Source organism: Sturnus vulgaris, chromosome 29 (assembly GCF_052056855.1).
Source record: "Sturnus vulgaris isolate bStuVul1 chromosome 29, bStuVul1.hap1, whole genome shotgun sequence".
NCBI classification, from domain to species: Eukaryota; Metazoa; Chordata; class Aves; order Passeriformes; family Sturnidae; genus Sturnus; species Sturnus vulgaris.
The window spans coordinates 71,795-185,852 of NC_142271.1; the positions used below are offsets into that span (position 1 = coordinate 71,795).

At 56.2% G+C, this 114,058-nt stretch overlaps 7 protein-coding genes, 1 long non-coding RNA gene and 1 other non-coding gene across 21 annotated transcripts; 1 reads left to right on the plus strand and 8 right to left on the minus strand.

The window, feature by feature from the left end:
* Positions 1-9,914: 9,914 nt before the first annotated feature.
* On the minus strand, positions 9,915-13,110 carry LOC148220916 (uncharacterized). Its single transcript, XR_015808751.1, has 3 exons — positions 12,916-13,110; positions 12,006-12,125; positions 9,915-10,816 (listed from the first exon to the last, which is right to left on the minus strand). It is a non-coding gene; the product is annotated as an uncharacterized LOC148220916 (long non-coding RNA).
* A 17,284-nt stretch (positions 13,111-30,394) lies between these two features.
* LOC106862761 (copine-5) lies at positions 30,395-44,899 on the minus strand. Of its 5 annotated transcripts, none has more exons than XM_088180409.1 (21): positions 44,686-44,899; positions 43,271-43,311; positions 42,661-42,707; positions 41,381-41,484; positions 40,879-40,918; positions 40,715-40,791; positions 39,652-39,711; positions 39,505-39,568; positions 39,163-39,266; positions 38,866-38,970; positions 37,875-37,916; positions 37,498-37,573; positions 36,718-36,771; positions 36,577-36,638; positions 35,796-35,842; positions 34,869-35,050; positions 34,175-34,302; positions 34,006-34,108; positions 33,250-33,307; positions 32,965-33,038; positions 30,395-30,854 (listed from the first exon to the last, which is right to left on the minus strand). In XM_088180409.1, exons 1-21 carry the CDS (start codon positions 44,766-44,768, stop codon positions 30,585-30,587), a joined length of 1,821 nt encoding a protein of 606 aa, XP_088036535.1. In that variant the 5' UTR covers positions 44,769-44,899; the 3' UTR covers positions 30,395-30,584. The 5 variants fall into 5 exon arrangements, with proteins under 5 accessions (XP_088036535.1, XP_088036536.1, XP_088036534.1 ...); XM_088180411.1 differs by lacking the exon at positions 30,395-30,854 and adding an exon at positions 30,858-31,577; XM_088180410.1 differs by lacking the exon at positions 39,652-39,711.
* Positions 38,109-52,759, plus strand: PSRC1 (proline and serine rich coiled-coil 1). Of its 5 annotated transcripts, none has more exons than XM_088180413.1 (6): positions 48,931-49,284; positions 50,404-50,441; positions 50,525-50,582; positions 50,998-51,346; positions 51,548-51,704; positions 51,783-52,759. In XM_088180413.1, exons 1-6 carry the CDS (start codon positions 48,956-48,958, stop codon positions 52,148-52,150), a joined length of 1,299 nt encoding a protein of 432 aa, XP_088036539.1. In that variant the 5' UTR covers positions 48,931-48,955; the 3' UTR covers positions 52,151-52,759. The 5 variants fall into 5 exon arrangements, with proteins under 5 accessions (XP_088036541.1, XP_088036538.1, XP_088036539.1 ...); XM_088180414.1 differs by having other exon boundaries at positions 48,932-49,284; positions 51,548-51,953; positions 52,035-52,759; XM_088180415.1 differs by lacking the exon at positions 48,931-49,284 and adding an exon at positions 38,109-38,225 and having other exon boundaries at positions 51,548-52,759.
* On the minus strand, positions 46,472-49,092 carry PPIL1 (peptidylprolyl isomerase like 1). The gene is made up of 4 exons (XM_014892002.2): positions 48,947-49,092; positions 47,822-47,976; positions 47,674-47,742; positions 46,472-46,759 (listed from the first exon to the last, which is right to left on the minus strand). The coding sequence occupies exons 1-4, from the start codon at positions 49,000-49,002 to the stop codon at positions 46,539-46,541; spliced, it is 501 nt and encodes a 166-aa protein (XP_014747488.1). The 5' UTR covers positions 49,003-49,092; the 3' UTR covers positions 46,472-46,538.
* Positions 52,699-82,880, minus strand: CELSR2 (cadherin EGF LAG seven-pass G-type receptor 2). The gene is made up of 34 exons (XM_088180195.1): positions 79,187-82,880; positions 76,524-77,171; positions 75,715-75,937; positions 75,069-75,184; positions 74,573-74,661; positions 73,781-73,938; positions 73,177-73,340; positions 72,436-72,561; positions 71,872-72,038; positions 71,068-71,253; positions 70,844-70,957; positions 69,036-69,210; positions 68,086-68,227; positions 67,596-67,716; positions 67,197-67,380; positions 66,298-66,399; positions 65,422-65,516; positions 65,133-65,342; positions 64,061-64,244; positions 63,045-63,188; positions 62,268-62,493; positions 61,713-61,898; positions 60,614-60,740; positions 59,513-59,713; positions 58,869-59,043; positions 57,769-57,881; positions 57,605-57,681; positions 56,679-56,805; positions 56,084-56,200; positions 55,870-56,000; positions 55,126-55,448; positions 54,532-54,738; positions 54,231-54,459; positions 52,699-53,018 (listed from the first exon to the last, which is right to left on the minus strand). The coding sequence occupies exons 1-34, from the start codon at positions 82,878-82,880 to the stop codon at positions 52,997-52,999; spliced, it is 9,303 nt and encodes a 3,100-aa protein (XP_088036321.1). The 3' UTR covers positions 52,699-52,996.
* Positions 82,881-84,196: 1,316 nt separating this feature from the next.
* On the minus strand, positions 84,197-92,126 carry SARS1 (seryl-tRNA synthetase 1). Its single transcript, XM_014891982.2, has 11 exons — positions 91,880-92,126; positions 89,676-89,746; positions 89,430-89,510; positions 88,728-88,886; positions 88,133-88,276; positions 87,690-87,845; positions 86,695-86,916; positions 85,895-86,024; positions 84,904-85,061; positions 84,688-84,817; positions 84,197-84,613 (listed from the first exon to the last, which is right to left on the minus strand). The coding sequence occupies exons 1-11, from the start codon at positions 92,013-92,015 to the stop codon at positions 84,459-84,461; spliced, it is 1,542 nt and encodes a 513-aa protein (XP_014747468.2). The 5' UTR covers positions 92,016-92,126; the 3' UTR covers positions 84,197-84,458.
* A 792-nt stretch (positions 92,127-92,918) lies between these two features.
* ELAPOR1 (endosome-lysosome associated apoptosis and autophagy regulator 1) lies at positions 92,919-105,543 on the minus strand. 4 transcript variants are annotated; one of them, XM_088180266.1, is made up of 22 exons: positions 105,391-105,543; positions 103,188-103,308; positions 101,894-102,086; positions 100,862-101,009; positions 100,263-100,343; positions 99,910-100,015; positions 99,688-99,837; positions 99,269-99,357; positions 99,018-99,195; positions 98,266-98,394; positions 98,093-98,183; positions 97,896-98,001; positions 97,683-97,820; positions 97,327-97,581; positions 96,574-96,747; positions 95,727-95,892; positions 94,837-94,933; positions 94,658-94,759; positions 93,975-94,101; positions 93,728-93,906; positions 93,477-93,642; positions 92,919-93,284 (listed from the first exon to the last, which is right to left on the minus strand). In XM_088180266.1, the coding sequence occupies exons 1-22, from the start codon at positions 105,487-105,489 to the stop codon at positions 92,919-92,921; spliced, it is 3,261 nt and encodes a 1,086-aa protein (XP_088036392.1). In that variant the 5' UTR covers positions 105,490-105,543. The 4 variants fall into 4 exon arrangements, with proteins under 4 accessions (XP_088036392.1, XP_088036393.1, XP_014747475.2 ...); XM_014891989.2 differs by having other exon boundaries at positions 92,922-93,250; XM_088180268.1 differs by having other exon boundaries at positions 92,929-93,298.
* A 2,361-nt stretch (positions 105,544-107,904) lies between these two features.
* Positions 107,905-108,189, minus strand: LOC148220918 (small Cajal body-specific RNA 2). Its single transcript, XR_015808782.1, has one exon.
* Positions 108,190-108,692: 503 nt separating this feature from the next.
* Positions 108,693-110,428, minus strand: TMEM167B (transmembrane protein 167B). 2 transcript variants are annotated; one of them, XM_014891987.2, is made up of 3 exons: positions 110,333-110,428; positions 109,629-109,760; positions 108,693-109,364 (listed from the first exon to the last, which is right to left on the minus strand). In XM_014891987.2, the coding sequence occupies exons 1-3, from the start codon at positions 110,340-110,342 to the stop codon at positions 109,282-109,284; spliced, it is 225 nt and encodes a 74-aa protein (XP_014747473.1). In that variant the 5' UTR covers positions 110,343-110,428; the 3' UTR covers positions 108,693-109,281. The 2 variants fall into 2 exon arrangements, with proteins under 2 accessions (XP_014747473.1, XP_088036314.1); XM_088180188.1 differs by lacking the exon at positions 110,333-110,428 and adding an exon at positions 110,260-110,273.
* Between the last annotated feature and the right edge of the window lie 3,630 nt (positions 110,429-114,058).

Genomic DNA, 114,058 nt, shown 5'->3' on the forward strand with positions numbered 1-114,058 from the left:
CTGGGTGCGTTGCACTGAGTGAGTGCTCGCTAGGGACTTTGCACTCGGAGCCAAGGCAACAAGGACTGCTTGCCCGCAGAACTGAGAACAGGCTTTTGGGCAGAGCTGAAACTGACCGCTGCAGTTCAGCTCTCTCCGGACGGCAGACGCCGAAGAACGAAGCCGCTTGCGAGCGGCGCAGTGCAGCGAAGAGCACACGAGCAGCCAAAGAGCTCCTTCACAATCGCTTTCACTTCTCAGTGCTCTTGCTGCTTGGAAAAGCAGCACACAGCCGTTGCACGCCAGGGCCAAAGCTGTGGCAGCGCCCGTCCTCACTCCTTCGCTGTGCTGTACTCCATGCAGCTAGAGCGAAGCGAGAAGGACGCGAGAAGAAGAAAGCTTTCTTAAAGTAGCCCCCTGTCAGCAGCCCTGAAAGGGAGCATAACACACGTCGTCTCGCTGCCCTCCGTTCTACCTACTCGCGGCTCCCTCTGCCGACATGCAAAAGTTTCTACCAGAGCAGAGGCGGCCAGATTGAAGAGGCAGTGCCTAGGTTCGCCTTCTCCTTACTGTACGTAAGCCACGTCCAGCTCCTCGCTGCACTCTTTATTTCCCTTCTCCGCGGCACTTAGCGTGGTGCTATGAGTGTGCAACTCGGCGCCTAGAAGTGACCGCCAGTGCTTTCAGAGCGGGCTGCAAGGGAACCAAGGAGCAGCACAAGCAGCAGTGCTTCAGCTTGCTCCTTCCGACTGCTAAGGGCACTTGGAAGGCAAGCGACCGTCAACCACTTTCCTCTCTTAGTAGCCTGCAACGTGTTGCACACAAACACGGCACTTGTGCCGCTTCGTTCACCGCCCTCGCCCACGCCTACGCCTGGCGCCGCTTTCACTTGCCGGCGGCCAGAAGCCGCTACAGGGGAGCCACCCAGCCGACAGTGTGTAGGTAGCCAAGAGCTCGAGAACGCTGCTTCTGCCCAAGCCCGCCTAGGGCGTGCACCTTTGTTCACAGATCTCCGTGCAACAGTGTGCCTCTCTCGCAGTTCGAATGGAAAACGAAAGCTTTTCGCCTACGCCCTTCGCAGCGATCCGTTGCCAGGACGAGAATGTCATGTGGCCGGAGCTCGCCCCCGCCGCGAGGAAGCTGCTATGAGCACCGCATTGCCGGGACACGTCTCGCTTCTTGACTTCGTGCTTAGCGCTCTCCGAATTCGCCGCTAGCTCCACGGCCCTTCACAGCTGCAAGTAGCAGCCCTCGCAGTAGATAGAGCTTCGCAAGGACCGAAGACCCGGAGGGACATATCGCACACGACAATGTGGCAGTACAGGGACGTTCTACACTGTGTGGAGACAGAGACAGACAGAGAATTTTACACTGCCCCTTCTCGTCGGCCATCTTGTGCTCTGCTGCCTCTGCTCTGAGGAATCGGTCCTTGAAAGACCAGCGAGAGCGCCTCTCCAGGCACTGAGTGTGAGCCACCTAGGGACTTTTTCCACCTCCAAAAATACATGGGTAAGTTCTAAAAGTTTTCGTTTTATCAAGAATAGTTAGGTCCAAGTATTGCTGTTCTAAACACCCTTGGTTTCAGTCTGAACTTAACTGCTTGTTTCTGTCTTTTTGCCTAGTGGCAATCTAATTCTAATGTAACTAGATGTGTTGGATATCCATAAATTACATCTCAGGTTAGGTGGGATAATTAGCTCGGAAGAAAATGGAAATGAGAATTTGGAAAGAATCCGAAGTGAGCTGATGTCACAATCCGAGATTCCCTTGGGTTCCAAATCCTTTCATTTGTGTTTTTGTGGGCTTTTTTGAAGGCGGTGTACAGTTGAAGCCATGATTTAGCTGCGGTGAGACCTGCTCTGCTGTAAAAGCATTATTTTCTCAGCGAGCATGTACAACAGTTAGAGTGTCGTCTTTTAAGATTCCCTGCACTCCACTTATGCTGGCAAAAGCAGTGCCTTGACTGTAATCATAAAAGTGATTACAGCTTCATTGCTTTGACATCATGGAGGATGCTTCCTCCATCTGCTGTGGTCAGCATTAAGTAACAGATTTCTCAGTTTCTAGGAAGAGTCTAGCAAACAATCACCTTGCTCCTTCTCTTGCATTTATTCATCACTGCTATGCTGCTATACAGACAGATAGTCTGTTTATGATTCAACAATTCAATGGGACATCAAGTAAATAGCAAAGCAAAACTAACTACGGAAAGCACTATAAGGGCCAGAGATTAGCTTGGATCAATGTGAGGTTTCTGGGGACCTCCGGGTGCCTCTTTTGCACCCACACTGTCGGGCTACTTCTTCTTTTATGTAAAAAGCAAAGCGGCTAATAGTAGCTGTAAAGTTATTTATTGCAGAAGCACATCAGTCTCAAATGCAGAGTCAAAGCTAACAAAGTCCATTCCAGGTTCTAGTTCAAAGTCCCAAACAGAAGCAGAAGCTTCCCGTGGTCCCAGCAGGGCCGGAGGAGCCGGGCAGCTCCTATCTTCTTCTCGGGTGTTGATTTCAGCAGCGAAAACATAAGCAGAGCAAAAGCTGTGGCATAAAAGCAATGGCTAAAAGCAATGGCAAAGCTGCAGTGGCAAAATGCAATGGCAAAATGCACATGGCATAAAGCCATGGCATAGAGCCCCACCTCTCCCTGATGCATGTTCTTTTATAGAAACTTTCCAACTACCTAAGACACAAACTCGGACTACTACTTCTTAACCTATTAGAATTCTAGTTTCTTAGCACGCCAGGCTACGTATAGACTACGTTCATGGCCTATCTTGTTCTAACTGAAAAATGTAAGCAATATTCTTAACTCTAACTCTATTATGTCTAAAGCTAAGTTCTTGGAGCCTCTAAGAAAACACTAGCATGTTTTTCAACCTTCACTAGAACATGTACTACTTCTCAGGCATCTAAGACCTTTTACTCCCTAAAAGCACTTAAAACTTATTCCATTTACTTACTTATTTTCTCTCTCTTATGTTACAAACTAAGTCTTCATCTCTGCCTTATAAATGAAAGGCCGAATACACTTTAATCCATCTAAAGATTTCAATTCAATTCCTGCACTCTGATTTGTCTCTGAGGAAATCAGAGAGACTCCTGACTTACTGACTCCAACAGATCAAAACAGGTATTCTCCTAGCATTGTTTACAAACGAGTCAGCATGTGAAACAGAAGGCACAATGTAGTTTGGGCCTTGTTTTGGGCATGCCCGGAAGAAGGAAATTCTGATTTCACATATGGGAAAAGAAATGTTGACATTTGAATGAGATTGTTCATACCCCAGAAAAGGTTGCTTTGAAAGGTTGTGGAAGTCCTGTGTGGAAACACGGCTTTACAAGTCCTTTCCACCAGGAGACAACAGCTGCAGAACATCTGGGTGTGCCAGTGTTGAGAGCACCAGCAAAGATCAAAGTGGAGAAGTTGGTGAACAATGGCAGTGGCCTGGGGGAGAGCAAGTGGGGTGCTGGCTGTGGGACCAGGGGAGTCCTGACTGATTTAGGAGGCGTGTGATGGTCTGTGCCAGCAAACGGAGTAGTGCTGTGGCCTTGGCACACTGCGAATACTGGAATTCAGTGGGGTCACTGGGCAGGCTGAGTGTGTGAGCTGCTGGAGGGACCCAGGTTGCCCACATGTAAACATCCAGTCTCACTCTTGCCAGCCACAGAAAGGAGCAGGATGTGGCTGCTTGCGATGCCTGTCATGTATATGTAGTGTATATGCGTGCTATCCCAGCCTGCTGGGAACACTTCTTCTTTGGGACTGCTTGGGCTGAGGGAGAGAAAGCAGTGGTAGTTTCTGAGGTTTCAAGTTTGCTCGAGTTTCTCAGGCTGTTTCTGGAGCCACCCAGAGTTCTCTTCCTTGAAGCATTTCAAGTCCTGCTAATTTTCAAAATTCAAACAGACACAGCCCTAAGCTAGTTGATCTGACTTCAGAGCTATTCTTACGCTGAGCTGTTGGATGATCTGATCTCCTGAGATGTCTTCCATCTCAGTCTATGACCTGGTTCTTGTGAAAAATAGGATCTTTTAGCCTGGAGAAGAGAGGTTTCTGGAGAGACAGTATTGTGGCCTTTGAATATGTAAAGAGGGTATAAGACCAATGGAGAAAGACTTTTTAGGAAGGTTTGCAGAGACAGGACAAGGGGCCATGCTTTCAAACTAAGAGTAGGTTTAGATTGGTTAAAAGGAAAAACTTTTCTACAATGAAGCTGGTGAGACACTCAAACGGCTGTTCCAGAGAAGTTGTGGATACCCCATCATTGAGAGTGCTCCTTATCAATTTGGCTAGTCTTGAGCAATTTGATCTACTGTAAGATCTACCTGGCAAGGAAGTTGGACTAGGTGATCTTTAATCACAGACTGTTGTATGATTCCGTGAAAGACAGAATGCAATAAAGTTCATAATTCAGATTTTGGCGCAGACATATTTATTATTTCTCACTTTATGCATCATTGCAATGACAACTTGTTAGCTTCTGAAATGATTAGCTGAGATTAATTTCCTTCCTTAGTTTCATTTTCCCTGTTATTCCTTCACTCTTGGACTTTTTTTTCACTAGATTTCCTCTTTCAGTAAACTGCCCTTAAGTATCACTTTGCTCCCCACCTGGCTTTTTTTTTTTTATTTTCAATAACACCTTTTCACTGGTTCGTTTTGGGCCTATGCTGCTTGAAGTCCAGCAGCCTCCTTGTCAGAGCATTATGGAGCTTTCTTTACAGCTTCATCACTATGCAAAAAGCCATAAATTACTGTGTTCCATCTCACATACCATCAAGTATCACACTAATATTCCCTCTGCTGAATAGCTGGTTGGCTTACATAGACCAGTCAAATACCAGGAAATCCAGATGGCAGCAAGAATCTTGTAGACTACTCCTGCCGTTCATTTAAATTCTGGAGAAGTCACGTGAGGTATCACATTCTCTTGAAAGAAGTGTCTATCATCTCGGACATTCTAGAATGGGCTATTAATATTGTCATGAGTTTCTGGCTAGACTTTTTAGTATGCCAATTCAAATTCAAATGATCTGAAATGATAGAACTTCAAGAATTGTTTTTCCCAGAATCGAAGTATGATGGAGTTATATAGGGAGAATCTTAATCTTAGATATTCTATTCCATCTCACATCATGGCTGGGGGCAGGGAGAAGGGAGTATCTTTGGGGGACAATGGGTTGCGGTGTAGTCAGTAAGCTGGGCAGAGGAGCCATCAGGTATTGTCTGTTGTTGGGGGGGGATTCATGTGAACTCTTCCTTTCTTGTACCCTGCCACCAGTATTGTTGCTAAAATTGTTTGTTTTCTCATCCAAGTGACAAAATCAGCACACTTAATGAGGGATGAAGAGGGAGCAGCGACCTCGGAACAGGAGGAAGAAGAAGCAGAGCCTGCTGTCCTCCAGAAGAAAAAAAACGCTACCAGCCAACTTTGCATCATCTGTGAACTTCCTGGGCGTGTACTCTATCCCCTTGTCCAGATCACTGAGCAAGATATTAAACAGGACTGGGCCCAAGACTGAGCCTTGGGGACCAGCTGGATGAACTCTATTTCCCACCACTCTGTGGGCCTGGCCATCACCCAGTTTGTCACCCAGCAAACAGCCCACCCATGCAAACCATAAGCAGACAGTTTCTTCAGGAGAATGATGGGAGACTCATTGCAAAAAGGATCAGGGAGATGCCTAGGAAGAGTCTCAGGTGAATCCAGGAAACTATAGTGGAGGACTATTCAGTTTTCCAATCAATTCGCTTAAAAAAACTCTACAAAACCGTAATAAAAAAACAAACAAAAAAAGCAGACCAAACAAACACACAAAAACCCCCAACCAATAATCCCCAAAAAGACAAAAAAGCCCCCAAAAAAGCCCACCAAAAAACCCACCCAAAACTGAAAAAAATCCCCAAACCCAACACAAAATATCAGGGTGAATGTTTTTAGTAACTTTAAAAATAACAAAACAAAACGAAACAAAAAAAACCCAGAAAGTCACATTTCTAAAGGTGCTGTCCCAGCCTCTTCTCTCAGCAGGGAGGACATCCTGAAGTGGAGCCAGTTGGAAGAGAGCGGGACGGGGCAGCACCTGGGCCATTGTCACAGGACGGCCCTGTGGCTGCCCCATTGCCAAAACCTGGACACATAAATCAAACACAGGTATGCACATGTGCTTAGACACAGCAAAAATATATTTGTCTGAAAAGAATACAGGTCCATTTCTATCACTGGAAAGAGCATAATGCCTTGTCTCAGCTTTCTTTTCAGTCATTACAAATGTTTCGAAAATAAAGGAGTGCAGAAAATGGAAATATCCAAGATCAACATGAGGACCAGTAACAAAGATTCCATTTTTGAAACTGCATTGGGAATCCTCTGCAGAAATTGACTCAGAGCTCTAAGATTTACAAAAAAGACCAAGAGGATTGGAGTCAATACAACACAGTGTCTGGAGACTTCAGCTGGTTGCCTTGATTTCTCAAATAGGATGGAGGAAGCACCTTAGCAACTACAGCTGCCAGTTCTCTCAGGGCCCTGACATGCCTCTGGGTGGGTGCCATGGTCTTGCATGCTCAGGTTCCTCAAGTGGTCTGAAAGCTGACCTGGTACTATGGGTTAGAATCAAGTCCACCAGTCCAATAACCTGAGAGATGTGGAAATAGTGACTGGCAGTAAAAATTGAGACAAACACTTGTTGAGTACCTCAGCCTTCTCCTTGTCTGTTGTCACTAGTCCTGTCTGGCTTATGGGGGTGGGGAGGGGGGAATAGGGGAGGTGTGATAGGTTTCTTTTCATCTTCCTTTTCCCACTGAAATACCCGTAGGTGCCTTTATTATTCTTAGTTTTGGCATGCTTTTCCAAATTCAGCTTCAACTGAGCCTTAGCTATACTGATCCCATCCTCACACACTCATGTGTTACCACTGTATTTTTCCCATGATTTGTCTCGCTGTGTATTGTCTGCATATTACCTACTTGCATCACATCTATTAATTTTCAATAACCTTCTGGCTTTAACTTGTTTTCAAAGGAAACCTTTTTGAACCTTTTCACCTCAGAAATCCACCTGAGAAACCCCAAATCCCCAAAATTCACCCCGAAGTCCCCCCTGGGATGCTCAGCACTCACCTGGCAACTCCCAAAATTCCACAAATTCACCCCAAAATTCACGGGGGACCCCCAAATCCCAGGGCTTCACCCCAAAATCCCACCTGCAACCCCCAAAATCCCTCAAATCCCCCCCAAGACCCAGTCCCCCCAACACCTCCCAAATTCACCCCAAAATGTCTCCAATCCCCCTCAAAACCCGCCCAGATACCCCCAAATCCACCAAATTCACTCCCAGACCCATCTGGGACTCCCAAAAATCACCAAAATTCCCTGGAAAATCCACCTGCATCCCCCCAAATTCATCCCAAAATTCTCCCACGACTTCCAAATGCTCACCTGGATACCCCAAAATCGACAGAATTCACCCCAAAATACGCCTGGCATCCCCAAAACTCAACTGAGAACCCTAAAATTCACATGTATACCTTAAAATTCACCAAATTCACCCCAAAATTCCCCTGAGTTCCCTAGAATTCCACAAATTCCCCCTAAAATTCAACTGGGACTCCCCACATTCCACAAATTCACCCCAAACCTCGCTACCCGGGATCCCCCAAAATTCCACAAATTCTCCCCCAAAATCAACCTGGGACCCCTCAAAACTCACCTGGATCTCCCCAAATCCCCGCCCCCCCCCCCCCCCCCAATTCACCTGGGCACTCCCAAATCCCCAGAATTCAACCCAAAATTCACCTGGGACCCCAAAAACCTCCAAATTCGCTCCAAAATGATTGGCAACTTTACACACTCCATTTTCCCACAAAAGGATCTAGAGCCCTGTGCACTTCGTATACAAACTAAATGCAAAAAAACCTTTCTATTCATTCTCAGCAAAAAGACGTCCTATTCCTCCTTCTTTTGGACAAAACTGCCTTCACTTTCAAACTTATTCTCTTGCTCGCTTACCTGCATAATGCTTAGTCCCTGTTCTGCATGCTCATTTTCTTCACTTTTACAAGGAATCCTCTCCTCATCTTCTTCCTCTGCTTCTTCCATTTCCTGTGCCAAGATCACCTGTTTCTCTGTTAGATTTCTTTCTCCAGCTGATTTTTTGACAACTGTCCCTATCTTCTGGCACCGCTCGCTCGAGAGAGGTGATTGTCCCGCTCTGCTCTGGGCTGGGACTGCGCTCTCTTCAAGCCCTGGGGGCAATTTTGGATGCCACAACGTCAGAAAGACCTCAGGCTATTGGAGAAATGTCCAAAGGAGGGACACAGGGATAGCGAAGAGGCTGGAGGGAAAGCCATACAAAGAGTGGCTGAGGGCATTTGGTTCAGCTGCAGAGAGGACACTGAGCTCACACCTCACTTGGGACCTCTCAGCTCCTCCCAAGGGCAGCACAGGGACAGCTTTGCTCTCTGCTCTCTGCGACCAGTGACAGGAGCCAAGGGAATGCCAGGAGCTGTGTCAGGGGACGATTAGGCTGGCTATCAGGGAAAGGTTTTTTTCCTCAGAGGCTGGTGGGGCACTGAATAGGTTCTCCAGGCAATGGGCACAGCCCCAAGGCTGCCAGAGATCCAGGAGCGTTTGGCCAATGCTCTCAGGGATGCAGAGGGTGGGACTGTTGGAGTGTCTGTGCAGGGCCAGGAGTTGGACTTTGACGATCCCTAGGGGTCCCTTCCGACTCAGGAAACTCTTACCATTTTCCCCTCTTTCCTCTCCTTGCACAATGCTCTCAGCTTACTGTTCCACCGCATGCTCCACTTCTGAAACTTCCGCTACTTCTTTCCAGTTCAAGCACAGTTCTACTGGTTACAATCCAAAGACAGACAGATTGAAAAACAACCAAAAAGAAACACCTGTTTGGAATGTCGTGGTCTTATCTGCATCTCGAACTATGAAGTCGATTGTGCCTTGCAAGTTCTAAAAGCAAAACAACAACAAAAAACACCCGTTTTAACATAGGGATTTGCTTTCTTCTAAGAAATCCATATCCCTTCTCAAAATGGATCTGTTTCAGGAAGAGATCATCTTGAATAGATCACTTACTATCTAAAGAACCTGGAACACTCAAATCCGTAATGATAAGCCTGTTACCTTGTCGTTTTCTGTTCCAAAGGCAAATGCATTTGCTCAAGTGCCGTTTGTAACAAGGACAGAGCTCAAAGTGTGGCTCTGAGAAATGTTTTGGTTTCCCTCTCCTATCTATCAAAAGCACTTTCTTCAATGGCTGAAACAATACTTGATACAGTCTGAATTTTAAAGGTCATGAAAATTTTCTCCAAAGTGAAAAATTAATATAGCAGTCGGGTTTGAAACCAACGGGAATTTTTGTTTTACCTGTTTGAAGATTCCCTTCACACTAAAATGCTGGCTGATGGATACCTAGAAGAAATCAATTCCCACAAAATGCTTCTGGGTAAGCCATTACATCATCCATTACAATTTGCTTCAGTGTCCCGTTCCTGTCCAATTGAAGGTCCCTGTTTAAGAGACTCAAGTACGGAGAGAAATAAAATTTAAAATGACTAGAGTGCCTTTAAATCTAAATCGAACTTCCTGATCAATCTCATAAAACCTTTAGGCTAAATGTTGCCATTGATCTGTTTCTACTGAACACAATCACGTCCTGGCTTGTTAGAGATTAGTTCATTACAAAGAAAGAAACGCACAGAAGTTAAAATATTTCCAAAGAAGCATTTGACATCCTTCCTTTTGGATGGGGAACCATTCCAACACTGCTTACATAAGAGGTCAAATTACTGTCTTCCATGTTAGTTCTGCACTGTGCTCAGCGGAGCCTTTCTGGTTTATTTGCCTTTGACTTGGACATAAAGCTGAGTCTTGATTCAAGAAAAATCAATATTCACACTTGGTTTCATTTACACGGACATTGGCTTGGTCTCCTAAACAAAGAGAATGATGGGGAATTTTTGTACGAGTTCAGATAGGTAACATTCTCTTTCCACAACCTGGCATTGTATTTTCACTTGGTCTCTTACCTCCGGCTATGTTTTAACGGCTCAAATTATTAGGAAGAGTATCAAACCTCCAGCTCTAACCACAGTCCCACTGCGAGGTGTGTGAAGGTATGTGCATCTGCCCCTCAGGTCCATACTGCTCTTCTAATGTGCCTCTGATCGAGCAGGTAGGAAAGACCTCCTGGGTGTGTGAACAGTGCTGCTTCCTCTATGGCTTCAGAGCTGCTGCTAAGATCTTCAGGAAGGAGAGTGGTATTGTACCCATTTTTAGATGGTTTTTAAAGTTGCCAGTGCTTGGCTGTCTTAAACATCTGAGTTCCTAGAACTTTGAATAAGATCAAATCTATGAGTGAAGAGATGATGGTGCAGACCAACTTCTGATTCCAGTGATCCAAGAATCTGCACTACTACTTTTACCTTCTGAATAAGGCATGGATGTGATGGTATGCACAGTAATACTGATGTGCTATGGTTTTTGAATGCTGGCAGTCTTTCTTTGTCCCATTCCTAAAGCGTGGGCATTATTTGCCTTAACCTTGTTCAGTAGGGACATTATTCTATATTCTTACATGAAGTGAAAAGCACTTTTTCCATACCTTCACACAACAGCATTAAAACAAGGTCTAAGTAGTACAACCAATATTCAAAGATGCAAAGCAAAGATGCTCTACCTTTTAAGTTTACCATACAAAATTCATACCTTGTTCTAATTTGATCTCAAGAAGAAAGGGTGTTCTCCAAATACTCCTTCAGCTCTTCCTCACAGCTCACCGTTTTCCTTTTTTCTAAGATTGTATCCAGATCACTTTCATCATCTAAGGCCACATAAAAAAGCTAGTAAAAATGGTTTCGTAGATACTAAAATCTCCCCAACTATTTAGGATTCAAGGAAGTTAATTGTGCACATATCTTCTGCACCCAGAAGAGAAAGCTACCTCAGCAAAACTCATCGCCTATGAAAATCTTCCTAGATAATGAACACCTCTGACACTGCCACCCCAAGTTGGTGTTCTGAAACAATGAGAACCTCACATCCAAGCAGACTCTAGACCTGCACAAGATCTCGTCATAGCAACTTGCAGCCACTTTCTACAGAAAGCAGCAGTGATCTCTATCACTGTTGCCATACCAACAACAAGACAGGACTGTCCATTCAGCGTGAATCAAGCAGTTAGCAAAAATGCACCTGACAGAATGAAACTGAAGAGTAGAAATTCCCATCTAAAAGTCAAAGATTACATTTTTAATTTTATAGCAGGTATTTTGAATTTCAGAGGGCTCTTTGCATTAAGAAGTCCTGTCTTTATAGCACACCCTTGTTTTTATGTTTCTACCTGGATTATGGCCATTTAGCCGTATCCTTCAAATCACTCCAAAGAAAAACATTCAAGTGAACAAGTTTTTTCTAAACTGCTGGAAGGTGAAATGAATGAGTAAGAGGATATGTAACATGATAAAAGGCTGCCTGGAATTTTACGACTGGTATCCAACATGGTGCCTTCTATCTGGAGAGTAAAAAAAAATCAGTCTCCAAGTAAACTGGTAAGAATGCGGATTCTCAAAACTTCTGTTTATTCTGGCACCATAAAGCACCAAATCACATTCTATCATTTATCCCTTTAGAAACAACTGCCCGACTTTTTTTATGTATAGAAAAGATTGGAAGACATTTGGGAGATCATTTCCAGCTATTCCTAAAGTCTGATCTTAAGCAGACTGGGCCATACGTCATTCATGGCTATCATATGTATTTCAGATAGAAATGATCATAAAAATACAATCTATTTCTGTTACAAATAACAAACACAAGAATTATGAACACTTCCACATGAAACTCTTCCACACCAAACTGCTTCTCTGGAGTGTTTTGTCACACTATGGACCTCTTTCTAAGGTGACATCAATAGCCTACCACGCAGAAGGCATTGCAGGTGGGAACACAGGAAGAACAGACTAATCCCAAGGAGTGATGAAGATATATGTCATCAAATAAAAGAAACGTACATCCACGTGCTCCACTTCTTCTTCAAACCTACATTTTCGTTTCTCAGTCATCTGAAGCATGTTGGAGTGCACAGCTTCAGCATCTTCTGCTGTGCAAATGTTCATATCCAACAGGGTCATCTGAAGGAAAAGAAGAACAAATTATTGACATGCACAGAAGAAATACTGTGTGGCTTTCAGAGAGCCTGGCTAAACGTAGTGTTTCTTTTCTTGTGATGGACAGAGATAGATTCAGCCTCCCACATGCCATATTAGATTAGTAAACAATACCATCTGGTTGGACACAAAGGGAGAAATTGAGGCAGAGGTGGAATTTCTTTCCCAAGATAAGACAGATTTAGCACAAGGGCTGAGGCTCCTTGCATCTTCCACATTCATGTAGGACAGCACTCCCTTCATTACTGGCATTTGTTACAGCTTTTCCACATTTCAAGTACAAATACCAACTACTACTGTGAAACCAAACGGATGGCTTACTTTTTGAACAGAGTAAGGTGGAGGTTAAAAAGGAATTCCACTTGTTATCTCAGTGTCTGGTGCATCCTCAGACGCACTTTACTCTAATGACACATTGGACCACGGCTATCACAGCCAAAAGCTGTGGCACTCAACTTGCACATCTGCCCTTTCTCCTGACATTTGCCCTCGACCAGCTCATACTGGATGCTCATTTTCTCCACGCACTCCACATTAGGGCTGTCTGAATGATACGGAACAGACCACAGTCAAAATTCCCATCTTTCACAGTGCAGTGTGACATGGAAACATGACAGAGGCCATGTGCTGAATCTCAGCACACGGAACAGATGCCAGCAGTGCCTACAGACACCAGACATTACCAGCCAAAGAAATCAAGACATTTTCATACACAGCTGTTTATCATTATGCTTCAAAGTAGCAAGGTACTTACAATCGCTACCAACTTCTTTGCTACCATACAGGCTACAAACATCCCAACTGGATGTGCTCTGGAGCAAGAGAAGGCAGACACAGAGCGGGAAGGCATGCTGCAAGGACACAGAGAAAGGAAGTATCTCCAATACTTCCCCTCTTCTTCTCATACTTCCCCTCTTCTTCTCCAGGAGTTAAAAAGGAGTATTTTCGTATGACTGAGAAGGGATCCACGTCAAAATTAACTTTTGATTTCCCCCAGATTCATTCTAACCGAGCCAGTTCCTGCTAGATCTCCCCATGCACAGGTGTTTGTACTGGCCAAAGGAAAGCCATGCCACAGGCAGCTTCTTTGGCTCTTACTGCCACCTCCAAGCAACTGAGAAGGTATGTGGCAACACACGGAACAAAGAATAGAGCCAACATGCACTCTCAAAGCAACCGTCTGCCTCATCGTTGCCCAGGAGAAAAGAAAATATTGCTTGAATTCCAGACTGTTCTTAGGATTTCCCGACCTACCTAGACTTCTGTTTCAATTCTCCAGAGTTCTGCACCATTCGTTTCCATTGGATTTGGCACGTGTTGGAGGCAACAAGGTGCTATCAAAGTAGGAAACAAGAGTCAGGTATCCTAAAATACAAACCAGTCAGTACTTCAAATATAAAATTATGAATCCGAATATCCATACTACTGGGCTTTCTTTTATTTACAGCCATCTTGGCAATGAAAATAAACCTGAGATTGTTGTTCAAGGCCAACTGTTTACTGCCCAATAAGGAACTAACTGTCATCTACCTTGTTCCTCCATCCACCGTAAAAAACCTCCCTGTAAAGATCGTAATGCATTGCACCCACACCAATGTGTCTTGTGTTCAGGATGGATATTCAAACGTAGCAACGTTAGATTTCTATCCAGACTCCTCTCTTCATTTATTCCGCAAATAAAATCCCACGCCATGGAGAAAAAATGCCTTGACAAAAGCACCAACTTCTAACTCTCCACCCATCTTTGCCCATTTCTGCTATGTTTCAAGATTTACTTCTGCATTCCTCCATTTTTAGAGCCTGATCGCCACCTATTAAGTGTAGCTGGGGCACTGAAAATCAAGAATGCATTTTTTCCATTCAAAAGAGCTGTACAGAAATAGATGTAGACCCTGCCTTACTGCTGCATTTAGCAATCACACATTGACAGGAAGCAAAGTGCATTTTGTAGCCAAGTCCTTCATTAACTCCAGCAACAATTGTTTTCCTTTATGCTATGTTTTCCTTTATGCTATACCCTCTTTTGCCATACCCGATATATTGCAAAACCTTCAGTCTCTCTTCACTGAGTACCATCTGCTCCTTCATCAGCTTTTCCATTTCCATATTCACAGTTGGGGGATTCTGTATTTCTTCACTTGCCATAAATTCTCTGCAGGATGGAAAGTAGATATGTAGAATGGAATCACATGATATATGTGATATCATACGTGGTATCACGTAGAAAGAAAAAATGATCAAGTATTACTTTGATAGAAACCAAAAGTGAACACTAGCCTCTTGGTGTTGCTCATTGTCCAAAAGAAGACTGCCAAATTTCTGACCTGAAACTCTGAAATGCACACTTCTTTTGCATGAGCTTCCAGTCCTTGACTCTCCCTTGCCATTTCAGTTGATGCCATTTTTCTTTCTCAAGCTCTGATTGCATTCGATTCAAGAGTAGCTTGGCAGTTGCCCTCTCATTATCCAGCAGTGCTCTGTTTATATTCCGTGTATTAAAAAATAAAACCAGGAGTAGAAGCAGCATACAACATGCAAAAACAAACCAAAAATTGTCTCTTCTACAGAAAATGAGGGGAGAAAAGAACACAAATGATAACCAATAGCCTGCCAAGTAGAAATTTCTTCTATATTTCAGTGATTGATAGGCAGAAATAATGAATTTCATCTGGGGAAAGAAAGACATTCTAGGAATATTCACACTGCTATCTTGCCCCAGGTAAAACATTTACCATGGCCTTAGAATTAATGAACTTGTGAACATCAGCTGCCAAGAGGAAGAACATTTCCTCCAGTTTCACACAATACTTGGTCAGTACATCTGCTATCTGTGCAATCAAAGAATACAGAAAAGCAACAACAATGAAAAGTAGAACTCAAGTATCAATTTCCCAAGTTAAAATCTACATGAACAAGACAATTTTTCCATGCAAGTGAATTCGATTTAATTAATTCATTAACTACATAAGTATCATTCTCACGTTCAAGAATAGAATTCAAAGAATCAACGTTGCTTCTTCTGAGACATTGAAGCCTGAGTAGATCCCAACTTCAAATCTAGTAGGACGGCATGAAAGCAATACCTGCTACATTTAGTACATGTAAACTACAAAGACATCTAGAACAGCTCTAAAAGATGAGCAAACCCATGAACTTTGAAGGAGACGCTAGCAAGAAATGTGGAAATAGGCTTTATCTGCCCAGTGCTTTTCCCAAAAGCACGGGCACTCCTTGGCGTCAGTGAGAGTCTCTGTCTCATTATTCAGCAGCTGGCTTAGGGTAAAAAAGGATGCATGCAATCACTTCATTCCTGTTCATGACATAAACTTACTGCATCATCATGGAAGCCATTTACTTGGAAATATAGCCTAAAAAATAGGTGTCAGACTGGGTACATATCTAGATTGCTATGAGCAAAACCAATTTCCTTTTAACAGGAAAGCCATACAATATGCCTGCCATGGCAAATATTAGTCTACTAGCCCTGCACTTCAACGGGCAGTGAGCAGTTCATGACACCAAATTTACGTTTGGCAAGGAGACAGTCTATTTATTACAAGCCCCTAGTTCTAGAACCAAGAATTCAGGAGTTGCTCATTCCCAATGAAAATCTGTCCATTTCATACCTTTGGGGTTTTATGCTTCTCTTCTTTACCTGTCTTGAGTGTGGCTTTCTTGTGAAGTCACTGATGGGTGTTTTTCCAACACATTTCTGCTGATTACACGGTAATTGCATGGCATCAGCAGACATCTCTGAATGTCTCTTGAAAGTATGCTTTTTACTCTTCCTAGAGGACCTTGTCTTCTTCTTTCCTTCACCCAAAAGGTGGGCTAAGAGAGCCTTCAAAGAACCATCATCTCAACAAATAGAACTCTTTCAAACCTACTGAATGGAGAACAGCGACAAAAAAAATTAAAAAAAAAATAGTACGCATAAGACAGCAGAAGAGAAAGGTAAAATAATGAATCCTACATGCCACATGCATAACTCTCTTCATTCAAGGCTATTTTCAAAATGAGAAAAAAAAAAAAAAAAAAAGATCATCTTTTCCTCAGAGAGGAAAAGTGGAGTAACTGGATTGTGTTGCCTTGCCTACAGTTACCAGAAAAGTCAACAGCAGAGTTGAAAACTCCTGAAGCTGGCTAACTAATGGAAGGATTCAAGGAATTATTCACAAAAGGATACCAGGAAGGAAGGATTCTAGTAAGGAAGAATTCCAGGAATGAAGAATTCCAGCAAGGAAGGATTCCAGGAAGGAATTATTCCAGGAAGGAAGGATTGCAGGAAGGAAGGATTCCAGCAAGGAAGGATTCAAGGAAGCATTCCAGCAAGGAAGGATTCCAGGAAGGAATGATGGGTTCCAGGAAAGAAGGATTATAGGAAGGAAGTATTCCAGGAAAGATGGGTTCCAGGAAAGACGGATTCCCGGAAGGAAGGATTCCAGGAAGGAAGGATTCCAGCAAGGAAGCATTCCAGGATTCCAGGAAGGAAGTAATAATTCCCGGAAGGATGGAAGTTTTCCAGGAAGGATTCCAGGAATGAAGGATTCCAGGAAGGAAGGATTCCAGCAAGGATGGTTTCCAGGAAGGAAGGATTCCAGCAAGGATGGATTCCAGGAAGGAAGGATTCTAGGAAGGAAGGATTCTTGCAAGGAAGGATTCCAAGCAAGGAAACATTCCAGGATTCCAGGAAGGAAGTAATGATTCCAGTAAGGATGGAAGGATTCCAGGAAGGATTCCAGGAATGATTCTGGGAAGGGAGGATTCCGGGAAGGAATCCGGGAAGGATTCCAGGCAGGAAGGATTCCAGGAATGATGGGTTCCAGGAAGGATTCCAAAAAGTATTCCAAATAGGATTCCAAAAGAATTCAAAAAATTATTCCAAGAAGGAAGGATTCCAGGAAGGAAGGATTCCAGGAATGATGAGTTCCAGGAAGGGTGGGCTCCAGGAAGGAAGGGTTCCAGGAAGGATCGGTTCCAGGAAGGATCAAAATTTTCCAGGAAGGAAAGAAGTATTCCAAGAAGCATTCCAAAAAGTATTCCAAATAGTATTCCACAAAGTATTCCAAAAATTATTCCAGGAAGGAAGGATTCCAGTAAGGAAGGATTCCAGCAAGGAAGGATTCCAGGAAGGATTGCAGGTAGGAAGGATTGCAGGAAGGAAGGATTCCAGGAAGGACGGATTCCAGGAAGGAATCTCAAGAAGGATTTCAGGAAGGAATTGTTCCAGGAATGAATGATTCCTGGAAGAATTTCAGGAAGAAGGATTGCAGGATGGAAGGATTCCGGAAAGGATTCCTGGAAGGATTCCATGCCGGAAGGATTCCAGGAAGGAAGTATGGGATCCAGGAATCAAGAACTGAATGTTTCCAGGAATTTAGGAATTAAGAATTCCAGGAAGGAAGGAAGGATTCCAGGAAGGAAGGATTCCAGAAAGCATTCCAGGAAGGATTCCAGCAAGGAAGGATTCCAGGAAGGAGTACAGCAAGGAAGGATTCCAGGAATGATTACAGGAAGGATTACAGCAAGGAATAATTCCAGGAACAATGGGTTCCAGGAAGGATGGGTTCCATGAAGGAAGCATTCCAGGAATGATGGGTTCCAGGAAGGATTCCAGGAAGGAAGGATTCCAGCAAGGAAGGATTCCAGCAAGGAAGCATTCCAGGATTCCAGGAAGGAAGTAATGAGTCCAGGAAGGATGGAAGGATTCAAGGTAGGATTCCAGGAAGGATTTCGGGAAGGAAGGATTCTGGGATTGAAGGATACCGTTATGGAAGAATTCCGGGAAGGAAGGATTCCAGGAAGGAATTATTCTAGAAAGGAAGGATTCCAGGAAGGATTCCTGGAAGCATTCCAGGCAGGAAGGATTCCAGGAATGATGGGTTTCAGGAAGGATGGGTTCCAGGAAGGATGAATTCCAGGAAGGATGGATTCCAGGAAGGATGGAAATTTTCCAGGACAGAAGGAAGGATTCCAGGAAGGATGGATTCCAGGAATGATGGGTTCCCGGAAGGAAGCATTCCAGGAACGATTCCAGGAACGATTCTAGGAAGGCTGGGTTCCAGGAAGGATTGCAGGATTCCTGGAAGAATTGGTTCTAGGATTCCAGGAAGGAAGTAATGCTTCCAGGAAGGATGGAAGCTTTCCAGGAAGGATGGAAGCTTTCCAGGAAGTATTCCAGGAATGAAGGAATGTTAGGAAGGATTCCAGGAAGGAATTATTCCAGGAAGGAAGGATTCCAGGAAGGATTGCAGGTAGGAAGGATTGTAGGAAGGAAGGATGGGTTCCAGGAAGGAAGCGTTCCAGGAACAATTCCAGGAACAATTCTAGGAAGGATGGGTTCCAGGATTCCAGGAAGGATTGCAAGATTCCTGGAAGAATTGGTTCTAGGATTCCAGGAAGGAAGTAATGATTCCAGGAAGGATGGAAGGTTTCCAGGAAGGATTGCAGGAAGGAAGGAATCTCAGGAAGGAATTGTTCCAGGAATGAATGATTCCTGGAAGAATTTCAGGAAGAAGGATTGCAGGATGGAAGGATTGCAGGATGGAAGGATTCCGGAAAGGATTACAGGAAGGATTCCAGGAGAATTCCACGAAGCAAGTGTTATGAATGATTTTCTTTTCTTTTTCCAATTAAACAAACAACAAAGATTAAAAGTAACAACAAATTTTTAATAGTAACAATTATAAATGAATACAATCAGAAGTATTAAAGGTGATTACAAAAATTATTGAAACTAAATACCATCCAAGTAAAGTATTACAATTGTATAATTTGGAATGGATAAAATTTGAGAGTAAGTGTTTTAGTATAATCGAGGTTCGTATAAAGCATAAGCAAAACCGACCGGGGGTACGGGGAGGGGCCTGCCCTTCCTCTCGTACCAAAGCATTTGGGCTAACAATCCCACTTATATACTATAGGCTACAAAAGTTTCTAGAAAGCTCCTCCTAGTTTCTATTCCTAAGATCTACGTAACTATACTGCACGGCGCATGCTCTACTAATGGGTTGGGGGTCTCTTATCCTTTTAAGGGTCTTATTTCCGGTGAAGGTCCATCATCACCTTCAGTGACCGAGGTGTGACCTGCAGATAGCGCAGGCGCCCTGTGTGACTGAGCAGATGTTTTCCATAACATGATTTTAATTAAGTCCCATGCTTGTGATCATTCCATTTTTGACAGCTTCAAGGTTGAAGCTGTATTTCTAGATGCCGCTTATCAGACCTTCGTCCTTCGACTCTTCTTATCTGATTTTCTTCTAACCTCCTTCTTTGACTCCCAACATCTGGGAGATGTCTTTTATCCTGTCTCACCCATCTCCCCCCTTGTCACTCGGTAACAATAGTCTTTTATTGATCTAAATACAATTTTGTTAATATAGTTACAATTTAATTAGCACGAATCACATTTATCACACAAGGATTCCAGCAAGGAAGGAGTCCAGGAAGGATTCCAGGAATGATGGGTTCCAGGAAGAAAGCCTTCCAGGAACGATTCCAGGAATGATTGTAGGAAGGATGGGATCCAGGTTTCCAGGAAGGATTCCAGGATTCCTAGAAAGATGGGTTTCAGGATTCCAGGAAGGATGGGTTCCAGGAAAGATGGATTCCAGCAAGGAAGGATTCCAGCAAGGAAGCATTCCAGGATTCCAGGAAGGAAGTAATAATTCCAGGAAGGATGGAAGGTTTCCTGGAAGGATTGCAGGAAGGAAGGATTTCAGGAATGAAGGATTCCAGGAAGGAAGGATTCCAGCAAGCACGGATTCCTGCAAGGAAGGATTCCGGGAATGAAGGATTCCAGCTAGAAAGGATTCCAGGAAGGAAGGATTCTAGGAAGGATGGATTCCAGAAAGGATGGATTCCAGCAAGGAAGGATTCCTGCAAGGAAGGATTCCAAGCAAGGAAGCATTCCAGGATTCCAGGAAGGAAGTAATGATTCCAGTAAGGATGGAAGGATTCCAGGAAGGATTCCAGGAAGGAGTCCAGGAAGGATTTTGGGAAGTAAGGATTCCGGAATGGAAGAATTCCAGCAAGGAAGTATTCCGGGAAGGAATCCGGGAAGCATTCCAGGCAGGAAGGATTCCAGGAATGATGGGTTCCAGGAAGGATTCCAAAAAGTATTCCAAATAGGATTCCAAAAAGTATTCCAGGAAGGAAGGATTCCAGGAAGGAAGGATTCCAGGAAGGACGGGTTCCAAGAAGGATGCATTCCAGGAAGGATCGGTTCCAGGAAGGATCAAAGTTTTCCAGGAAGGAAAGAAGGATTCTAGGAAGCATTCCAGAAAGTATTCGAAATAGTATTCCACAAAGAATTCCAAAAATTATTCCAGGAAGGAAGGATTCCAGTAAGGAAGAATTCCAGCAAGGAAGGATTCCAGCAAGGAAGGATTCCAGGAAGGATTGCAGATAGGAAAGATTGCAGGAAGGAAGGATTCCAGGAATGATGGGTTCCAGGAAGGAAGCATTCCAGGAACAATTCCAGGAACAATTATTGGAATGATGGGTTCCATGAATGAAGGATTCCAGGAGGGATGTGTTCCAGGAAGGATTCCGGGAAGGAAGGATTCCAGGAAGAATGGATTCCAGGAATGAAGGATTCCAGGAATGAAGGATTCCAGCAAGGACGGATTCCAGCAAGGAAGCATTCCAGGATTCCAGCGAGGAAGTAATAATTCCAGGAAGGCTGGAAGGTTTCCAGGAAGGATCCCATTAAGGATCCCAGGAAGGAGTCTAAGAAGTATTCCAGGGAGGTAAGATTCCATGAAGGATTCCGGAAAGGAAGGATTCTGGGAAGGAAGGATTCCGGGTAGGAAAGGTTATGGGAAGGAAGGATTCCAGAAATGAATCCAGGAGGATTCCAGGAAGGAAGGATTCTCCAAAAAGGAAGGATTCCTGCAAGGAAGGAGTCTAGGAAGGATTCCTGGAAGGATTCCACGCCGGAAGGATTCCAGGAAGGAAGTATGGGATCCAGGAATCTAGAACTGAATGTTTCCAGGAATTTAGGAATGAAGAATTCCAGGAAGGAAGGAAGGATTCCAGGAAGGATTCCTGAAAGGAAGTATTCCTGGAAAATTTCAGTAAGGATTCCAGGAAGCAAGGAAGAATTTCAGAAAGGAAGGATTCCAGAAAGCATTCCAGGAAGGATTCCAGCAAGGAAGAATTCCAGGAAGGATTACAGCAAGGAAGGATTCCAGGAATGATTACAGGAAGGATTACAGCAAGGAATAATTCCAGGAACAATGGGTTCCAGGAAGGATGGGTTCCATGAAGGAAGCATTCCAGGAACGATTTCAGGAACGATTCTAGGAAGGATGGGTTCCAGGATTCCAGGAAGGATGGAAGGTTTCCAGGAAGGATTCCTGGATTCCAGTAAGGATAGGTTCCAGAATTCCAGGAAGGAGTGTTCCAGGTTTCCAAGAAAGATGTAATGATTCCAGGAATGATGGGTTCCATGAAGGAAGCATTCCAGGAACGATTTCAGGAACGATTCTAGGAAGGATGGGTTCCAGGATTCTAGGAAGGATGGAAGGTTTCCAGGAAGGATTCCAGGAATGATTCCTGGATTCCAGTAAGGATAGGTTCCAGAATTCCAGGAAGGAGTGTTCCAGGTTTCCAAGAAAGATGTAATGATTCCAGGAAGGATGGAAGTTTTCCAGGAAGAATTCCAGGATTCCAGGAAGGATGGGTTCCAGGATTCCAGGAAGGAAGGATTCCAGGAAGGAAGGATTCCAGGATGGAAGGATTCCGGGAAGGAGTCCAGGAAGAATTCCGGGAAGGATTCCTGCTAGGAAGTGTTCCAGGAAGGATTTCAGGTAGGAATAATTTCAGGAATGATGGATTCTTGGAAGGAAACATTCCAGGAAGGAAGGATGGGATCCAGGCATTTAGAAATGAATGTTTCCAGGAGTCCCGGATTGATGAATTCCAGGAAGGTTGGAATGATTCCAGGAAAAAAGGAAGGATTCCAGGATGGAAGGAAGGAAGGATTCAAGGAAGGATCCCAGGACGGAAGGATGTATTCCGTGAAGGAATTAAGGATTCCAGGAAGGAAGTAATGATTTCAGGAAGGCAGGAGGAATTCCAGGAATGATTCCAGGAAGGTTTCCAGGAAGGATTCCAGGAAGGAAGGATTCCAGGAAGGAAGGATTCCAGAAAGGGTTCCTGGAAGGAAGGATTCCAGGAATGATGGATTCCAGGAAGTATTCCATTAAGGATTCCAGGAAGGAAGGATTCCAGGAAGGATTCAGGAAGGAAGGATTCCAAGAAGGATTTTAGGATGGAAGGATTCCAGGAAGGAATGATGGGTTCCAGTAAGGAAGGATTTTAGGAAGGAAAGATTCCAGGAAGAATGTGTTCCAGGAAAGATGGATTCCGGGAAGGAAGGATTCCAGGAGGGATTCCAGGAAGGAAGGATTCCAGGAACGATGGCTTCCAGGAAGGACGGGTTCCAGGAATGAAGGATTCCAGGAAGGAGGGGTTCCAGGAATGAAGAATTCCTGGAACGATGGCTACCAGGAAGGATGGGTTCCAGGAATGAAGGATTCCAGGAAGGATGGGTTCCAGGAAGGATTCCAGGAATGAAGGATTCCAGGAAGGATTCACAGTAGTCTTCCAGGAAGGATTCCAGGAAGGAAGGATTCCAGGAAGGATTCACAGAAGGATTCAAGGAAGGAGGGATTCCAGCAAGGAAGGATTCCAGGAATGATTCCAGGAAGGAAGGATTCCAGGAACGATGGGTTCAAGGAAGGATGGATTCCAGGAAGTATCGGTTCCAAGAAGGATGGGTTCCAGGATTCCAGGAAGGATTCCAGGAATGAAGAATTCCAGGAAGGAAGGATTCCAAGAAGGAAGGTGTCCTGGGGTACAATGCAAAAATGTGTATTCTATCACCATCTGATGAAATGTGGGAGGGGTGGTGATCCTTACCTCTGTGGGAGGTATCTTCTGCTGATGTGCCACCTGATAAAATCAGGGGGCTGAACATCGTTATCTTTTCACAACCCACCTATCCTCCAGAAGATATATTCTGTTAATGGGCCATTAAGTCCTATTGTGTGACTGATAAGATTACATCATCCCATTGGGAGATGCTCCAGCCAGGGGCAGGAGCCAAGCCTTTCCTACCTAGATAAAAAACTAGGGTTTGGGACGCAAAGACAGCCCTTTGCACTGGATCCCAGAGGGAAGTCGGACCTTTTTCCACATCATCACTGGACCTTCAGAGGAAAACTGCACCCTTCTACAGGAGCACTGCTTCAACTGAACCACATCTGTCATCCAGGAGGACTGCAGCCACCATTTACACGGACTGGTACCAACACCCTGACTGACAGGGTGTCAGGTTGTATTCTGACTCTGTCGGTGGTTTTTCTTTTGTATTATTGCATGTATTTTATTTTTTCTCTTTTTTCCTATTAAATTGTATTACTGACTTGGAGTCTCTCACTGGTTTTGCTTTCAAACCAGCACATTTATTGGCACCCTACGTGGGGCATGAAGGGTACTGAGAAAAGTTAGTATTACAAGTTTATATTCACCTTGATTCTCAACATGCTTACATGGGTTTTATATCTTGCTCTCTATATTTTTGCACACATGGGGAACTATCTGCCAGCTGTAATGCTCCTGTGTAGACCAGGATATGGTATAAAAATTGCTTTATTGGTCTGTTATGTCTATTGCATGATAACCTCTGAGGCAATGAACATCATTCAGAGTATATACTCAACTTTGTTTGCTTGTCCTACTCTAGGTTGCTACATCCGGGGCCTTAACAATCGCACCCAGTCCCTGGGGGGAGGGGTAAAAAATGATTTTTCCAATCTTTCCGGCCTGATACAGTAGTTTTTGGAAATGTTGAGTTCCCGCTGGATGCCAAGGACAGCATAATATTGTTGTTAGTTCTGCTTTGTCTCCTCTGCACAGCCTACAACATGCTTAGAAACAAAACACTACATGGTGTACTGCAGCGTATTCTTGAGGAAGAGGAAAAAAGAAACAAATCAACTTCGTCCATGTCTGTACAGAATGTCACAAAGAGGAGAACCAAACACAAAGCAACAGTGTCCGTGTCTACGCAGACTGCCACAGAGGAGGAAAAAGCCAAAAGCACCATCAGCATCTTCACACAAACCATCACTGCACCAGAACAGCCTAGACCAGTAGCAGTTGCCCCCGTTCAGAAGAAGAAGTCAAAGAGCAAATCAGTTCGCATAGTGACTGACGAGGACGTGGCAGGACCTTCACACCCAGCAGAAGTGACAGAGCCAGAAATCATCACTCGCTCTCTATCCCTGGGTGAGCTGCGTGACCTGTGGAGGGAATTCACCCGCCAGACGAATGAGTCCATCCTGACCTGGCTGCTCCGCATCTGTTACACTGCAGCCAATGACACCATTCTGGATGGAAATGAGGCCAGGCAACTGGGATCTCTGTCCCGGGATGTGGTCATTGACCAGGGGATTGGGAGAACCCAAGAAACTCTCAGCCTCTGGCGGTGACTGCTGACAAGTGTGAAGGACAGATACCTTTGTAAAGAAGATCTCCAGGTGCACCAAGGAAAATGGAGCACAATAGAACAAGGTATCTGATGCCTGAGGGAATTGGCCATGCTGGAGATCATTTTCTCAGAAGATGAGAGATTTCCTAAGAGCCCAGACTGTGTCCGGTGCACGTCACAGATGTGGTTGAGATTTGCACGGCTCGGACCAGAGATGTATTCCTGTTACCTGGCAACGCTGCAGTGGAGGGAAGGTGAGGACATGGTAGGCGCCTTGGCCAATAAACTAAGAATTTATGAGGACACTGTCACAGCCCCATTTCGTACCCATGTCTCATCTGTGGAAACACGGCTGGTGGAGCAAGTCCGAAGCCTGATTGAAGAGGGCCATCAGAAACTAAAAAAAGAACTTAAGGAAAACAACTACCAGTTCCCGCCAGAACCAACAAGAGTTTCTGCCATTAGGAGCCGGCATTCCTCAGGCAGGGAGAGAGGACACACTCCACGAGGTAACCTCTGGTTTTTCCTTCAGGAGCATGGAGAAGACACGAGGAAGTGGGATGGAAAACCCATCTCCTCCTTAGCAGCCTGGGTACGTGAGCTGAAAAGAGGGACACCTAACACAAGAAGCTCATCTAGAGTCAATGCTGCTCCAGTCTCTCATGCACAGAACTCCAGACAGTATCAGAATGATGATATGACTGATCCTCTTGAAGGGACCACAAGAACCTATTTACAGGAAGAGAGCAACATGTATCAAGACCAGGAATAGAGGAGCCCTGCCTCTAGCCAGGTAGAGGAGAGGGATAATCGGATCTTTTGGACTGTGTGGATCCTATGGCCTGGCACATCTGACCCACAAAAACATAAGGCTTTGGTTGACACCGGCGCCAAATGTACTCTGATGCCATCAAGGTATGTAGGAGAAGAATCCATCTCTATTTCTGGGGTAACAGGAGGATCCCAGAAGCTGACTGTAGTGGAGGCCGAAGTGAGTTTAACTGGGAACAGGTGACAGAAACACCCCATTGTGACTGGCCCAGAGGCCCCATGCATCCTTGGCATAGACTATCTTAGAAATGGATATTTCAAAGACCCAAAAGGATATCGTTGGGCTTTTGGGATAGCTGCTGTAGAGACAGAAGACATTAGAAAGCTGAACACCTTGCCTGGTCTTGCAGATGACCCCTCTGCTGTGGGACTACTGAGAAGAGCAACAGGTACCAATCGCCAGAACAACAGTTTACTGTCGTCAATACCGTACTGACAGAGACTCGGTGATTCCCATCCATGAAATGATTCGTAAACTGGAGAGCCAAGGGGTGGTCAGCAAAACCCAGTCACCCTTCAACAGCCCCATCTGGCCTGTGCATAAATCTGAAGGAGAATGGAGATTGACCATGGACTATTGTGCATTGAATGAAGTGACTCCACCACTGAGCGCTGCTGTGCCAGACATGCTGGAACTGCAGTACGAGCTGGAGTCCAAGGCAGCAAAGTCGTACGCCACTATCGATATCGCCGATGCATTTTTCTCCATTCCTCTGGCAGTAGAGCGCAGGCCTCAGTTTGCTTTCACCTGGAGGGGCGTGCAGTACACCTGGAATCGTCTGCCCCAGGAGTGGAAGCACAGTCCCACCATCTGTCATGGACTGATCCAGGCTGCACTGGAAAAGGATGAAGCTCCCGAACATCTACAGTATATCGATGACATCATTGTATGGGGGAGCACAGCAGGGGAAGCTTTCAAGAAAGGAGAGAAGATTATCCAAATTCTGCTGAAAGCTGGTTTTGCCATTAAGCGAAGTAAAGTTAAGGGACTGGCTCAGGAAATTCAGTTTCTAGGAGTCAAGTGGCAAGATGGATGTTGTCAGATCCCAACAGAGGTAATTAATAAGATCACCGCTATGTCTCCACCTGACATGCCAACAAAAAGGAAACACAAGCCTTCCTAGGTGCCATAGGCTTTTGGAAAATGCACATTCCTGAATACAGTCAGATTGTAAGCCCTCTCTACCTGGTTACCCGCAAGAAGAACGATTTCCATTGGGGCCCTGAGCAGCAACAAGCTTTTGCCCAGATCAAGCAGGAGATCGCTCATGCGGTAGCCTTTGGCCCAGTCAGGATGGCACCAGATGTGAAGAACGTGCTCTACTCTGCAGCTGGAAACCATGGTCTATCCTGGAGCCTTTGGCAGAAGGTGCCTGGTGAGACTTGGGTTCGACCACTGGAATTCTGGAGCAGAAGCTACAAAGGATCTGAAGCCAACTACACTCCCACAGAGAAGGAGATCTTGGCTGCCTATGAAGGAGTTCAAGATGCCTCAGAAGTGATTGGCACAGAAACACAACTCCTCCTGGCACCCTGACTACCAGTGCTGGGCTGGATGTTCAAGGGAAAGGTGCCTTCCACACATCATGCCACTGACACCACATGGAGCAAGTGGATTGCCCTCATCACTCAGCGCGCCCGTATTGGAAATCCGAATCGCCCTGGGATTCTGGAAATAATTACAAACTGGCCTGAAGGTAAGACTTTTAGATTGTCTTCTGAAGAAGAAGAAGAGCAAATGGCACATGCTGGGGAAGCCCCACCATATAATGAACTACCAGAGACTGAAAGATGATATGCCCTCTTCACTGATGGTTCCTGCCGAATTGTAGGCGCTAAATGAAAATGGAAAGCAGCCATATGGAGCCCCACACGACAAGTTGCACAAGCTACCGAGAGACAAGGTGGATCAAGTCAGGTCGCAGAGCTAAAAGCCATCCAGTTGGCTTTGGATATTCCTGAACGAGAGAAGCAGCCAAGGCTCTATCTCTACACTGACTCATGGATGGTAGCTAATGCTCTGGGGATGGCTGGATTGCTGGAAAAAGGCCAACTGGCAGCACAGAGGGAAACCCATCTGGGCAGCTGAGATTTGGCAGGACATTGCTGCCCGAGTAGAGAAACTGACCATAAAGGTTCGACACATGAATGCGCATGTACCCAAAAGTCGGGCTAATGAAGAACATCACAACAACGAGCAGGTGGACCGAGCTGCCAAAGTGAAAGTATCACAGGTGGATCTAGACTGGCAGCACAAGGGAGAATCATTCCTGGCTCGTTGGGCCCATAATGCCTCTGGTCATCAGGGGAGAGATGCAACATACCGATGGGCCCGTGACCGAGGGGTGGACCTTACCATAGACAGCATCTCACAAGTCATCCACGACTGTGAGACCTGTGCCGCAATCAAACAGGCCAAGCGGGTGAAGCCTTTGTGGTACGGTGGACGATAGTCAAAGTACAGGTATGGGGAAGCCTGGCAAATTGACTACATCACCCTTCCCCAAACCTGCCAGGGCAAGCGCTACGTACTGACCATGGTGGAAGCAACCACAGGATGGTTAAAGACCTACCCTGTGCCTCATGCTACTGCCTGGAACACCATCTTAGGCCGAGAAAAACAAGTCCTTTGGAGGCATGGTACCTCTGATAGAATTGAGTCAGACAACAGAACCCATTTCAAGAACGGCCTTATCAATACCTGGGCCAGAGAACATGGTATTGAATGGATATATCATATCCCTTACCATGCGCCAGCTACGGGGAAAGTTGAATGGTGTAATGGACTCCTTAAGACTACCCTGAAAGAACTTGGTGGGGGAACCTTCAGAAATTGGGAGATGAACTTGGCCAAAGCCACCTGGATGGTTAACACCCGAGGGTCCATCAGTCGAGCTGGTCCTGCCCACTCTGAACCCCTGCACACAATGGATGGGGACAAAGTCCCTGTGATACACATGAAAGGTATTTTAAGAAAGACTGTTTGGATTAATCCCACCACAGGCAAAGGCAAACCAATCCGTGGGATTGTTTTTGCTCAAGGACCTGGTTACACTTGGTGGGTAATGCAGAAAAATGGGGAAACCCGTTGTGTACCGCAAGGAGACCTAATTTTAAGTGAGAACTGTATGTAAGGTTTCATTTTGTATTATATATATATCTATAAGAGGGTATTGGTTTGGGTATGATGTAGATGGTAATAGAATAAGGGGTGGATTACGTCCTGGGGTACAATGCAAAAATGTGTATTCTATCACCATCTGATGAAATGTGGGAGGGGTGGTGATCCTTACCTCTGTGGGAGGTATCTTCTGCTGATGTGCCACCTGATAAAATCAGGGGCTGATCACCGTTATCTTTTCACAACCCAGCCTTCCTCCAGAAGATATATTCTGTTAATGGGCCATTAAGTCCTATTGTATGACTGATATGATTACATCATCCCATTGGGAGATGCTCCAGCCAGGGGCAGGAGCCAAGCCTTTCCTACCTAGATAAAAAACTGGGGTTTGGGACGCAAAGACAGCCCTTTGCACTGGATCCCAGAGGGAAGTCGGACCTTTTTCCACATCATCACTGGACCTTCAGAGGAAAACTGCACCCTTCTACAGGAGCACTGCTTCAACTGAACCACATCTGTCATCCAGGAGGACTGCAGCCACCATTTACACGGACTGGTACCAACACCCTGACTGACAGGGTGTCAGGTTGTTTTTCTGACTTTGTCGGTGGTTTTTTCTTTTGTATTATTGCATGTATTTTATTTTTTCTCTTTTTTTCCTATTAAATTGTATTACTGACTTGGAGTCTCTCACTGGTTTTGCTTTCAAACTAGCACAGAAGGATTCCAGGAAGGAAGGAAGGATTCCAGGAAGGAAGGGATGGTCCACATGCCAGAATTCTGGATCTGGTCCTTACCAGCACCTGGAGCCTGAAATCTGGTGTTTTCTGGCTCTGCCACTGTCCAGATCCTGAAATTTCTCAGTGCTTGTACTGCACAAGACTAGCAATTTGCTCACACAGAAAGCCAACATCTGGCAATTTTCCCGCATCTGGCACCATCACGGCCCTGATCTGATAATTTGTGGGTGCCAGGACTCCAGATCCAGCAGATTGTTGGCGCTGTCAGTGCCCATGTCTGGCATTTGCCAGACCAATCGGTGCCACTCCAATCCCTCAATATCCTGCTGCTGGGGCATTTGGGGGTTCTGGCTGTGCAGGAAAGTTGACCCTGTGCCGGGAGCTTTTCTCGTCTGGAGCAAAGAAGTTCTTGGCACGCCAAGACCTTCCCTAGGCCAGCAGGGATTGCGCCGGTGGACCCGACCCTAAATTTCTTCTCTCAGGCAGCTTTAGGACACAAAACGTGGAGAAGCCAGAGCTGACTCTCAATTTTTGGAGTCCTCTGTAAGAATGCTGTGTGTGAAGCCGCCTGGCAACAGGGTTTACTTGCCGGTGGCGGGCTATTCAGAGCCCTTTTGTCCCCCATGGGCTGAGGGTGTGGCACTTTGCAAGGGCCCTGCAGTTGCCAAAGGGGCCTTTTTCAATCCGCTGAGAAGGGTCCTACTGAGAGCCTGTCCTAAATCTGCTTTTCCTGCAAATATACTCAAGGAATCCTCTTTTTCTGGCAATCTCAGGTTCTCTTTACCTGAACTCCTAGTTGGGTTTCAGGGGCTTTATGACCCCCTCAATTGGGCTGTGGGTTCTCTGTGTGCCCCCCGACTTCCAAGACCCCCTTCAAGTAGTTTTGGGGTACAGGGGCACACAATCCTGTAAATAACCCATCCCTGTCCCATGTGATTTCTCTGTGTTTGCAATTTTTGGGGTCACACTTTGGGGGTGCTATCTCATCGTTGGGGGGTCATACCGTGAGGATGTCACACAGTGAGGGGTTGTCACACAGAGCTGGTAGGGGTTCAGAGCTACGTGGGATACCAAAGTTTGAGAGGGGTTACAGCTTGTGCAAGCATCACACACAGCCAGGGGTTATCAGACATGGGGCCCGTCCACAGTTTTGGGGTGTCAGAGCTGGGGGGAGCGTCACACACAGTAGGGAGGTCATGCATTTTGAGGGTGTTCACACAGTGTGTGGCAGGTCACACAGCTGGGGAGAGGTCTGAGCTGGAGTGTCTCAGTTTGGGGGACCACAGGTTGAGACAGTGACACAGCAGCTGGGGGGTCACAGATAGGGAGGGGCAGAGCTGGGGGGTCAGAGCTGGAGGGATAGTCACAGAGCTGAGCAGAGGAGTTGTCAAAGTCTTGGGAGGTGTCACACAGTTGGGCAGGGCCACACACGTTGGGGGTCCACATACAGCCAGGGTGGGGCTCCTTTTAGGGGAAATGCTGGGGCATCCCAGGGGAGGCAGCTGTAATTAAAGCCACAATAATTTATTGTGATTTAAGGTAATTCAATACAAACCCACATGGACACATGCGACATGGCAAGGGAGAACATCAAAAACACTGGAGACCCCACTGGGATCAGCTCAGGAACTGAGGGGTGACCAGGAATTTGGGAAGGATGGTGAACTGAGGAAGGGTCATGCATTACCCTAGGGGGGCACTCCACATTTAGGGGAGGCTCCTGCGCACCCCAGCTTTCAGGTCAGGAGGGTGAAGACCTCTTACCCCTTTTTGGGGGGGCAGGACAGTCTTGGATGGGTATAGGGGGGGAGTCCCATGGCCAAGGATGCTCAGGCAACACCATCCCAATCCCCCGCGGAAAGCCCAAAAACTGTTTTTATGGGTGTGGTGGTGGGAACCTGGATCCCAGATAAGGGGAGGACCCTAAGGTTGTGGAAGGGAGAAGTGGAACCCCCCTATCCCAGGTCCCTGGCATAATATGTCTGCCTTTGGTCCCTCGATAGAGGGTTTTGGGGTAAGAAGAGGGGATGTGGTGTGTCGGGAGCAGGCAGTCAGGGTGTGGGAGTTTCAGGGGACATGGGAGGGATGGGGGGAGGTTTTATTCCCCGTGCCTTCATGTAAGACAGGAGCTGGTCGGGAATCTCAGCTAGGACTTCCCGTGCCAGTCCTGCCATGCTCAGCCCTGCGCCGGGACCCCCCGACATGTAGTCACGAAATGGAACAAACTGGGGGGAGGCAGAGCAGTTGAGGGGGTCGAGGACCAGGAAGCCCCCAGAACTGTGTCCCCCACACACAGCAGCTCCGGTGTCCCCTCCTCATTCCTGATGTCCCAGTGTCTCTCACATCCAGGTACATACTAAGACCCAGAGCCCTCCCATATCATGGTACCCCTCCCACCATATCCTAATGTATTCCCACATCCCAGTGTTCCCCATTTCTCAGTACTTCATGTCCCGGGGCGCTCCCACATTCACATGCCCCTCCATATCCCACTGCCTCCCATTTCCCACAATTCCCACATCCCAGTGCCCCCTCCTATTTCCCAGTACACCCCCATATCCCACTACCCCCCACATCCAGGTCCATCCTGGTGACCCATTTCCCCCCATCATTTGCCAGCACACCGTCCTCATGTCCCCGTGCCCCCTCATTCCCCAGTGATGCCCCTTCCTCAATACCTTCCCCTTTCATGTCCCAGTGCCCTCCACATCCAGGTACATCCCATATCCCAGTGCCCCCCTCCATTGTTCCCCCATGTCCCAGTGCCTCCTAATATTCCAGGCTCCTCCCCACATCCAGGAACATCCTAAGTCTCATTGCACATTTGTTCACAGCACAACCCTCCGCCAAAGGTTTTAGTACACCCCCTCTTCATGTCTCAGTGTAACTCCATATCCCAGTACATGCCCTCCATGTCCCAGTGCTCCCCCATTTCCCAGTACCAACCCCCTTCATGCCAAATATGTGCCCCCCATATCCTAAGAAACTCCCATGTCCCACTGCACCCCAGTTCCACGATACATCCCAAATCTCAGTGCACCCACTTTCCCAGTGAAGGCCCCCACCATGTACAATGCACCCAATGTCCCAGTGTCTCCCCTCATTGAGGTACATTCCAAACCCCAGTGCATCCCTCCCATGTTACAGTGCACTGCTCCTATGTCCCAGTACATCCCTGACATCCCAATTCCCTCCATTTCCCAGTAAACCTCCTTTAACATCATATTGTCTCCTTCATGTCCCTGTGCCCCCCATATCCTAATATGCTCCCATGTCCCACTCCACCCTCATCCCAAGGTACATCTCAAGTCCCAGGGCACCCTCTTTTCCCAGTGAAGCCCCCACACCATGTCCCAGTGTACCCCCAAATCCCAGTGCAACCCCCAATCCAGGTGCATTCCAAACCCATTGCATCCCCTTGTCCCAGTGGCCCCCTCAAATGCCAGTGCTGCCCCATGTCCCACTCCATCTTATCATCCCTCCACACCAATCCCACCCAGTGCACGCCAGGAGTGACAGGGCTCATTTCAGGTCCCCAGGGCACCCCCTCCCACCACCCTGCTGGGTGGGCTGGGAGAGGGTCCCCAAATCCTCCATTGGTGGGGTCAGTACCTGGACGATATCACGCTCAGCCACTTTCCCACGGGAAGAGATGCGGATGTCATCCCCATCCAGCTCCACCATGGCTGGGAGCGATGCAGGGGGAGTTCAGCAGCACCATGTACCTCTCACCCCATTATGTCCCTCTCAACCCCACACCCAGAATCCCCAAGACCCCTCGCTGGGGTATGCTGAGCCCATTCATATACTGGCACATTCAACTCTCAGTTTCAGTGGCCAAGGGACCCCCCAATCCCCCCAGCCTTCCCCTAGTTCCTCTCAGCCCCCAAATCTTACCATCGAACTCGGCCTGGCCAACCCCCACAATGATGATGGACATGGGCAATTTGGCAGCCTGAGGGAATCAGGGGGTGAAGGGAGTCCCATGAAATTTAATGGTGCTGCCACCTAATGAGCCACCTCCCCTTCCCTGCAGCATCCAGGGGTGCCAACAACCCCTCCCCCAAGGATTCCAGTCCCTCACCACCCCTCATCACTCAAGGGTCTCAGACCTCCCCACCAGCACTGGGGCGTTCCAGGAACTTCTCAGCCCCCTTGCAGCACACAGGGATTCCAGACACTCCTACATCTCAAACCCTGGGGGTCCCAGCCCCTTCTCAACCCCAGGGGTCCAAGCCCTTTCCCACCTCTCAAACACAGCAGTCCCTCCCCACTGCAGCCAGCACCCAGGGGTCTACACACTCCCCCAGTATCCAGGGCTCCCAGCCCCTTCCCCACCCCTCCAGCATGCAAGGGTCCCAACCCACATCCTCCCTCTCAACTTCAGGGTCCCAGCTCCCCCTCACCCACCCCATCACCCAAAGGCTCCCAGCCACCCCCAACCCCTCAGAACCCAGGGATCCAAGCCCGTTCCGATCCCCTAAGGGTTCGAGCCCCTCCTCAGCACCCACGGGTCCCCAACCTTTCCCATCCCCTCAAGGGTCGCAATCCCTCCCTACTGCCGGTGCCCCCATCACCCAAGAGGTCCAGGTTCCCCACCCTTAGCACCCAGGGGTGCCACCACCCCCCCCAGTGCCACCACAAGGGTCTCACATTGACAATGGCCTCCTTGGTCTGGGCCATGTCAGAGATGACACCATCAGTGATGATGAGGAGGACAAAGTACTGGGACCCATCCAGCACCGTGGCCGCTGAGCTGGGGGGACATTGTGTGACGCCGGGGGGTGCAGGACCCCATCCCGCGGCACGGGGCTCCTCTTACCGGGCAACATGATTGACAACAGGGGCAAAGTTGGTGGGGCCGTAGAGCTGGACACGACGCAGGCTGTGCTGATACGCCTCCAGCACCCCCGCAATGCCATGGCAGGCCGGGTTTGCTGCATCCCCATTCTGCCACAAGGTCACCAGGACCATGGTGACACCATGGCCCCCACCCATGAACAGGGTGACAGCACAGACCCCTTCCACAGACAAGGATGGCACAGCTGTGGCCCCCAAATGCTAACAAAGATGATCCCACCATGTCCACAATGTGGTGACAAGGGAGACAACAACATGTTCCCAACTCAGTGTCAAGGATGACACTGCCATGGCCCCAACCCAGTGACAAAATGACAATGCTATTATATTCACAACCCAAGGATAACACCACCACATTCCCCAATCCAGATCCAACCCAAACACACCATGTACCCAACTCAGTGATCAAGGATGAGACCACTATGACTACAAACTGGTGACAAGGACAACACCAAGCCCCTTCCTAATCTGGTGACATGGATGACATCGCCATGTCCCCAGACCAGTGAGGATGACACCACCATAGCCCCAACCCAAGGACAAGGATGATACCTCCATGTCCCAAACAATATGATGAGATGATCCCACCATATCCCCAACCAGGTGACAAGCACACCACCCTTCATCCACAGTCCTGTCCCGCCTTGGCCCCTCACCAGTGGGAACTCGTGGGACACATGCCCATCTGGGGGGACCTTGGCGCCAAAGCCAAGGGCTGGGAACATCTTGTCACTGTCGTAGTCCTGGATGATGTCCCCCACGGCCCGCAGTGCCAGGCTATAGGCATTCAGCTGGAAGGGGCTCAGGTAGTGCAGGGACGTGGGCTGTGAGGGGTTCCCTGCACGGGCATGGGGCTTAGCGCTCCCACAGCTCCCCCAGCGCCGTCATAATCCCCTCAGCACCCCCAAAACACCCCCCAGCATCCCCACAACCACAGCACCACTATGGCCCCAACTCAGTGGCAAGGATAATGTCATCTTATCCCCAACACGGTGACAATCAACAAGGATGATCCCACCATGTCTCCAAATACCACCACGTCCCCAACCCAGTGACAAGGGCGACACCACCATATTCTCAACTGGGTGACAAGGGTGACACCAGCACGTCCCCAGCCCGGTGACCGCTGTCACAAGGATGACACCACCATGGAACCAACACAGTAACAAGGATGACGTTACCATGTCCCTAACACACTAGCAAAGATGACACTGCCATGACTCCAACCCAGTGACAAGAATGGCACCACTCTGTCCCAAATTCAATGACAATGATAATGGCACCAAATCCCCAACCCAGTGACAGCTGGTGACAAGTATGACACCACCGTAGTACCAGCACAGTGACAAAAATAACACCACCATGGCCCCAAACCCAAGACAAGGACAATGCCATCATGACCGCAACACAATGACAAGGGACATGTCACCGGGTCCCCAACCCAGTGACAAGGGAAACATAACCATATCCCCAACACAACTACAAGAACAACAACATCATGTCCCCAAACTGGTGACAAGCATGACACCATCATGATGCCAAACAAAAATAAATCTCCCTGGGGAGACACAGCCCCCCCTCACCATTGGATGCCGTGAAGTCGATGGCCACTGTGAAGTTGAGTTGGGTCCTGGGGAATAAAGTGGCCTTGGGGTGACACAGGGGTTGACCTGTGAGTTTGGGGTGGGGACACCCCTAGGGCCACAGGCTGGACTGGATGCCCAATCAGAGCACCCCATGTGTCCCTGCACTGAGGTGTCACCATGCTGCACCTAAGGGAGCAGATGGAGGTGCTTGGGACCCCCAGATGAACAGTTTGGGGTGCTGGGAAGCCCCTGTCCATGCAGGAGCATCTGGGTGGGAGTGCTGAGGACTCCCAATGGAGAAGATGGGGCTGGTGGGGACCCTCTTCCCCCAAAAGGAGCAGCTGTGGGTGTTGGGGACCCCGAAGGGAGCTGTTGGGAGTGCTGAAGGCATCCAAAGGGAGCAATTGTGGGTTCTGGGGGCTACAAATGAAACAGCTGTGGGTGATGGGGATGACCTGCCCCCAGGAAGGCATCTGGGTGAGGGTGCTGAGACCCCCAATGGAGCAACTGGGGGTATTGGGGATCCCACAGGGAAGGGTTGGGAATAGCAGGAACCCCACCCCTATCCCTGAGGGAGCAACAGTGAGTACTGGAGACCTCCAAGGGAGGAAATAGGGGTCCTGGAGACCCCCCTGCCAGTGAAGTAGAGGCTGGGGGTGTTGGGGATGCCCTGCCCTTGAGGAAGCAGCTCAGGGTGCTGGGTACCCCCAAGAAAGGAGCTGGGGATGTCCGGGACCCTCAAAAGTACAACTGGATGTGCTGGGGATCCCTTGCTCACCCGCCCCTGATGTAGTCCAGGAAGGTGTGCTCGGCCTCCACAGCAAAGGACAGGAGTGTCACCTGTGGGGACATAGGGCTCAGGGGAGGAAGGGCCCACACCCCCTGTGTCCCCCCCACCTCTGCACATTCCCATCCTCACTGTCCCCGAGTTCAGGTACTTCTTCTTCTTCATCTTCTTCCGGGGGTTCACCACCTGCAGGGATAGGAGGGGAGGGGATTGTTTCTCACAGGGACAGGAGGCCCCAGTGAGCAGTGTAGTGGACTGTCACATCCTGGGGAACAGGGGGGCACACAATATGCTGGAGGGCAGCAGTGGGAGCACTGTGCTGAGGTGCAGAGAGGGACCTTCAGGAGCACATAGTGGGCTGTGACACCCAGGGATGCATGTAGGGACCCTGGGATTGTAGTGCAGCTGGAGATCCATGGCGGTGGCTGGGGACCCTCAAAGGAGCAGTTGTGGGTGCTGCACCCCAGGGTGCAGTATGGGAACCATAACATCCCAGGGGTGCAATTAGGGCTGTAGTACAGGGAATCCTGGGGACTGTAAACCTCTATGGCTACAGCACTCTGGGCACCATGACACTTCAGAGTGCAGGAGGGGGACCCTGGGGAATATGACACACCAGGGTGCAGCACTGGGAGGGACCCTGGGGACCATGACACCCTAGGATTGCATCATGGGATAAGCAGCACCCACACAGGTCCACACAAGAGACCCTGGCATCCAGAGGTGCAGCAGAGAGAGGGACCCTGGGGACTGTAACACCCAAGGGGTGCAGTGTTAAGACCCTAACACAAACAAGTGCAGCACAGGGATCCTGGGGGTCATAACCCCTGTGGGTGCAGCAGTGGGACTGTGACCCCCACGGGGGCATGCCCCCGTGTAACCCCCCTGACCATGTACCCAATCCCCCCTCACCTCGTACACGTTTAAGTGGCTCTGGCCTTGAGCCAGCTCCCGGTAGCTGGTGGTGAACTCCCCGATGAAGTCATGGCTGCAAGGCCAGTGGTTCTCCATCAGTTGGGTTAGGAAGGCTCCCATTACCCAGGGGGATCCCCATCACTCGGGGGTGTGGGGATGGGGGGTTTATCATTGCCCAGGAAGTTTCCCATCAACCAGGGAGTCCCAAATAGCCAGGGGAGATTCCTATCACCCGGGGGGTCTCCATCACCCAGGGGGGTTCCATCTCCCTGGGGATGCAGGGGTCCCAGGGGCCTCATTGCCCAAGGGGTCTCTGTCACCCGGAGAGTGGAGGTCCAGGGTATGGGGGGTCCCCAGGACCACATGCAGCTCACCTGCCATCACGGTCCCAGTCGTATACCTCCACTTTGATGGCTCTGCAAGGCAGGGGGGGGGTCACTGAGACTCCCAAATCCCCTCCACTCCCCTCCCCCAGAGACCCATCAAACACAACCCCCCACTCCCAGTGGGATTTGTTTTGACGCCTCTGTGGGCTTTTCCCTGCTTCCTTCTCCTCCTCGTTGGGATATTTTTATCCATCGTTGCCACAGCAACGTTCAACACCGAGCCAAAGCGGCTGTTTGCCAAGACAGCAGCTGGTGACACTGGTTTGGGATGGAGAGGGGGCGGTATGGCTCGGTGACAGCTGTGATGCCCATTGTCCAGATGGGTAAACTGAGGCAAAAGTGAGTAACGCTGTGGGGCGGGGGTGGGTGCTACTGGTACCACAGAGATGGGGGAAGAGGGTCTGGGGGTCTCAGGTGGCCACAGAGATAGGGGAAGGAGGTCTCGGGGCCACATAGAGGGTAGAAGAGCTGCAGGGGGTCCTGAGGTACCACAGAGATGGGGAAGGAGATGCAGGCGTCTTTGGGACCACAGAGCTGGGGAAGGGGATCATGGAGGTGCTGGGGTACCACATACACAGGGGAAAGGATTCTGGGGACCACAGAGAGAGGGGAAGGGGGTCCTGGGGTACCATGGACATGGAGTGAGGGGGGCTCTGGGAGTCCAGAGGTACCAGAGAGATGGGGGAGGAGGTCCTGGAGGACCTGAGAGATGGGGGAAAGAAGGAAAAGAGGGTCCTGGGGGCCCATAAGACAGGGGACGGGGCTGCATGGGTAAAAGGGGCACCATGGGTGGGGGGAAAGAGGGTTTGGGGGGTCTCAGAGGACCACAGAGATGGGAGTGCAGGCTGTCCCCTGGTATGACAAAGATGGGGGAAGGGGGTTCAGAGGGTCCTAGTGGACCCTAGAGATGGAAGGAAGAGAAGGAAGGTCTTTGGTGCCAAAGGGGGGGTGCAGGGGGTACCAGTCCACTGGCACTCACCGGTCATGGTCCCCGTTACAGAGGGCACGCACAGGAATGGCAAAGGCTGCCCAGACGGGGTTCAGTGTGTTCCGCACCACTTCTGTCTTGTGGCAGATGGTGAAACTGGGGAGAGGACAAGGGGGTCACTCTTCCATCCCAACATCCCCCCAGTCTGTAACCCGCGCAGTGCAGTGAGGATTTTTGGACACCCCCACCAATGCCAGCCCATCGGGACATAGGAGTGTCCTGTGTTGGGTCTGAGCCCTCCCGTGAGGTGTGGGAAGGTCACTGCGGTTTTGAGGGGAGGTCGCTCACGTCCCATCTTCGTTGCTGCGGTAGAAGACCATGAAGGGGTCAGATTTTCCGAAGAAATCCTTCTTATCAAGCTTGTTGGCGCAGAACTGGAGTGTGGCCACGTCCTGTGGGGTGGAATTGGCGGGGGGGGGAAGGGTCATCCACCCTGCACCCCCCTCAGGGGTGGGATCCTGCGGGGCGGCTGCAACATGAGGGACGGAGGGATCCAGGACAGGCGAGACACAGCGTGGAGATAGACAGCCCTTACCCTCATCTTTGGGATGCGGGCTGGTGTGTCTCAGCCACCCCCGATATTGTGGGGTCCCCAAGCTATGCCCTCTCCCCTGCCCCGCCGCGGCTCACCCGGCAGTTTCCCAGCTCTTCAGCGAGGAGTATGATGGTGCCGCACTTCTTTCCTGGAATGCCACTGCCGGGATGGGATGTGAGCATGGCGGGGGCACACATGGTTCCTGGGAGTGTCCCCCGCGCACTGGGCACCCCAAAACTTACCCACTGGAGGCAGCCGGGGCAGGTCTCCTGCCCCGGGGGTGCGTGGTGGCTGTCCCCATCCTGCAGGGACACACACTGAAGGGTGATGGAAGGGATCCCCACCCAAGAAAAAGCCTCCCCTCTCAAAAAAATGAAGTTACAAAAAAAACCCTCCAGCCCCCCCGAGATTCCAGCACCCTAAAAAGAAGCAGTTTCTCTCCTCAAAAAAGCCAGTCCCAAAATGACATTCAGCCTCCCAAAAAATCAATTCCCACAAAACAATCTGCCCCCCAAAAAGCCAACCCCAAAATTGTCAGACCCCCCTAAAAGCCAGATCCCCTCCAAAAGCCAGATCTATCAAACCCCACCAAAAAGTCAGACCTCAAATACTGCCTTTCCTTCCAAAAGCCACTCCCCGCCCAAAAAACAACAAAAAAAAGCCCTCCAAAATGCCACTGTTGGCTCTGGGGTCTGGGTCCATCCTGGGCACACCAAAAGGGATTTAGGCATACATGGGGACATGGGGGCCAGGGGAGGATTATGTCAGGGATTTGTCTGGGGAGGGGACTTTGGGACCACTGAGGCCAGAGGGGTTCATGTCAGGGGCTTCTCTGTGGGGGACATGGGGACACTGGGTTTCCCAGTTTTCTCCAAAATACTGTTTTTGGAGAAACCCAGGGTTTTCTCCAAAGGGGACATGACAACCTCAGGGACACTGGGGCACAGGCAGGACTCGTGTCAGGAGCTTCTTCATGAGAGAGGACATGGGGACATTGGGATCAGTGAGGGAGATGGCTCACATTGGGGGCTTCCCTGGGGCAGAGACCCTGGGGACCCCAGGACACTGGGGCCGAGGGGAGCAACCATCAGGGGTTTCACCAGTGGGAGGCATGGGGACCCTGGGGACCACAGTGGAGGCCCTCACAAGGGGTTTCTCTGGAGGCAGAGACATGGGGACACTCAGGGTGGGGGGTGTTCATGTTAAGGCCTTCTCTAGGAGGAGCACTGGGGCACAAGAACGGCTCACATCAGGGGTTTCACTGGGGTAGGACACGGGGACACTGGGGCAAAGGGAGGGGCTCACATCAGGGGTTTCTCCAGGCGGCTGCCAGCTGAGCCCACGATCTCCCCCAGGGTGCAGAATGCCTGGCCCAGGAAATCCTACAGGATCAGGAACACCGGGTGTCATCACGGGGATGCCCATCCCAGGGAGGCCAGGGGAGCAGGGCTGATCCATCCTGCACTTACATGCTTGGAGAGGTCAGGGGTCTTGGAGTCCACATCATACCTGGGGGCAGAGGGGACATATGGGCATGGAACGGGAAGGGGGAGCCTTGGGTGGGACAGGGATGGAGACAGATGGGATGGGATGGGATGGGGACAGAGAGGGGCAGGGATAGGATGAGAGAGGGATGGGACATAAATAGGGATTGATAAGGTGTGGGGACAGGATGGGATAAACAATAGGCATAGGACAGGACAAGGATGGGTACAAGGACGAGATGGGATGGGATAGGGACACAATGGAATGGACAGGGATGGGATGTGGATAGGGACAGGACGGGAGAGAATGGGGACTGGATAGGATGACAGTGGAATAGAACAAGGATGTGAACAAGGGTGGTGATGGTCCAGGAATAGGGGCAGAACAGGGATGGGGGCAAGGACACTCTAGAAGGCTGTGTCAGGGTGGCCAGGGGGTGACCCTGGGGGACAGGGGGGTGACACTGGAGCCACAGGGGCTACTCACAGGTCAAAGCGCAGGTTCTGCCGCTCCTCAAAGCAATAATCAAGGACAAACTTGTGCAGGAAGTCAGGATTCAGGGAATTGTCGATGACCTCGGTACGGCCAAACTGGGGGATGTGGGGACAGCGGGAATAATGGGGTGACAAGAAAACATGGGGTGGGGACAGGGACATGGGGACGTGGACACAGGGACATGGGGACATAGAGATGCTGAGACATAGGGGCATAGGGATGGGAACATGAGAACATGGGCATGGGGGGATGGGGATACAGGGACACGGGGACAGACACATGGGCATGTGGGGACATGGGAAGGTGGTGATGTGGGCACAGGGGTATGGGGACATGGAGATGCAGAGACATGGGGACATGAAGGCATAGGAACACAGGACAGGAAAATGGGGGCATGGGAAGGAGGGTGGGGACATGGGCATAGAGGCAGTGGGACAGGGGAATGTGGACATGAAGACATACAGATATGGGGACACAATGACATGGAGACCCAGCAACATGAGAACATGTAGACACATGTGGGCGGAGGAGGCAGGGCAAGGGCGGGCACACATGGGGACATGCGTGGGAAAGGGGAGGACAGGGGCAGGGAGGGCCCAGGTGCCTCTTTGTCCTGCAGGGCCGCCCCCACCCCCCGCTCATTACCCCGCAATTAACACCCTGTTAATTACAAGAGCGGGGCCTGGCTGTGTGCCGACAGCTCACTGGCTGGCTGCCCAGCACCTCGACATGCTTCCCAGATCCCCAGGATGCTGATTGGCTGATCGCTCTGTCCCCGGGCACTGATTGGATGGCTGCTGCATCCCAGAATGCTTGTGTTCCAGGTGCTGCACCCGAAGATGCTGATTGCTCACTGGTGACTGGCCAACTGGCTGGCACCCCAACACACTGATTGGCCAGTTGGCCAACACCCTAATATGCTCATTGGTCAGGCCCCCCAACATGCTAGTTGGCCAGAATTTGACTTGCTGATTGGTCACCTGCCCAGCACCCCAACACCCTGATTGGCCAGTTGGCCATCACCCCAACATGCTGATAGGCCAGAATCTTACATGCTGGTTGGCTGCCATTAGCCCTGACATGCTGATTGGACATCTAGTTGGCACACACACATGCTGATTGGTCATTGCCCCAACATGTTGATGATTGGTTGGCCAGCTAGCACCCCAAAATCCTGATTGGCTGGCTGACTGCACCCTAACATGCCAATTGGTCAACTGAGCACAGCCCAACATGCTGATTGGCTGCTCCCCACCAATCGGGTCACTCACCTCCCGCCATTGGTGGCTGCCAGGGCGCTGCGTGTACAGCACACAGACTGCAGGAGGAAGGGTCAGGGGGGGCGAGCACCCCCATAGACCCCCCAAAACACCCCAGAGACCCCCAAAACTCTTAGAGACACCAACATTCCCAGAAACTCCCAAAACTCCCCAGAGACCCCCCAAAACAGCTCAGAGACTCCCCCGATCCCCCCAAGACCCCTTAAGATCCCCCAGACACCCTCAAAATACCTCAGAGGCTCCTCAGATCCCCCAGAGCCCTCCAAAATCCCCAAAGACCACCCAAAACTCCCAGGGTCCCCATCACCCCCAGAACCCACCAAAATGTCCTTGAGACCCCCAAAACCTCATAGAACCACAACAATCCCAGAGACCTCCCAAAACACCTCAGGGACCCCAAAACCCCCAGATACCCCAAAAATATCTCAGAGCCCCCCTTCAACCCCCCAGAGAGCTAAACATCCCCTGAGCCCGCAACACGTTTCAGAGACCCCAAAACCCCCCAGAAACCCCAAGCCCCCGAGAGACTCCTCAGAGCACCTAAGAGCCAAAACATCCCCAGAGACCACAAACCACACCCCATCCCCCCTGCCCCACTCACGTGGGTCTGACTTGGAGAAGGTGTCCCTGTCCAGGAGATGCCTGGGGGGGGCAAGGGGGAGCGAATACGAGTGTGAGTGTGCATGCATGCGTGTGTGTGTGTGTGTGTGTGTGTGTGAATGTGAGTGTGAGCACCTGGCTGTGCCTGTGATTATGTGTGTGTACTCCTTATGCGGTCAGATGTGCCCCAGAACATACGTGGAGGTGCACAGCCACATGTCGGGTCATGCCCAGTTTCGTGACAGGGTGCGTGGCAGGGTGTGCACAGCCTGATGTGCCCCAGGACATGGATTAGGGTGCAAAGTATGTCTGACACATGTTGGGGGGCCATGCACTGAGGGGCTCAACCATGTGTCAGGGGGCACAGCAGGGTGTTGGTGAGCATGGTTGGGGGTTGGGGTGCACTATCAGATGTGCCCCACAACACATGCTGGGGTGCGCAGACACATCTACACAGGGTGCACAGCATGACATGTTAGAATGTCGTGTCAGGGGCACAACTATGTGTCAGGAGGGTACGGGGGCTGCAAGGTGGGCAAGGGTTACAGGGGATGCAGATGGTGGAGTGTGGCCCGAGGATTCAGGAGTTTCAGGGTGGTCAAGAGATACAGGGGGTGCAGGGGATACAGGTCCAACCTGACCCCTTTGCATCCCCAGAATTCCCCAAATCTGACCTTCCTGCACCCCCTGTCCCAGAGATCCCCAAATGCCCCCTCTGTGCCCCCCACTCCCCTCAGTGTCCCGCACCCTCAGCACCCTTGGCTCACCCAGTGCCCCTCCGTCCCCACACCCAACACTCCCCGTGCTCCCCATGCTCCTCAGTGCCTCCCAGCACATTCCAATGTCTCCTGGTGAATCCCAGTGCCTTCTAGTGCATTTCAATGCCTCCAACGCCAGCTGCGTTGTTCCCCAGTGCCTACCCGTGCCTCCCAGTGTTCTATAATGCCGACTGCTTCCCGTTCCCTAGTGTCTCCCGGTGCCTTCCAGGGCAACTCTGCATTCCAGTACATCCCAGCAATTCACACCACCAACTGCTCCCACTCTCTGGTGCATTCGAGTGCTCCCCAGTGCATCCCAGGGGATCTCAGTGCATCACAGTGCACCCCAGCACCCTTCGACGCCAGCTGCTGAGGCTCTCCAGTGCCTCCCAATGCCTCCCTGCTCATCTCATTGCGTTCCAGTGCAAGCCAGTGCCCAACAACGCCAGCTGCTCCCAACTCTCCAATGCCTCCCAGCGCATCCAAGGGATCTCAGTGCCTCCCAGTGCACCTCAGCACCCTCCAACGCCGCGCCCCAGTGCTTCCCAGCGCGTCTTTGTACATTCCAGCATCCTTCAACGGCAGCTACCCCTACACTACAGTGTAACCTAGTGCCTCCCAGGGCCCCTGCCGCCCGCTCCCGCCGCGGTCCCGCTACCTGCAGGACACCGTGAGCTCCACGCGAGTGGCCGGAACGGGACCGGGGCCAGTGCCCGGTTCCGGGGCGCCCAGGCCTGCCATGTCCCGAGCTCCGTCGCTGCCCCGACACCGGCACCGGCACTGCGATCGCGATCGGCTCCGCCCTGGGACCGCCCTTGGCACCGCCCGGGGCTCCCGGCACTGGCTCTAGTCCCGCACCAAGGGACTGCCCCGGGGTCTTCTTCGGGACCGCCCACCGTGAGACCGGGACCGCCCTTGGCACCGCCCAAGGCTGCCGGCACCGGCCCCGGCCGCGCACCGGGGTCTTCTTCGGGACCGCCCACGGGGGTGACGGAGACCGGCTCGGGATCGCCCCTGGGATCGCCCCCAGATCCCTGGTACCGCCTCCGGGGTCGCCCCCGGTACCGCCAAGGACACCGAATACTGCCCCCGGGATCGCCCCGAAATTTTCGGGATCACCCCCAGATTCCCGGGATCTACCCTCGCACGGCATCCAGGCCTGCTTCCAAATCCCCGGTACCACCAGAGCCCGCGGGACCGCTCCGGTTCCGCCTCGGAAACGCCCCCAGATCTCCGGGATGGCCCCTGCATCATCACGAGAGCCGCCTCCGTAGTCCAGTTCCCCCCTGGAAGCCCGGTACTGTCCCCGGAGTCGATCCCAGAGTCCCGGGACCGCTCCGGGATCAACGCCAAATCCCAAAGGTGACCGCCGTCACCTTCCCTTGCATGGCCCGCGGGGCCGCCTCCCCATTCCCGGTACCGCCCCAGATCTCCGGTACTGTCCCCGGGATAGCCCTCAGATCCCCGGCACCAACCCCAGATCCCCGGCATCACCCTCAGACGCCCGATGCCGCCGCCCGCATCGCCCTCAGTGCCGCCTCCTCTCCGCAGTGCACCCGAACGCGGGTACTATGGATAAGCCCCAGGATCGCCCCGAGACCACCGCTACTGCCCTGGGATCGCCCCCGAGGCTGCCTCCAGACGCCGGCACCATGGACCATTGGTACTGCCACCGGGATCATTCCTAGATCGGACCTCCGGTGCTCCCTCCCCAGTAGCTCCAGCACCCCTCCGATACTCCTAGCGCATCCCCCTGTGCCATGGTGACACTCTCGATACCACCCACTCCCCAGGATGAACCCACAGTCCCCCTAGTTCCCCCTTAATCAGAACCTACCCAGTATCCCCACAGCCCCACCAACTGCAGATGCAGAGTCCCCAGGTCCTCTGCTATCCTCCCAGTAGCTCCCAGTATCACCCCCGCACCATTCCTGGTAAACCCATCAGCTCCCAGTACTGTCCCAGGTCCTGCACTGGGAGCCAGGGGAGGGACATCGAGACTCAGAGGGGATACCCATTGTTGGGGGGGTTACCCAATGCCCGGGGTGGAACCCAATCTGTGCTGGCATGAGGACCCCACTGCCAGTTTGGGGGTCCCCAGCGCTGTGTGCGGAGCCCACTCTGGGCTGACAACATCAACCCCGCCCCTTTCCACTCAAAGCTCAGTGATCCAATGGGTCCATGGTGGGAGGACACTCTGGGGGGGTTCCAGGAAACTTTGAGGACACACAGACACAGCACAGTAGGGGTAAATTTGGGTCTCTGGCACCCACTCTGCATCCCCAGGAACTGGGGCCACTGGCAGCTCCATGTCCCCAGGGAGAGACACCCACCCTTTCAAGAGCACTCACAAACCCCTTTTGGGGGAGCTCACAACCTCCCAGACCCCCACCACGCCAAAGATACCTCCCCCACCTCCCACTAAAACCACCACTCTGAGGGAGGGCCACCACATCCAACCTCTTTTATTAAAAAAAGCAGTACAATTTGGAGGGAGGGCACCCCACACCCCTACCCTGAGGGATATGCCTTGATGACCTTGACATCGTCGAGGGGTCGGTCCTGGGAGTTGGTCTCCACCATGGCTAGGCGACCCAGCACCCCCATGCCTTGGCACACTCTCCCAAAAATGCTGTGCTTCCCATCCAGCCACTGTGCTGGGCCCAATGTCAGGAAAAACTGGCTTCCATTGGTGTCTGGCCCTGCATTGGCCATTGCCAGGATCCCAGCACCTGTGAGACATGGGGACATGCCATCTCATGGATGGGGTTATAGGGGACATGCCACCCCACAGCCAAGGATCCAGCCTGAGGGGGACATGTCATCACATAGGGATGTCTCATGGCCAAGATCATGGGAAACATGTCACCCCAAGACTGGGATCCTGGAGGGCAACATCTTATGGCTGTGATCCTTGGGACATGTCACTCCATGGCCAGGCTCCTGGGGAATCTGTCACCTGACGGAAGGGTCTTAGTGGACATCAGTAACAACTTGCTCCACTGGTGTCCAGCCCTATACTGGCCACCACCAGGATCCCAGTGCTTGCAGGACATGGGCCAAGGGTCCTGGCACCCTGAGGGACATGCCATGCTATGGCCAGGGTCTTGGGGGACATGCCATTCCAGGGATGGGGTCTCAGGGACATGTCATCCAATGGCTGAGGCCCTGATGTCATGGGGAAAATGCCACCCAATGGAGAGGTCTTAGGGGACATGAGGAAGAATTGGCTCCTGTTGGTGTCCAGTCCCATGTTGACCATTGCCAAGATCCTGATGTCTGTGGGACACAGGGACACCAGGAATAGGGAAATAGAGGACAGGGCATCCCATGACAAAGCTCCTGGGGGTCATATCACTCCATGGATGGGGTTTTGGGGGACACAGAGGACTTGTCACCCTATAGACGAGATCTTGGGGGACAGGGGAGACGTGCCACCTCATGGCCAGGGTCCTGGAGAACATACCCCCATGACCAGCCTCCTTAAGACATGTCACTCCATGACTGGAGTCCTAGGAGTCATGTCACCCCATGGATAAGGACACAGGGGACATCCCATCCCACAGGTGTGTTCTCAGGGGTCCTGCCCCCCTATAGGTGGGGATGGATGCCCCTCCAGTGTTCTCCCAGTGCTGGCCCCGCTCACCAGTGAACTTCAGGTCAGGGTGCAGCTCATCCTCGAACTGTTTCCCATAGATAGAGGCGCCACCACGGCCTGCAGGGGGATTCGAGGGTGAGCAGATACCCCTGGCACCAGGGAGGGTCCCAGGGAGATTTCAGAGGCCTGTGCTCACCGGTACCCGTGGGGTCCCCTCCCTGCACCATGAAGTCCTTGATGATGCGATGAAACTTGGTGCCGTTGTAGTACCCGCGGCGGCTCAGCTCAGCAAAGTTCTTGCAGGTGCGGGGGGCATGTTGCCAGTACAGTTCCAGCACGAGTGGGCCCATCCTGGGAATGGGAACAAAGGGAGGGAATGGGAATGGGAATGGGAATGGGAAAGGCACCAGGAACGGGAAACAGTAATGGAAATGGGAAAAGGAAATGGGGTCATCCCAAAGTGGTACCCACATCCCCAGCTTCAGACCAAAGCCAGGGTCTGTGTTGCCAGTGCAGCTCCAGCACCAGCAGGCTCATTCTGTAAATGGGAACAGCAGGAATCGGAACAGGAACAGCACTGGGAATGGGAACTGGAGACAGGGTCATCACACTGTGCCTCCCACACCCAGTTTCAGACCAAAGTCAGAGGGCTGTGCTGTTAGTACAGCTCCAGTACCAGCAGGCCTATCCAGGGAATGAGAAATGGGAGTACTGGGAATGGGAATAGAACAGTACCAGGAAACACATCAACGTGACCCGTCCCCCCCCCGCATCCCCCAGGATCAGTCGGGGCAGGGACCACAGGGGTGAGAGGGGATGGGGGGCAATGGGGGCTGCAGGTACTGGGGGATAATGACACCCCAGGAGGACATGAATGGCTCTTGGTACCAGGGGAAATAACCAGGACCGGCTGGTTCTGTGCGGTATCGGGAGACACCGGGGCTAACGGGCATCACAGGGTCACTGGGAACTGCTGGTACCGAGGGTCCTGGGGGTTACAAACACCATGGGGGACACCGGGTACAGGGACCAGGGGCTATCTAGTACCGGGGTGGAAACCAGGACTGGTTTACTGGGAGATAACGCAGCTGTCCCGTTCCGGAGACACTGGGAGCTTCTGAGCACCTGTGGAATTCGGGGTCTGCCCGATACCGGGAGCTCACGGACACCGGGGACTCAGGAACACCAGGGCTGCATGGAACCCGGGGGAGGGAGGAAGCGGACACCGATTTATCCCCAGTGCCGCGGAAGGGGGCGGGACCAGGGGTGGGCGCGACCTCCCGTGCCGGTACCGGTACCGGGGCGAGGCTCCGCCCCTTACGTTGTCTCCATGGAAACGGTGGGCGGCTGCCAGGAGTCGGGCGGGACAGCGGCCATGCTGCGGCGGCACCGGTGGCGGAAAGACCCTCGGCGCCGCGCTTCCGGGGCACGCCCCCACCGTTGGGGAGGTGGGGCAGAAGGGAAGCCAATCAGTGAGGCGGAAGGCGAGGAGAGCTGCAAATCAGAGTGGAGATTTAAAAGGCGGGGACCAGTCGGAACCCGGGGCGGGCGCGCCGCGATTGAGCCGCAAGGGGAGGGGAAATTCGAACGAGACCACGCCCCTTTCTCTGGGCCACGCCTCCTCGGCGCGCGCGACGAGCGGGAGCCGGGGGCGGTGAGGTGGGGGGGGGGACAGGGGGGACAAGGGGTAGACCGGGACCCCCGGGTAGAGGAGAAGCCTGCGGGGAGATCGGGGCGGAGCGCGGGGTAAAGCACCCCATGCGGAGATGCGGTGACGTGGGGTATGGGTGAGGGGCTGGGACCTCTTGATAGGGACTGAGGACCCCCAGGGCTGGGACTGTGAGGCCTGGACTCCCAGTGTAGACTGTGGGGGGGGCTGGGGTCTCCAAGCGATTGGGGTGCGGGGCTGGGGTCACCAAGGGATTGGGGTGGGAGGCTAGGACTCGTCGGTGGGGCTGGAACCCTCTTAGTCTGGAGCTGGGACCCCTGAGTGTGGGACTGGGGTCTCTCGGGCTGGGGGTGCGTGCCTGGGGGATTCCCCAGATGTCGGGGAGGGATCGCGCCATTATGGGGCTGAGACCCCTCAGTGTGAGGCTGGGAGGACCAGATGTGGGAATGGGACCTCCAGGATCCGGGTTTGGGGCTGAGATCCACCGCGTGGGAGCTGGGAGGCCTAGGAATGTGGATGGGACCCCTTCGGGATCGGGATGCAGGACTGGGAGCCCTCAGTGTGGTGCTGGGGTCCCCAAGGGATTGGGGTGAAGGGCTAGGACGCCTAGGTACAGGAATAGGGTCCCCCAGTGGGGATCCCCCGAGATCGCGGTGTGGAGCTGGGGACCTGCCGGGATCAGGGTGCGGGGCTGAAACCCTCTGGGTGTGGGACAGGGGTTCCCCTGGGTGTGGGGCTGCGACCTCCCAGCGGGATTGGACTCCCCCAGTAGCGGCTGGGAACCACCAATGTGGCATTGGGGACTCACAGGGATTCGGGTGCAGGGCTGGAACCTCCCATTGTGGCACTGAGGACACCTAGACTGGGGGTGCTGGGCTGTGGGTTCCTCGGCGGGGTCGCCGGTGTCACCCCCGCCTACTGGCGCCGGCGGAGCCATCCCTGTCCCCATGCCGGTGGCACCGAGCCCGGCGGCGCCTGGCACTGGCCGTGTCACCCGCGCGCTGGCCGGTGCCACCGGGCCCCCGCGGGGGGTTGGGCACACGGGGGGCGGGTAGGGGCACGGGTGGGGGACCCCGATGGGGTCGGTGGTGACCCCCCAGCTCCCGCAGGTGGCCCCGGTGCCCCGAGGCGATGGCCGAGGACCGAGGTACGGCAGCACCAGCGCTGCGTGTCCCCCGTATTTCCCCCCTGGGGCGGGTGGGCAGGGGCTCATCCCCAGTGTCCCCCCAGATGTTCGATTTGTCACCGAGGAGAGCTTCGACTTCGGCGTGCTGTCTCCATCTGACAGGTACCGGGGGGGTAGTGGGGACAGGGCACCCCGTAGATGAGAATAGGGGGGACAGGGCACCTTATAGTTGGAGACATGGGGAATAGGATGGGACATGGAGGACAGGGGGAGATGGCGCCTCATTGTGAATATCCTTCGGGGACGTGTCACCCCATGAATGGGGTTGTGGGGATGTGGCAACTCATAGTTGGGGTTCTGGAGGCAACAAGGGACATCGCACCCCAAATATGGGATCCTAGGGGACATGTCACCCCATGAACAGAGTCCTGGGGGTCCTGTGGACATGCCCCCCTCATAGATGTGGTTCTGGGGGACGTGTCACCCACTTAATGGGGTCCTGGATAGCATGGGGGGTTCCCGCCACTTCTTGGCAGTGACGTTGTGGGCTGACATCACCTTCCCCCCCCATCTGCAGCCAGGAGGAAGAGGAGGCTGAGGATAGCCCGAGCGGGGGGTGCCGGGGGGGCGGCAACGGGCGCTGGAGTCCCCTGCGCGGGGCCCGTCTGGAAGAGATGGTGCGGGAGGCCACGCGCCTGGCGGCACAGCTGGAGGGATGTCACCTGCCCCCTCCCGACCCTGGAGACCCCCCGGGACCCGCCGCCACGCCCCCTGGCACCCCCCGCAGCCCCCGCCGCCAGACCTTCGTGGTGAAGGACAGCCCGGTGCGGGCGCTCCTGCCCATCGTGGAGTCGCGGGGACCTGCCCCCATCTCCCATCTCCCCGCCAAGCCCCAGGGGGCCTCTGCTGCCAGCAGTGTACCCAGGGTAGGTGAGACCCGGGAGTAGGGGTCCCACTGTAGCGGTGTTCCACCCGGGCTGAACGCCCAGATCCCCCCCCAAACCTATCCTATATGGGGCCAGTGGGTGCCCCCCTGTCTCCAAGAGGCATTGTAAACGCCCTCCCAGCCCTCTGGGTGGGGAGCACTCACTGAGTGATGTTCCCATGTCTCCCCCTTCTATTTTCAGGCACTCCCCAGCCGTAATTCCACAGCAGTGGCAAAGGGACCCTCGGGAAGCAGGGGGCTCCCCCCCAGCCGCGTGGGCCTCCCCCGGCCGTGCCCTCCTCAGGGGCAGGGAGTTGGTGCCCGGGGCAGGTCAGAGCTCCCCCGGGGGGGGACAGCAGGTACTGATGGCAAGGGGACAGGAACACCATGGCCATGGAGGTTCCTGGGCCATGCCCCAACCCTCCCTCTCTCCCCAGGCCAGCCTAAGGCAAGGGGGGGCACAGTCCCCTGCCCCCCCCACACTCGCCAGTTCCACACCAGGACCACCACCACCCCTGTCCCTTCTAGCTGTTCCCCAGCACCCACTGCCCTCCCCAAGGTGTCCCCTCGGACTCCAGCAGTGGGTGGGAGGACCCCCATCCCCAGAGGTAAGGATGTAGTGGGGTTGGGGGGGTGCAGGGAATGCCCCCTCCCCCGTGCCTCAGTTTCCCTATGGCTTCGTTTTGCAGGCACGGGGGCAGCACGGGCAGCCCCCCTAACTGCTGCCTCGGGGTGCAAACCAGGATCCCCCCCTGCTCGCCTGCGGCCCACCCGCAAGACGGCGGTGAGCAGTACCCCGAGGTGATACCCCCAAACCACCCCACACCCACCCAGAGGCCCTGGGGGCACCCGGACCACCCCTAGGGTACCTAGGCTGGGGGGGGCAAAGCCAAGGGCACCCCAGAGATAAGCTGAGGCATCCACTGGGTTTTGGAAGGAGGCAGGCAGCACCAGGGGTCCCCAGGGAGCAGCCAAGGCACCCGTTGGGTTGCAGAGCTGGAACCTCCAGGGACCAACTGAGGTTGGGTTGGCAGAGCCAGGGGCCTCCCCAGGGATGAGCCGAGGCACTCATTGGGTTTTGCTTTAATTACAAAAGATCCCATCAGCAGTAGGAAATCCCCCACGTCCCCCCAGCACCCAGGGGTCCCTCATCCCCCCAACACCCATCCCTGGGTTCCCCCACCTGAGCCTCACCCCTGGGCAGAGGGGTCCCAGACATCCCCTGTAACCCCCAACTGATCCCTCTCCACATGCCCCCGACCTGGGGGACTTGGCACCACCGGACGGGTGACACCTTTGTGGGGGGTTGGCACCTTGGGGGGCAGGGGAGGTTGTCACAATGGAGGAAGTTGGTTATAAATTCCTTTCTTTGTATTTTCATGTATTTTTTAAATAAAACACTCTGCTGGGCAAAGGGGCTGGGGCTGATCATGAGGGGGCAACGGGCACCCTGTGCCACACCCACAAGGTGCCAATCCCTGCAAGGATACAAAGTGCAGTAGGGGGGTTGTGGCTCTCTGCCCCTTCCTGATGTCCTCCCAGTCCTTGCGCCCCCCCAGTCGTGGTGTGTCCCCCCACCCGCCAACCTGGTGCCCTCCCTGTCCTGGTGTCCCTGGCACAGTGGGTGGGCTGCCCGCTGGGTGGGTCCCCATTAGATCGAGGTCTCGTCACTCCTGGTGAGGGGGATGGACAGACGGGGGGATGAATACAAAGTGGAAGGTGGGTGGAATAAAAAACAAGACAGACAGATGCGTGATGGGGGAGGTGGGTACTAGGGTGCCCTCTGTGCCCCCCAGCACCCAGCGCCCACCTGTGGGGGGAGATGGAGGGGTGGGGTTGGAGGGGAGGCCCCCAGCCCCCTTGGGTTAATGGAGAAAATTAAAAAACAGAAATCTGGGGAATAGAGGGAGAGAGAAGAGTAGGGTTAGTGCTGCCATGCCAGCTCTGCCCTGGGCATCTGGGGGTGGTCAGAGGGTATCCAGTGGACATCCCAGCATCCACTGAGCACCTCAACACCCAGTGGGCGCCCTAACAGGCACTCCAACACCCCAACACTCAATGGGTGCTATTAGGCCTGATGGGCACCTAGTGTCCATCCAGAGGTCATTAGGCACCCAGTGGGCACCGAATGGATACAAAATGGTCAATGGATGCACAATGAACATCCAATGGTCAGTGGGCACCCATGGACAGTCAGTTGGCATCCAGTGGGTACAGTTAGGCCAGTATTCTATAGGCATCCAATGGGTATTCAATGAGCACCCCAACACTCACTGGGCACCCAACAGCCGCCCTTTGAACCTCATGGGCACCCAAGAGGAATCTTGGCATCCAACGGTCACCTGTCAGTTACCCTGGCACTCTGTGGACACCTGACAAACACCCTTACACCTGGTGGGCACCCTGGCACCCAATGAGTGCCCAAATAGACTGCTGGGACCTGATGAGCACCCAAGAAAGAGCCCTGGCACCTGATGGGCATCTAAAGGGCACCTGTTGGGCACCCAGTGGACATCCAGTGGGAATTCTGGAACCAGATGGATACCCGACAGGTAATATTACACCCAATGAGTGTCCAGTCAGTACTGTGGCACCTGATGGGCAGCCAACAAGCAGTGTTGGAGCCAATGGGTACCCAGTGGGCACCTGAGAGAAACCCTGGCACCGAATGAGAGTGCAATGGGAACCTTAGCACCCTGGTACCCAGCCATCCTTGCACCTGATAGGCACCCAAAGGGTACCCAACAAGCAGTGTTTGACTGCTTGTCCACCCAACAGGAATCCTGGCATCCCAAGGGCATCCTCCAACCCAGTGGGTGCCCAGAGGGAACCCTGACACCTAAAGAACTCCCACTGAGCACCCCTCAGATGTTTTGGGCACTCACTCAGAGCCAGAGGAGTCCTCATCAGCGGTGCCTGTGTGAATGCTCATGGCAATGGGGGTAAGGCCACTGAGCTGCTCCTGGAGGCTCTGCCGAGGCCGGGAGACCGGGGGGGCCCCCCCGTCGCTGCCAGAGGAGGCAGCCGTGCAAGCGGGAGGCGGTGGGGGCGGCCCAGGGCGCTGGGTACTGCTGCGCTCACTGATGGGGGGCAGGCACTTCTTCTTCAGGATCCCTGCGGGGGCAGCATCACCCATGGGTGGGGAGGTCAGATTGGAGTGCCCACCCTTGCCATGGCAGCCCGTACCTTTGTGGGGGTGGGGCAGGGGCAGCAGCAGGAGGTCCCTGGGGAGTGCCTCGCCGTTGTGCTGCGGGTGGTCACCCCAGAGGTGTCCCTGGCCCCCTGCTGGCTGCACTTGCAGCCCCTCACTACCTCCTGGTCCCTCGCTCTCACTCGCTCTCGTCACAAACTCCCCTGGCCAGTATGGGCACGCCGGGGGCACCAGGGGGTCACCTGTGGGGAAGGAAGGAAGCTGGGACAGGCAGGACCAGGGACCCCCCCCATCCTCAGAGGGTGCCTCCATCAGCACGTAGTCAGTGTGGGGGATGTACCCAAACCCATTTTGTCAGTTCCATCCACACCCCAGACCAGACAAGGGGGCATCCTTCCCTCCAGGTGCCCCCACTAGGACCTCTGACTGCGTGAGCAACCCCCCAAACCTTTCAGGTCCCCCATCACCACCCCAGACTGGACAAGGAACCCCCATCCCCACGAGGTGCCCCCCATCAGCGTCCTGGAGAAGGCAAGGGACCTCCCCCAACCCATTGGGTGTTCCCCCCATTAGCACCCAGCCAGGTTGAAGGTCCCCCATCTCCACAGGGTGCCCCCTGGGGGTGTTACCAGGGCTGGGGGGACCCGAGGGAGCCCCAGGCAGGGGGTCCCAGCCACGGGGGGCCTCATCCTCGCTGTCAGAGGAATGTGTGGAGCCATAGGAGCCACTCGGGTCGTCCAGGGACAGGTCACTGTCCGAGTCCGTGTCGTGCTCTGGGGGGTCATAGGTCACAGGATACCCTGAGACACCTCCTGCCTCCTGGACCGAGGCTGGGTGCACTTGCCCTATGGGTGAGGCCATACCCTCGGGCTGGTCCTGGGCATCAAGGAAGAGCCCCCCAGACTCAGGCAGTGGCACCAGCCCCGGGCTGCCTGCCAGCCCTGAGTCCTCCCTGTGGGGACACAATACTCATCAGCACCTGACCCCCACTCATGAACACTTAACCATCCACTGTCACCCACTGACTGACACCAACCCACTGACACAATATCCACCACCGACACCCAACACCCTGATATCCATCACCCACACCTCCCCCTGCCACCCCATCAACCCCTCACTCTGCCACCACCCTGCCACCTCACCATGCCATCTGCTTACCACCCTGCCACTGTACTGCCATGCAACCATGCCACTGCCCCAGCACCCTCACAACCGTGTCATCCCACCAACCACCATCCTGACATCCCAGTTACCCCCATGCCATCCTGCTACCCCACCATCCTGTCACCATTCTATCTTGTCATCCCAGTGTCCACAGCAGCCCAGGACCCAATAAAAACCCACGCCCCAGCCCCTGCTGTGCCCAGTACCGCCGCACGAAGGGGATGTAGCTGTGGTGGCTCTTGCCCGAGCGTGCAGTGCTATGCAGGGACCCCGAGGACCCACCACCTGAGGGGGGATACAGCCGCCCTGCCACGTATGTGCTGTCCCTGCCATAGGCCTGCCAAGGGCACAGGGATGTCACAGCCATGGCACAGGCTGCCCTTTGCTACCCGGCATCCCCCCGTGTCCCCCAGCACTCACGGGGGTCAGGGTGGCCTTGGTAGCCAGCGGTGGGTGGTGGCAGCGGGAACAGCTCAGGCAGAGGCTCCTCCGCACCTCCTTGCTCAGCACCACACACGACAGGAAAATAAGGGGGCCCTGGGCAGAGAGGGGGAAGGGGGGACAAGGAAGGGTGTGTACAGCCTGAGAGGATCCCAGCAGCACCCCTACTGGTCAAGGGGTCACCATCCAGACTGGGTGCATCCCATTGGCACCTCAAAGAAACTGAGGGTCCCCCCCACACCCACTAGGTGCCCCCCTCGGATATATCAGACAGGATGAGGGACTGCCATACACACTGGGTACCTCCCATTAATGCTCTGGATATGGCAAAGGACCCCTTTGTGCCCACTGGATGTCCCACAAATAGATGTGGGACTCTGGAAGTCCCAAGGGTGTGAGGTTCAGGGGGCTCTGGGGTTTCTGGGAGTCCCAGGGGTGGTGGTCGCTGGGGATCCCAGGGGTGAAGGCTTTGGGATTCTGGAGTTTTTGGTGGTCCCAGGCATGGCAGCTCTGGAGGTTCCAGGGCTGTGTTTTGGGGGTCCCAGGGGTGGAGTCTCAGGTGGTCCCCACTGACCTGGAGGCAGTTGGAGGCGGCAAACAGGTAGTGACAGAGTAACGTGTCACTGTTGACTGAGAGCAGGGCCAGAAGCCAGGCCAGGCTGGGCACGGCCAGCAGGACTGCAGCTGTGCGCACTCCAGACCTGGGCACCCCAACAGCAACCCAGTGTCACCCCAATGATATCTCATATCACCGCCCTCTGTACTTCTGCCTCCCGGGGTTGCCCCAGCCCCTTATGTCCCCCTCCCACTCCAGATGCCCCAAGCCCCACCTGACCCACTCTGCCTTCCATGGGTGCTCCAGCCCCCTGAGCTCCCCTGTTCAACATGGGCCCATCCTAACCCCAGCCCCACATGCCCCTTGCCCCCAATGCTCTTCTGCCTCCCCATGGGTGCTCTGGGCCCCTCTGCCCCGCTAGATGCCCCAGTCTCCCCTGACCCCCTCAGCCTCCCATGGGTGCCTCCGCCCTTGATGTCCCCCTGCCCTCCATAGGTGCCCCAACCTCTGAGCACCCCGCCCTCAATGGGTGCCCCAGACCTCTATATCCCACTACCCACCATGGGTGTCCTGGTCCCTCCCTGCCCTCCGCAGTTGCCCCAACCTCCCATGCTCCCTATTGGCTCCAGCCCCCTGTACACCCCTGCTCTCCATGCCCCTCTGCCGCTCCATGGATGCCCTGTGCTCATCTGCCCCTATAGATGCTCCAGCCCCCCATCCCCTCCTACCCCTCTTAGGCAGTCCAGTCCTCAGTGCCCTCCTGGCCCCATGGATGCCGCAGTCTCTCCTGTGCCTCCCTGGCCTCTGCAGGTTCCCCAGAAGGCCAGCCCCCCATGGGTGCCCCCTAGCCTCTGTGGGTGCCCCAACTTCCCATGCTCCCACGGGCAACCCCATCCCCACCGTGTCCCCTGCCCCCCGTGGGTGACCCCGACTGGGTGACTCACGCTGAGCCTTTTTTCTGAAAGCCCTGGGGGGTGGCACAGGTGGCCCTAGCCGCTAGCACCAGGAAGAGGATGCCAACCTGGGGGTGCAGGGGATGCAGGGAGTGAGCAGGGTGATAAGGGGTCCCCTGCCCTCCCCAGCCCCCAGCCCCCAGCCCTGTACGCACAGCGAGAGCGGCAGCGCAGGGCCCAGCCAGGCTCCAAACCAGGCTGTCGTGCAGGGCCAGCCAGCAGAAGTCAGGGTTCCCGTAGCCCTCGGGGTCCAGCCCCACCGCCAGCCCTGCGAAGGAGAGATCAGGGGCGGGGCCCACTTAGTGGGCGGGGTTAAGAGAGAAGACAGGGGTGCGGCTAAAAATAGCGAAGCGATGGCAGGACGGGTCATGGAATGGCTCATGGATGGCACAGGGCGGGCGGGAAAGTGCTGCTTTCGGGGGTGTGGCTATGCTGGGTAGAGACAGCGCTATTACAATGGGGTATGTCTAAACTCTTGGGCGTGTGGCAGTGTTGATGAGAGCAGGGATATAGCACTGGGGGCTTGTCTAAGAGGTTATTACAAGTCTATTCACTTGGGGTGGGGTTATGCTGATAAGGGCGGGGCTAAAATCCTGGGGAAGTATCTGATTATGATTGATGGAAAAGGGCTGTGGCCCTGGAGGCATATTGAAGAGGTTGGGAAAGATGCTCTTGGGGTGTGGATATGATGGATGACGGTGGGACTAAACTCCTGTGGTGGAGATAAAAGGTTGGGCCAGGGTTGTACTCTTTGGGAGGGGGTATGACCCCGGGAGTGTGTCTGAAAATTTGGGGGAAGAGCTATGATGAATGAGGGTAGGATTATGGACCCACGGGCCCGTTTAAAATCTTGGGAACTGGGTCTAATAGATGGGAACAGCTATGACTCCAGGTGTGTATCTAAAACCATCAGGGTAGAGCTATGGTGGTTAAGGGTGGAGCTAAACTCTTAGGGTGGGGCTGTTTTGGATTGGGCATGACTATCCTGTTGGAGGCAGGGTTATATCCAGGGGAGTGGCTATACTGGTAAAGATGCATTTGGGGGTGGGCATATATTCTGGGGGTGGGGTTACACATGGGAATAGGACCCCATCATGCATCAAATTGATTGGGGGGGACAGGGATTCAGGCGGCAAGGCCATAGCCTAGAAAGGGGTGCGTAGCCACCAGAAAGTGTTGACCCAGGTGGAGATGGGCAGCTGGTGGTCCAGGGTGCGGGGTCAGAATGAGAGCAGGGTTTCACAGCAGGGCTCACCAGTGATGAATGCAGGCAGTCCCCAGCCCAGTACATGGTAGAAGCGCATGGGACCACGGTCGACGTGACGGGGTTCACTGCGGCGCCGGTACAGGTGCAGCGCCTCCAGCAGCGCCCAGCCCACCGCACTCAGGTACAGGAACTGCAGCAGGATGGCCACCACGGTGCACGCCAGCTGCACCCACCCCGTCACTGCCAGCCCATGCCCACAGCCCACCCTCCGATCATATGCACAACTCCCAAGCTCCACCCCCTTCGAGACGCCATTCCTCTGTTGAGGTTACACTCCTCGAAAAGGTCCCACTCCCTTTATAGGCCTCACGCCTCGAGTGGCCCACCTCTTTGATGGGCCCCACCCCCTTGAGAGCCAACACCTTTGATGAGATCTACCCCTTAGGGAGCCTCACTCCATTTATCAGCCCCACTGCTTTGGAAGCCCTTCCACCCCTTCAGATCACCACCCCTTTGACAGACCCCACCCATTATAGTCCTCATGTCTTTTGGAAGCCACCGCTTAGGCCCAGCCCACCATGTCCGTGTCCACTCCTTAGCCCTACCCATGTCAGCCCCACCAACCCAAACACTTCAAAAGCAACACATCCCCTAACCCAACCAGCCTTTCCCAGCCCCCTTTTTGCACGCACCGGGACATCGGCCTGGTTGATGCCAAGCAGGAAGACAAGCTGTGCGAGGAGCAGTGCAGCTGTACCATGCCGGCGGATGCTGTGGCGGTTGGAGCGCAGCCGCCTCAGGGTCCCCAGGGCCAGGACCACCAGCGCCAGCCCCGCCAGCCCCACTCCCAGTGAGCCGTAAGTGAGTGCTGCCAGCGGCAACACCTCCCCGTTCTGCAGCATCAGGATGGGTATATGTCAGGCATGTGCTCAGAGAGCATGCCCCCCAAGACATCCCCATCAACAGAGACATGGTTCCCTTTACAAAGCAATCAGTGCCTGGGCCTGGGAAGTCCTGCCCACATTCAGCTCTGGTAACCCCACCCTTTGAAACCCCCAGTCACAGCACTTCAACCATGGCCCTCAAAACCCCACCCACATCCTCAGCCCCTTTCAGCCCTACCTACTGTACTCCACCCTACCCCCTGCCCACACCCACAGCACTGACCACACCTCTCTACACTCCACCCACAGTTTTCAACCCCGCCCCAGGAAATCCTGCCTACATTACTCAGCCACAGTCTCTGAAAACAGGCCAACATCACTCAGCCGCACCTCTTGTAACCCCACCCACAACAGCTGTGCCCCTTGGAGACCGACTGGCTCAGCCCGCTCAGCTGCACCCACTGGAATCCCTCGAGCTGACTGGACCCGCCCCTGGGGGAGCAAAGACCGATCTAACATAGCCCCGCCCATCTCATTTAGCCGACCCCTTGGATTTAGCACCACCCCGTTTAAGCCCCACCTACTTCCCCTCTGTCCCGCCTCCATGGGCACGCACACCTCCACCCTGACCCTACCCAACTACGCCCCTCCCATTCTGCCAAGCCCCTCCTATCTCTGTCCCTCCCCTTTTATCGAAAACCCCGTCCCTGTCCCTAAAGCTCTACCCCTGTGCCTGGCACCCACTGACACCCTGTTTCTGCACATGTTTCCACCCACCTCCATGTCCCCACCAGGGCCCTCACCCTGAGTCATTCCATGCCCCAGAGTCACTGTGTCCCTCCCCCTCCCCGTGTCACATCTGTTCCCTTGTGTCCCCATGCACCCATCCGTGTACCCCTATGTCCCCACCTCCCGGCGGGAGATGTCCATGAGGACGGCAAAGCTGGTCAGATGGTGGCACTGGCAGCTGACGTGGCTCTGGTTGCGGAAGGCGACTTCGCAGCCTCGTGCCGACCAGCCGCCTACACTGCCCGCCCTGCGCAGCACCAGAAGGTGACACAAGCCGGGAGACCAGCCAGGACACCCACCAGGGACACATACACACACACATACACACTGGGAACACCCACCAGGGACACCCACAGGGAACATCCACCCCCACCCAAGGACATGCACCCAGCCCAGGACACAAGGGGTCACACACTTGGACACCCACCAGGGACACACGCACTGGGGACACCCAGTAACGTCACCCTCCCACAGGGACACACACCCAGCAGGTACATCCACGGACAACATACACCCAGGGACATCCATCCACCCAGCAGGGACAACCGTTGCCACTTGGGGACACTCACTCACCAGGGACACTCACCCGGGAACACTCTTCCATTTGGGGACAACCTCCCATCCTATCCCTGACACCCACCAGGGTCAGAGCAGCCCCTTCATGTCCTGTTCCCATGTTACTCATCCATGACCCGCAGGGACACTGGGGCATCCATCCTGCCCTGTCCCCATGTTCCCTATCCCCTCAGAATGTCCTCTGTCCCATTAAGACGTCCCTATTCCCATGTCCCCTATCGCCTCAAGGTGTCCCTATCCCTGTTACAATCCCCCCTGTCTCCATGGGATGTCCCCACCCCCCGTGCTCCTTGTTGCCCCAGAGTGTCCCCATCTCCCTGGGGTGTCCCCATTTCCATGGCCCCTCTCCCAGAGTGTTTCCTTTTCCCCTGGTGTGTGCCATGATCCCTCTTACCTCAGCACGTCTCTGTCTCCCCATGTCGTCCTTGACTCCCCAAGACGTCCTCGTCCCCCCAGGGTGTTCCCTGGGATATCTCCTGTTCCCCTGGGTGTCCTTATCCCCAGGTCCCCTGTCTCTCCGGGGAGATCCCTTGTCCCTCTGGAGTATTGCCATCTTCCCCAAGGTGTTCCCATCCCCAATCCCATGTCCCTATCCCCTGGGATGTCCCTGTCACCCCTGGGGTGTCCCCTGTCCTGCCCTCACCATAAAGAGTGGTTCCAGAAGACGCAGATGGGCTTGGAGCGCTCCTGGGTCTCCAACAGCCGGAACTGGAGGGTGACAGGCTTGGCCAGCGCCTGGGGGGTCCCCGCGCCCCCCACGCCATCCGTGCCTCCCATGTGCACACTGATGCTCACCACTGGTGTGTTGATGATGGGGCGCTTGGGCACGCTGAGGTGCAGCGGGGTCAGGGAGCCCACTCAGTGCCCAGAAACCCACTTTGGTGCCACAGAGTGCCCTGGCACCACACAGACACTATGAGGGCACCCTTTCTCCCCTGTGCCCCCTTTTCTGGGAACCCTATGGGCACCATCCTTGGGCATGCCTTGAGCCACCTCCCCAATCCTCTACCCCCCCGTCTTCATGCACTCTCTGTGCCCCCCAGCCTTGGGCACCCCATATGCCCCCTTTCCCATCCCTCCCTCGGGATCCCTCAGGACACCCCTGCCCCCATCCCCCTATACTTCCCAGATGCTTGGCTTTTCCCTGCCACTCTATGTGCCACCCGCAGCCCCCCCAAGCCCCCATCCCCAGTGGCACCGGAGGCTGCGCTTGTCGGTGTCGAAGTGCTGGGGCAGGAGACCGGCCAGGGTGCGGTAGATGATGACGCTGGCGATGGCCTGGCCCTCACCCAGGGATGGGTGGCGCTTGTGCCGGGTCACCACAGTCATCCCTGCCTCTTCCTCCTCCTCTTCGCCTGCTTCATCCTCCTCCTCCTCCTGCCCACCTGTGCCCTGTGGTGCCTGCCCATGCCCAGTTGAGGAGCCTGGGGGCCATGGGCAGAGGGTAGCATGGTGCTCTGAGACCTCATTGGGGTCCCCATGGCCACCCTGGAGTCCCCAGTTCTGCCAGTCCCATGACCACAAGCTTCCCCCAACACTTCCAGCTCCAGGGGTCCCCATGTCCACACCAGGGTCCCCAACCCTGTCAGCTCCACGACCACAATGAGGTCCCCATGGTCACACTTGTGTCCACAACTCTGCCCACCACCACGGCTACACGAGGATCTCTGATGCCAACCTAAGGTCCCTGATCCTATCATCCTTACCAGGGTCCTGGCCATGCCAGTACCATCCTGGGTTCCTAAACCTGGCAGCCCCATGGCTACATTGGGGTCCCCATGGTGGCACTGGGATTCCCAACCCTGTTAGCCCATGGGCATTTTGGGGTTCCCCCATCCCTGAGAGCCCCCAGCCAAGGGTCCCCAGCTGTGCCATGTCCCCATGGCCAAATGGGGGGCTTCCCAAGCCCTGCCAGCCCCATGAGTGCAAGTGGATCCCCAACCCTGCCCCCTGTCCCCCTACGCCCTGGACTCACGCCTGTCCTCAGGGGGCCAGAAGATGCTGTCAGGCAGGATGACGGTCGTCTCCAGGTCCGGGAGTTTCTCCCCCCGCAGCACCTCATACCGTGGCAGGCGGGCACCCGCAAAGCTGCTCTTGTCCAGCCGCACCACCGACACCACTGTGGCACCACATTACTCACGGCATGTCATGGCATGGCATGGCACCCACTAACCCTGAGCTCCCACCAACCCCAGGACATATCAATCCCAGCATTCACTGATCCCAGGGCCCACCAAGCTCAGTACACACCAATGCCAGCTCCCACCAGTGCTGGTACACACTGGCCCTGGGGAACATAGACCTTGGCACCCACTGACCCCAGGGCACACCAACCTCTGCATTCACTAATCCCAGGGCACACCAAACTCGGCACAAACAAACTCCAGCACCCACTGACCCCGACATCCAACAACCCCAGAGCAATGAATCCATACACCCACAGACAGCAGCAGCCACCAACCCTCAGGCACATGGACCCCAGCATCCACTGAGCCCAGCATCCACTGAGCCCAGGGCCATGGATCCTGACACCCACTGATCCCAGCACCCACCAACCCTGCGACACACAGACCACAGCCCATGTCCCCAGGGACACACACATGCCTCTAGGCACACCCATGTTTCCCAGGACACGTTTTCCAGCCATACAAATGTCCATGTCCCCAGAACATGTTCCCAGGTACACATCACACATGCATGCATTCTCCCAGCACACGAGTCCCTGTGCACACACATCCTCAGCTGGCATGTTCCTGTGCACACACGTCCCGAGGCACACACCTACTCCAGGTATATACATCTGTGTTCCCAGAAACACATCCATGTCCCCAACACACACACAGCCCCTGAGCACACACATGTCCCTGAGCACACACATGTCCATGTCCCCAGCACATACATCCCCCATGCACACACATGTTCCCAGCACGCCTAGGTTCCCAGGCAGATACCCCCCATCACAGCCCTCTGGCCATGCATGTCCCCACTGACCGATGTTAGGGGTGACAATAGTGAAGGGGCTGAGGTAAGTCTGGGGCATATTCCGTGCCAGGGCTCGTGCGTATTCCTCGAAGTGCTGCAGCAGCTGGGCCGTGCCACCCTCCGTCTGCTGGATCAGCTCCCAGTGCCGCTTGTTCCCCATGTCCAGCAGTGCACTGCCGACCCGTAGCAGGTTCTGGAGGCAAAGCAGTGGTAGTGGCACTGGGAGCTGGCACTTTAGGGCCTGGCCAGGGGATCCCTAACCTCCCCTGCAGGATTCTACAGCTGGGGCACACTGGCACCGACAGTGGGGAAATGGGGGTGCTGTACCCCCACAAAGTTGAGGGTGCACCCTGAGCCACACCAACACCTGCTGCTCAGGGGTGCCCACCGGCCTGGCATCAGACCTCCTACACCAACATTCCTCTCTAGGTAGATGCCCATCACCCTGGTGCATGGGCTCCCTCGCCAATACCCTTCCCAGGTGGGTGCCATCCATCCTGGCAGCCAGGTTCCTGCACCAACACCTTCCCCCTACCCATGCAGGTGCCCATCACCCCAGTGTTTGACATTTTGCCCCAATATGACACTCCCCACATGGGTCCCCATAACTCCAACCTCTTTTCTTTCTCTCTCAGCCTCCCTCTCCAATGCCCATCACCCGGGTATCTGCTCTCCTGCCCTAATATCCTCCCCTACAAGGGTGCCCATCACTCTGGTGTGTGGGCTCCTGCACCCACATCCCTGTCCACCAGAGTGCTCACTACCCCATTGTATGGCCTCCTTCCCCAGTTCCCCTCCCCAGGCAGGTGCCTATCAACCTGGCATCCAGCTTCCTGTACCAACACCTCTCACACACATATCAGTGCCCATCAGCCTGGCTTCTGCCCCCATAGATGGGGGCTCAACACTGGTATCTGACCTTCTGCCCCAATCCCCCTCCCCAGGAGGGTGCCTATCACCCCAGTATCTGGGCTCATGTACCCATATCCCTCCCTATGGGGGTGCTCATCATCCCAACCTCTTTTCTACTTCACCCATTCCCCTTCTGGGCATGTCCCCATCCCTGTGACCTCATGCCCACCTCGGTGAAGTGCACGTCCTGGGTGGCAGCAAGGCGGAAGCCACGCTGGCGGCTCTCATGGCGCAGCAGGGCCCCTGCCAGCTGATATGCCAGATGCACATCACTGCCAAAGTACCCGCGGGCCTCACGCATTGCTTCACGCAGTGCCAGCGCCACGCGCCGGGACTGCCCCGCATCCCATCGGGACTCATTGCCCACCAGCTGCTCTGCCTTGTGGGGGACACACACAGAGTCAGGGGAGCCCCAGTGGCACTGTCGTACGGCTGCCGCTGGTGTTCCCCCATCTCACCCAGGGGCGAAGGGCAGCAAAGGCCAGAGCGCTGCAGTTGAAGAGGTTGGGGGGCAGCCAGCCCTTGTGCTCGTCACAGTGGCGCAGTGCCGTGCCTGTGGGATGGGGATACTGAGTGCACCGTGGGGACAACAGGGCAGCCTCATCTCACAGCATGCCAGCAGTGCTGCCAGTGTCACACTCCTGCTCCGCCCCGCAGTAACACCAGAGTGGTGCCTCCAACCTTGTCCCAGTGGTGACATGCCCCATCCCAGTTGTGTCACCACAGCGTCACACTCCTGTGCCACCCCCCAGTGACACCACCATGACAGCCACTAGTCCTGTCCCAATGATGCCACCAGTGTCACACTCTTGCAGTGACACCACGGTGGCAACCCCAGCCTCATCTCAACAAGTCCACACTCAGCTCATCCCCAATCCATCTTGGTGATACCACAAACATGTCACCACCCCTGATCCACCCTAGCAGTGCCACCACAGTGTCACCTCCCTGTACCAACCCAATAATGCCACTAACAGTATCACCCCCTGCCCTGTCCCAGTGATGCCCCATGGTGCCACCCTACCCCAGCTCCATCCAACTGGTGCCACCACCATGACACACCCCAGCCCTGTCCCACTGGTGTCAACATCCCATCCCAGCGGTGCCATTGCCATATCATCACCCTAAAGTGACACCATGTGACATATTCTCTCTTCCCATCATGTCTCAGCAGTGCAATCATGGTGTCACCTCCCTGTACCACCCAAGCGATGCCACTGTGGTGTCAACCCCTCTCAGCCCCATCCCAGTGATGTCACCACTGTGTCACCCCCATTCCCATTCTTGCAGTGTGTCCAGTGCCACCCCCGCTCTGTCCCCATGTCCCCACGTACCAACAGAGCCCTTGGGGCAGGGGGCTGCAGCTGGCAGCCCAAACCGAGTGCGGGGCCACCAGATGCTGGCCTCAATGGCCCGGGGACAGCTGTCATAGTTCACTGCGGGACACAACAGGGCATCAAAATCAGGGATGCAGGGTGGCACAATGTGACAGTAGGGTGGCAGTGGCATCTGGTCACTGGAACCCAGGGTGTTACGCAGGCTAACAGCAGTGGCAGAGCAGGGTGACAAAAGGATAACACAGGGTGAAAGTAGGGTGACATAGTGGCACAGGGTGATAGCAGTGTGACAGCAGCGTGACAGAGGGTGACAGTGGGGTGATAAAAGATGTAAATGGAATTACATCAACAACCAAGGTGCTGGTGGAACTCAGTTGCCAGCAGCCAGGGTGACAGTAAGGTGACAGCAGGGGACACAAAGTGACAATGCAGTAATCCAGGGTAGCACAGGGTAACAGCAGGGTAACAGTAGCACCCAGTCACTGGCACTCGGAGTGACACAGGGTGACACAAGTTTGCAACAGGACAGAGTACAGTGACACAGGGTGATACACGGTGACAATGGCACTCACTGGCACCCAAGGTGACAGCTGTGGCAGAGCAGGGGACATCAAGATGGCACAGGATGGTGTAGGGCTACAGAGGATGACAGCAGAGTGACACCAGTGTGACACCGAGTGACAGCGGGGTGACACAAGGTGACACGATGTGACAATGGGGGTCAGCAGGGTGACAGCAGAGTGAGAGTAGTACCTGGTCACTGGCACTCAGGGATGATACAAGGTGACACAGGGGGACACAGGGTGACACAAGGTGACAGAGTAATGGAGGGTGACAACAGGGTGACGGTGGGCACACAGGGTGGCACAGGGTGACACAAGTTGACAGTCTCCCACCTTCACAGCCACTGGCTGTCACCTCGGCAAAGGGGTTGTCACAGCGGTCACAGTGGCGGCCGATGACACCAGCTTTGCAGGGACACTGTCCAGTGTTGGCATCACAGCGGCGCGACAGTGACCCAGTGGGGTAACACTCACAGGGGTGGCACGTGTCCCCTCCTGGTGGGCGGTAGTGGTTGTCCTAAGGGGACACAGGGTCACTGTAGGCACGGGGATGGGGTGAGGGGGCTGACAGGGGATGACAAGGAGGGGCAGAGAGGTGACTGGAGGGTTGTTGGGGGCATGATAGGGGGTGACAGGGCAGTGATGGGATGTGAGATGGCAGGGGAAAACAGAGGGGTGACAGGAGGATGGCAGGGGTTGGCAGGGGAGATGACAAGGGCTGGCAGGTCCCACCTTGCAGCGACACTCCCCCGTGGTCTTGTTGCAGTCTGGGTCGAAGCCGTGGGTGACATCGCAGCTGCAGGGGCCGCACGTAGGGTGTCCCCACCACCCCCGCGGGCATGGCTGCACCTCCCTGGGGACACTGGAGCTGGCACTTGGGCACCATGCCAGGATACCCCCATAATGCCACTTGTACACCCACATGGTCCCTTGCCTACCCACATGGCCACTTGTACCCTCACAGTGCCACCTGTACCCCCACAGTGCCCCTTGCACCCCCACTGTGCCACTTCTACACCCCCAGTACCACTTTTCATCCACAGTTGACTATTGCATACTCACCACCGCTCTTGCACAGCCACTGTGCCCACTGCACACCCACCCTACCCCAGATGCCCACCCTCCACTCACTCCCTGCCCCCGGTGTCCCTCGCAGTGCCCCCCCCCCCCCGGATGCTCCATGCTCCTTCAGCACACACGTGTGCCCCACAGTGTCACCAACCGGTGCTGGCAGAGGGCCCCGAAGGTGCCTGGGGGACAGTGACAGGCATAGCCAGGGGCCGTGCCTGGGCGGCGGGTACAGGTGCCTGGAGGCTCACAGGGGTCCAGGGCACAGGCACTGACACAGCTGTCACCGAAGTACCCTGGGCACAGAATAGGGTTGGGGGTAACAACAGGGGACAGTAATGGGAGACAGGGATGGGGCTGAGGGGTGACAGTGATAAGAAGTGTCAGTGACAAGGGAGGGTGGCAATGCCTTGAGGACAGTGAGAGGGGGTGGCAGTGCTTAGGGCACAGGGATGAGGGTAGGCAGTACCTGGGGACAAGGCTGGCAGTGCCCAGGGAGGCTGGCAGTGCCTAAGAAACACTGACGGGGGTGGCAGTGTCCAGGTGACAGTGACAGCAGGGTGGCACTACCCTGGTGACAGGGATGGAGTGGTGGTGCCCAGGAAGGCTAGTGTTGTTGGGGCAACAGCGTGGCAGTGCTGGGGATGGCAGTGTCTCAGGGCTGTCAGGAGGTGCCAGGGGATCTCCAGTCATCGGGGTGGCAGTGGGGGATGTCGCAGGGGTGACAGTATTTCAGGGAGTGTTGGGACTTTTCAGGTGTTCCAGGGAGTTCCTGCTCAGCGGGGTAGCAGTAGGGGGTTTCACAGGGGTGTCTCAGTGGTATCAGTGTCCCATAGGGTGTCAGGGGATGTCAGGGGTTGTCAGGGGGTCTTCAGTCAAAGGCATAGAAATGAAGGATGTCACAGGTATGTCAGCATCCTGGCGGTGTTGGGCTGTGTCAGGAGGGTGTCAGGGAGTGTTGGGGGGCTGCTGGGGGTGTCTCAGGGTGTCCCAGTTCACTGGAGTGGCAGAAGAGAGCGTCACAGGGGTGTCAGTGTCCAGAGCTATTGAGGGATGTCTGGGTATGTTGAGGGGGTGTCAGGGGTCTAGGGGGTCCCTGCTCACCGGGGTGGCAGCGACATGAGAAACTGTCCCAATCATCGCTGCAGTAGCTGTGGGGGGGGCAGGGCCCCGAGTCACAGGGATCAGGCAGGGCACAGCCCCCCTCCACGTTCACCTGCACTGCCTGTGCCAGGTTCAGGGCGCCCGCAGTCACCACAGGGTCACCAACACGCAGGCCCTGCAGGATCACCCATCTTCATTGCAACACCTCGAGCCACCCTGGTCCCTTCAACACTCCATGCCTCAGTTTCCCTCACCATTCCCCCAAGACCTTCCTCCCATCTTCCCTCATTCTCCCGAGACCCCACGAGAACTCCCTGCACGGTGTCACCATCAGTGTGATCTCACCACCACACGGGACCCACTATATCACCCGAAAACACCTGCCCAACTGTCATCCCGACCTCAGTGCTCCCCACCACAACACAGGACATCTCAGGACAACCTGGACCACCCTGCAGTGTCACCCCCTCCTCAGTTTCCCCCACCATGACACCGGACCCACTGTGCAACCCGGAATCCCCTGCATCATGTCACCTGTTATCGTACCTCAGCACCAAACTCAGCACCACTTGGTGGTACTCCCATGTCACTTGCAGTGACCCCTCATTGACCTGGGACACCCCCTCACCCCACCCAACTTCCCTATGTGGGGTCACCTGTCAATGACCCCAGTGAAGCCCCAGCCACCATGACCCCTCCTGCCCCAGTGCCATGCCCAGCCTCAATGTCCCTCGCTACCACCCAGGACCTTTTGTGTCATCCTGTTCAGTCTGTCCCCACAACACGTGACACCCCAAACCCCACACCGGGACTTGCTATGTCACACCAGCCCCTCTCCCCAGTCATGTCACTTCTTAGTGTGGCCCCAACACCAGCCAGTACGCCCTGTACCACCCAAGACCTCCCCAGTCACACCAGTGTCTCCACGGCCATGTACCCATGCTGCCCAGGCCCTGGGGTGATGTTCCTGCACTCCATGTCACTACGCCCATGAGTACCCAGTGCATCCCCAATGTCCCCCTGCCCACAGAGCCCATGTCTCCTTGTCCTGTGCCAACTCCCTGTACCCACATCCCTGTGCCCTTCTCCATCTTGCCCATGTCCCCATGTCCTGTACTATGCCCACACTTCACATCCCCAAATCCTGTGACACGTCCCTGTGCCTCCCACCCATTCTGCCCATGTCCCCCTGTCCTTGGCGACATCCCTTGTGCCCCCCATCATCCTGCCCACGTCCCCACTTCTCTGGCACATTCCCAAACCCCATGTCTCCATCCTTGTGCCCATGTCCCAATGTCCCTGTGCTACCCTTCATCATGCTCACATCCCCACTCCCCATGCCATGTCCCCAAGCCCTGTGCCCATATCCCTGTGCTCCCTCCCACTGTATCCATGTCCCCAATCCCTGTGCATCCCTTCATCATACCCATATCCCCAAGCCCGGTGCCTGGCTTCACTGTTCCTGGTCCCTGTGCCACATCCCCAAGCCCTGGGCCCATGTCCCTAAACCTTGTGCCAGGTCCCGAAAAATTGTACTCACGTCCCTGTGCTTCTCTTCATCGTGCACATGTCCCCATCCCCAAGGCAAGGCTCTGCTTCATTGTGCCCTGTCCTCACCCTGTGCTACAGCCCCAACATCTGTGCCCACATCCCTGTGCCCATTTCCCCAAGACCTATGCCATGTCCCTGTGCTGCCCTCCCATTGTGACCATGTCTTTACCCCCTCCTCCACATCCCCAAACCCATCCCCCACCCCTACACCTGCCACCCCATGCTGCCCATTGCTCTCTGTGCCCATGCCTCTGTACCTGCAGGCACCCCTGGAACCCCTCCTCCACGGTGCCACTGTCCCCCAGCAGCCCTCCGAGGCTCAGCGTGTGCAGCCGCAGGCCCTGCAGCTCTCCAGAAACATCGCCCACTGCCTGGGGAGCACAGGGACCCTGTGGGTACCTTGGGGTGCCACAAGGGGTGCCACGATGGCATCCGGAGATCATCAGAGTGGATGCCCCCTTGTGGCTCAGTCTCCCCATACCTGGTGGCGGCCATAGTCGAGGGTGAGGAGGAGGAGGGTGGCAGAAGGGCTGCGTCCAGGGCCCCCCCGCAGCTCCAGCTCCACGTGGTGCCAGGCACCATCATTGACTTTGGCCTGGGGCAGATGCAGGGTGGCCAAACGGGCGCCCCCTTGCCAGGCAGCAGCCTCCACCTGCCCCTCGCTCAGCTGTGAGGGGTAGACATGTCAAGGACTCCAAAAATCTGGTGGGCACCAGGCACTGCCCACCAGGAAATACAAATTTCCCCTGGGACAATAACACAACCCCTCGGGTAATGCCCCCGCATCCCCCCAAGGGATGGCACCCCGTTGCACCCCAGCAACACCCCCCCCCCCCCCCCCCCCCCAGGCAATACCGCCGATGCCAATAGACCCCCTCCACGGCAATACTCCCCTGGCACTTCTCTCAGGGTAACTCCCCTGTTCCAACCCTCCACGCCACTGTCTCCCCGTGGCCATACATACCGCCCAGGCAATACTTCTTATTCCAATAACCCTCCCAGGGTAATAAACCCTGTGCCAACAACTCACCAATGCCAATAATGCCAATAACCCCCCCACCCTCAGAGCAATAACCCCTGGCACTGCCCCAGTGCTAACTCCCCTATGCTCCCACTCAAGTCAATACCCTCCCAAGGCAATGTCCCCTATGCCAAGGACACCAAAACCAATACCTTCTGTGGAAATGACCCCCACCCAAAGCAATAATTCCCTCAAGGCACTTTCCTCAGGAAAACTCCCTTATTCGACTCCCCTGTGCCTTCCCCATGCCTCCCCCGTGCCCACCTGCAGGATGAGGGTCAGACGAGCTCCGGCCCCCGCCCGCAGCAGAACCCCGCGGGGGTGGCGGGTGCGGAACATGATGCGGACTGGCCAGGGCATGGAGAGGGGCAGCGCCAGCCCGTTCCACGCCACGCGGCTGCTGCCGACGAACCGCTGCGGGCCCGCCATCTCTGCGGGGCATGCATGTGGGACACGGGGCGACTCCCACGGACCCCCCTCCAAGCCCCCCCCCCGTACCCACGCCCGCCCATGGACTCCACTCACAACCCCACACGTCCTCTCATATACCCACTCTCAGATCTCCAGCACCCACCCGGGGACCCCATGCATATCCCACAGATGCCAACGCACCCTCCCACAGATCTGCACCCACCCACAGACCCCCCATACCCCCTCACGAACCCACAACAACTCCACGGACCCCTAAACACATCCGGGATGCCCCTCACCTCCTTCCCACACCCCTCACACCCACCCAGAGACCCTCCCCATGCCCTCCACGGACCCAAAACAAGCCTATGGACCCCTCACAGCCCCACCATACTGTCTCCCCAGGCCCCCCAGTACCCTCCTGGCAGGTTTTGCCCCCAAAGCCCAGCGGGCAGCGGCAGCTGAATCCCCCCCACTCATGCACGCAGGTTCCACCGTTGTAGCATGTATTGGTGTCGCACAGGGTCTTCTTGGGGGGACAACCTGTGAGGGGGCACAGGGGCCACATGCCACACATGACCTGGGACCTCTGGCCCCATGGGGCACAGACACCCCCACATCTTTGAACCCTTATCCAACCCCACAGTCCTAGTACCCCCCTTATCCTACACCTCACATCCCAACCCCACTCCAAAGGGAATACAGCCCCATCCAGCCCCCCAGTCCTGGCATCTCCCCACTCTATTCCCAGGGGACACAGCTTTGTCTGTGCCATCCACTCCAGCTCAATGGCCTGGCAGCCCTTCATCCCCCACCCCACAACCAAGGCACACAGAATGCCCTACTAGCATGTCCCTGGACCCCTATCCAGCCCCATTACCCTGGCACCCCCTTCCCACACCTAGGAGGCACAGCCCCATGGCTCTGGTACCCCTGAACCCACATCTGCACCCCCTAACTTCCCATCCCACGCCCAGGGGGCACAGCATCCCTTGTGGCCTTTGGACCCCCATCCATCCCTCCAGCCCTGGAACCCCCTCCCATCATTCAGGGGACACTGCTCAGGTACTCCTTAACCCCACACCCCATCTCCCTCTGCTCGAAGGAACACAGCCCCCGCCCCCAGCCCCTGGCCAGTGTCCTGGCCCCAGAGCCCACCGGGAAGGGTGCCATTGTTAGCAATGAAGGCTGCCATGTCCACGGGACGCTGGTCAATGTGGAGGTGCCGCATGCACCCCACGAAGTGTCGGCTGCGGATCGGGAAACTCTCGGGCAGCGTTGGGACCCCCCCCAGCAGCAGTGGCCCCGTCAGGTCCAATGACCTGTAGAGTCTACCATCACCTCGGGGACTCAGGAGATCCTCGAGTCACCCCACAACCCATGGGGACACCGAGGGAATCCAAAGAGACACCCAGCCACCCCCCATCCCACAGGAGTCACAAGGGAACCCCAAAGAACACCCACTCACCCCTATGGGAAACCTGTAGGAACCTGAGGGACCACCCAAGGCGTGTTCCCCCGTGAGGAACTCAACAGACCCCCAAGGGACTCCCCAACCCCATAACACATGGAGACCCCAAGAGAACCCTCCCCAACCCATGGGGACCTCCAGTGACCCCTCCATCCATAGGGATCTGTCACCCCTGAGGGACCAGGGAGGACTCCAAAGGTACCTCACCCATAGGGACCGTTCACCTCCAAGGGACCCCTCTGTGGGTACCCCAAGAGACCTCCACCCATGGGATTCCCAGGCCCCCCTCACTTCTTGCTGCCAGTCTGGGTGCCCTGGGCAGCGCAGGAGTAGTTGCCGAGGCGGGGCCCGAAGCGCAGGGCCATGGCCGTGTCACAGTCGTCCACAGTCACCACAGCCACCTTCTGCTCTGAGGGGCCCTGTGGGACTCCCGAGCGCCCCACAACCGGCTGGGAGCCCCCACATCAGGTGAGGGGGCCCAGGACGCCTATCCTGCAGCCTTTGTCCCGCTCCTCACCCTCCCACTGCCCTCTGGCCCCTCAGCCCTCACCAGACTCCCATGTTCCTCCACCCCACCAGCTCCCCACATTTCAGATCTCCCAACACTCCTCTCCACCCCTTCAGCCTCCCTTAAACCTCAATGGTCCCCTTCATTCCCCCCAAGCCGCTACCCCTTTGACCTCTTCTTCCTTCGTCCCCCCATCCCAATTCCTTGGGGGTCTCCCCTGGTGAGGAAGGTAGATGGGGTTCCTCAGAGGGCCAATAGGTTGAGCTAATGGGTGAGGGTCCCCTGGGATCCTTATGGATGGGGGCAGCTCTTGAGAGTCCCTTGAAGTCCCCCAAATCTCCTCTCTCCTCATCCCTCCAACACTCCCTTCTCTTCCACTCCTTCCTCTTCCTCCATCTCCCATCTCCCCTCCCTTGGGACCCTCATAGGTGGACACATCCCTTAGGGGTCCTTTAGATGCCCCAAACCCCCTACCTGATCCTCCCCATCTCTCCATTTCCCCACCCTTCCCCTCCATCTTCTCTTCCTCTGTCTGCCCCAAACACTCCCCACCCACTGTGCCCCCATTCCCCCACCTTGTTGTAGTAGTGCAGCTGCACTCGGTGCCACTGCCCATCGCTGACCCCTCCTGGCACAAAGGGTGACACCGTGGTGGTGGTCTCACCTGTGGGCACAGTGTCAGGGCAACACAGCCAGAGGCAAGGAGGGGTGGCAGTGCCAGGAATGGGATGCCCAGGATGCAGTGCCAGGGATGCAGTGTTTGGGACATGATGCAGGGGATGCAGTGCTAGAATGGGATGTCCAGGATGCAGTGCCAGGGATGCAGTGTCAGGGGTGGGATGCCAGGGATGCAGTGTCAGGCAGCACCAAGAATGGCAGGCCAGGGATGCAGTGAGGAATGCAGTGAGGAATGCAACAACAGATGCAGGGCCGGGAATGGGATGCCCAGGATGCAGTCCCAGGCAGTGCCAGTTTGGGATGTCTGGGATGAAGCGAGGGATGCAGTGAAGGATACAGTGCCCACAAGGGTGCAAGGGCGCAGTGCCAGGATGTGGCAGGGACAGTGCATACCTGCTGAGAAGGTGAGCTGCAGCTGCTCATCCACAATCTCCAGTGCCACAAAGTCATGTCGCTCGTTGAAACGTCCGTTATAAAGCAGGAGCCCATCCCGCTCCTGTGTGGCAAACCTGGGGGACACAAGTGCCAGGGGTGTCCCAATGACCCCCAATCTCACCATTCCACTCTGGTACTCCCCAACACCCCCTGACCCTGCTGTGCCCCTAAGGAACACCCCTCACACCCTGCCCCATGACCTTGTACCCATTGTAAGATGGTGGTATGCATCAGCCCCTGCCCCCACTGCCCCCCATGCCAAGGGGTCAACCACATCCTTTGCTCCCATTCTTTGCCCTCAGGGTGCCCATCACCCCACACCCAATCACTCCACAGACCACATGATGCCAATGGGGCACCGATCACCACCCATCCCAGATGACGCCAATGGGGCATCCCACCCCATCAGATGCCATTGAGACGCTTACCACCTCACACCCCAAATGATGACAACCCACCCAGTGCCCACGAGACACCCATCACCTCACACCCCACCATCTCCTCTCATGCCAATGGGGCAACCATCACCATCTACCCCACACCCAATGCGACACCCACAGGGGTACACATCACCCCCCACCTCCCCAGATTCCCCCAGGCTCACGTGAGGCCAAGGGTGAAGTGGAAGCGCTGGCGGAGGCCACGAAAGGTGAGGAAGGAGTGCGGGGGGAAGCTGCGGGTGCTCATGGTGCAGAAGGGCTTCTCATAGTGCCCAGGGGGACACTGGCACCAGAATCCCCCCACCAGCAGGTTCAGACAGGTGCCCCCATTCCGGCAGACCCCCGGGGTGCAGCGGCCCCCCCGGGCACTCAGCTCACAGTGCTCCCCTGAGTGACATCCAGAACCCCAAAACTGGGGTAAGGACTCCCATCTCCCACACATTTCCCCATTAAACCGAGAGTGGCCCCCCCAGGTGCTCAGCTTGCAGGGCTCCCCTGCGTGATACCCCGATGGCATCAGCATCTCAAGAATGGGGAGTGGGGGTCCTCTTTCCTCCCCACCCCCCAGTAAACACCGAGTTCTTCCCTCAGGAGAGAGGAGCCCCCACTCACAGGGCTCCCCAATGTGACATCAAGTGGGAGGGTGGGAATCTCTTCTCCCTCCCCCACCCCAGTATCTTTATCCCCAGCTCTATCACCATGGCAACCACCTCTCATTGCCATGGAAACCTAGAGACACCCCCTCCTCTCACATCTCCTCCCCCACCTGGCTGGCACCCCCCAACAGGGGCTCTCGTGGGGGCTGGAGTCCCAGCTTGGGGGTAGGGGGTATGGCTCCAGTGGCACCAGTCTACCAGCGGAGGGAGGGGGGGAGGGAGGGAGGAAGGGAGGGAGGGAGGGAGAGGTGAAGAGGAGATGGATGAGGAAAGATGAGGACGGACACTATGAGGAAGGGCTGGCCAGTGGCTCTAACCAGTGAAGTCTTCATGGCACTCGCAGGTGTATCCGCCCTCACGGCTCCGGCACCGCCCGTTGCTGCCGCAGGGGCTGGAGTAGCAGAGGTCGATCTCGGTCTCGCAGTAGTCGCCGGTGAAGCCAGGCGGGCAGCGGCAGCGCAGGCCCGTGACGGGGTGGATAGGGCGAAAAAGGATAGTGTCGGAGGCGAGGAAGGGCGCGGAGCTGTCGAACTGCAGGACGGAGACGCAGCGCATGTAGTTCTCGCAGGGCTCGCGCAGACACACGTTGTCATCGAAGGGCAGGACGCGCTGGGCCGTGGTGGCCGCCAGGAGCGAGCGGTTGAGGTACAAGCGCTCCTGCAGCTCTTCCGACGAGAAGAACCGCGACGCGCCCGGCACTGCCGCCGGCAGCAGGGCAGAGAGGCTGACATTGAGGATTCGCGCCGGACCCACGTCTGTGTCCGTCTGGATGTTGAAGAGGACGACGCGATGGCGGGGGGTGGCTAGGACAGAGGCCACACCCTCCAGGAAACGACTGAGCAGGGGGGACAAGAAGCGCTCCTGGGACATGTCGGCCAAACGCAGGGTGATGCTGTTGCTGAGCATCTCATCAGTGATCACGGTCACCCGCAGCGTGCACTGCGCTGTTGCGCTGTGAACGCCATCTGGGAACAAAGAGGGGACACAGGAGTGGGTCAGTGACAGCAATGGGCAACTCTGGGAAAGGATGGAGGGACGGGAATAGTGCTGGATATGGGTCAACCAACCGAATCAGCTGCTATGGGGACTGTGCTATGGGGGCTTGACCTGCTTGGCCACCATAGAATGGGGACAGCACTGGCCATGAAACATCTGGCCCATGTAGTCACTGTGGAATGGGGACAATACTAGCTAGGAGGTGCCCATCCCACTTGACCAACATGGAATGGGGACAATTAGGTGGGGACAGTGCAGGCTATGGGGGACCTTTCCTGCTCAGCCACCAAGCAATGGAGACAGTGATAGTTATAGGGTTGGTCCTGGTTATGGGGCTGGTGCTGTTTTTGGGGTGCCCATCCCACCTGGCCATCACAGAGTAGGGACAGCAGGATGGGGACGGTGTTGGCAATGTGGCTGGAACTGGTTACAAGGCTCAGGTCGGACCTGGCCACTACTGAATGGGGATATAGCACTGGTTATGGGGCTGGTGCTGGTTGTGGGTGCCCATTCTGCTCGGTGACTATGGAATGGGGACAGTGTGCGTCATGGGGTGCCCATCCTGCTTGGACACTGTGGGGTGGGGGGCATCTGAATGGGGCCGGTGGTTGGTTATGGGGCTGGTTTTCTGTCTATGAAGCTGAGACTGGTTATGGAGCCAGCACTGGTTATGGGGCTGGTGCTGGTTATGGGGTTGGTGTTGGGTGTGGGGCTTGGGGAGCAAAATCTCTGCTAAGCACTGGGGCACCCACCTTTCTCCTCCCCCTCTTTGTCCTCCCCCTGGCTGAGGGCAGTGGGATGCAGGACAGATGGGGAGCAGGCAGACAAATGGATGAAGGGAGCATGGGGACAGGTGGGGAGCCAAGCAGGAAAAAGGGGTGCCACGGGGGGTGGCAGAGGCCAGGGCTGCCCAGTGGCCCGGGGCCAGTGACTGGTGGCCAGTGGCCAGCAATGAGGGGGCGGGGGGGAAGGTTGCCATGGCCACGGCCGCGAGGGCCCAGCTATGGCTGGACCTTTTGTTTCGCTCCCGCTTGCCCCTGCACATGGGGGTGGGGGTGGGCACGGGGGACTCCCTGCCCCCACCCCTTGTGCCCTGGGCCCCCTACTTTGTGTGGTCAGAGCAGGGACCCCAGCCAGGGGAAACTGGGGGTGATGGGGGCCTTGTGGCTGGGGACAATGGCCATCAGGCATGGCCTGTGACCCAGTTTCCCCCTGGCCTGGGGTGACCAAGGAGACGTTCCCCCACCTTGGGGTGATCCCCACTGTGGACACCCCACCACCCAAACAGTGCTGACAGCTTACAGCACAACCCCCCTTATCTTGTGACCCCTCCCCACTGGGTTTGAGGACCTTTCAGTGGAGGTCAGGGTGCCCCCCCAAATACAGACACCAGACTCTGTGTCTCCTGCCCTGAATTCATTCAAGTGGAGTCTCCTGCAAACACTAACACTGTGGTGCCAGGACTCCCCCAGTACTGCACTACACCCTGAGCCTTCTCAGATTCACCCATGAGACCCCGATAGTTAGCCCCCAAGGATACCAGGACCTCGCTGGCCCACACCAGCCTCTGCTCCCCCAGTACATACAGTGGGTATGTATCCCCACCCTCTCAGTGACAAACAGAGAAGTGCCAGGACCACCTCTGGACAGCGCAGGGAGGTGGGGAAAACAAAAGGAGTGCTAACTTGATGGCCTCCAGCTTGGATGTCTGGGGTGTGAGGGGGGCACAGCATCCCATTATCCCCACCCCCCTAGATCTGGAGGGTGGAGGCAACCAGGATGGGGTGGTGGAACTTCAAAACACCTTAGTAGGGTGGTAGGACCCCACAACACATCATCCCTTCTGATCCAGAGAGTGAGGGCAGCCAAAACAGGGTAGTGAGATCCCATAGCACCTCGCCTCCATGCAGAAATAGAGGTTGATGTACCCACAAACCTCACACGCCTCCTCCCACAAGGTGCCCTCCAGGGGCGGTGGTCTTACCAGAGACAGACACTCTCATGACAGCCTCAAGTGGGCGGTTGTTATCCAGGGCCGGGCTGAGGCGCAGATCCCCACTGTGGGGGTCCAGCAGCACAAGGTTGAGCTCATTGCCCTGCTCAAACGCATAAGTGAGGTGGTCAGAGACATCAGGGTCATGGGCAGGGATGCGGCCAATGACGCCCCCAGGGAAGCTGCCGGAGCGGTTGGTGATGTAGTTGTTGAAGAGGATCTCAAAGTTCTTGAGCTGGGGACTGTTGTCATTGGTGTCACGCAGGCGCACATGGATGGTGGCCCGACTGACCAGTGGTGCCGAGGTTGCCTGGACCACCATGATGTATTCAGCCTTGGTCTCATAGTCCAGGTCAGCAAGGGCAGTGAGCTCTCCGGAGAAGATATCCAGCTGGAAGACCTCGGGGATGTTGCCCTCCACGATCTGGTACATGATCTGGGCATTGGTGCCCTCGTCAGGGTCAGTGGCGGTGATCCGGGCCACCACCAGCCCAATGGGGCTGTTCTCCTCCACAAAGATGTCAAACTCATCCTGCTCGAACACGGGTGGGTTGTCATTGACATCCAACACTGTCACCTGGATCTCCACTGGCGTTCTCTGTGCTGGGACCCCCTTATCCACGGCAAATGCCCGCAAGGAATAGAGTGGCACATTCTCCCGGTCTAGACGGCGCAAGGTGCGGACAATGCCCGAGGTAGACTCAATGATGAAGTCCCCATCACCATCATCACCCCCTTGGAAGGTGTAGAAGACCCTGCCATTGAGCCCAGAGTCACGGTCAGTTGCAGAGACCTGGAGGACGCTGGTGAAGGTGGGGACATCCTCATAGATGGATCCCTGGTAGGAATGACGGAGGAACTGGGGTGCATTGTCATTGACATCACTCACCAGGATCTCCAGGTAAGTTGTGTCAGATTTCTGCGGGATACCATTGTCCCGTGCCGTGATGGCCAAGGTGTAAGACACCTGGTCCTCATAGTCCAGCTCCATCTGGGTGGTGACCGCACCAGTCTCAGTGGCAATGCTGAACTGGGGGATGCTGTCCTCCATCAGGTAGGTGATGCGGGCGTTCTCCCCTGTGTCCTCGTCTGTGGCACTGATGACTACCACTGTTGTGCCCACTGGCCGGTCCTCATTGATGTTGACGGTGTAGTGGGAGCTCTGGAAGACGGGGCGGTGGGTGTTTGCATCGGTGACATTGACAACCACCTGGGCAGTGTCCTGGCGGGTGCCATCAGAGGCAGCAATGGTGAGCAGATACTGCCGCTCCAGCTTGTAGTCCAGGGGCAGGGCAAGAGAGATGAGCCCACCACCACTCTGGCTGGTGATGGAGAACCGGTTGCGGGTGTTGCCACTGGAGATCTGGTATGTGATGACACTGTTAGCATCACGGTCGACAGCAGAGACAGTCAGGACACTGGTGCCCACTGCCGCGTCCTCGTTCAGGCGGGCACCATACTCCCGCTGGGTGAACTCAGGGCTGTTGTCATTGACATCCAGGATGGTGACACTGACGCTGGCTGTGGAGGCCATTGGGGGGGTGCCCTGGTCCTGCGCCTCCACCCCAAAACCGTAGAAGTCGACCACCTCCCGGTCCAGCTCAGAGGCCACCACGATCCATCCGGTGCTGTTGTTGATGGCAAAGGGGAAGCTGGTGCCAGTTTCCAGCAGGGTGTAAACTAACCGGCTGTTGTCACCTGAATCAGCATCAATGGCTTGTACATGGATGACAGAGTAGCCCACGGGGACGTTCTCCAGTACGGTGGCCTGGAAGGGCGTGCTGACAAAGATGGGTGCATTGTCATTGACATCCAACACCTGGATGGTAACCAAACCGCTGATGTTGGAGAGAGGTGGACGGCCACCATCCTGTGCCCGGATGCGCAGGGTGAACTCCTTGGTGATCTCGTAGTCCAGGGGGGTAACAACATCCAGCGTGCCTGTCTGTGCATCAATGTAGAAGTGCCCACGAGTGTTGCCGCTGACAATGCTGTAGTGCACCAGCGCATTGCTGCCTTTGTCACGGTCAGTGGCTGTCACCTGCAGAACCACTGCATTGGGCACCGTGTCCTCAGGGACCTGAGCCACATAACGCCGCTCACTGAACTGCGGCGCATTGTCATTGTCATCCTCCACAGCGATGCGGACAGTGGCCGTGGCACTCCGGGGACCTGGATCCTGGCCCTGATCTGTGGCCTCCACCAACAGCTCAAAGGCCTCCACCGCTTCCCGGTCCACAGAGCCACGGGTGCGGATGACACCTGAGCGGGAATCAATCTCAAACACTTCATTGGCATCACCAGCATTGAGGAGGCGGTAGAGAATATTGGCATTGGGACCGGCGTCGCCATCAGTGGCCCGTACCGTCAGTACCTCATAGCCCACCTCCAGATTCTCTCGCACACTCTCCCGGTATTCTGGTTGCTCGAAGGCTGGGTTGTGGTCGTTGGTGTCGCTCACTGTCACTGTCAGTGTGGCCATGGCAGTGCGCCGGGGAATCCCGTGGTCCACTGCTGTCACGCGGAACACGTGAGTGCTCTTGCTCTCACGGTCCAGCGGTGCAGCAGTGCTGATGGCACCAGTGACAGGGTCCACGGTGAAGAGGGCATCAGAGCGGCTGTCGAAGAGTGCAGCCATGGCGTAGTGCAGCCGGCCTGCCTCCCCCTCATCAGGGTCCTGTGCTGTCACCTTTATCACCGGTGTGCCTGCTGGCTGGTTCTCCTCTACTGTGGCCTGGTAGCTGGAGGGCTGGAACTGTGGTGCTGTGTTGGGGCTGCGGCAAGGGCGGTGGTGAGGTATGGGGGGTCTGGGGACCACTGTGGTCTGGGACTCCCCAACATCCCCAGTGTCCATCACATCCCCAGTGCCACTGGTCTCCCTGGGGATGTTGGTGTTCTCAGCATGTCCGGTGTTCTTAGCATGTCCAGTGTCCAGAGATTTCCTGGTGTCGCTGGGGACTCTCTCAGTCTCCCCAGTGCGTTCAGAATTCCTAGTGTCCCTGGGGACTGGAGTGCTCCCAGTGCCCCCAACTCTCTCAGTGGTCAGCACGTTCACAGTGCTCCTGGTGTCCATGGGGATGTTGGTGTCCTCGGTGTGTCCAGTATTCCTGGTGCTCCTGGTGCCCCTGAGGACATGGGTGCTCCCAGTGTCTCCAGTTCCTCCAGTCACCCCGGTGCCTCCACTCTCTCGGGTGCCTCCAGCATCCCTGGTGCTTCCAACGCCCCCAGCGTACCCAGTGCCTCCAGGCTTCCAAGTGTCTCCTGCATTCGCAGTGCCTGCAGTGTGTCTGATAACCCTGGTGCCGCCGATACCTGGGGACCCCCTAACGCCACCGCTGCTGTCCCCACTGGAAGAGCCGGTGCCTGGTGCGATCCCATCGCTGCTGCCCGCGGCCGGTGCGGGCCCAGCGCTGTCGTCGCTGTCCCCGGTGCTCGGCGGGGGCCGCGCGCCGCCGCTGTCCCCGGTGCCGCCGAAGCCACCGCGGTCACCGGTGCCGCCGGGGAGCTGGAGTGGCGCCGGGAGCGTGCTGGACGAACGGGTGCGCGTGCCGGTGCCGTTGCCGGTGCCGAATCCTGTGGGGGTGCTGGAGCCGATGCCGGTGGCGGGTCCTGGTGTGAGCAGCGGCAGCAGCAGCAACAGCGACAGCAGCGGGAGTGCGGCCTGGCGGGTGGGCGGAGGGCCCATGGCCGCTGCCCCCCGATGCCCCCGGTGCCGGTGCTGGTGCCCGCAGCGACCCGCGCCGCCGCCTGCGCCCCGCCCTCGCCCGCGCGCGCCCGCCGGGGCGGAGCCGCCAATGCACCGGGCTGGCCGCGCTTAAAGGAGCCGCCGCCCCCGGCACCCGCCGGCGGCATCCGCAACCGCACCGGCAGCGGCAGCGCGGGGGCAGCGAGCGTGCACCGCGCCAGGCTTCGCACACTCATGTAAGGTGCACGCCTGTGAAGGGCCTTGCACGCACCCGTGCATTGCGGGCACGCGTGTTGCACACGCAGGGCACACAAGCACTAGCGAGCACATGTGACATGGGAACCACGTATGTGACACACAGAGCACATGTGAAACACACACGGAGCACACCCGTGAGACTAGAGCACGTGTGTGACACAGCACAGGGATCATGTGTGTAGACACACAGCACACGTGTGGCACATAGAGCACGTGTGACATACTCACGCCCCCCAAGCCCCCCATATCCTCACCGCCGGCCGTGACTCCACACGCGGGAGTTCGTGTCCCCTCACTCCGTGGCACCCCCCCCACCCGATCCCCGGGCTAGTCCCACCGCACCAGGACTGGGGGCAATAGAACAGACTGGACCAAACTGAGAGTGACTGAGGATGCTGGGGGGCACTGGGACAACCTAGGAGGGACAAGGAACGTTGCGGGGTGCTGGGACAGACTGGGAGGGACTGCAGAATCCAGACGGGTGCCGATCCTCGCAGTCCGCGGGTGCTGCCCCTCCCACCCCCCAAGCCGGCGCCGGTCCCGGGGCGTGGGTGCAGGTAGGCGGCGTGGAGTCGGGCTCCCCCCCGGCGGAACGGGTCCGACGGGTACCGGGGAGGGGCCCCCCAGAGCCGGGGCGGTGCTTGGAGCGCCGGAACCTCCCCGCCTCCGCCGGCGGCTCCGGTGACTCACTGGGCCGCTCCCCGCCGGTTCCACCCGACACCCATGGCCCAGCCGGGGGTTTCCCACGCACACGCAGCGGGGGACAGCCAGGCCTCGCCGTATGGGGATGGAAGGGAGCAACTCTCCCCTGTCACCCCACCCCGGAGGGGGGCTGGGCAGCAGCTGGAGCTGAGGCTGGGGGCCCTCGGCCCCACTTTGCATCACAAAGGGGCTTTGTCTGGGGCTTTGTGTGGGGCTGGCAGGAGAGAGAGAAGGGGGGAAGGGAGTGCGGGGGGGGGAGGGGGGTGCGGGGAGGATGGGTGGTGTGTCACGGAGACACCACCCCGGGCTGGATTCTATCCCCTTCCCTCCTCGGAACCCCACCAAGAACACACAGCTCAGCAACTCTTGGCTTTATTTTGGATGGAGGAGGGACATGTTAGGTGGGCATGGGGGTCCGATACCACTCAGCATGAGAGGGACACATGGGGGATTCTGGCCCCACTCATCAATGTAGGGGGAACACATAGGGAGAGAGGCAGTGCCCTGACAGTTCTTTGTGGCACGGGAGGGACAGATGGTGACTCCCCTCCAAGGCAAAGATGATGGTGGAGATGACTCAGGAGGCCCCCAAAGTCCTTGGGGTGTGGGGGGACACCCTCAGACCTCCATATTCTTCATCTGCTCCTCCAGCACCTGGTCGCGTCCCCCCCCCGCCTTCTTCTTGCCCTTCCCTTCCTGCTGCTTCTTCTGCTTCTTGGAGAGCTCCTGCTCAATGGGTGCCGGCTTGATGAACGGAATCAGCTCTCGCAGGTCTGGGGAGACAAGGGACCCCTGTCACCCCCCCGGCCAAGGAACGGGGGACAGGGAGAGCACAGGGGGATGTTACCTGGGGGCATGAAGTTCTGGAGCTTCTCAGGGACGCGGATACCTTCAGGGGTCTGGTGGTTCTCCAGGATGGCGCAGATGGTGCGGGTGGTAGCACACATGGTGGCATTCAGCATATGCACAAACTCTACCTGTGGCAGAGGGACAGAGGGGACACATGTGACATGGGGAAAACAAAGGAACACAGGAAGAACCTCCCCATGCCCACTAGCCTCACCTTGTCCATCATCTTCTTGGTCTGGCCATAGCGGATGCGCAGGCGCCGGGCCTGGTAGTCGGTGCAGTTGGAACAGGAGACGAGCTCGCGGAAGGCGCCAGAGCCAGGGAACCAGGCCTCCAGATCCAGTTTTTTGCTAGCTGCGTGGTTCAGGGAGCCTGAAGGGGGGACAGTGCTGAGTGGGGGGTCCCACTGCCATCCTGAATTTACCTATCCTGAGACAGAATGTAGGGTGAAGCCGCCAAAGTCACTCCTGCAGCTTGGTGGCAATCCAATATGGGTTCCTGCTCTGCCACAGTGATACGGGGTTACCTCTCAGCCATGTAAATATGGGGTCCCTGCTTGGCCACAGGGTCAACAAGCCACAAGCTGTATGGCCTTGGGGACATGGGAGTGTAGAGTCCTGCCTGGACATGGGGATGGGGAATTCCGGCTCAGCCACAGAACACTGGGCTCCTGCTGTGCCATGGGGATATGGGGCTCCCTCTCACCCATGTAGATGTGAGATTCCCATCCAGCTATGGGAACATGGGGCTCTTTCTCAGCCACATGGCCATGGGCTTCCCACTTGACTATGGCGAGATGGGATTACGCCATGGGGATCTAGGATTCCTGCTTGGCCACAAGGATGAGGGATTCCTGCTCAACTGTGGGGATGTGGGGTTACCACTTGGCTGTGGGAACGTGGGGTTCTTACTCTACCAAGGGGATAAAGGGGTCCCACTCAGCCACAGGGAGCTTTTAAATCAGATGTTTTTCCTGTAAGCATTTCCAGGAGGAGCTGGGACACTCCAATTGTCCCTCTAGAAGGGACAGCAGGGACAATCCATCACAGCAGTGCCCACACCTGCTCCCACGGACCCAGAGCAAGGCTGAGAATTTCATGGAAAACAAAATGTCCCCTTCTCTTCTTCCTCCTCCTCAGGCTGGGGACAGCAAGGAGCCAGGGACAAGAAATTGCCATGCTGGGAAGCAGGTCAGGGGCCCCTACCAGAGACAATGTTGACGATGTGGTAGGGAATCCCGAGGGACTGGTAGAATTCTTCGGCTGTGGCCATCATCTCCTCAAATATCTCCCAGGATTTGTTGTCATGGGGGGAGGAGTAGACAAACTGCTCAATCTGCAGGAGAAGGAATTCCACAGTGACACCAGGTATAGCTCCAATTCCCACTGGAACCCCACGGTGACAGTGGGTACAGTCCAAATTCCAATTGGAACCCCACAGTGACATCCAGTACACCCTAAATTCCCACTGAAAACCCGCGGTGACACTGGGTATAGCCCAAATTCCCATCAGAACCCTATAGTGACACGTGGAACACTTTGAATTGCTGCTGGTACATCATGGTGACCCCAGGCACACTCCAAATTCTCATCAGAATACCACAGTGACACCTGGTACATCCTGAATTGCCACTGGAACATTGCATGACATTGGGTACACCCTGAATTCCCATTGAGAACACTGATGCTGACATCAGGTACACCCCAAACTCCCATCAGGTTCGCCCCATGGTGACCTCCCGTATACCCTGAATTCCTGCTGGAACCCCATAGTGACACCAGGTACACCTTGAATTCCCACTGGAAGCCCACAGTGACATGGGGTATACACTCCAGCTTCCTGCTGGAGCACCATGGTGACAATGGGTACTCCCCGAATTCCTGCTGGGGATGCTGCAGTGGCACTGGATACACCATGAATTCCCACTGGAACATGCTGAATTCCCACTGGAACCCCATAGCAGCCCTCGGTACACCCCGAATTGCTGCCAGGACCACTCCTTCACCTTCTCGAACTGGTGGACGCGGAAGATGCCGCGGGTGTCCCGGCCATGGGACCCCACTTCCTGGCGGAAGCAGGTGCTGAGCCCCGCGTACTTGAGGGGCAGGTCCTCGGGCCGCAGCCACTCATCACGGTGCAGGGCAGCGATTGGCTGCTCGGAGGTGGCGATCAGGTACTTCTCATCGATGGAACTGTCCTCCGCCCGCTCGCTGCCCTTCCCGATCACCTGCAGGGGACACGAGCCACCGTGTCCTTCTAGCTGCTCCTGCACCTCCAAGGACCAGCAGGGAGGTTTTCCAGGGCTGGATGGTTTGGGAATTCATCACAGGAGACGTTTGTTGGTCTTTCAAAGGAGCTGATGGCAGGGACAGGTCACCTGTACCACCCGTGGAGAGGGACCCCAAAGATGAGCCACCTCCTTGTCATGTCATCACCATCACAAGCCACCTCGTCACCTATGTCACCCATGGAGATGAACCCCAGAGCATGTCACCTCCTTGTCACTGCACTGCCATCACGTGTCACCTGTGCAAATGGACCGCAAAGATGAGCCACCTCCTTGTCAACTCATCACCATCATGTGGCTCCTGTAAACATGGACCCCAGAGATAAACCACGTCCTTGTCACCACATGTCACCAATGGAGATGGACTCCGGAGGCCAGCCATCTCCTTGTCACCTCATGGCCATCAGAGTGTGTCAACCATGGAGATGGACCTGAGATGAGCCACCTCCTTGTCACTGCAGCATCACCATGAAGTGTTTCCCATGGAGGTGGACGCCCCCAAGACAAGCCACCTCCCTGTCATATTGTCACCATCACAATGTAGAGATGGATCCCAAGAAGAAGGGAAGGAACCACTGCTACCATTGCTGCCACCACCACTGCCACAAGCACAGACTTGCCTGGGCAGAGGGGACCCCGCTGCCTCCCTCCCCACAGCCCCATGGGAGTAGCTTGCTCCCAGGTCCAGTCTCAAATCCAGAGCAATCTCTTACCTTGTAAAGCTCCTCGTCAAACTGGCTGAGCTGGGCCACCTCCTGCATCACCTCCTTGCGCATGAAGAAGGGGGTGTACACTGGGGTGTACCCCCGAGCACGGAGGCTCTGCAGCGCGTACTGGATCAGCGCCTGTTCCAGGAACACCAGCGGGCCCTGGGAACAGGGGTTATACTGCCTGTCACACACACACCCCGCTGGGCCACTCCTCCTTGCTCAGATGGCCCAGGAGACATGGAGCCCACAGAGCTGCAACGGCTGCAAGGCTCAGCATCACCCTAGACTGCAGCAGGAATGGATCCTGAAGCACCACTGTGGTCAGAGTTCATCCCACACCCCCACGATGAAGGCTCTCATCATCCATCCCAGGGGAGAAGAACCCAAGGCCCCTGTCCCTCCTTGTTCCCCTCTGAACTTGATCATTCTGGGATCACAGTTCTCACCTTAAGGAAGTAGCCACGGCTGCCAGCCACCACAGCGCCCTTTTCCCCCTCATAGCCATCCACCATCACCACCAGATCCACATGGGAATACTTCTTCCTGCAGCTGCAGTCACCCCACACCCGCTCCACCTTGTTGTCCACATCCTGCAGGAACCCAGAGAAAAGAGGAGCGGGAGCCTATCACCTTCTCAGTGATCTGGAACGCTGTGACACCAGTCTCTGAACCACACTGGGCCCACTTTGGGAGCTCAAACTCCAGCCTGTAGCTTATTGTGTGGCCACTTGGCAGCGAGCCTGGCCCAGTTGTGCACCCCTTGGCAAAATATTCCCACAGGATGAATAGAGGCAGCGAAGGGAGACCCCGTCCCTACCACAGGAAGCGCCTTTCCCATGAATTCCCCCAACAATGGTGTGCCCTGTGTTGTCTGAGCTGGTCTTTGTCTGATCTCAGTGGAAAATAGCGGCTTGTCATGCAGATCTCCCTCATCCGCCCACCCAGCTGGGCTTGGGGGATACCCTGCTGGGAGCCCCCTGCTTCCCACTGTGAGTTTTCTGGCTCCACCAACCCAACCCCACCTCACTTCCCACGTCCCACCTCGTTGTTGCTAATGGGCACAGAGGGGTGGAGGAGGTTCCCAATCTCCCGGAGGCTCTCAAAGCGTTCAGCCTCCAGCCGCAGGCGCTCAGAGTCACATTCCAGGATCGCCTCATCAATGAGCAGCCGAACTTTCTTTATCTGGGATACCTGGAGACTCTGCAGAAAGACCTCTGGATGAGGTGGGAGAGGGAGAAGACCACCAGGAAGAGGGGCCTGCTCACCCAGCACAGGGAACCCTGGGCCCAGCATGGTGAATTCCAGACCCTCCACAGATGCTGGAGTGAGTCCCTGGGCTGGACACACTCAAGAACAGCCTGAAGGAACAAAGGGGTGACAAGCTGGGCTCTGGAGGGGTTGAGCTGCTGCCAGGGCAGCCAGCACTGCACTCATTAACCAGGGTGACTACCGAACTGGGATGGAAGTAGGCAGGGAGGGACACACTGAGGACACGGAGGACTGCTCAAATTCTCAGGGATGAGCCCTTGACTGACACAGAGCGATGCTGGGGAGATCAAGGACACCAAGGAAGAGTTAGTTACTGCTGGTGTGGGACTGGGAGATAAAGGATCCTCCCAGCTGGGGCATCAAGCAGTCCCCCCCCCTCATTTGGTGGACACTTCAGGCCACCAATTTGGGCAATTCCAGGCAAAGCTCTGGACAAACTGTAGGCACAGTGGAGAGAGTTGGGGTCTCACTCACCCCCAGGACATCAGCTGTGAGTTCATCCAGGTTCTGTGCACTGTCTGGTACCGATTCATCTGTCCCTACTGGCTCCTTTTTCTGCAGTGGAAGGAAAAAGAAACCCTAGTAGAGTTAAAGAGCAAAATTCCAGGGGGCAAACATCCCTCAGTGACACAAGGGAGAGGCTAGAGGCCTGGGAGAAGGAGAGATGCCACTGGTTGGTGATGTCCCACCATGAGGTAACCCAGGGCACTCATGCCCCACCTTCATCTTGTCCCCAATGGTTTTGCTGCACAGGTTCTTCAGCTTGTTCAGGTTGTCGGCACGAAACCTGCCTGGAAAGGAAGGCAGAGGCTGTCATCTGGAGTGAAGAAGGGCTGGGGCCCCCATCTGGTGCAGAGAGGTGATATGGAGCCCCCACGGGAGCAGCAGTGGAGGTGGCAGATCCAGGAATACCCACAGGCACCAGCCCTGCGGTTTTTGGGAGGACAAAAGTTATCATGGAGAGCAGAACCACAGGGAGTGGGGATGTCATTTGAAAACACCTGGAGTGACATTGCACTGGGATCCCCATGCAAGGCTGGAAACCCCCATGACGTGCTGGGACCACGCTGGGATGGGACACCCCAACTCTAAGATGAGAACCCAACACTGAGATTTTCCATGCTGGGCTGGGACCTCCGCATTGAGATAGGACCTCCACATTGGGACCCCCATAAGGGGATGGGATCCCCCACACTGGGCTGAAAGTCCCATGCCAGGCTGGGAACCATGCACTGGAATGGGATCCCCACCCCATGCTAGGATCCCCCACACTGGGCTGCAACCCCCATGCCGGACTGGGAACCTCCCTGTCAAGATGGGAATCCCTCCACCAGGATGGGACCCTCATACAAGGATGGGACCTGTTCAGGATGGGTCCACATCAGCACAGGACCTCCATACTGCACTGGGACCGCCCCCCCCAATGCTGGGCTAGGATCCTCATGCTGAGATGGGACCCCCACGCCAGGATGAGACACCGTCCCCCCACCACTCCCCAATGCTGCACTGGAAACCCCATGACAGGATGGCATCCCCCCTCCACAGGCTCAGAGCCCACTCATGCTGGGATCCCCCTGTTAGGATGGGACCCCCACACTGCGCCGGGTTCCCACATTGTGATGATACCCCTCCCTCAGCGGGATGGGTTTGCTAAGGACTGAGCAGATCCTGGGATCTGAGGCCAAAGTGACGATATTCAGGGGGTGTTGGATGAGTGGAGCATGGATGTTCCCCCGCTTCATGACCCCAGGGCTGGGACAGACTGGGGACACCCAACGCCGAGAACGTTACACCCCAGTGGGAGGGATCAGTGCCCAGGGGATCCAGAGCCAGGGAACACGCAACAGGACAGCGCGGGCTCCACGGCATCGGCGCCGCGGGATTGCATCAGCCAGCGCGTCCCGCCAACCTTCGTCACCCTGTCGCCTCCTGTAGCCACCCGCCATTGTCCAGCACCGCCGTCTCGGGGACACAGAGCCCGCGGGAAGGGGGCTGGGAAGGGGTGATCCGTGTGATGAAACGCTCTGGGATAAAACGAGGGCACGGCCGGAGCCAAGAACGCCCGGGCAAGATCCCACAAGGACATCAAGGCGAATGCATTAAGGGAAGCCCCAAGCCCCACTTTCATCCTGCAGCAATGGAATGCTGGGGTGCGCCCTGGGAACGGCGAGGTTTAGGGGTACCCACTCCTCCCGCCACCCTCCAACTCCTCTCCACATCCGGCACCCACTGACCGAGCTGGATGCGGATCCCGCTGCCCCATATCCCGCCGGGAGCCACGGGGAGGTGGTTCCTGCCCCCCCAAGCCGCTCAGGTGTGGGTGTACCCCAAATCTGGGAGTGGCACTGCCTAGGATCCTCCCCGCCCAGCTGGATCCTGCGGCAGTGCAGGGAGTGGATCCCTGAGGATCGCAATGGGACGGGATCCATGTGCGGGCTAAGGGGAACCTGGGATCTGCCCCCCAGACTGGGAGGGGGGAAGGCGGGTCTAGTGGGAGAACTTCTCCCACCTCAGTCCCTGGGATTAGGGGCAAGGGGGATCCATAAGCCGTCGGTCTCTGCTGTGATCTACCCACAGGATCCAGTCCCAGAGGGCAATGATCCACCGAGACCTGGGATCACCAAACAGCTGGGAAAGGTGGGAAAGACCCCCCTAAAGGCCACCCCATCTCAGCGAGGAGGTTCGGGGATCAGTGTGGGGGCCGACTCCAGGTCCTCAGGAGGAAGGGAGAGCGGGAGAGAGGGACACCACGGAGATCCCCCCATCCCCAAGGAGGGGATCCCAGGGGGGTCCCATCGCCTGCAGACCCACCAGGGTGGGGGGGAAAGGCACCGGGAGAGGGAGACATGCGTGCATGTGACAAGGGGGTGACAAGCCCTCGGGGTCCCCCAGCCCGGGAGGTTCCCACCCCTTCACCCACGTACACCTCCGCCAGGCGCCGTCCGCTCGCACCAGCGCATCCACCAGCGCGGGGTCCTTGAAGCGCTTCCGCTGCATGTCCCGCACCATGGCTGGGTCTCCGCCCTTGTCGGCGCGGAACAGATCCAGGTCCAGCACCATGACCGGCGATGGCTGCGGTGGCGCCGGGAGCGGAGCCGGGGACAGCGGCGGGGACAGCACGTCCGCGCGGAAGAGGCGGGGCCGCCTTGCGGCCGCGGAGATGCCGGCGGGGGCGCAGCAGCGCCCCTTGGTGATTGGAGGTGGCGCAGCGGAATGGGAGGACCAGGGTATGGAGGGGCAAGGGAAGGATGAGAGTGATATGGAGGGTCTGGGGGGGCCCGAGCGGTCCGAGCATCCCTGACCCCCACCAAGGGCGGTTCCAGTTCTTGGGTCTGGAGGCCCAGACGGGGCGGGAGGACTAGGGTATCGGGAAGGTATGAGAGGGTTTGGGGAAGATATGGGGAGGTCTGGAAGGGCCCGAGCAGTCCGAGCATCCTTGAGCCCCCCCGCCAGAGGGGTCTCCGCGGTTCTGCCCTCGCACGCCGAGCATCCCTGGCGTTCCTCAACCGTATCCCAGAGATACTGGGATACTCGGGTGGGCTCTGGAGATCTCCTACCTGAGGACGCCTTGCACCCCAGTTGTTCACGGGGGTCCCAAGGGTTGCCCCCCACGCCTCTCTACAGCACCCCATGGCACGACTGTGGTTGTCCATGGCACCACTTGTCACCCCATGTCACTCCACTGTCCCCTCCCTGGGAGTCCCGGCGGAGTCCTGGTGCCTCCACCCATGTGGGGGACCCAATAACCCTTCCCTCAGGAGGGGGTGTGCAGATGGAGGTCAAAGTTCCAGTACTCCTCCACGTGTGCACCCCTACCCCACCGCTAGGCACTCACTCTCACGCGTGTGACACCCTCCGCACACCCCCACACCCTCCCCCCACACATTTTGGTGCCCACGCTCAGCTCCCCGCACCCCCCTATGCGTGTCCACCCGCCCCAGTTTGCCCCCACACACGGAGCCCTTATACAAACCCCACTCCTGTATTTGGCACTTTTGGGTGCTCGGGATGGGGAGAACATGAGGGGGCCACACACATACAAAAGCCGTAACGAAGCTCCGGTCCGAAGCGGGTCCCCAAGGCCACGCTGGGAAGGGTGGGGGAGTAGGCCGTGGGTACCCCCCCGCTTCCCTTCACAGCTGCCCGGGCGGGGTGTCCGTGGGTGTCCCTCTGCCCTCTCACAGCTCCCGGGAGGGCTGGGGGAAGTGACGGTGCCCCCCGTTCTATTACAGCTCTTGCTTGGTGCTGCTGGATGAAGTCTTGAGCGGGACCGAGTCGAATCCATCCGGCATCCGCTGTGGGGTGGGGAAATTGAGAGCCGGAGCCCTCCTGTGGTGGGGAAACTGAGGCCCGGAGTCCCCGGGGTGAGGAAACTGAGGCACGCAGCCCCTCTTGGAGTGGGGAAACTGAGACACCCCCGGGGTGGGGAATTGAGGCAGACCATCCTCAAATCCCACCCCCACCATGGCTTGTCCGGTGGCTACTCCAGGGTTGTTTCCATCCCCCCACCCCACCCCTCACCTTGGCCGTCAGGGCTTTAAATTTTCCAAAAAGTGACATTTCGGTGGCAAAGAGCAGCTCGTCCTCCGCATCTTCCCCCTCCATGATGGCGCAGCTGTCGGGCGATGTCGCGTCGCTCTCCCGGGCCACCGCGTCCATCACCAGTTTGGAATATTTGTATTCCAACCTGGGAGTGCAGGCAGTGCCATCACCCCTCCTGTGACAGTGCTAGCTAGCCTCCGTGTCCCCAAATCCCACCGCCAATTGCTCACTTTTGAGTCTTTTTCCAGAAATAAGCGGCGAGTGCGGCCAGCAAGACGGCCACACACGTCCCAGTGGAAATTCCCACTTTTAGCCAAAAATCCATGCTCCGGCACGCCTGGATCACCTGCGGCGGCAGAGCGTCCCCGCCGTGGCACAGCCGGGGTTCCCGCCACACGTAGGTGGTTTTCTGGTGGGGAGGAAAGGAGGTTCAGGGGCCGGGGGAGCCGCAGCCCAGCCTGGGGCACGGGGCGGTACCTGAACACCGCCGATACAGGCGCCGACGATAGGCCGGTGGTGGAAGCTGGAGCAGCGGGGACATCCCTCGGCCGTCACCCACAGGAAATGGAAGGTGCAGCCATCGCAGGTGCCCTCGGGGCATTTGCTGGGGAGGGGAAAAAAGGGGGGGGCTCACGTGGTGGTGACACTCTAAAGTGGAGAGTACAGCCAAGGTGACACCCCAAGTTCGGGACACCATGACAACGGTATTCCCAAAGTGGAGCACCCCAAAGAACTATCTACCCAGGACAGCAGGAGACCTTGGGGCTCCCCAAATCTCCCCCGGGGTCTCTTTTGTTTCACTGCCAACCTGAGTACACGCAGGGCGCCAGTGACACAGCCCGGATGACACCTCAGGGTAAGGGACACTGACCCCATGTCAATGTCAACCCCAAAGCAAAGCACCTCAGGGACACGCCCACCCATGACAGCAGGAGATGTTTGGATCACTTTGACAGTCCCCTAAGCCCCCTTTGGTGTCCCCAGTGTCCCATCCCACCCACCTGGGAACAGCGAGGGTGACACCTAAGAGTGAGGGGCACTGACACTGTGACAGTGGTGTCTCCAAAGCAAAGCACCCCAGGGATGTGCCCAACCCTGACAGCAAGAGATGCCTGGGTCACGTAAAACCCCCTTCGGGATCCCCAGTGTCCCCTCCCCACCTGGGGACAGCCAAGGTGCCCGTGCCGAGGTGCAGGGGGTCACAGCGCAAGCGGATGGTGGTGGCCCGGCCACCACTGCAGGGCTGTGTCATGTCGTTGGACCTGCCAGGGGACATGGGGAGTCAGGAGGACAGTGGAGGCACCGAGTGGGTATCACCCCCGCTGTCACCTGACTGCACCTGAAGAAGAAGATGATGTCAGGCAGGTCAGGGTGGCCAGGGGGGAAGAGCTCTGGGGGAGACACGATGTTGTCCAACACAGAGCTGGTGGTGACACCTGCAGGGAAAGATGGGTGTCTCCAGTCCCACCAGGGTGTGTTCCTGTCCCAGTGTCCTAGTGTCCCAGTGCCACCAGGATATCCCAATCGCAACAGGGTGTCCCAGCGTCAGTGTCCCAGTCCCATCTGTGTCTCCCAGTCCCACCAGGGTGTCTCAAGTCACACCATGGTATCCCAGTCCCACTGGGGTGTCCCAGTCCCACCAGTGTGTTCCTCTGCAGTGTATCCCAATCCCACCAAGGTATACCAGTGACAATGTCCCAATCGGAAACCAGGTGCCCCTGTAGTGTCCCAGTCCCACCAGGGTGTATTTCAGTCCCATTGGAGTGTCTTTGTGCCACCAAGGTATCCTAGCGCTGCTGAAATATCATAGTGCCAGAGTGCCAGTGTCCCAGTCCCAGCAGAGTGTCCCAATCCCACCATGGTATCCCACTCCCAGTGCCACTGGGGTGTCCCAGTCCCACCAGGGTGTCTAAGTCCCAGAGTAGGCCTGGAGAGCCTGGACAAACTGAGAGCCACTGGAGTAGGCTACTCTCTGTTCCACCCATGTGTTCCAGTGCCTCTGGGATGTCCTGGTCCCTGTCCTGCTAGGGCATCCCAGCCTCAACAAGGCGTCCCACTCTCAGTGCCACAAGGGTGCCCCAGATCCTGTCCCACACGTGTCCCAGTCCCACTGGGATGTCCCAGTGTTGGTGTGCCTGTGCCCACCAAGGTGTTCTAGTGTCTGCCTCACCCATGTGTCTCAGTGACCCCGGGGTGTCCCAGTGCCCCAGGGTGCCCCCTGCCACTCACCCAGCAGGTAGTCACCCAGGCTGATGGGCTGAGAAGACACAGCTGCACGAGCACCGGTGATGTCAGGGGGCACCACAATGGCCTGGCACACATAAGAAGTGACCACGCGGGCAGGGCCCCCCCGACCTGCTGTCACATTGTCAGCACATGAGGCCATCTTCCTGCCCTGCAGGGACACACATGACACACGTGTGTGGCGTGGGAATGTGTGTACAAGGGACTGGCATTTGTGTGTGCAGGGCCATAGGTGTGCAGTGTGACTGCTCAAGTGTCCACATGTGTCTGCATGAGTGTTCACGTGTCTGCACAGCTGTGCAGATGTGTGTGACTGTGCATATGTGACTGCACAAGTGTGTCGTGTGTGTGCAGGTGTGACTGCATGTACACCTGTATTTGCACAGCTGTGTGTGTGAATGTGTGTTTGCATACATGTTCTTGTTTTTGCATGACTACGAGCACATATGCACGTGTGTCCGTGTCTGCCCACCTGCATGCCCCTGTCCCATCCACATGCCCAGGTGTGTGCCTGTGTTTGTACTCATGTGCCTGTGAGTGGACACACCCCCATGTGTGCTCATGTTTGCACTTATGTACCTGTGACCACCCACCCATGAGCCCAGGTGTGTTCCCATACATGCATGCATGTTCCCGTGCCCTCTGGTGTGTGCCCTTGTGTGCCTTCCCAGGTGTGTTCCCATGTCTGCATGCATGTTTCCATGGTCTTCTGCCCACATGTGGCCACTCTTGAGTGCCCACCCACGTGCCCATGTTTGCACTTTTGTGTCTGTGCCCACCCCCCGGGGGTCTTCCCATGTGTGCACATGTGTTTTGCCCACACAGGTCTCACCTGGTGCCCGCAGAGGCTAAGGCGGAAGTGGTGGCTGTAGGGCAGCCCCTTGGGGGTGAAGCTGGGTCCGGTGCCCACCCCGGCACCCATGCCCAGTGACGGGAACTCAAAGCGCAGCATCCGGCCTGGCAGTGCCAGTGCCAGGCTGCAGTTGTTGTAGCATAGCGATCGCAGCTGGCAACAGGGACAGGGAGCTCAGGGATAGCCATGCCACCCACTGGGGATACCCTTGTGGGGACTGTGGAGAGCTGGCACCACCCCTCAAAGAAAGCAGGGCCATGGTGGCACCCACCAGGGTCACCTACTGCCATGCACCCATGTCAAATACTGTCACCCATCTGGGGTGTCTGGGAGGGAATGGTGTTATCTCACTGGGGACAGCTGGGGGACTGGCATTACCCACCCAGGATTAGACATTGTCACCCACCCAGAATGGTCACAGGGCTGGTGTCACCTCCCTGAAAATGGCCAAGGAGGTCAGGCATCAGCCACCCAGGGTCAGACACTGTCACCCACATTGCCACCCATCCTGTCACCCACCCAAAATGGCTGTAAGGGGCTGGTGTCACCTCTGTGAGGACACAAAGTCATGCACCCAGGATGACTGGGGGAGCTGGTATCACCCACCCGCGATGGTGCCACCATCTGGGACATCCTGGGTGTGGGGGAGGCTGATGTCACTCCTCTGGGGCCCTTGGCATCACCCATGGGGACACTTAGGGACACTTGGACCCCCTGCCACCCCCCAGTTACCTGGTTGCTGCATGTGCCAGGGCCACAGGGGTGGCAGGTGGGTGTCTCCTCGGAAGGGTGACCCCGCAGGTAGGTGCCAGATGGGCAGGGCTGGCAGGTGCCCGAGCTGGGGTCCACAGCACTGCCAGGGGAACACGGGGCACAGGACCCAGTGGGCTGGGGGGCACAGCGGCGGCAGAAGGAGGCCACCCCCCCCTGCACGTTGGTGACGTTGATGCTGTACAGCTTGGCCACATCACTGGTGAACCGCCGGCCCTGGCACCAAGAGGACCATCACCATCTGCCTCCCGTTCCCACCAGAACCCCCAAAGTGGGGGCCCTCCAGCCCTCCCAAAGCAGGGCCCCCTGTCCCTCACCGCCTCGTGGTAGGGGGTGCGCTGGAAGGCCCAGGTGAAGCTCATGGTCGCGTTCTTCTCCACCAGGTAGGTGTAGGATTGTTTTCCTGTGGAGCCTGTCCACGTCTCCACCGGAGTATTGGTGCGCGAGTTGACACCCTATGGGGACAGGGGGATGGTGGCACCACCCAAATTCACTGTGTCCCCCCCAAATTGCTGTGTCTCCCCACTCACCACCATAAAGTAGAGCTCACAGCCAACGCTGCACAGCGTCTCGAAAACAAAGGTGATCCTGGCCACCTCCCTGCTCTCTGTGTCCTCCAGCACTGGGCTTGGAGGGCTGGGGACAGCGTAGGGACACTGCTAGCTCTGCCCCATGCCTGTGTCCCCCCTGTTCCCTGGGGACACCCTTGTGGTGGTCCCCACCTCACCTGAAGCCAGGGACCACCAGCGTGAGGATCATGAAATCGCTGTCAGAGGCTCCAGCTGCCGTGTAAATGTAGTCGCCGGCTACCTCCCAGCCTGCAGGGATGCAGTGACACTCAGAAGGTTCCCTGGAAGGCCCCTAGCAGGGGACAGGGAAGGGACAGCCCTCTGCCACTACCTGCAATGCCCTTGTACTCGAAGTTGATGCCGCTGAGCACAGTGGTCTCCATGTTGGGGGGCAGTACGTTCCACCACTTGTACTCCAAGCCCAGCGCTGGCTCAGTGCCCTCTGGGCAGCTGAGGCAGGCTGGGGACAGGAGGCAACAGCACTGCACAGGGGTGGCACTCACCTCCCCCTCTGTCCGCTTGGGGTGTCCTGCTTACCCCTTGAGGCCAGTGATGGGGACAAGAGGGGACAGCCCTGCACTAGGTTCGTACCACATTCCCCTCCCTGCAGCTTGGGATGCCCTGGTAACCACCTCTTGGGGACAGTGATGTAGACAGGAGAGGACAGCTCTGTACTGAGGTGGCACTCACCCCCCCCTTGGCAGCTCCAGGGATTCCAGTTACCTCTTGGGGACAATAATTGGGATGTTCTTACTGGATACATACAGGGACATGTACATACATGCAGGGACAGCCCTGCACCAGGGTGGCACCACCTTTCTCTCTGTCAGCTTGTGGTGCCATGGTCACCACTTAGGAACAATGATAGGGACAGGATGGGACAACCCTGCACTGAGGTGGCATTCACCTCCCCCTGGCAGTCCCAGAGACCCCAGTTACTCCCAGAAGACAGTGATGAGGGTGTCATTACTGGGGCCATGGGGACAGGAGCGGACAACCCTGTACTGGAGTGGCACCCACCTTCACCCCGACAGCTCGGGCTGCCCCAGCTACACTTTGGAGACAATGACACGGCCGCCTTACCGGAGCCGTTGGAATAGGAGCCATAGGGACAGGGCTGGCAGGTGCTGCCGTTGCCTTTGGCGAAGCCAGGGTTGCAGGGAGGACAGCGGGTCTTGATCCCCGAGGGTGGAAGCCGGGCCGCCTGCGGCAGCTCCTCGCTGCAGATCTTGGGCTCTGCCCACTTGTACATCAGCTGGGTCTGCCGGGGGAGCGGGTGAGCCGGTGGGGACACCGAAGGACAGGGGGACCACCCCAGGGTGCCCCCGCATTACCTCCCCGTCGGCGTCGCAAGCCGTGTGAGTATAGAAGAAATCCTTGTCCGTGCAAGGGGGGCGTGGCTTGCAGGACCCCGAGCCGGGCTCTGCCGAGGGGGACACGGCGGGTGAGCCAACACAGTCCCTGTTGCCAGCTGCGATCGCTATGCTACAACTGCAGCCTGGCACTGGCACTGCCAGGCCGGATGCTGCGCTTTGAGTTCCCGTCACTGGGCATGGGTGCCGGGGTGGGCACCGGACCCAGCTTCACCCCAAGAGTGTCCCTAGCATAGGTGTCAGGTTTGTGAGGTGCCCCAACACTGTCCCCACCAGGGGATATCAGGTCAGCCCTGCTCCCAACATCACCCCTCCCTTTCCCAGGTTCACACACTAGAGGGACAGCTCTGGGAGGGGGGAACCCCGAGTGTCCCTCTCACCGGCATAGGTGTCGGGGTCGCAGGGCTGGCAGGCAGTGGCCCCTTTGCCGGAGAAGGTGTCGGCGGGACAGGGTTGGCAGGCGGCTGAGCCGGCAGCGGGAGCGAAGGTGCCGGGTTTGCAGGGGAAGCACTCGGAAGTGAAGGCCACCCCTGGGAGGGGAGGAGACTCAGCGGGGAGGGGAGTGTGCAACTCCCGGGACCTCCCTTCCTGCTCGCACCCACCTGTAATGCCGATATTCCTCACCAGCACCGGTTTAGGCACTTTGGACCAGACGGAGAAGGCGGTGGTCCTCCAGTACAGCACGTTGTTCCCGCGGCTCAACTCCACCTGGGATAAAGATCCCACGAGATTGGGTACAACCACTTCCAGGGATGGGTTTGGCTTTATAGGTGGGGAATCCCGCTGCCGAGGAGGGGCTGGCACCAGTGGAGGGGGGTGTGTGGCACCCCCGTCTGTCACCACCCACCGGCCCCTCCTCAACCTCGTGGAGCATCTTGTTCCCACGGGAGGGACAAGGGACGCCGGGGTACACCGAGGGACCTCTCCCCGGTGTCACCTCCCACCGGACACTCACGCTGTGGAATTCCCAGCCCTTCTCTGTCGTCCGCATCCAGCGGGACTCCTCCACCGTGGGCTGGCACTGGTCGTTCTGCACCTTCAGGGAGAGTGTCAGGCACCCTATGTTCACAGGGACCCCACAAGTCCCCAGAGACCCTCGCATATTCCTAGGGTACCCCTCCTCATATCTCCATGAACCACTGCCATGTCCCATGGGCTCTCCTCATGTCACCAGGGTCCACTCTCATGTCCCCAGGGACCTCTCCATGTCTGCAAAGACCCCCACGATGTCCCCAGGGACCCCTCCCATATACTCAGGGTCCCCTTCGCCATGTGCCCAGAGACCCTTGTCACATCATCAGAGATCCCCTCAGGGACTCCTCCCATGTCCCTAGGGACAAATATCATGTCTCCAGGGACACCTGAGGAGTCCCTAGGGACCCACTCAAGTCACATGAACATCTCCCATGTACCTAGCGATCTCTTCATGTCATCTAGGACCCTCCCCCATATCCCGATGGACTCCTCCATATCCCAAGAGACCACTCCCATGCCCCCAAGGACCTTCCCATGTCCCCAGAGACCCACACCCTCCACCCCTGCCCCATCACCCACGAAGAATTCGAAGACGATGCTGCTGTCAGGGTAGATGTACTCGAAGGTCACGGTCCCCGACTGCTTGAGGCTCACAGCATACATGAGGGTGGCCATGCACTCATCCGTGTTGGAGGCCACATAGTCCCCCAGTGGCACCCACGTTGACCTGGGGCAAGTGACATGGCCCTGGGGATCCTGTCACCACTCTCAACCCCGCAGCTGGCAGGACAGGGATTGTAGGGACAGCTGGGAGGGCCCTCAGGAAGCAGGAAGAGGAAATGTGGGGCACAGGGGTTGGGGACGTGGCAAGGTGTGGTGGCTAGACACATATCCCTGGAAATAATCCCCTGGCCTGCTGAGAGCCATGTGGACTGCAAGAAGAGAGTGAGGTCCCCCAAGAGGGTTCAGAAGCTGCAAGTACATCTGGGATAGTTTGGTGGTTGTTGGTATAACCAGGAGGGTTTGATGGCTGCTGGTACAACTGGGAGGGCTTGGTAGCTGCTGGTATAACTGAGAGGCCTTGATAGCTGTGGTACAAGTAGGAGGGTTTGGTGGCTGCTCGTACAACCAGCTGGTGGGAGGTTTAATGGCTGTGGAACAACTGGGAGGGTCTGGTAGCTGCCAGCACAACCAAAAGAGCTCAGATGTTGCCAGTGAGGATCTGTGGTGGTAAATAAAGGCACTGGCTGGTGGCACAGGGGTGTGGAGACCCTCATGGGTGCTGTAGAGACCCCCATAGGTGTTGTGGGGACCTCCAGGGGTGCTCCATCTCTGAGGAATGCTGATGTGGGGGGTACCATGGGGTTGGGGTCTTGCCACTTCTGGGGGGGGGGTGATGCTGCTGGGTGTTCCCTTGCTGTTCCCAGGGTGCCCCTGTAATGCCCTGCTGGTGTCACTTCCCAGCGCAGGAGGACAGAAGGGTGTCAGGGCAACCAGGTGCTATGGATGCCCGGAGATGTCATACCCATCCTTCTCCCTGTGCCCCACATCCAGTCCTGAGATGCCAGGTGCCCATCTGCTGGCATCACAGTCAGTGACACAGTGACTCACGCTGTGCAGTTCTCTGCCACATCGCCAAAGCTGTCATCCACCTCCATGTTGGTGGCCACGTTGGCAAAGCCGTGGGGCACCTCGTCCCACTCATCGAAGCGGACACCAGTGCCCAGCGAGTAGGTGCCCGCAGCACAGGGCCGACACATCTGTGTCTGCATCTCCAGGAACTCACCCGCCTTGCAGGAGAATGCTGCCAATGGAGACGGGGGCACAGGGCATGGTGGGTTACCCCCCAGTCCCCTGATGCTGCTACAGCCTCATCACCCTCAGTTCTGAATTTCCAAGTGCTCCCAGGTGGTGGAAGTGCTGGGATCCCCCATTCTGACCAGGCCCCAAAGGTATCCCCCCCATCCATGAATTTTGGTGCCTGATGCCCAGCTCTGCCCAATCCAGACAGGGTATAACCCTCTGCCATGGAGCCGGGGCACCCCCAGGGTTTGGGGGCATGTGTTTGGGATTCCCATCCTGCTCATCCCATCCTGGTGAGTGAGTGAGTTTGTGTAAGGGAGATTCTCATCTTGGTCATCCCATCCTGGTGCATGTGTGTGATGGGGAGATTTCCATCCAAGTGTGTGTGGTGGGATTCCCACGGCTCTCATTCCATTTGATGACTCTGTGTGTGATTCCCATCCCATACTCACGCATGGCCGTGTATGATTTCCATCCCTCTTATCCAATCCTAGTACCTGTGTGTGTGGGATTCCCATCCCATCCTATCCCAATATGTGTGTATGATTTCCATCTCTCTCATCCCATCCTGGTGAGTGAGTGTGTGAGGGGGATTTTCATCTTCCTCATCCTGTCCTGGTGCCTGTGTGGAATGAGGGGACTTCCATCCCAGTGTGTGTGTGTGATTCCCATCCCTGTCATCCCATTTCATGATGGTATGTGTGATTCCCATCCTATCCATGTGTGCATGTGATTCTAATCAGTCTCATCCCATCCCAACGCCGGCGTGTGTTTGTGGTTCCCATCCCAGTGCCTGTGTACATGATTCTCATCCCACGCTACTCTGGTGTGGTGTGTGTTTTCCATCCCTCTCATCCCATCCCAGGCAGTCTGTGTGTGTGTGATTCCTATTCCATCCCAGTGTCTGTAGTTCTTCTGCCATCCCATCCCGGAGGGATTCCCATCCCGCTGATCCCATTTCATCCTCCTGTTGCTGCCTGCAATGGAGCCAACAATGGCTGTGCTTGTCTCCCCGCTCTCTCCCTCCCCTCACCCTCATTTCCCATTCCTGCCATTCCCACCCCTCAACTTGACCCCATCCCATTCCTGGTTGGAAACTCACAGCACTCAGTGCCCCTGACAGGGTCGGGCAGGCCAGTGCAGAGTCCAGGGGTGTGTGGTACAGCCACCCTCCAGCGTGAGCCTGAGCTGTCACATGCTGTGTACTCATAGTGGTACTCGGACTGCAGGAGACAGAGAGGGAACATGGTGGGGAGTTGCACCCCGAGACCTCCCAGGCTGTCCCCACATCCTGTGCTCCCTGAGCCCAGCTGTGCCTTGAAGGAATGGTTTTGAGTTAAGGTGTAGCAATGTCCTCTGGTGCCCAGGGCGTGGTGAGGGGGGCTTGGGAGGGTGCTCAGGGTGCGGGGGATACTGGGGTGGGGAGGAATTCAGTGTGGGGGGATGCTGGGGAGGGATGGGGGTGATTTGGGTAGGAGATGCTCTGGATTGAGGGGAGCTGGGAATCAGGGGGATGCTCAGAGTGGGGGAGTATTGTGGAGGCAGGGAGGTCAATATGGGAGGATGCTGGAAAATGGGGGTGCTGTGGGTGAGGGGCTGATCTGGCTGGGGCTGCCCAGGAGCCTCAGAACAGCAACCTGAACCGCCTCTCTAGCGTGGGGGTGAACCCCTGCCCCTCCCCCATGTTCCTGGGAGCACATATCACTGTCATGCCCTCGGTGTGCCTTGGCATGGCCATGACACACTTTGCTCATCAAACAGCTGCGGCACAACCCGGATATAGCCTGACAGCATGCCGGGCATAGTGGGGAGAGCAGGGGAACTAGGAGGAACCGGGAAATGCTGGGGACAGCAGGGGCACCATGACCCCTCCATCCTGCCAGCTGCACCAAGCTGGAACTGGTTTAAGGCTGGCAAGGTGACGCCAGGGACAGACAGCGTGGGCAGGGTGAAGGCCACATCTGGTGGTGATGTTGGGGTTTAGAGTACAGGGGGGCCTCCCCACTCCCTCGCAGCAGCTCTAGGGTGCCAGAGCCAGTGCTGTGGCTTCATGCTCCCAGTGGCTGGTGGAGCGTGGCAGGTTGATGAGAAAACAATTGCTTTGATGTTCCCGTCAGCTGGAAACGCAGCAATGGGGGTGGGGGTAGCAGGGAAGAGGGGGATGTGGAAAGAGGGATTGGAGAGATAAAAGGTGGGGTGGAGGGGTGGAGAAGAAAAAGTAGAGACAGAGAGATGCCTGCAGCAACCCCTGCCCATGTACAAGCAGCATGGAGCCCCTCTCTGGCCCTGGGATGGGGACACAGAGGATGGTCCCCACCACCCTAAGGGTACCCAGAGGGTCACCCCAACTTTCAGCAGCCCTGAACTACTACATTGCTCTCAGTCCAAGAGATTCCCTTGGGGAGAGGGTATTTTTTCTCCCTTCCTAAACTTTTCCAGGCTTTTATTAAATCTACATAAATTGACCTAATTCAGCCCCAGGGTGGCTCTGGGGTTGAAGGGCACCCTAAAATGCCACTGTCACTCTGCTTTGGCCAGGGGAGGGAGAAGGGCTGTCCCTAGTGAAGGACAGGGGCAACCCCCTCTGGGGGACTGATCACTCCTGGGGCAGATGGCAGCCCCAGTCTATTGTTTCCAGCTCCGGATCATGGAACACGGACAAAAATAATTGGATCACAGCAAAAAAAAAAAAAAAAAAAAAAAATTCCTGGCCCAGATTAAAAGCAGCCGCAGGTCTGAGGAGGGGGGAAGAAAATGGGGGAGACGGGACGAGACGGACAACCCAGGGAGAGTATTTGGGGGTCCGCTGTCCCCAAGGTGGACATTTCCTGGTGTCAGTTCTCTTTCACAGGATACTTTGGCTACCGTGTGCTGGGCTGGGAATGGCACGTGGCTATTGAGATTGTCCCCTCCTGCTCCTTGTCACCATCCCCCAGCAGCACTCAGGGAGGGTTTGGGGACACCCCAATGTGTCTATGGGGTAGGGACCTGGGGATCATGATGGCGTGATACCAGCTGGGGTCCCCAAGGAGACCTTCGGGGACTGGCCGAGCCCTTGGGAGCAAAGCCCCCTCCCCGGGCCCCCAGGAGGTAGGCCAGTCCCTTCCCGCTATAGGAGACGCCTCACCCCCGGTGCCACCGGACCCCCGGCCCCAACCTGTCCCCTCCATCCCATAGGGAGCGGCCTCCACGTGCTCCGGGACTCCGTTTCATCGGTGTGTGCGGGGAATTTGGGGGTGGTCGTACGGTGGTAATGCTGTGTTACCGGTTGCGCCCCCCGCCCTCACCATTCCCGGTGTCGGTACCTCCTTGCAGACGTGTAGCTGCTCCCCGGTGCGTCCCGGTGATACGGTGACAGCCAGACACAACGCCAGCGGCATCCACTGGGCTCCGGTACCGGCCATAGCGGCGGCAACGGCGGCGGCAACGGCGGCGGCTCGGCCGGTGTGAGCACCGGCGCCGCGGCCCCGCCCCCGCCAACGGCCCGGCCTCCGCGCACCTGCCGCCACCTGCCCCTGCCCCCGGGAACGGCACCCGGCATCGCCCCCGGCAACGGGAATAGGCACCGCGAGAGGAACCCCCGGGAACGGCACTGTGCATCACCTCGGGAACGGGCACCGGGAACGCAACCCCTGGGAACGCCACGGGGCATCACCCCGGGGAACGGGAACGGACTATGGATCACGAATAGAAACCCCTGGAACGGCAGACAGTATTGCCTCCGGGAACGTTTGCCATAAGACCGGCACCGGGAATCGGCACAGAGAAGGGAATGGCACACCGCGCTTCGGTATCAGGAATAGAGACACGGGAATGAAATTCCCAGGAACGGCAAGCCCAAAATGATACCCGGGAATGGAACCGGGAACAGGACGCCGGGAACGGTATCCCGAGATTGGCGCCGGGCATTGACACTGGGAGCGTTATCCATGAAGAACGGCATCGCGAACCCATCATCCTTGGGAGTGGGAAACGGGACTGGGAATGTAATCCCCGGAATGCGTTCCCGGGAACGGCATCGGGAACTTATTCCTGGGAACGGAATTGGGAATGTTATTCCAGGAACAGCACCGGGACCGTCGCGGAGCATCACATCCCCGCCTCCCCGCCCCCCGGAACAGCCCCTCCTCCCGCCCTCCCGGGGCTAGGGGTGGACCGGAACATGGCGAGGGAGGGTCATGAGCCCCCCGGAGCCACCTCCACCCCACCGGAGATTGTGTCCCACTCGTGTGCCTCCCAGGCTGTTCTCACGGAGCTGGGCCCCACAGCACTGGGGACACATGTGGCTGCATATTCTGGACATGGAGGACACGAGGGACATAGGGGGTAGAGGGGATATAGGAACACGGGGGACACAGGAACATCAGGGACACTGGGTACAGAGCTGATACAGGGACATAGGACGAGGACACAGGACAAGGGGAATACAGGGAACATGGGAGAATGGGGGACAGAGGAACATGGGATACAGGGGATATTGGCACATGAGGGATGGGGGGACATAGGAACACACCTGATATGGGGCTACAGAGGGACACTGGTACACAGGGAGCACATGGGAACACAGGGAGATGGGGGACATAAGGAGACGTGAAAGATATAGGGAATATGGGAACACGAAGAACATGGAGGACACAGCTGATATGGTGACAGGGAGACGGGGAACACGGGTATATGGGGGCCACAGTCACAAGAGAACATGGAGGACAGAGCTGCTAAGGTAACACAGAGGTCCCAACTTTGGTGGCACAGGGTCACTCTGTGGGTTGGGGGACACAGGTGACACTTGTCCATCTGTGGTGGTGTAGGGATGCCAGCAAGTACCATGGGCACACAGGGGCACAGCCACAGTAAGGGATCATGCCTGTCCCCATGGAAGCGTGGGGACAACCCCATGCCTACTATGCCACAGCTGGAGATAGTGGCATAGAGTGGCTATGCCTCACAGCATCTGGAGTGTCACCTTGGCAGATGAAGCCTGCCAGGTACCATTAAGCTGGTGACCCCTCTCAAGAGTGTCCCCCTCAGAGCCACCATCAGCAGCCACCACAGCTGCTTCTCCCAGTAATGCCAGAATCACTGCTGTTCCCTCATCACCACGGCCTTGTCACAACCACAGCCGTCCCCTTTTCTCCTCTGTGGCTGTCCTCTCATGCCTATCCTCTTGTCACCACTGTAGCCATCTCTTGGTCATCCACTCTACTGTCCCCTTGTCACGACCATGGCCACCCTCTTGCTACCACCACAGCTGTCCTGTGATCACCATGGCCATCCTCTCATTACCAGCACAACTGTACTTGTCTCCACTGTGGCTGTCCCGTGGTTAGCATCAGAGCTTTGTCAGCACCATGGCCATCCCCTAGTCATCACCGTGGCTTGGTTGTGGCTTGTGGTTGACCCCTTGTGGCCATCCTCTTGTCACCACCATGGCTACCCCCATCACCACACACTTCCAATGAAACAGAGGCCATGCTCGTGGTGTCACACAACGTATTGTATGAAGCTCATAGGTCTCATCAGAGTCCGCAGGACTAGTAAGGCCCATGCCCAGCTCACACACATGGCACGGTGCCAACACAGTCTATGTGTCCCACACAACGGCAAGGCCCGGTGAACGACTCCCAGCATGTCATGGAGCGTGCAGGGCCCCGCAAGGCTGGCAGAGACCCCTGCAAAGCCCGCACGGAGCTTGGTGCAGGGCCAACTTCCCGCCTCCCCACGTGGCCCGCGCTGGATGGGCCGGAATGAAGCCGGGGCGTTTCGTCTCCCGTCGCTGTCGGGGCCGGGTCGGTGCCGACCCCGGGGCTGCAGACGTGGGCGCGGGTCAGAATCGCAGGGCGCTCATCGGCCGTGGCCTCGCCTATCTGATCGACTCATCCCGCCCGGCCCAGCCGCACAGCGCCCGAGGGCTTCGCGGCGCTTTCTTCTCACCTCGGCCCGGCGGGGCCCGGCCGATCGAATAAGATCAACGTGTAGGGAAGAGAGCGTGGCTGGCGCCTCACACACACACACCTGACTCACTCTCACGCAAACGCATACACAGCCACACTCACATACATACATACATACATACATACATACATGCTGCACGCATGCACGCACACGCACACAGCCACGCCACTATCACCGGTCACTTCCGGTCCTGTCCTTTATATAACGTAGCCGCGCTGAGCACGACGGGAATGTGGCGCAGTGCGGCAGGGCGCCCCCGACCGGCCCGGAAGACCGCGCTGCATCGCGTCTGCCGGCACACACACGGCACAGCGATGTGCGCGCAGGCGGAGCCGGGCACACTGACCTGCGGGAGGGCACAGCCCCTCGTGCCCCTCACTGAGGGGCTGCATCGCTCCCGGCCCCAGAGAGCTGGACGAACCGGGCCGGGAGGCTCCACCCAACAATTTCCCCCCGCACAGCTGCCCCCCAACTTTATTTGCACAAATCCTCCCCACCCCAAGACCCCCGTAACTATGGGAGCCCTCCACTCCATAGGAGCCAGCCCCCAAGGACCTCCTCACACACACCCAATGAGACTCTCAACCCATACCACAGGACCCTCTAAAACGCCACAGGAGGCCCCCCCAACCCCACAGGACCCCCAGGCCAGCACTGCCACAGAGGAACCCCCACTTTATTTGTATGTGGTGGTCCAGTATTTACAACCTGGGGGGGTCACCAACCCCCCACTGCAGAAGGAGACCCCCCCCTGAGGGGACCCCACGCTGCAGGAGCATAGGAAGATTCCATGGATGGGCAGGGCCCTGCCTGGCCCCTACAGCCTGCCATGGTCCCACTAGGATCCTGCTTGGTATCAAGAGAAGGGGCTCATAAGGTAGAGCTGGGTGCCCCAGTCCTGGGGTGCCCCAGTCCTGGGGGTCCCTTCACCCACTTCTCTAAAGAATTCACGAGAAATCCTTTTCCAACTGTCTAAAGGTGCCCTGTTGGCCCCTATAGTTGTCCTCGGTGGGTTCACGGAGGCCGATGGGCCATGATGGTCCCTGGGATGCCATATGCAGGATCCAGGTTGCTGCCAGGGGCAGGACCGGGGGTGGTTCAGGGTCAGTACCAGGGTCTCCGGTTGGTACTGGAACACTGGGATCAGTACCAGGGTCTCTGGTCCATACTAAGGTCTTTGGAATCAGTCACATCTCTAGTCAGTCCCAGAGTCTCTCTCACGTCACCAGCAGCTCCCTATGTGGTCACTTTCCCACAAGGACGTAGAAGGCCATGAGAAGACAGGACACGGACACAGCCACGTGCAGGCGGGTCCCAATCACAGCAGCTGCAGGTGGGACACGGTGAGGTGAGGCCCCGTGTCCCCATCCCAGACCCCATGTTCCCATCCCAAACCCCACTGTTCCCATTCCCAATAACTCTGTGTCCCCATCCCAGACCCAAAAACCCCCATCCCAGACTCAATGCCCCTGTCCCAGACTCGACCTTAGTGATCCCAGCATCCCATCCTGTACCCCAGTCTTCCAAGTGCTTCCATCCCAGTGTTCCCAGCAACCCCGTGTCATACCCCAGCGTCCCCAGTGCCCCTCACCCTTGTGGCAGACTCCCCAGACCCCCCTGCGCTCGGACAGGAGCCAGGTACGCAGTCGGGGCACCTTCCGCAGGTACGCACAAGTGCAAACCAGTAGCAGCCCGAACACCAGGAGCCCATCCAGGGAGTAAACTGCGGGGAGGGAGGTCGGGGAGGGGTCAGGGGGCGCTCCGGGCCCCTGCCCAACCCCCTTCCAAGAGGACCCCCACACTCCGTGTGAGCAACCTCCTATCTCTGCCCCTATGAGGGGATGCAGACTTCCCAGGATGTCCCTGAAAAGGAGCACGGACTTCCTAGTATCCCCACCGAAAGCACTCAGAACTCCCAGTATCCCGCCCCCAACGGACACTCTCCCAGTCGTCTACCAAAGGCTCCTCCCAGTACCTCCCCCACGTCAGCCCCGTCTTCCCCGCCACTCGCCGGTACCTGAGCGTTCCCCCCAGGGTGCCCCATTAGACCCCCGCCTTCGGAACCCCCAAAACTCCCGTTTCCCCCCCCTCCCCTCGTTGGTCTTTGAGGCCCCGGACCCGCCCGGACTCCCCGGTCCGTCCATTCCCTAGTTCCCACCACCAATCACGGCGGCCCCTGGACCCTCCCGTCCGCCCATAACCCCTCGTTCCCCTGTTCCCACCGTTGGTCATGGCGCCCCAGTTCTGCCCAGGCCCCCCATGGTACCCCCCGACCCCAAAACTCCCCGTTCCCACCGTTGGTCATGGCGCCCCCGGACCCTCCCGGGCCTCAGCGGCGCCAACGCGACAGCGGAAGCGGGCGACAGGCGTGGCCAGCCGAGCGCCGAGCCGCCCGACGCGGATCCTGAGGAGCAGGCGGCCTCAATCGAGCGCCTATCGGAGGCAGTGCGTGTGCAGCAGCAGTTTCGCCCAGTGCCCGCCCAGCCGCACCAGCAAACCCGAGAGCTAATAATGCTCGGTCCACCCAAGAGCTGCCTGAGCGCTCAGCCGTTTGTGACAAGTCCCCATCTGAGACCCCGATGACCCCTCAGTATTCCCAGTAACCCCCCCCACCCAGTCCTTCCAGTAACCCCCCAGTCCCCATTCCAGTCCTCCCAGTAACACACCAGTACTCCCAGTAATCCTCAGTCCTCCCAGTAAAGCCCCAATGCAACCAGACCCCAGTGACTCCCGGATTCCTCAGTAACTCACAATCTCCCCATAGCCTTCCAGTGCCCAGTCTCATCCCAGCCCCCAGGAAGCCCCAGTCTTCTCAGTACTTCCCCAGTGCAACCAGTCCCCATGGCAGTGACCCAGCAACCCACCAGTACTCCCACTAACCCTCAGTCCTCCCAGTAGCCCAATACCACCCAAGTGCAACCAGTCTTCATTCTAGCCCTCAGTGAGTTCCAGTCCTCCCAGTAACCCCCAGTGTAAACTGACCCCCAGGTTCCCCTGTAACTCCCAGTCTAGCCCTCTCCAAGCAACCAGTCTCCATCTAAGTTCTTCCAGTAACTGTCAGTCGTCCCCAGTAACCCCAGGTCCCCCAATAAACCCCAGTGACTCCAGTATCCCAGTCTTTCCCATTAACATCATGTGCCATCCAATCCCCATCCCACTATCCCCCATAAGCCTCCCAACTACCCCCAGTGCACCCAGTAACTCCTTGTACCTCATAACACCCAATGCATCCAGTCTCCAGCCCAATTTCTCCAGTATACTTTAGCCACAGTGACCCACATAATCCAGTGTTCCCAGTGCACCCAACACCAGTGTTTCCAGTGCTCACAGCAATCCCCAGGGCCCCCAGGGCTCTCAGTGCCCACCACTAGTCCCTGTGGTCCCTGTGTTTCCAGTGCCCCCAGCAGACTCCAGTGCCCCAAGTTGTGCCAATCTTCCCAGTGACCCCAGTACTCACAGTGTTCCAAGTACCTCCAGTGGCCCCAATGTTCTTACAGTGGTCCTGGTGCCCCCAGCAGTCCCCAGTGCTCCCAGGGTCCCCAGCAAACCTAAGGCTCTCAGTGTTCCCAGTGTCCCCAGTGCCCCCAGCAGTCCCAGTGCTCCCAGCAAACCCTGTGCTCCCAGTACCCCCAGTGTTCCCAATATCCTCAGTGTTCCCAGTGCCCTCAGTCAATCAGTGCTCCCCAAGTGAGTCTGGTGCTCCCAGTGTTCCCTGTGTCCCCAGCAGGCTCCAGTGCCTGTCCAGTGCCAGGTGTTCAGGCTGAGGACCCCTCGCCCTCCTTAGGTTCCAGAGCTAATGTGGAGAATATCCATTGTCCTCCTGCTCCCTTGCACCCAGCCGCCATGGCCAGCCACAGCTCCCAGTGGGAGGGACATTGGGGGTTGATTTGATCCTTACTAGTGACAGCATTGCCAGGGTGACAACAAAGCCTCAAGGAGCAGCACAGCTGTGGGTAGATGCTGGCAGTAGGGCATGGGGCTGCGGGACCCAGGGGAGTGGGGATGGGGCATGATGGATACCCCAAGGACAATGGGGATGCCAGGGGTGATGGAGACACAGGGACAATGGGGACCTGGATGCTTTGGGGACTAGGGAGTGGTGGGAATCCCAAGTGTGATGGGGATCTGGGGTCCTCAGGAGCAATGGGGAACACAGGGACAATGGGAATGCTGAAGGCAATAGAAGGACTAATGAGGACCTTGAGGGATAATTAACACCCCAGAGGCGATGGAGATCCCAGGGACAAGTGAAGGTTATAGGGACACTCAGTACAATAGGGGCACCTGGACTGATGGGGACCCGTGGTGTTTGGAACCCAAAAGGTGAAGGGGACACAGGGACAACAGGACACCAGGGGTGATGGGGACCTTGGAGTGAGGGAGACTCCGAGGACAATAGGGACCCTGAAGATGACAGGGATTCCAAGAAGTAATGGGACAATGAAGACTCCAGGGGACAATGGGGACCTGAGAGGTGATGGGCATCTAATGGGTGGTGGGTACCCCAGGCATAATGAGGACCCTAAGGGGTGATGGGAAGATATGGGGACCACAGGAAGGCCTGGGACAGGGACATTTGCACACAGGGACCCTGAGTGTGCCAGGGGCAGCATGTGGGGACTCTGGGCTGTGTCACCACAAGACCACAGGGACGGGGGGACACAGGGGCTGGTGTACAGGCTCTCACCCTATACTGGCATGTGGCTCCTCCCCATTTCCTGGTGACCCTGTCCCAGGTTGTCCCATCCCTTGTGGTGACCCCATCCCCAGTCACCCTTTCCCACAGGTGACTCCATGCTTCTGGTGACCCATCGTCTGGTGCTCGCATCCCTTGCTGATTCCCTACCCCTCCAGAAGGTGACAGGAGTGATTTTCTCTCCCGTGAAGGCAAGAGAAGTTGGCCCCTCATGGCCATAGGAGCATTAATTAGCCTAAGAAGGTGCCAAACCCAATATGGGAGTTCTGGAGCCACTGGGATCTGCACTGGGCAGTTCCCTTCAGCCATAGCAGGTGAGCATAGGAACAGGCCTGTCGCCAGCTGGGTGGGGTGTTCAGTTGAAGCCTGTCCATCCCCACAGGGGGATCCTGCCCTAGCACAGGGCCAAGCTCCTGCAGTTGCTGGACAGCTCCTCCTGCAGCTGCAGGGACCCCCATCTGACCTGCAGCAGCAGCTGAGGAAGTGCCACCAGACATTTGAGGAGATCTGTGATGTCCCTTTGTCCTTGTCTGTGTATCTCAGCCTTCATCTCTGCATCCAGGCCAGCTTCTCCTGCCTTCACTTTCACCATCATCCACCCATGTATCCACACATATGAGCATGCATGCATCCGTCCATCCATCCATCCATCCATCCATCCATCCATCCATCCATCTATCCATCCTCCACACGTCCATCTAGCTATATCCTTTCCTGGGGACAGCCAAGTGCTGATCCGGCTGTTGGGGCAGTTGGGCTGAGTAAAATCCAGGGAACTTAAGGAGTGGCCAAAGGAAGCTGGACGGGATGGACATGGGTCAAGGGATGGCCAGAAGTGACCAGGTCATGGTGACAGCTGGAAGGAATACCTGTGTCAAGAGACAGCTGGGTCATGGGGAGGGCTGGGGGAATCCCAAGCATCCCATGGCTGCTCCTCCTGCAGCATGAGCAGGAGGTGGCTGGGCCAGAGCCGGACCCACGTCCTGAATTCCTGCAGATGCGGAAGAGCCTGTAGAAGGTGAAACTGGCAGAGGCAGGTGCCTGGCAGACATGAGCCAAAGCCAACCCAGCAGAGCTCCCTGAGCCCCCTGGCACACACTGGGCTGTCCCTGTCCCCAGCACATCCCAGCACTGGGAACAGTACCCAGTGCTACCATTCTGAGTGAGCTTGTGGTTGGGGGTGAGTACTGGAGCCTTGGTGTCCTCATGCCTGTGACAACCAGGGTGCCAGAGCTGGAAGGAGCTGGTAATGCCAAGACAATGCCAGGGATGATATGCGGGATGCAGGCAACACTCTCCCCGTGACCTGCATCTGCACCTGCTCC

Coding starts and splice junctions, on each gene's coding strand:
- PSRC1 (XM_088180412.1), top strand. CDS start 48,956: ATGGAAACGGTGGGCGGCTGCCAGGAGTCGGGCGGGACAGCGGCCATG. Junction 50,442..50,524: donor GGCGATGGCCGAGGACCGAG/GTACGGCAGCAC, acceptor GTGTCCCCCCAG/ATGTTCGATTTGTCACCGAG. Junction 50,583..50,997: donor GTGCTGTCTCCATCTGACAG/GTACCGGGGGGG, acceptor CCCCATCTGCAG/CCAGGAGGAAGAGGAGGCTG.
- PPIL1 (XM_014892002.2), bottom strand. CDS start 49,002: ATGGCCGCTGTCCCGCCCGACTCCTGGCAGCCGCCCACCGTTTCCATG. Junction 47,977..48,946: donor ACCGTTTCCATGGAGACAAC/GTAAGGGGCGGA, acceptor TCCCATTCCCAG/GATGGGCCCACTCGTGCTGG. Junction 47,743..47,821: donor AGGGGACCCCACGGGTACCG/GTGAGCACAGGC, acceptor ATCCCCCTGCAG/GCCGTGGTGGCGCCTCTATC.
- SARS1 (XM_014891982.2), bottom strand. CDS start 92,015: ATGGTGCTGGACCTGGATCTGTTCCGCGCCGACAAGGGCGGAGACCCA. Junction 88,277..88,727: donor TGCCCATTAGCAACAACGAG/GTGGGACGTGGG, acceptor GGGTTCCTGCAG/GATGTGGACAACAAGGTGGA. Junction 87,846..88,132: donor GCCGTGGCTACTTCCTTAAG/GTGAGAACTGTG, acceptor CCCTGTTCCCAG/GGCCCGCTGGTGTTCCTGGA.
- CELSR2 (XM_088180195.1), bottom strand. CDS start 82,880: ATGGGCCCTCCGCCCACCCGCCAGGCCGCACTCCCGCTGCTGTCGCTG. Junction 65,343..65,421: donor TTGCTGCCCTTCGCCCCTGG/GTGAGATGGGGG, acceptor GTCCCCCACAAG/GCAGAGCAGCTGGTGGGCAA. Junction 56,001..56,083: donor CCAAGGCCACCCTGACCCCC/GTGAGTGCTGGG, acceptor TGCCCTTGGCAG/GCCTATGGCAGGGACAGCAC.
- LOC106862761 (XM_088180409.1), bottom strand. CDS start 44,768: ATGGCAGGCCTGGGCGCCCCGGAACCGGGCACTGGCCCCGGTCCCGTT. Junction 42,708..43,270: donor CTTCTCCAAGTCAGACCCAC/GTGAGTGGGGCA, acceptor TTCCTCCTGCAG/TCTGTGTGCTGTACACGCAG. Junction 30,855..32,964: donor CTGAGCGTGATATCGTCCAG/GTACTGACCCCA, acceptor CTTTAATTACAG/CTGCCTCCCCTGGGATGCCC.
- TMEM167B (XM_014891987.2), bottom strand. Junction 109,365..109,628: donor CTGGGGAGTCTGCCACAAGG/GTGAGGGGCACT, acceptor TCCCACCTGCAG/CTGCTGTGATTGGGACCCGC.
- ELAPOR1 (XM_088180266.1), bottom strand. CDS start 105,489: ATGGCCGGTACCGGAGCCCAGTGGATGCCGCTGGCGTTGTGTCTGGCT. Junction 99,358..99,687: donor CGACCCCGACACCTATGCCG/GTGAGAGGGACA, acceptor CCCCCTCGGCAG/AGCCCGGCTCGGGGTCCTGC. Junction 97,582..97,682: donor GCACCCCCTACCACGAGGCG/GTGAGGGACAGG, acceptor TCTTGGTGCCAG/GGCCGGCGGTTCACCAGTGA.